This window comes from Trifolium pratense, linkage group LG6 (assembly GCF_020283565.1).
Source record: "Trifolium pratense cultivar HEN17-A07 linkage group LG6, ARS_RC_1.1, whole genome shotgun sequence".
NCBI classification, from domain to species: domain Eukaryota; kingdom Viridiplantae; phylum Streptophyta; class Magnoliopsida; order Fabales; family Fabaceae; genus Trifolium; species Trifolium pratense.
This window is the reverse complement of record NC_060064.1, coordinates 17,470,727-17,614,905: the sequence shown is the minus strand read 5'-3', so window position 1 is coordinate 17,614,905 and position 144,179 is coordinate 17,470,727. Positions and strand designations below refer to the sequence as shown.

General features: G+C 33.6%; 8 protein-coding genes and 3 long non-coding RNA genes across 20 annotated transcripts; 2 read left to right on the top strand and 9 right to left on the bottom strand.

The window, feature by feature from the left end:
* The first annotated feature begins 20,552 nt into the window (after positions 1 to 20,552).
* On the top strand, positions 20,553 to 24,458 carry LOC123888834 (probable polygalacturonase). The gene is made up of 6 exons (XM_045938022.1): positions 20,553 to 20,743; positions 20,891 to 21,226; positions 21,986 to 22,106; positions 22,663 to 22,837; positions 22,935 to 23,005; positions 23,632 to 24,458. The coding sequence occupies exons 1-6, from the start codon at positions 20,714 to 20,716 to the stop codon at positions 24,348 to 24,350; spliced, it is 1,452 nt and encodes a 483-aa protein (XP_045793978.1). The 5' UTR covers positions 20,553 to 20,713; the 3' UTR covers positions 24,351 to 24,458.
* Positions 24,459 to 24,597: 139 nt separating this feature from the next.
* LOC123888835 (mitogen-activated protein kinase homolog MMK2-like) lies at positions 24,598 to 28,455 on the bottom strand. Its single transcript, XM_045938023.1, has 6 exons — positions 28,063 to 28,455; positions 26,253 to 26,382; positions 25,922 to 26,059; positions 25,477 to 25,809; positions 25,014 to 25,197; positions 24,598 to 24,901 (listed from the first exon to the last, which is right to left on the bottom strand). The coding sequence occupies exons 1-6, from the start codon at positions 28,218 to 28,220 to the stop codon at positions 24,726 to 24,728; spliced, it is 1,119 nt and encodes a 372-aa protein (XP_045793979.1). The 5' UTR covers positions 28,221 to 28,455; the 3' UTR covers positions 24,598 to 24,725.
* Positions 28,456 to 34,568: 6,113 nt separating this feature from the next.
* LOC123888833 lies at positions 34,569 to 43,488 on the bottom strand. 7 transcript variants are annotated; one of them, XR_006802296.1, is made up of 7 exons: positions 43,351 to 43,488; positions 41,512 to 41,934; positions 39,030 to 39,655; positions 37,338 to 37,475; positions 37,165 to 37,249; positions 35,324 to 36,248; positions 34,569 to 34,696 (listed from the first exon to the last, which is right to left on the bottom strand). It is a non-coding gene; the product is annotated as an uncharacterized LOC123888833 (long non-coding RNA). The 7 variants fall into 7 exon arrangements; XR_006802299.1 differs by having other exon boundaries at positions 35,324 to 35,430; XR_006802297.1 differs by having other exon boundaries at positions 37,165 to 37,272; positions 37,389 to 37,475.
* A 3,898-nt stretch (positions 43,489 to 47,386) lies between these two features.
* On the bottom strand, positions 47,387 to 52,346 carry LOC123889707 (protein BPS1, chloroplastic-like). Of its 2 annotated transcripts, XM_045939168.1 has the most exons (3): positions 52,081 to 52,276; positions 49,898 to 51,008; positions 47,387 to 48,394 (listed from the first exon to the last, which is right to left on the bottom strand). In XM_045939168.1, the coding sequence occupies exon 2, from the start codon at positions 50,994 to 50,996 to the stop codon at positions 49,938 to 49,940; it is 1,059 nt and encodes a 352-aa protein (XP_045795124.1). In that variant the 5' UTR covers positions 50,997 to 51,008; positions 52,081 to 52,276; the 3' UTR covers positions 47,387 to 48,394; positions 49,898 to 49,937. The 2 variants fall into 2 exon arrangements, with proteins under 2 accessions (XP_045795124.1, XP_045795123.1); XM_045939167.1 differs by lacking the exon at positions 47,387 to 48,394 and having other exon boundaries at positions 49,720 to 51,008; positions 52,081 to 52,346.
* A 12,824-nt stretch (positions 52,347 to 65,170) lies between these two features.
* On the bottom strand, positions 65,171 to 69,410 carry LOC123889015 (probable serine/threonine-protein kinase At1g01540). 2 transcript variants are annotated; one of them, XM_045938188.1, is made up of 7 exons: positions 68,375 to 69,410; positions 67,134 to 67,238; positions 66,894 to 67,016; positions 66,633 to 66,803; positions 66,351 to 66,480; positions 65,860 to 66,069; positions 65,171 to 65,568 (listed from the first exon to the last, which is right to left on the bottom strand). In XM_045938188.1, exons 1-7 carry the CDS (start codon positions 68,962 to 68,964, stop codon positions 65,413 to 65,415), a joined length of 1,485 nt encoding a protein of 494 aa, XP_045794144.1. In that variant the 5' UTR covers positions 68,965 to 69,410; the 3' UTR covers positions 65,171 to 65,412. The 2 variants fall into 2 exon arrangements, with proteins under 2 accessions (XP_045794144.1, XP_045794143.1); XM_045938187.1 differs by having other exon boundaries at positions 66,894 to 67,238; positions 68,375 to 69,377.
* A 6,716-nt stretch (positions 69,411 to 76,126) lies between these two features.
* On the bottom strand, positions 76,127 to 83,622 carry LOC123889838 (CAAX prenyl protease 1 homolog). The gene is made up of 14 exons (XM_045939343.1): positions 83,511 to 83,622; positions 81,876 to 82,023; positions 81,635 to 81,719; positions 81,456 to 81,551; positions 80,720 to 80,785; positions 80,459 to 80,557; positions 80,135 to 80,248; positions 78,903 to 79,013; positions 78,695 to 78,757; positions 77,706 to 77,798; positions 77,301 to 77,414; positions 76,748 to 76,819; positions 76,592 to 76,657; positions 76,127 to 76,488 (listed from the first exon to the last, which is right to left on the bottom strand). The coding sequence occupies exons 1-14, from the start codon at positions 83,539 to 83,541 to the stop codon at positions 76,375 to 76,377; spliced, it is 1,272 nt and encodes a 423-aa protein (XP_045795299.1). The 5' UTR covers positions 83,542 to 83,622; the 3' UTR covers positions 76,127 to 76,374.
* Positions 83,623 to 86,478: 2,856 nt separating this feature from the next.
* On the bottom strand, positions 86,479 to 88,617 carry LOC123892738 (50S ribosomal protein L5, chloroplastic-like). The gene is made up of 3 exons (XM_045942595.1): positions 88,238 to 88,617; positions 87,729 to 87,929; positions 86,479 to 86,969 (listed from the first exon to the last, which is right to left on the bottom strand). The coding sequence occupies exons 1-3, from the start codon at positions 88,505 to 88,507 to the stop codon at positions 86,622 to 86,624; spliced, it is 819 nt and encodes a 272-aa protein (XP_045798551.1). The 5' UTR covers positions 88,508 to 88,617; the 3' UTR covers positions 86,479 to 86,621.
* Positions 88,618 to 91,705: 3,088 nt separating this feature from the next.
* On the top strand, positions 91,706 to 101,192 carry LOC123893087. Of its 2 annotated transcripts, none has more exons than XM_045943007.1 (11): positions 91,706 to 92,303; positions 92,585 to 92,732; positions 92,847 to 92,945; positions 93,108 to 93,310; positions 93,512 to 93,705; positions 93,916 to 94,021; positions 96,478 to 96,770; positions 97,720 to 98,133; positions 98,322 to 98,400; positions 98,510 to 100,066; positions 100,870 to 101,192. In XM_045943007.1, the coding sequence occupies exons 2-11, from the start codon at positions 92,671 to 92,673 to the stop codon at positions 101,019 to 101,021; spliced, it is 3,159 nt and encodes a 1,052-aa protein (XP_045798963.1). In that variant the 5' UTR covers positions 91,706 to 92,303; positions 92,585 to 92,670; the 3' UTR covers positions 101,022 to 101,192. The 2 variants fall into 2 exon arrangements, with proteins under 2 accessions (XP_045798963.1, XP_045798962.1); XM_045943006.1 differs by having other exon boundaries at positions 91,734 to 92,303; positions 98,319 to 98,400.
* A 4,003-nt stretch (positions 101,193 to 105,195) lies between these two features.
* LOC123890641 (C-terminal binding protein AN-like) lies at positions 105,196 to 110,755 on the bottom strand. The gene is made up of 7 exons (XM_045940280.1): positions 110,014 to 110,755; positions 108,625 to 108,778; positions 108,397 to 108,527; positions 106,517 to 107,284; positions 106,343 to 106,390; positions 106,030 to 106,143; positions 105,196 to 105,511 (listed from the first exon to the last, which is right to left on the bottom strand). The coding sequence occupies exons 1-7, from the start codon at positions 110,569 to 110,571 to the stop codon at positions 105,431 to 105,433; spliced, it is 1,854 nt and encodes a 617-aa protein (XP_045796236.1). The 5' UTR covers positions 110,572 to 110,755; the 3' UTR covers positions 105,196 to 105,430.
* A 7,699-nt stretch (positions 110,756 to 118,454) lies between these two features.
* LOC123890024 lies at positions 118,455 to 120,913 on the bottom strand. Its single transcript, XR_006802687.1, has 2 exons — positions 120,552 to 120,913; positions 118,455 to 118,692 (listed from the first exon to the last, which is right to left on the bottom strand). It is a non-coding gene; the product is annotated as an uncharacterized LOC123890024 (long non-coding RNA).
* A 2,621-nt stretch (positions 120,914 to 123,534) lies between these two features.
* On the bottom strand, positions 123,535 to 125,993 carry LOC123890023. Its single transcript, XR_006802686.1, has 2 exons — positions 125,632 to 125,993; positions 123,535 to 123,772 (listed from the first exon to the last, which is right to left on the bottom strand). It is a non-coding gene; the product is annotated as an uncharacterized LOC123890023 (long non-coding RNA).
* Positions 125,994 to 144,179: the final 18,186 nt, after the last annotated feature.

Sequence of the window (144,179 nt, the reverse complement as noted above, 5' to 3'; positions counted from 1 at the left end):
TTAATTCTATTTTATTTTAGACATTTATTTCATTTTTACACTTTTCAAAATGGATAATATAATAAACTTAACTCATGTTTTGCATTAAATCAAGAAAATTAACTATACTTAAACTAAATTTCTTAAAAACCGCGTAAACAACATTTTTTGCTTATATTTGTGTCAGGAGGGAATAGCTTTGTGATTCTTATAGGCAATTGCAGCAATAGCATGTGCACATGACATTCCTATAACAATAAATTAATTAATCAATGAATCAAGTTTTTACCTTCCATGTGAATGATGATTGCCTTCCAATTTAGGTAGTTAAAGCTTCTCTTTGCTGCGAAAATGGTGGAACTCCTTTCATCTTTCAACTTTTCAAAAATGGTTATGGAGATGAGAAGAGGAAGAAGATAGAGATTTATTTAGGATTTTATATTTGAAGGTTATTTTTTATTTCAGTCAATTTAGTCTCTCAATGTTCATCTAAAATGGTCATTTTAGTTCTTCAATGTTTACCTTCCTTTTTGTTCTATTTTACCTTCAATATGGTCACTGCACGCGCCTATGTGATATCAAATTTTAAAAAAAGTGACACGTATTGATTAGTAAAGTCAACAAAATGTCCACATCATCTTTATCAAACGGTTCTTTGACAAAAACTAATGTCGGGGATCATTATGACAAAAACTACCGTAATTATATTCCAATACAATAGCCTAATAAAGACATAAAGTTATGAATCACGTCATTGATGATAAAGAAAATACTACAAGTTGTTGGGGCTCACCTAGATTTTCTTCCCATTATCCGACACGCTAACTACCATAATTATATTTCAATGGCCCACGCTTACGACTATTACACGTGTGGTGCTCTTAGATTTATTTGTGTCAGCCCACAAATGTTGTAGCCGCCAATTCTTCATTATTTATATTTATTGTTAATCATGAATAATTATAAGATTTTGAGGAAAAAAAATATATTGTACAGTAGAAAAGAAAAAGAAAAATACTATCTTCGTTCATAATTATAAGATTTTGTTTGACCGCTGTACGTATATCAATGTACAATTTTGATCATTAATATCTTTAATTGTCTATTAGTAAAAATTTAATATTTTAAAAATACTCATTAAAACAAATTGAATAAAATGTTATATGCTAATATTTATATGGATTTTTCTAATCTGTGCAATATTGCGTAGGATAAAGACTAATTAATACACCACTTTTATGGTTTTTCTAAAGGGTCTTGTTAACATGTGCATATAAGGCACATGATAAGGTATCTTAATATAAAAATTTAACATTTAATGATACAAGACATTTAATGCTTAAAAAGTTAAAATGCACAAATTCTAAGGCATAATTTCTATTTTTACTACCTTAACATGTGCCATATATGCACATGTTAACATTCTCCTTTTCTAAATTAATTTTAATGCACTACATTTTCTCTCTCACGAAATCCAGAAAGCAAAAGTCAATCTTCATCTTGTCAAAAAAAGAAGAAAAAGAAACCTTCAAATCATTTACATTATTACACCGCCTCTCTCATCTAGGGAAAGAAAGTGGGAGAAAAGAAAATTAGACTAAAGTTAGTCTAAGTTCATGCACTTTAGTCTAAGTTAATGCATTGGTTTGTGTAATTTTTTTTCCTCTCACTTTCTTTCTATAAAACCAAACAGAATATAAGAAAAAATTTACTTTTTAGATTCATTGAACATCTAACGTATCCAGTCTATAATAGGGACTAAATACATTAGATTTTCAATAAATTTAAAAAGTTACATTTTTCTTATATTAAGGACCGGAGGAAGTAATAAATTTAAATAGTGTCCGGAAATACTGTTTAGCATTTTTCAAAAAAAAAACATTACATTTTTTTGACAGAAAATACGTACTCCCTCCGTTCCAAATTATAAGGAAAGAACCTCATTTATTTTGGTCCCATATTATAAAGAAAAACCATTTTAAAAAATATTTTTTCCTTAATCTCATAAAATTTAATGCAAATTGCATTTAATTTTTTCTCGATCCCATTTTCTTTATTGAATGCATCCAAGCATCATTAATATCTGCTGCTATATTGTCTTAATCTTCTAGAGGCACATTAATAGCTAAATTTCACAAAACCGACATGAGACATCAAAGGCCTTTATTAAGAAATTTGTTATTGTTACTATAGTATCTCTTATAATACATTAAATTTACATTGATATTTGTAGTAATGTCAAAAAGTGAAACAATTAATTAGGAATACTTTTGAAATGATAACATTTAACAAAGTTACTTTCGTTAACTTTTGCATATATTTGATGCCATTTTTTCATCGACTTTTGCTTATAAATAAGGACGAAGGGAGTACAGTATATTCTATGAATTTTTTATTTTTTTTGTACATTTCTATGACTTTCTTTTAATAAAATGTTAAAGGCACATGAAGATTAATATTAAAATATTTTTTTGTTGTAATACACCTTTTTGATATTAATTATTCAGGTTTAATTAATGTTAAGTTCCTTTATCTATAACAATATATAAAGGGGATAAGGGAGTTTGGGCTGGATTTTTTTTGGTCCATTTTGCCCTTAACTTCCTTTATGGTTTTTTAATTATTCCATAATTGTCCTTAACTTCCTCTTTTTTTTATGGTTTTTTCATCTATATCTATTCTATACTTCTATAACAATATATAATCTATAACAATATATAAAGGGGATAAGGGAGTTTGGGCTGGATTTTTTTTGGTCCATTTTGCCCTTAACTTCCTTTATGGTTTTTTAATTATTCCATAATTGCCCTTAACTTCCTCTTTTTTTTATGGTTTTTTCATCTATATCTATTCTATACTTCTATAACAATATATAAAGGGGATAAGGGAGTTTGGGCTGGATTTTTTTTGGTCCATTTTGCCCTTAACTTCCTTTATGGTTTTTTAATTATTCCATAATTGCCCTTAACTTCCTCTTTTTTTTTTTATGGTTTTTTCATCTATATCTATTCTATACTATAATATATAAAAAGAATACATGAGTTTTGGGGTAGAATTTTCATAATACCAACATTACCCTTGCTTTTTTTTAGTAGCAACAAAAATCTTTTATTAAGAAACTCACCATAACATAAGGCGTATCTTTTTTTTTTGGTACATAAGTTAGACACAGGCAGGCGCGGAACGCGCCTGCCTGGCCCGCTAGTTTAGATAAAAAAAATTATCGGGTAATTAGATGACATTCATTTCCAAATATTCTCACAGTTATAAACTAAATTTCATTATAAGAAATTGGATTCCGCTAACATGTGTCCGGACGTCACATTTTAAGGTGTATTTAATTAATTAGTATCTCAATTAATGTATTTAAAAAATAGTAATAATCAACTTTATTACTTAAAAGATAGGCTTAATTGCACTTTTAGTCCTTATCTTTATTTTAGTTTTTAAGTTGGTCTCTTATCTTTTAAAAGTTTCAAGTTGGCCCCTTATCTTTTATGTAGGTTTCATGTTGGTTCCTCCCGTCAAATTTTTCACTATTATCGTTAAATTTGGACACGTGTCATCTTTCCAATTGTGGTTTTCGTTTGCCATGTGTCCAAATTTAACGGTAATAGTGAAAAATTTGACGGGAGGGACCAACTTGAAACCTGCAGAAAAGATAAGGGACCAACTTAAAATTTTAAAAAAATAAGAGACCAACCTAAAACCTAAAATAAAGATAAGAGACTAAAAATGTAATTAAATCTAAAAGATATGGTCCACTATATTTATTAATTATTTAAATGAATTTGAAACGCAAATTATGACACTCTTGCCAAAGATCATGATGATACACGCGCCTGACTAATTATATACATCCTTAATAAAAAATAAATAAACTATATATGCATCCATTTTTTTTTCGTCTTTGTTAACAATCTGGCCTTTTTAAATTATATGCATCCACTATATATATTTTTTTCGTTTGTTAACGATCAGTAATAAATTTAGTGAACCATATCTTTTAATTAATAAAGTTGATTATTACTATTATTTTTGAAATACATTAAGTGAGATACTAGCTAATTAAATGCACCTTAACATGTGCCATTATATACCCTAAGGGCACATGTTTTTATTTGCCTAAGAAATTTCAACATTTTAAAATTTAGACCAAGGCACAAGTGAATTGGATATGGATCAATCACATAAAAGTCTGAAAATATAATTCATTAATATATAAGAAAAAATTGTCAAAAAAAAGTTGATGTAATTGGTTAAAATTTTGGATTAAATATATCAATATTGTTTGACCAATTTTCTCTTTATATTTTGGAACGGAGTGAGTATGAAATAGTTCAATATGAATCAAGTTGAATTAATGGTGCCAATTTCTATAGTAGTTGGATTGGATGGTGTTACTCAAACCTTCCAATAGTCTCTCGTGTAGGGATGACAATGGGTGTCTATGGGTGCGAGTTTGATACCCAAACCCACAGTCATATATTCGGGTGTCACCCAAACCCAAATGTTGTTCGGGTGAGAAAATGAAACCCACGCCCGCACTAGGTTCGGGTTTTTTCACCCAAATCCGAAACCCGTAACAAGAACACACATAATTGATTATCTGTTCAAACCCGACCCGAACTATATTTGATAAAGTGCAAAATGTAGCATAATCTGGTAATATAGTTTGTAAATTTCAAAATAGTTTTATTTTTTATTAAAAATTCATCAAATGTTATCATCACTACAACATGCACCAATACAACATTCATAAACTTAAAAGGGAGCAAAATACATAAGGGTAAATAGGTAATTTAATATATAAACGGGTGGATGAATGAGTTTCGGGTGTGTTTGATACTACACAAACTCACACCCATATATTCGGGTGTCACCCGAACCCAAACCCAAACCCAATCAACTCGAGTTTCGCCCGTTGACTTGAGTTTGAGTTCAGGTGATTCTATCGAGTTTGAGTTTTCCTGTCATCCCTACTCCAACGAAACCGGCGCATCTCAACTCGCCCTACTACGTACACACCCATGTGCATCCCTATCTTCTCCAAACGTGCTTGTTTTGTCAACGTTCTTTGTGAATTGTGACTTTTTTCTTTTCTTTCCATTTTTTAAGAATTGTAGTGCTTAATTACAAAAATTTACATTTTTTTTCATTAACTAGGACCTTATTAAAAAGTCTCAAGTATATATGTATAAAAAGTTTTTATATCGACTGTGCACAACAATTAAACTTTTATTTTAAAGAAAAGTAATTTGATGTTATTTTCAACAGTAAAAAAATAAGTTACAGAAAAATTAATAAGTTACAGAAAAGTAATTTGATGTTATTTTCAACAGTAATTAAACACACTTTCCTTTAACTCCACATACACCTCGTTTATCTTTAATTTTAAGTTATAGAAAAATTAATAAGAATTAAAGATTAAATACTAACATATGTTTATAAAAATGTCATTTGGAATATTATATGTAAAATTTTGTGAAAAAGTAGACACTATAAATTTGAAAACAGAAAATTTAGAGATTAAACTTTGGAAATTTAGAGATTTAATTAATTGAGTTTAGTAAACTTTGGAAATTAATATAATTTAGATGAACCAAAAATATATTTAACTAAAAAATTATAAACAATTACTAGGCATAAATTAATAAAGTATATTCGTGTTATGTTATTTAATTTATCGCCATCATCATTTTGTTAATTAGTTGAAAGAAACAAAATCTTGATTGGTCACAGGTTAAATGGCCACTAGCTAGGGATGAATTACTTTAATTTGATGAAGTACCAGACACAAAGCTAAGGTGTACTTTAATTTGATGAAGTACCAGACACAAAGCTAAGGTGTTGGTCGGTCATGTTTCCCAGTGACGGATAAAAAAATATAGACAAGTGAGGTCAAAGTTAATAATATGTTAAAAAAATATAAATGCATATAGGTGATAAAATGTTGATGATGTTGGAGTGAGGCATGTAACTTAACTCGTTAAGCTAGATGAACTAAGAGTTAAAAAGTTGAATGTTTAGGGTTGATCATGGCAAAGAGAAAAGTAACATAATAATTAACAATATATTTTAATTATACTCATATAATTAATTTATGTTATGTTAATCTATATATCTTGAGTTTTAATTAATTGAGTTTAGTAAACACTTTGATGTTGTTGCAAGGATTGTTCAATATATAATTTTGTCTATGGAACCCTTATTTTTTACTGGCATGGTGTCATTCATGACTAAAAATTAAGTTCATACTAACCAATTGTAAATACTACAATTAGAAATTCACACGGTCGACACATTGATGACTGTTGGATCAAGATAAGATGGTGTGGAAAATAAGCAAATATTGATCCAACAACTAAAGATGTGCAAATTGTGAGAATGCATGGAATTTGTAATTAGAAATTCACACCGCCGACACATTAATAGCTCTGTTTTTAAACAATTTCAATTCACCATTGGTTCCTTGTTAGCATTTTATAGTTAAAAATTTGGGTTAATTGTGCAAATCGTCCTTGTAATGTAGGCGAAGTTGGATTTTTGTCCCTAAACAAAAAATCCTCTCAATTTGCCTTTGTAACGTCAGATTCCTTTCATCTTTGTCCTTTATTACACATGTCATTCAAAAAAGATGATTTGGTTTAGTCAGCAAATTCTTGTCGCATCAGGTTTTTTGGATGACGTACATGTGTAAATAAAGGACTAAAATGAATGGAATATGATATTACAAGGGAAAATTGAGAATTTCCTTTTGTTTAGGGTTGGAAACTCAAATTCACCTGCATTACAAGTACACGATTTGGACATTTAAACCCTAAAATTTATGGTATTCCCTTATTAGGATATTTGTACCGTAGTTTAGTGTTTGATTACCTTGTTATGATATTTAATTTGTTATGACTTTTCGTGCAATTGATGATAAAGTCATGAAAATTCAGTTAACTGAATATGTTGGTAGGTACTTTTGAATCATATGATATGTGTTAGGACAGATGCTGCACACAGTACATTGTGTACTGCTGGTTGTTAGGACTGATAGTGTACATAGGGCCTTAGCCAAGAGTGTCTGTAAGTGCTTGTGTAACAAACTAGTACTTGTAAAGTCTATACAGTAGAAACTCTTTAAATTAATACTCGGTAAATTAATAAACTCTCTAAAATAATAAATTTGTCCGGTCCCGACTTGGGCCAATGTAAAAAATTGAAAAACTCGATAAAATAATAAGATAATAATTTTTTGGGAGATCCCTTTATAATTTTCGGTCCCAAGAAAATCATAAATTAATAATTCATAGAAATTGAAAAAAATATATATTACACTATTGAAATATGATTCAATATAGTTGTCTGTTTTCCAATGCATATGAACACAATAGTTACTAATTTACGTTGAGTCCCAAGGTTCGCTACAACGTAATTCTAAGAGGCATAAACTAATTTGCCTTTTTGTTTGGTATGTACAGTATAATTACTTAAAAACTCTTTAAATTAATAATTATTAATTTATCGATAAATTAATAACTCTCTAAATTAATAAATTTCTCCGGTACTGACATTATTAATTTAAAGAGTTTTTACTGTATAAGGCATTTGCCTATCATGAATAATATACGGATCACACCTTTTACCCAACAAGTGGTATCAGATTAGCCCGGTTCATGATCTGGGTCCTGATACAAAGAAAACCGCAGTTTTCAACAAAATTCTGTTACAACCGTTATTCCTGCGCAAACTTTCCTTCTTTCCGATCATCCTCTCCGATCAAAATGACGGATAATTCGAACTTTATGCAACCTCAGATCCCCAAGTTCGATGGTCATTACGATCACTGGGCTATGTTGATGGAAAACTTGCTTCGATCGAAGGAATTTTGGCCGTTAATTGAAGTTGGAGTCACTGTTGCTCCGGTGAACGCCACCGCCGAACAACAACATGCAGCAGCAGCTAGCAAGCTTCAAGATTTGAAGGTGAAAAACTATCTCTTCCAATCTATTGATAGAACAATTCTTGAAACGATTATTGAACGTGAAACCTCGAAAGATATTTGGGAAGCAATGCATAGAAGATATCAAGGATCCACAAAGGTGAAGAGAGCTCGATTGCAAGCTCTGAGGAGGGAATTTGAGATTCTTGAAATGAAGGAGGGTGAATCAGTTGCTGATTACTTTGCAAGAATCTTGGCGATTGCAAATCGCATGTCAACACAAGGTGAAAGATTAGAACAAGTATCTGTAGTTGAAAAGATTTTGAGATCTTTATCTCCAAAATTCAACTATGTAGTGTGCTCAATTGAGGAATCAAATGATGTAACGACTTTATCCATAGATGAACTACAGAGTAGCTTGACACTTCATGAACAGAGAATGAAAGGACAACAAGAAAGCACTGAAGAACAAGCTCTCAAGGTTTCAAATTCTGGAAGAGGAGCTGGTCATGGTAGAGGAAGACAAAGCAAAGAATTTGTTGAATGTTTCAAATGTCACAACCTAGGTCATTATCAAAGTGAGTGACCTGATTTGGAAGGTAATAGTCATTATGCAGAATTCAATGATAGTAAAGAAATGTTATTGATGGCTAAAACTAGTCAAGAAATCCAATGCAAAAATGAGATTTGGTTCTTAGATTCTGGACGTAGTAACCATATGATAGGACAAAAAGATTGGATGTTTGAATTTGATGAAAAATTTAGGGATTCAGTCAAACTGAGTGATGGTTCAAAAATGGTAGTCATGGGGAAAGGGAAGGTGAAATTGAACATCAATAACATTACTTATGTCATCAGTAATGTGTATTATGTGCCTGGTCTGAAAAAAAATCTTCTGAGCATTGGTCAGCTTCAACAAAAATCTATCACAATCATCTTCGAAAAAGATTTGTGCAAGGTCTTCCATGATGACAAAGGGTTGTTATTCACTACACAGATGTCAAATAATAGAATGTATGTGGTTTCTGCACTTGTGCTAATTCCTATGTGCCTGAAAACTGATAAGCAAGTAGACACACAATTATGGCATAACAGATATGGTCACTTGAGCTTTAAAGGTCTGAATACCTTGTCTCAGAAGAAATTGGTAAGAGGGCTACCTGAATTTGAAGAAATAGAAAAAAAAAACTGTATAGATTGCTTGGGTGACAAGCAACACAGAGATTCAATTGCAAATCAAGCAAATTGGAGGGCTAGTGAAAAACTTGAATTAATTCATTCTGACATTTGTGGACCCATAACTCCTCAATCAAATGGTGGAAACAGATACTTTATGACATTCACAGATGACTTTAGTAGAAAGACTTGGATTTATCCGTTGAAAGAAAAATCTAGTGCCTTTGATGTTTTTAAAAGTTTTAAAGCATCAGTTGAAAAGGAATCAAATTGTGCAATACAATGTCTGAGGACTGGTAAAGGAAGAGAATACACCTCCAATGCTTTCAACAACTTTTGCAGTGATGAAGGAATCAAAAGACAGTTAACTACTGCATATACTACTCAACAAAATGGAGTTTCTGAAAGGAAGAACAGAACTCTAATGAATATAGTTAGAAGTATGCTCAATGCAAGGAAGGTACCTAAGGAATTTTGGCCTGAAGCAGCAAAATGGGCCACCTATGTGATGAATAGAAGCCCAACCTTGAGTGTTAAAAACATTTTAAATTTTTTGGTTGTCTAGCTCATGTGCATGTACCTGACAGCCAAAGAAAGAAGCTTGACAACAAGAGCAGAAAATGTATTTTGCTTGGAGTTAGTGAAAAATCAAAAGCATACAAACTCTATGATCCCAATGAAAAGAAAGTAACCAGAAAGTAATCTTAACCAGAAAGTAGAGATGTAATCTTTGAAGAATCAAAGAGTTGGAATTGGGAGAACAAGCAATCTCAACCAGAAAGTATTGAGCCAATGGATGAATGGGCATGAGCACAATATGGAATTTGAAACTGATCAACATAATGAAAACTTGGAGGAGGTTGTGGTAGATGACACCTCAGATGATAGTGACAATCAATGTAGTCAGGTTCGAGATCCTACGTAGGATCGGTAGGCTGGTTAAGAATCGTAAGATTGGGATCGTAGCTCGATTCGTAAGATCCTACTAAGGGTAAAATTGTAACTTCACATATATACATATACACATAAACACACAAAAAATATAATACATAAACAAAATAAACATAATTAATTAATATTTCATAGAGATCATTCCAAATGTTCATAAGTTCATAACAGAGGGTTGGAAGAAGCATCAGCAGGGTTAAAAAAAAAACAAAATGAAAACCGAGGGGTTTCATGTAGGACAGAGGTTTGAGTGAAAGAGATGGTTGAAAGTGAGAGAGGAGTGAACCAAAGTGAGAAAGGAGTGAGAACAAACATACACTAACCGCCGGCGAGGTTCACAACGACGCCGTCTAGAGCTCAGGTAAAGAAAAACCTCTAGGATCGTAAGAACCTATGACCCGGTGCGAGAACCTGACTACAGACGGATAAAAAAAGGAACCTACATGGGTTCTAAGCTCGTTTGGCCTTCACGAGCTCGTAGGATCGTAAGAACCTAAGACCCGGTGCGAGAACCTGACTACATTGGTGACAATGCAGAAACAACAAGGATAAAGAAGCCTCCAGGTCATCTCAGTGACTATGTGACAAGTAGTGAAGCTGAAGAAGATAATGAACCGCATAGCAGTGGTGAGAATCCAACTACTCATGATGAGGCAGTAAAACTTGAAGTCTGGAAAGCAGCTATGAAGGATGAAATTGAATCCATTGAAAGAAACAACACTTGGAAACTAACATCACTACCTTCAGAATCCAATTCAATTGGTGTGAAAAGGATTCATAAGACAAAATTTAATGAAAAGGGAGAAATTGAGATGATGAGGCATTTTCTTGGAGTAGAAGTAATCCAAGGCACTAATGGAACCTTCATGAATCAACAAAAATGTGCAAATGAGATATTGGTCAAGATTGGAGTGGAAAATTGCAACAAAGTATGTAGTCCCACTGTACCTGGTTGCAAGTTAGTCAAGAATGAAAATGGAAGAACTATTGATGCATCATCTTACAAACGGATGGTAGGTTGCCTAATGTACTTGCTTGCTTCAAGACCTGACTTAGCTTACTCTGTGTTCTTGGTAGCTAGGGCCATGGATAGACTTACTGAGATACATGTTGCAGCAATCAAGAGAATTATGAGAGACTTGAAGGGAACTCTTAGCTATGAAATACTATACAAAGCTGATGATCACGAGAGTATGTGTCTCAAAGGGTGGAGTGACTGTGATTATGCAGGAGATCGAGATGATAGAAAAACCTCTTGTGCTTGTCAAGAAAATTGGTTGAGAAATGTATTGAATCATAGGAAGCTAATGCAAGAAAGGAGCACTGTGATTTACCTCCTTAAAGATCTCACTAAGGATGGCATAATTGAGCTAGTCTACTGCAAATCTGAGGATCAACTTGCAGAGAACATGAAATTAGAATCTTTTTGTAAACTCAGAAGTGAGTTAGGTATGGTTGATTTAGTGTGTTAAACTGAATAATGTCTGTTTTGTTGTAATATTCAGTTTAAGGGAGGGTATGTTAGGACAGATGCTGCACACAATGTTAGTACATTGTGTACTGCTGGTTGTTAGGACTGATAGTGTACATAGGGCCTTAGCCAAGAGTGTGTGTAAGTGCTTGTGTAACAAGCTAGTACTTGTAAAGTCTATATAAGGCATTTGCCTATCATGAATAATATACGGATCACACTTTTACCCAACAATATGCATATTGAGATAATGTTATATACTTTGGCTTAATTCAGCTTGAGCTAATGCACGTGCAACTCAGGAGGGCAAGGAGAAGAACTGATACACAAGACATAGAACTAGCATTGGATATGATGGTGGTGTTCTCGGATGACCATGATCGTAATGCTGATAGTGCTATTGTTGAAAGGCTTGCAATAAAGTTGGAGCTTCGCAGTTTTGAGGATCTTGAGGTAGAAACAGTGGCTGTTGGAAACCTTGTTAGAGAAAGAAAAGGACAACAAGCTGAGAGTACACAGAAAATAATTGGCCTTCTTAACAGATTCAAAAGGGTTGCAGGTATGGAAGAAACCGCTATCGTCCTTGATGGTGATCCTGCCATGCCTAATAAGATGCTTGGAAGAAGCACTTCTTTGGTCATCCCTCATGAGTTTCTATGTCCAATTACACTTGAAATCATGACTGATCCTGTTATTGTTGCAAGTGGACAGGTAATCACATAGTTCTTTCCAAGAATTTCAGTTCTTTCTATAAATGTGATGCTAACAAAACTTCATTTTCCTGTTTTTCTTGTCATTGTGTGTGTGTGTGTGTTTCCATGAAAGACATATGAAAGGGAAAGCATAGAGAAGTGGTTCAAATCCAATCATAAAACCTGTCCAAAGACAAGGCAACCTCTAGAACATCTTCAATTAGCACCAAACTGTGCCTTAAAAAACTTAATTGTTGAATGGTGTGAGAACAACAACTTCAAACTTCCAAAAATCTACACTTCATCATGTCAAGAAGGCTCTTCAACTGAAAACCAAGAAGAAATTCCATCTTTGGTTGAAAGCCTAGGGTCTATCAACTTAGAACATCAGAGAAAGGCAGTCGAAAGAATCCGCATGTTATCAAAAGAAAATCCAGAGAACAGAGTTTTAGTCGCCGAGCATGGAGGAATACCACCATTAGTACAACTACTATCCTATCCAGATTCAAAAATAAAAGAACATGCTGTTACCGCACTTTTGAATCTATCAATTGATGAAGATAACAAGAAACTTATATCACAAGAAGGTGCTATTCCAGCTATTATAGAAGTGTTGGAGAATGGAAGTATTGTAGCTAAAGAAAACTCAGCAGCAGCTTTATTTAGCTTATCAATGATTGATGAAAATAAAGAGATTGTAGGAATATCAAATGGGATTCAACCTTTGGTAAACTTGTTACAAAATGGAACAGTTAGAGGGAAAAAAGATGCTGCTACAGCACTTTTTAGCTTATCATTAAACAATGCAAATAAAGATAGAGCTATAAGAGCTGGAATTGTTACACCTTTACTTGAACTGTTACAGGACACAAACTTGGGAATGATTGATGAAGCACTCTCAATTTTGTTGTTACTTGTGTTGAATCCTGAAGGGAGACAAGAGATTGGACACTTATCTTTCATTGAAATTCTTGTTGGCTTTATTAGAGAAGGGACTCCTAAGAATAAGGAATGTGCAGCTTCTGTTCTTCTTGAGTTGTGTTCAAGTAATTCTTCTTTCACTTTGGCAGCACTTCAGTTTGGAGTTTATGACCATTTAATTCAGATGAAGCAAACTGGTACAAATAGAGCACAGAGGAAAGCAAATGCAATTTTAGATCTCATTAGCAAGAGTGAGCAAATTTAATTAATTATATATTAATTTGTTTCTTCTCTAATATAGGCACACTTCTATTTGTTCTGACAAAATTATCTAAACTAATTTTTTCACATGTTGTCATGCACAAAGTATATAGTTAAAAGTGTAATTAAATTTGTTATCTCATCCCTATTTATGATAAGTTACAATCAATGATTCTTTTCATAATTTGAAATCCTATAAAAGTATATGGAAGTTTGATTTCTGAAAAGAAAAAAAAAAGTAATTATTTAATTGGCAGTGGCACCAATGACCATTTTACAATGGCTCCTGACAGGATTTGAACTCGACACTTTGAAGTTACAAGACTAAATTTTTACCACTGACCTAACATCTCAAATGTTAACTTCTGAAAATTTATTTTGCAGTAAAGATAAAACTATATGATGTACTTAGCATCCTTTTTAAGCTATCAAGTTTCAGTATCACCAGTATCACATTATTATTAAAAAATGTTTTACCATGCAGTTATCACAAGGCAAAATATAATTGTGTAGACTCATGGTGCATTGTATATATAAAAGGAAACAAACCTCTAAAAAAAAAATTAAAAAGGTACTCATGTTGTGTGTCTATATATATATATTTCCCTAGGTTCCCCTCTTTCTCCCTGACTTGATGTTTTTCTGTCTTCTTTGGTGGATTCCAACTAAAAATTGGAAACTTTTTATCAAACTTCGGGGGTTTTACTAAACCGCCGCAAAAAACCGCCGTTAAATGGCGTATTTTTTGTAGTGCTAATTAATAATCTATGTCGTCGTCGTTGTTAAGTAGTGATTTATGCAATAAAAATTCATGTTTGAGTTGTTGATGTTGTTCATTTTGAGTAACTTGGAAAGTATGAGTTTTTATTGATAAATTCATAAATTTGAGGCTGTTTATTTTGAGTAAATGTATGAGTTTTTATTGATAATTTTGAAATCTTGAATTGCTTATAGAAACAAAACGAACCACTTCTATTTTCGAAGCTGAGATATATGAAGAATGATTTTTTGGTCTCGGTGAGAAAATCTCTCCTTTATCCGTCAACCAGGCTCTTGATGCCAGATGTTAGCACAACGAAATCACACAACACACAATGCTCAAGCGCAAGTTGAACTCAAAACACATACAAATACAATAGGTTCAGTGTGAGCCTATCACAGTTTTTGGAAATTGAATGACGAAGAAGATACGATAAACTATAGAGAGAATGAATTAGAGGGAAGAGAGAAATTTTATTCACAACACTTAATGAATAATTACAACACAGTTGAGTATTTATACATGGTTACTTCTCATACAAGTAAACCAGTCAGCGGCGGCCCAAGCCCATGTGCGACGTGGGCCGTGGCACAAGGTCTCTTAAAAATGAGGGCCACAAAAAAAAATATAGGGTAGTAGTATTAGTAAGTTAGGGGGTGTAAAAATTAATTATTTATGTTAGAACATCTTGTAAGGCCCAACCCGTTTTTCTAAGAAAAAAAAAACAGCAGTGAAGAGAAACGTGTAATGTACGATCAAAATCAAAACAAGAAACTAACTCCTCCTTCTATTCTCAAAAACTCCATTAATTCACCACCACCAGCGTCGACCTGCCACCATAACCAGCGACGTTAACCTACTCCTCCTTGACTCATTCAATTCTAAAAAACTCCAATAAAGTTGAAACAAAGGTGAAAACTAAATTTTACAAGTTAGAGTTTCTAAAATTTGAAATTAAAAATCACAATTTTACTATTTTAATTGTGTTTCCCAATTCAACTCACATAGTTTCTCAATTCCCATTATTCTTTTTCTCCCAAAATCAATTACATTTTTTTTTTTATAATGTCACTTTCATATTTCACATAGAGCCTCCAAAAACTCGGAGACACCACTGAAACCAGTTAAATCACAACAAAAGCTAACTAACTAATAACCACCTCTATTTATCAAAAAACAAAAACTAATAACCACCTCTAAAGTAGTTATTTTCGTTCTGACTATCAGTAACAGACATGAATTAACTAACATCACAACAGTTATGACTTATGACAGGAACAAAAAGTCAATTCATACCCCATAATCTAAAGGTAACAAAACAAACTCGTGATGGTTTTGAAGCGAGATTTGTGTTAATTTGTCATTGAATCAATCCACAAAGGCCCACTATTTGAAGTCATGACCAAACAATGGATATAGATGTTTTCTCTCCCCACCCCCATGAATCTTTTATCCCCCTAAATTTCCAATTTTGCCATTGAAAAAACTTCGGTTCGTAGAAACCGAAGTTTTTTTTTGCCTTGAAAAAAAAATTTGGTTTCTAAAAACCGAAATTTATTCTGAATTTGCACTAGAAAAAATTCGGTTTCTGCGAACCGAATTTTTCTACAAGGGCAAAATTGGAATCTTGGGGGTATAAAAGATTCATGGGAGGGGGGAAAGAGAAAACATCATGGATATAAGTGCTACCGTGACTCGTGAGTGGAACACAAAAATTTCAACTTATGCTCTAGAAGCCTATAATGCCAAAGAAGTGCCCTACTACCACTACCTTCTAAGAAAACAATTCAATTATACTATTTACTATATATGTATTTCCATGCTAATACATTATACTTTTATTGAGAGTTTAATGGATATGCAGTCTAAATTAATTTATTGACATCTAAAATGAATTATCTAAGGGTCCGTTTGGTGCACATGATAAGAAACATGATAAGATAATTGTATCATATCCTGTCTAATCCAATGTTTGGTGACACAACATGATACGATAAGTTAATCCTGAAGCTTATTCCTATCTTGTCTCTCTAGTTAAGATTCTTATCCTGAATTTGAGCTGGGTTACCAGCAGGATATGATAAGAAAAAAATTTGTTGATTTATTATATAAAATATATTTTAAAATAAAAAACTGAAAATTAATAAAATATAAATAATAAAATAATTTGATAGTAAATTAATAATAAAATAATTAGTTTTTAAATATATATGTGATCTTCTCACAAGGGTAATTTTATAATTTATATAATCTAAAAAAATCAAAATTCTACTAAAATTACAATATTTTAAAGTAAAATAATTATTAAAAAAATTGCAAAATAGGGATATTAATTTAAATTTTATAATAAATTAAATATAATTCTTTTGCAATGGTAGTTTTATTATTTACGGATGAGATATATCATATATTTATTTAGCTTATCTAACATGTATAATTGAGTTATTTATTTGATAATAATTTGTTTATTTTCTCATGATTTTTATTTAAAATTTTATAAAGTTATTTGATTACTTATTATTTATATTTTTATTTATAAAATTCAAAGTATTGCAATATAATTTTTAAAAAATAACAATTGTTTTACAAATATAATTTTGTCATTTAAATATAGTGTGTATCTTATCATATAGTTATGAGCAAGTATTTATTAAAAATATGATATAATAGTTATCATGTTTGTTATCTTGTGTGCACCAAACATATGATATGATAACTGTTGTGAATTCGATAATAAAAATCACACCAATACGAAACTTGATGTGTGGAGCAATTGAGTCAAGCAACCAATATCAAAGAGTAGATAGAGATGATGATAATAATAATCCAAAAGCAAGTAAACAAATAAAAGAGAGAAGAGACACAAATCTTTGTTTACCCCGTTCGGTTAAAATAACCTAGTCTGGGGGAGAGAGCAGCCCTCCGTTCCACTAGAATCAAATAAGTCGGTTACAAGCAATTCCCAAATTTGGGTTACAAGAATTAGCAAACCCTAACTCTACCCAAATCCCGAATTACTTCCTGTGATGAAGAAACTCAATTTGACCTAGTCTACCCAAGGTGAACCAAGCAAACAATAAATTTTTGCCCTAGAATTATACCAAAAGAAAACTCTTTTGTTCTCTCTCTAAAACCCTAGCCTTTGATGGTGGCAAATCCTTATTGTTCCTTTCACTCTCTTATTTTTCTATGAATAAAGTGATCCCTATTTATAGAAAAATATATGCCCAAAAAATAGTAACAAATCTGTTTTAAAATAAAACAAATACAAGTCAGAGTGTCCTCCAAGAAAAGCTATTTTTTCACAAAATCTGCAAAGATGCAAAATTCTGGTCACGTGTTGCGCCTCGCGCAGGAGGCAGAAACCAAAATCCTGAAAACAAAACAAGCTTGCACCTCGCGCAGCAGGCAGATTCACACCATATTCTTCCTGACTTATTGTAACTGAGATTTCAAGGCATATTTCAACAATAACTGAGGATAACTGTTATCCTGCTGATATTCTATCATTTCATTCTGTTGTATATCTTATCCTGTCATTATCTTATCCTACGCACCAAACTAACCCTAATTTTTCATATTATATCATGAATGTGAGACAATTTGATAGAATACAAAGTTTGCGCTTTTTTTTTCTCTTTTATTAATTCATTTAAAATAACAAGTAATTTGGTCAACAAAAAAAAAAGAAAGAAACAAAACAATCACTTATGCTATTGATAAGGTTTGTGAATATGTCTCGTTAGTATAATTATCTTGGTAGCTGCAAGACGCTATGACCATGAATAGGCATATTAAAAAGGGAGTTGCAGCCGCCCTCAACAATTTATGGAACTTTGGTACCCAAATGTTACACAGATGTAATTTGATATCAACTCATCTTATAAAATTAAATATATACTAAACGAACTAAGGGTCGGGCTAACTAGTGTCTAAAAATACTAGTAAATGAAGAAAAAAAAAGTAATTTTCACTTTAAAACAAATTTTATTTATGCCTTTAAAAAGAAAAATACACAAGTTACGAGACTTTTTACCATATTTAGTCCTTAAATAATGCCTCATGGGAAGTAGTCAGCAATTTCCTTATGTCTCTTCTGATTTTCTCGCGGCTCAACTCGATGCGTCATAAAAATAATTCAAAATTATTTTTTCAGTTAATTTTGATTCATTATAACTAACGAAATAATAAATTGTATATATAACAATATCAAGGACTAATAGGGGCCCCAAAAAAATTACGAGGCCTTTTGAATAATAATAAGAGAATAAATGATGTATTATTCTATTTTCAAGTCCTCCCTCAAGAATTTTTTCTAGTTCCGTCCCTTGCTAAGACGCCGATATGTAATGATCCCCGAGTTAAAACTCAAGACTCCACACTTCTTAAATTTTAAAATATATTAGTGTAATCATTAGACAACTAAAAAAAATGTGGGAATGATTCTAGTCACGATCACGAGTAGTGGAAAAGAGTGTGAATTGAATTGGGAATGAGAGCAGTACAAAGATTTCTCCACCCGTGAGGAGGTGGGCCGGCAAAAAGGTAGTGGGACTGTGTTGGGAGCACTCACGAGACCTAATACTGAACGGTGAGATGAGAACTCCCATGAATGAAACCTTTGGTGACCTGTAGGTCCCAATACATTTTACAACTATGGTAAAATTTATGGTGTATATGAATAAATTTATTTTTTTTTCCCTTCAAAGTAGTTTAGTGGTTAGAAATTTAAAGTGAATAAATAGGATAACCGTGATTCGAACTCTGGCTTACTGCATATATAATGTAATGTCTCTGCCAACAAATCAAAGATTCTTAGTTCGAACTCCGGTCTTGCATATAAAATATAATATCTTTATAAATTAAGTTATGCTTATAGAAACAAAATATATTTATATATTTTTTATTCTTAGCTTTTGATTGGTAAATACCCCCTAAAATTTTAAAATTCGTCAAATATTCCATGAAATTTGGAAATAGGCAAATACCCCCTGAAATTTTAAAAAGTAAATCAAATTGCCCCCTGACACTACCAGCCAGAGTCCATGCCAGGGGACAATTTGATTGACTTTTTAAAATTTCAGGGAGTATTTGTCTATTTCCAAATTTCAGGGGGGTATTTGACGAATTTTAAAATTTCAGGGGTATTTAACTGTTTACTCATAAAAAAGGATTGAAGTTTTGTACCAAATAAAAAGGAGGGATACTGTGAGGAGTTAGGATTTTCACCATTATTATAATTTTGAAGAGTTATGAAGTGTGTAAAAAATAATTGCACCACCAAATGTCATATTATTATGTTTATATTTCAAAACTTTGGTAATAGAAGAAATTGAGCACGTAAAAAATGGAGAGGATCTTGACTCTGTTATGAGTAGAGAAAATGAATAAATAATACTTTATTTTCATTCGATTATCAAAAGTAAAAGATAAAAACTTATACTCACCTATTTAAAATGAATGTCATTTAAATTTTTTTAGTTTTTATATACATATAAAAAATAATAAATTTCAATAATATATTTCCAAATTTTATCTTCTAAATTATGCTTAAAATAACTGTGATATATGTTTATGTTTCCTCAATTTTGATTATGAAAAACTCAATCCTACTTTCAAGTTTCAATTATTAACCCAACAATTAGTTCTCACTTCATATAGGATTTTTCTATCGTGTGCAATATAATGGGAAGATGATTTTTTGTGTTTTTTGGGTAGAGGGGAAAATGAAATTCTAGGCACCCAAATGTGGAAGCAAGGATGGTGAAACTAGGCACCCAAATGTGAATATTTAAAGTCAACATGCCAAATTTTATTATATTTATCGTATAAACTATAAAGTAGTTTATAGGACCACAAATTTGATGGTTGATTGAGTAGGATTTGGGACTAGGAATGTTTGTTAAAGATTCCAACTTCGAAATTAGACACTTCTAAGCTTAGTGAATTGAATATTGGCCAATTCTTTAATATATGAGATAAAATACTCCATCAATTATTAAAAAAGAAAAACAAAGATCTCAACATGGAAATGGACGGTTTATAATTTTAAGAGTTTATATAAGTGGGTAGTCCATTAAGTTTAAATTAAACTCTGATATATCTTAAAATTTGGACTTATACTTATAAGTCTAAAACCTAATTCATATTAATAAATTATCTTTAGAAGTCGAAGATTAAGTTGAGTTGAATCTCAAGACTCGACAGAGTTTAAAATTTTTTTGAGGTTGAGAGAACAACAATAGAGAGATTACAAATCATCCACTAACAAAGTTTTTACGCCAACAATAGGAGTTGAATGTATATCTTCATGAAATATGAGTCAAATCCTTACCAACTAAACCAACCAGCCATCGGTAGTTCGGTACAAACATACTTTCTTAATATATAAGAGATGTTGTGCACATTTACTTTTAAAAATGACAAAAAGCTCGTGAAGTTTATCCTTTTCAACTTTTAGGAACCAATGGACCTATCACCCTCCTTAACTAGAACTTGAGCTATAAATACTTGACATAGCTTCACTCTCCAAATATACCAAAACAAATTCAAATCCCAAAGTTAATTTTCTTAGAATGAAGCTCTTGTGGAAAACTCACATAAGGGTACAATTGAGACTATTTATCCTTACCCTCTATTATTCTCATATTCTGTTCTTATAATAGTGCACATGCTTAGACAAATTCTGCTACATTTTTTCTACTTACATAATTTATTTAACAATTTTTTTCATGACTATGTTGATTTTACAGGTAATTAAAATAATTTTTGTTCTCTTTCTTGTGACACTTGTATGTCCAGAAAGAGCTGAAAGTAGAAAAGCCAAAATTGTGACAACTTCATTTGAGTACAATGGTATAAACTGCAGAGCACACAGTGCTTCATTGACAGATTTTGGTGGTGTTGGAGATGGAAACACATCTAACACAAAGGCTTTTCAATCTGCAATTAGTCATCTAAGTCAGTATGGTTCTGATGGTGGTTCTCAGCTCTATGTTCCTGCAGGAAAATGGCTTACTGGTAGTTTCAGTCTTATAAGTCATTTTACTCTCTATTTGGACAAAGATGCTGTTCTTCTTGCTTCTCAGGTATCTAATTAATTTCTACTCTTTTTTGGTGACTAATTCACCAAAATGTTCTAGATCTGATAATTTAGAGTTCGGCTGAACTGATCGATGATTGTTACGACTAAAGTTTGTATTTAGATTCCTCAACACAATTTATAGTTAAGTGGAACTTATTAGCAATCACTTAAGTTGAACCACTTGTTTCATTAAAATCATGTTTACATTGTACAAAATCAATTATGTTATCCCAAACACACAATATCAAACATATCAATATATTCTTTAATAATTAATGAAAGCAATATGCCGCGTGAGTTTAGCTCAGTTGGTAGATACATTGCATTATATATATGAAGGTGACCAAAATTTAAACATCGGTCATCCCACTTATGAAATTTCTAGTTAGTAGACTACTTGACAAAAAATAATAATTAATGAAAGCAATATTTAAGCTCTTAAACCTTTGATTCCCAAAAAACAACTTTTCGTGACACACTTTAGTTTTATTATTCCTACATTCACACACCAACTCTATCATGCCATAGTGTGGTCCATCACATTTTTGTCTGTTTCTATCTTTACTATTCTGAGTGTGCCACTTTTTGGCACTTTCATGTGTGCTACTGCTGAGTGCTGACTTTTACGTTTAGTTCTACGAAGAGAAAGTGTAAGGAAAGAAAATTACGAAAACCGATGAATGAACTTTGATACTAACTTTTTGTTTATTATTATTATTATTATTATTATTATTATTATTGTATTAATAAAATGATGATTTAGGATATAACTGAGTGGCCTGTGATTGCACCCTTACCATCATACGGTAGAGGAAGAGATGCACCAGCAGGAAGATTCACAAGCCTCATATTTGGAACTAACCTCACGGATGTTATTATCACAGGTATGGGGAAAAAACATACAAAAAAGTTACTCAAAGAACTACTTGAGTGATTTGTAAGAAAATCACAAATACAAGTACCATGTATCATGTATTCAAAAGTTTTAGTGTCATTAGCTCTGTGGCGACAAAAATTGACTTTGGATGTTGTATTTGGTTAAAAATAGCTACTATGAACCAATATTTAAAAATCGTTTGAATTGATCTCCGAAAGTAGAAGTTCACAGTCGTCCTTGCTATTGGACAAAAACAAGATAAAACACATATGTGTGTCTTAAAACTCAACTCATTCATTTAATCATTTGCTCATTGTTTATGAAAACTGTCATCGATTAGATCATCGTCATCGCCTAGGTCATAAAGATGGAAAGAACTGTGAGCTTCTACTTGTTAAGGACAACGAAAGATGAAAAGATCTTTCGTTTTCGACAATTTTTCGGAACAAGTCCATAGTAGACAGTGGACCACCTTCATAATAAGTAATCTACAATAGAAATTGTGTATATAGATTTAGATAAATCTTGATATCAATAATCAACTGTGATCCTTTTGTTAACAGGGGAAAATGGCACCATAGATGGTCAAGGTACATTTTGGTGGCAACAGTTTCACAGAAAAAAGTTGAAGTACACTCGACCATACCTGATTGAACTTATGTTCTCGGACAGCATTCAAATCTCAAATCTAACTCTCCTCAATTCTCCATCATGGAATGTTCATCCTGTTTACAGCAGGTAACTATGATATGTTCTTAAATTCACATTTCATCTCTTAGTTCCTCTTGTACTTTCAAAGGCTATATAATAACAAAAATTTCAACACTATATACAGCAACATTATTGTGCAAGGCATCACTATTATTGCTCCTGTCACATCTCCTAACACTGATGGTATCAATCCAGGTCAGTACTTGACTTATTTGAGCATTAAGAGGATGTTCAGATTAACATATTTGAATTTATTTACAAATATCAACACTTGTGAGATTGTTTAGGAGAGCTTATAAAAACAACTTGTAACATGTCTATAAGCTATCTTAACTTATTTACATAAGCTCTCTAGGATATTTTATGAAAATAGTTTATAGTTCATGGTTGGATAAGTTACTTAATTAAGCACTTATAGCATAAACACTTTATCTTTTGTTATAGAAATAGCTTACACAATACATAAACATAGATATGATAAACGTTTATGATATAGCGTTTAATTAAAAAAAAATTGTCAAGTGGCCTAGTGACTAGAAATTTCACCCTTGAGGTGAATAAGTGGAGTGTCCGGGGTTCGAACTCCACCTCCTGCATATATAAAGTGATGTTCCTACTAATTGAACTAAGCTCAGGGGAATATATATAATGCGATGTTCCTACCAAGTACCAACTGAGCTAAGCTCAAAGATACCGTAAATTGTTTATTCCACTAGGGTCTAAATGAAAGTTAACATTAGCAAGCATTTGATACAATGCAACCAAAAAACCATTGATTGGACTGATAAACATTATGCTCATTTCTTTTGTGTTCATGTTAGATTCTTGCACAAATGTAAAAATTGAAGACTGTTACATAGTTTCTGGAGATGACTGTGTTGCTGTGAAGAGTGGATGGGATGAGTATGGCATAAAATTTGGATGGCCCACAAAACAACTAGTAATCAGAAGACTAACATGCATTTCACCATTCAGTGCAACCATAGCCTTAGGAAGTGAGATGTCAGGAGGGATACAAGATGTTAGAGCTGAAGACATCACAGCCATCCAAACAGAATCAGGTGTCAGAATCAAAACAGCTGTTGGTAGAGGAGGGTATGTGAAGGACATATATGTGAAAAGATTTACCATGCATACTATGAAATGGGCATTTAAGATGACAGGTGATTATAATTCACATGCTGATACTCACTTTGATCCTAATGCTTTGCCTGAGATTGCAAATATCAACTATAGAGATGTTGTGGCTGAGAATGTTACCATAGCAGCAAAGTTTGAAGGAATTTCCAATGATCCTTTTAAGGGAATTTGTATTGCTAATGTAACACTAGGGATGGCAGTCAAGGCCAAGAAAAGGCCATGGACATGTACTGATATTGAAGGGATGACTAGCGGAGTGACGCCTCCGCCTTGTGATCTGTTGCCTGATCAAGGTCCTGAGAAAATCGGAGCATGTGATTTTCCGGAAGAGAGTTTACCTATTGATAAGTTGGAGCTCAAGAAGTGTGCTTACAGCATGAAATATGTTGAGATGTATTAGTCTATGTAGGTTACTTTTTAGTAATGATCTTTCTCATAATCATTTGTGAAAGTTGATAAGTGAATGGTGTTTCAAATTATAGTTTAATTAAACAGTTTTATTTCTTTCTCTACTAGTCTATGGAACTTGATGGCTTGATGATGATGTAAGATTCAAAGCTAAATATTTATCAACTTTTTCAAGTCTTGTGATTATCTTATACAAATTCATTCTAATTGAGCAATAAAATAAAAGTGAGATGAGAATGTCAATATAAATATAGTGCTCAATATATTCAATGATGTTTCATATTTTAGTGGAGACTAATTTGCCAGTAGTATTGTAAATCAATCCTGAAGTATTTAACTATACAGATAGAATGTAAAATACAAAATCTCAATAAATAGGTGGACCAGGATTGAACTTAACAGTTTCTCTCCAAATTAGATCCTTGATATCTTGTTCAGTGAAAGATGGTTTCTCAAAATCAAAATTGAAAGGTATAGAGCAAACAGGTTCCTCATTAATATCATGGAGAGGTGCCAAGTATTGGTGGCGTAGAGCCTCATCAACTATATAGCAGCGGTCAGAAAACAATAGAAACTTAGAAGGGTAATTATTTTAAAATAAAATTACAATGATTGCGAAGAAAAATAAAAGATAAGATAAAACATGTCAGTTTACCTGTAATGCGCCTAGTCGGATCAAAAACAAGCATCTTCTCTAACAAATCAACTGCACCAGAAGACATGTTGGGAAACCTAGCAGCAAATTGTTGCCTTGGATATTGAGGAAGCTGTTTTAGATATCTACGAGCATTATCACTTCGTAGAAATCCAAGGCTGGTGTCATCAGGTGAACCTATGAGCTTTTTAAATCAAAGAAAACTTGTCAAACTAAAATCAATGGATCCAACATTCTGATCTATAAAGGAAAGATAAAAATGGGCAAAAGCAGGGTTGCAATTTGCAAGTAAGTAGAAAAATATTTCATTCAACATCTCACACTTGAGGGCTCAGTGGTAATATCTTAGCCTTGCAACCTCAAGGTACCGAGTCTTCGGAACAGTTGTAAAAGGGCCAATAGTTCCACTTTAATTACTCAAAAATGGTTTTAAAAAAAATCATTTAACATCTCTAGCTAATACCTCGGTGATCAATCTGAGCTGATGAACATAATCTTTTCCCGGAAATAGGGGTTGTCTTGTCATGATTTCTCCAAGGATGCAACCAACAGACCATATATCAATGGCGGCAGTATATTCTGAACAATTGAGAAGCAATTCTGGAGCTCGGTACCATCGAGTAACCACATACTCAGTCATGAAATCGGTTTCGGACGTGGTTCTAGCTAGACCAAAGTCTCCAATCTTAAGATCACAGTTGGAATTGAGTAGCAAGTTGCTAGGCTTTAGATCACGGTGCAGAACATTTACTGAGTGTACATATTTCAGTCCTCGTAACAACTGATATAGAAAATACTGGAAAAACATGTCTTATCAGTCGCTGTACGACAGTTTAAGCACAAATTAAATATCAATTGCTATATAAATCAATGCATGTTGAGTACTGAGAAATAGTTCCAGTGCTAACCCGACAATGATCATCAGTCAATGGTTGATTGGAACGAATTATTTGATGCAGATCAGTATCCATTAACTCATAAACAATGTACACATCATTGAAATTTTCCATCTGTGGTGGTCGTATAATGTCCTTAAGGGCTATCACCTGCATTGGAGAAGTAACTGGTAAGTAAAAAATCCTTGTTTGAAATTGAATTCTAATAAATATTGTATAATTGAAATGCAATTACGGAATTTTCATGAATCAAGAACTGACGAGTATGTGTTCTAGGAAATCAGCAAATGATGGAAACAAGGTTTAAATGTGATGATATAAGTAAAAGGTTTTTCAAAATTACATTTTCATGATCCATGTGCCGGAGAAGTTTAATTTCTCGTAAGGTCCTTTTGGCATCGATTCTGTTGTCAAATGCATTGCCAACCTTCTTAATTGCAACTTCTTCCCGTGTCTCCGCATTTACAGCAGCACTGAAGGAAAATGAGAAAATAATGTTGTCAATAACATTGTTGATAACAGAATCTAAATCCACTTGAATGAGAAAAAACAAGCTATCGTTGAACACACCAAATTTTAAAACGTCATCCACCAGATACATATTATCTTCAGTTTAACAAGTCCTTCCTTAGGATTGTGTTCTTTATAGTGTCAAATTGTAAATCACCAGAAACAATGATCCTTTCTCATTTTAAATTCAACTTTAAACTATAGGATCGATCTTTTTGTTCTCTCTAAAACGGTCACTTGCAATCACCATGTTCAGATTTGGAAAAATTTTATAACTACCTTAACAAAAGTTGCTTAAGTAGGGAAAAAAAACGGAATTTACAAGTATGCTAAAAGAATAAAAAGAAATCACATTTGATGGTTATCATTTGAACAATGAAGATAACAAGATAAATTCTTGCAGGTCAGTAAATAAGACAGTGAACAGCTTGAGCGAACTTACGCCCCCAAAAGGAAAATGGAAACTTCGGGTTATGGCAGTTGGCTAGCTCAAGGCAAATTGTAAATTAAACTCTATTACAAACTTTAAACTAGATAATCTGACTGACACACAAAACTACACACGTAAAACTAGATAAAACGGAATAAATACCATAAGTCCAAATCTACTAGATTATCTTTCAGTTAACCTATTCCAATTAAACTCAGTTGATAATAAAAAAGAATAAATGTTTAAACTTAAGAATCACAATTAGCTCAGCATGTACATTTAGCTTAATAATACCATCAATCTCATTTCAAAAGGTACTGAAGAAAAATTACAAATTCTGAAATGCCGTCTACAACATTACAAGAAGATCAATATAACAACTTCTAACCTCATTATGAGTCCCTATTTGGATAAACAGCTTAATTAAGCATTTATAGGATAAGCGAGTATCATATATGTTATTTATAAGATATTTCTATTACAAAATATGATATATTTGTCAAATCATATAAGTTATCATGGAGAGCTTATGGAAATATGCTGAAAACAATTTGCTGACATGTCATAAGCGGTTTTCATAAGCTCTCTCCTAAACAGTCTTGCAAGTGTCCTTATACTGGTAGCTAAACTAAAATAAGTCCAAAAACACTAATGAGTTATGAATACAGTTTATACTTTATAGGTTCTATGAAAATAGTTTGAGTTTATTTTGTCTTTTGTGATAGAAATAGCTTACGCAAAAGTGCTTATATAATACTCCCTCCTCCCTCCGGTCACTTTTAAAGGAGAGAATTTATTTTTTAGACTTATTGAATAATTGAAGTATCTGGCCTATAAAGAGTATCTGGTTATAGACCAGATACATCAGTTATTCAATGAATCTAAAAATGAATGGTGTCTTATAAAAGGGACCAAAGAGAGTAAAAGTTTATGCTATAAGCTCAATTCAGTCATTCACAAAATATTATATCCAAATTAATCCCTAACATTTCTATACAAAGAAAAATTAGGCCTCTAATATGATGAGTCAAAATTAACATAGGAATTGATTTGTCCCTTATATGAAAATGTCAAGAACTAATTATTCTTTTTAGTATGCTATAACCCCTTAATTAAGTTGTTTTCACAAACATGGCCTAAATAACTAAAAAAGGAAACAAATCAAGCAAACAAAAGAAAAAGAAAAAAAACCTCATAATTTGTTTTTCCTTACCAGACAATACCATAAGCTCCTCTTCCAACAGGACGAATAGGAGGGACATACTTGCTGGAGACTTGAAAGATGTTACCATAGATATTGTACTGAACATATCGTCCACCATGAGTAAGAACTCCCTTGATGTTGTTGTGATCAGATGAAGCAAGAGACATGTCTTTCTTTGAATGAAAATTGAAAATCCAAAAATGGTTTGTGAAGTTACTTACGTGTGATTAGGAGTAGTAAAAGTGTTTTAACATTTGGCTTGGGTCAAGGATTGTACGCGGTGAAGGAGAGAGAAAGGTCAAGGTGTGTGTTTGTTTGTTTGTGTTATAAGTCAGCATGCTTATGATGTGAACATTGAAATTAGAAGAAAAGCTTGTGTGAACCCAAGAAGATGTGCCACTTTTTTGACCCTTGCTTTTAACCTCTTGTTTTCTTATCAAGACGGGAATAATATGCTATTTCTGAATTTTGACTGAGGTTTTGGAAATCTCTCAACATTTCTATGATTTTTATTTTTTTTTCTTAAATATGAAAACGGTACTGCAATTACGCCTTGTTTTGATTTTAGTGCATGCAAAAAAAAATTTTACACAAAATTATATAACACTATAAAAATCATTTGTTAAATAAGTTTTTAGTCTCTATAAATATCTTGAATTTTGTTTTTAATCTCTATCAAAATTTTAGGCAATTTTTGGTCCTCAGATATTTTCTATCACAACTTTTGATCCTACTCTTAATCAAACTATTGTGTACTTTCACATTTTTAAATGGTATTTTATATTCATATTTATAATATTATCACAACATTTTCCATATATTTATAAATTTTTAATATAAAATGAATTTTTATGCGCAAAAAACTAAAAATTCATATTTAATTCATCTCTTGTTAAAAAAAATTAAACTTTGGTAACAGAGATTTCTATAATGTATTAAACATGAACACAAAAAAAAATTAAATAATATGCACGAGTTGACTGAAAAGTATGAACCAAAAATCATGACAAAAAATACTTTAGAGACCAAAAGTTGCTGAATATTTTTATAGAGACTAAAAATAATATTTGTGATATTTAAAGGGAGAAAACATATTTAACCCTATTTTTATTAGTGAATACTAATCCGTACATGGCACTGGTAAATTAATATATTAGTGAAGAGGAAAAGCTGGAAAAAAAATAAGGGGGGAGGGAAATCGATATAAACATGTTTAGGGATTATGTTTTTAAAAAAAAAAAACTGGTTATTTTTGTTACATTTCTTTTATAGTAATTTTTACTTTTTTGTGGTTTGTAATTGTAACACAAAATCATATTAAATTTAACTTATAAATTAATACTTTTTAATGGACAGATATTAATTAAGAATATACTAGACAATTAATACTTACCAATTAACATAACAACTTAACAAGATTCCAAAAAAAATTGTATAAAATAAGGGCTTAAATATAGTTTCGATCTCTCTATTTTATAAAATGTGCAATTTAAATCCCTCTATTGTTTTGTGCAATTTTGGTCCCCCTATTTTGAAAATGAACAAATTGGATCCCCCCCCCCCCTTTTTTTTTTGCGCAATTTTGGTCTCCTATATTAAAAATTGCAAACATTTGGTACACCCCTTTCATTTATTCTTCAATTTTTATGGCATGACACATTCTTTAAATGAAATGGTACGTGATATATGCTTATGAGGTTGCCATATCATATTTAATTTAATTATTTATTATTTAAATCATATTTTATTATTTCTTAAATTAAAAACATAAACTAAGAAATTAAAATTATTTTAAGAGTGTGTGTTCTTTCTCTTCATTGTAAAATAGGAGGAACAAAATTTCGTAAAACAAAATAGGGGGACCAAAACTACGTTTAACCTAAAAAATAATTGCAAACTTCTTGAGAGTAATTTAACAAGACCTTTGGTCTATGTATGCTTGAAAGGAGTAAAATGATCACATAATCATACATGATACGTGTTTTCATGATAAAGAAAACTTAGAACACTCGACAAATAAAATTTTATGCATGATGCAAACCACATCTCTAATATATTGAGTCACCATTCATATTTAAAATTTTATTTATTACTTTGTACATATTTATAATTGCAAAAGCACCTAATGTAGTTTACTTTAGGTAATCAAGATATTTTATCCCTTACAAAAATCAAGGAACAAAGTAATACTTGGGGTGGGTGTTCAAAAATTTAGTTCACTGGACCAAATTGTAATTCGAACTGCATTGAACCATATTTTAAACTGGACCATTTGATATGGTTTCAAACTGAACCACTTTTAAAAACCAATTATAGTTCAGTTTAAAACTTCTAGTTCAAATTTATGATCCACTTTTTAAATTCTTTAACAAAAATAAACTTTCTACAAGTTTTTAATCAAAATCATTTTTTCAATTAATTTAAAATAGAATATAAAAAAACAGTTTAACATACATACAAAAATATAAAATAATAACAAATGAAACTATTTGGTCTAGCGGCATATAGTTGTTATTCCAAACTAAAGTGCATGGGTTCAACTCACATCTTTAACAATTTTTATTTAAAATAGATAAATTTATCATTAATAAAAATAATAAATTAAGCTAATTATATTAATTAAAAATATTAAAATGCCTCCGGCCAGAGCTCCGCCCAATGGCCACCGGAGCGCCGCCGTGGACCGCCGGACCACCACAACATGTTACCGGAAAAGCTACCGATCACCACCATCCACCACCACCGGCAGCCACCCTGCTACCACTTCTTAATATAATTATTAATAATTTAATTAATGTTAATGTATTTAAATAAAATTAAAATATCTTGAAATTAAGAAAAATCCTTTGCTAATAAAAATCAGTTCTTCTTTACCAAAAAAAACTGATTTATAAAAACCAATTTTTTCAAAAATAAACCAGTTTTAATAAAAAAATTGGTTTAAAACCAGTTATCTGAAACTAAACCGGTTTAAAATATCAACCAATTCTAAACTGTTATAAGGTTAAGTGAGCGTTTGGGAACGCGTTTGGTCATTTATTCACATTCCAATGGCAATTTAACATAGAATTGCATAAGCTACAGCTACAATTTGTAGCTTCAAAAAAGCATGCATTCGCCCCCTCCGATGGTGAATTCCAAGCACGCCAATAATTTTCATTAATTTCGTTTTCCCATTAATTTTCATTTCACGTCCTAGACTCCTCCTAGTCATTACTTACTCATGTAATCTAGAGTCATGTTGTTACTATGCACATTGAAATACATACCAGAAAGAAAGAAAAAAATACATACCAGCACTATTGACCGACTTTGTAGCTGCAACCTGCATGTTCTGTCCAATCAGTACATCTCTGCACAAGTCCCTTCACCAAGTTTTCATTTTCCCTGATTCAAGTTGGATGAGTCCCAATTCTCTTGTTAATCATATGTAATAAGGTACATCTACCGGTCTACATAATCAGACACACTGATTAAATACTAAAATGGGTCTTTGGATGTCTTAATTTCTAATCTTAAATCCACACAACAATAGAGCATAATATTTACACACACACTAAATTAGCTATATAGAGGACCGTAGACAAAAGAACAAATATACAGAACTTCACTTTCAGTTGGTTCTACACCAAATACCTATCTGAAAAGCAGTAGAATTATAGAATGTGACAAAGATAGATATTAAGAGTTGTTCCCACAATTTGTAGAAAAATATTTGCATAGCATGGGGAAAATTTGCTTAGTGGTGACAAAGGACCAATCAAACATGTAATATTATAAAGGATTAAATATATTTTTAGTCCCTTTAAAATTTTAGAACTTATTTTTAGTCCCCTAAAATAAAATTGCACTTTATAGTCTTCTAAATATCACTGTTTGTACATTTAGTCCCTATAGTCAGGTCAATGGTTAATTGACTAACAAAAATCCATGTGGCACCAACACATGGACACTTTAAACGATGTGGACTGTCACGTCATTACACACATATATAAATTAATTATTTATATTATTATTTTGGTGCACCTATTATTTTTTAATTTAGTTTTCATATTTTTTGGAAATTAGAATTTTTTATTTAAAAACCCCTTCTTCCTCATTCTTCCCTCCTTCATCTTCTCAATCCCTTCTTCCTCACATTTAATCTTCTCCTAAGTTAAACTAACACTTCTATTTACTGAAAGAACAATTCCAAAAAAAGGGCCGCCATTGCTGTCATCGGCGGTCAAAGCTCACATCGCGAGAGGACACAACCTTTTGTCACACCGGAGGTTGGTAGTGGTCGGGTGCAAAAAGGAGTGAAAGGGAAGTCATGGAGAAGAGGATGGGCATGGTGGTGGGACGAAGCAAACGCGACCTCGAGGATGCACGGCGTCTGGAGAAATCAGGTTTGATATTTCTTGGCTTCTAATCTCTAATTAATACAATAATAAAATTTATACACACTAAAATAGCAATAGCTAACCTTGATATATGATAAAATCATATGCCTTTCATCCATATTGCACTTCAACTGGTTCTACACCACACAAGAAAAAAAGTAGTAGAAACCTTGATATATGGTTTATCTCCATGATAAGAGTTGGCAAAAATAAAAATAAAAACATTACGTTCGCTTACAGCGTAAAACATACGTAGAAACAAATCAAAAACCTTTGATATATGGTTTTATCTCCTTGACAAAGTTCCTAGCAAATGTCAAGATCAAGGAAAACAAAGGCCAGACTAAGCATATAGATCTACAATTTTATAAATACCCTTCACACATTTCTAGAAAAAGAGTGCCATAAGCACGTAGTTTACAGTGTACCATGGAATGTGAAGGTGTGGGAAAAGAAATAGTGAGTGGGGGTATTTTGGGGAAAACCATAAAATGTGGGGTATAGTTAAAAGAAGTAGTCATTAGTCTTCTATCCTTTATGCCAGGTGAGCCTTATAGAACAAGGTAATGTAGCCCAAAAGGGCTATCCTAATTTGGGTCAGACCTGCCTCTTCGGTCCCCAAATTTATCTGGTCTGGCCAATCAAAACTAATATTCACAATGTGAAATCGCAGGATTTTCGACCAATAATTCTAGATCGAAATTTACAAATTTACTACTTATAGTTTCTATTCAGGTTTGTAAACACGCACTGTGATATTTATCAGTCCAAAAATGTCCAATGCTAAGCTGTTTTGTCCTCGGGATCCTTACAAATTTTCCCTTATATTCAGGATCCTTAGAAACAAAGGCGAACGTGCAAGTTTATACTAAATTAACCATAACTAACAAAGATGAAAAGTTTATCAATCATAGAAGAAGTGCCACCACAAACCAATCATAGCACGGACAAGCTGCTCAACAATGCCATGAGCTTCTAAACCCAACAGACATGGCTGGAATAAAGCTTCGCCAATTGTGCATCTTTCTCTCCCAATTGTTATCACCTATAAGACAAATTCAACCTTCAAATTAAGCCATAAATTATTGAAGATCCGTTGTTAGAAATTCAAATGTGAAAACACAGTTAACAAGTAAGCATGGCAAGGGCAAGGGAACAAAATTTGGCAAGTCTGAAAGTTTTTACCCTGATAAGGAGTCTTTTTCCAGCCCCCCAAAGTAAATTCGAAATTATACTTCCGGAAAAAAATACAGTTCTGTTGCCCTCCAGAGGTATACTTCTGGACACACGTGTGGTTTTTTAGAAATATGGGATGTCAAAAAAGAAGCTCCTAGCAATTAACCTTCAAGGTGGTCTAGTTAATAGAAGATGACTGTTGCCGGATTGGCATGAAAAAAGTTGCTGGGAACGCAGCACTGTCAATAGCCAGCTTGAGCACCCTTCAAGGAAATAATTTTACACAGCCCCTCCTAAAAGAATATGAAATGTTCATATACAAGTTTTAACAATCTGAGCTTCTTCTAGAGAACTTGCAACAGACTACCCCAAAACAAGCTAGTTAAAGCATACAACATGGTAAAAGAAATTTGTATGATAAGTCAGAAACATAAGATTTTAATCGCTACACATGAAAAGTTAAGAACAGAATGTGTTATGAAGTACCAACATCAGTTAAGAACATATATTTTGAGAATTTAAAAACAATTGAAGAATGGCATGATAGATGACCATATAATATTTCAATCACCCTTTTAATCGAGTTAAGAAACATTGTATAATTTCTATAACTTAGAAATGAAAAATAAGCATGCTTCTCCCCAAACATAGCCTTAGTCTCTCTCCTTATATATTCTTCACCCCCACCTTCCCTTTCATTTTAAATTCCTTCTCATTCTTGCAGTCAGTATTAATTTGCGTAACATAATACCAAATTATCAAAAAATAACATAAAAATCACGGATAGCAAATTAGTCAGTATCACAAGTCAAAACTATCATAGAAATCCGAAAAGCAGACCTATCCATCAGGAAGCCTATGTTTCTCCACAGGACAAAAATATTGGGTTTTCTGATAAGCTAACTCATCTTCAACACAGCATGAATATTGCTCTTTTATTTTCTCCACATCAGACATGCTGATATTTACTTGCGGATTTGATTTGCCAAGTTCTTGAGCCAGGAAATTAGTTAGATCAGTACCTCCAAACTCAAATCTTCTTGAACCGATGTGGTGAACAGCACCCTCAATCACAGGCGCAATATCTAATTTATAAAACCAAAAATGTGACGATATACAAAATAACCAGAAAGCAAATGCTCAAGAACATGTTCATATTAGAAGTACAACATTCAGGCATCTCACAATTTCTAAATTCATGGAACATAATATTCAGGGATCGTTTCGGGTCACCGAAGCATCCCATATTTCATTTTATAGTGGCAATTTACATTTTAGAATTGCATTCAATTCAGGTCATAAAAAAGCACAACAAATTCATCTCTTATATTATGAATCAAACTTCATATCAATGTCTCATTTACATCAGCATCCAACTTTTACATTATAAGTAAAATATTCATGTTTCCTTTAGGGTCATTGAGGCATACCAACATTTCAAAAATTCATGGAACAAATAATATAAATGATTCATTTCAAATCATCGAGACATCTCATGTTCTATCTCATGCGACAATTCTCAATCTAGGATTGCAGTAAGAATCATAAAAGCACAATAGATTCATCCATTATAGGAATAAAATTTCACGTACCAAAGTACCATTTAAGACAGCATCCAAATTTAAAATTATGAGTTTAGTTCATTCACAACGTTTTCTTTAGGGTCACCAAAGAATCCAAATACTTGAAATATTTATAGAACTAATAATTACCATAATTCAGTTTGGGTCATCGAGACATCCTGTATTCCATCTCACAGTGGCAATTCTCCGTCTATATTTGCATTCAGGGTCATTAAATCACAACAAATCCATCGCTTCTATTATTATGAATGAATAAAATTAAATTCATATAATATAAACATTGAAGGCATCAGGCTACTTTTAAATTATGAGTAAATTGACAACGCTTCCTTTAGTGTGCCATCATAGTCACTGTTGAAACAGACACAAGAAGGAAAAGGCAAGGATGTAAACATCAAAATTTTGAAACCGAGACAAGAAATCTTAATAAGTGCTACCTAACATTAGCATTTAGATGCACTTGGTCGATTTATAGGTAGTGTTATCAGACAATTTCAAGGCAACTAATTATCCATATACTTATATAACGACATAAAACATTGTCATTTTTAGACTTATGAGAGCGTAAACCTATTAAAGTCCGAGTCGCTCGTCCTTGTAACCCTCTTCCAAAATCCGAAATCAACCATACATGCCATAAAGTAACACTTTCCCAGCTACTTATTTTCGTGTAATTGATCAATTTTTAAACAAGCATTCAAAGCATATTATAACAGAACTTCCCGTCACACAGCAACCATCATAATGTAATCTCGTTATCTCGTAATATGTGATCATTGAAATAGACCTTAACTCAAAAACGAAAATAGACCGCATTAAGCACCAAATCTCCCATATACATAACATAGTAAAAAAGATCCTCTCGTTAAACTAACTACAGAGCTGTAATTATATAGCAACATCGTAAATTGCACGACACATAGGAAATTGATAGCAAGTTTAAATTGCATAAAGAAAAACAAATCAGTACTTTCATTACCATATGAGAAACATAAAATGGTTGAATCATTTGCTTTTCCTTCATTCTGAAGCATACTTACAGCTATATCTGATTCTACACCATACATATAGGGGAAAAGGCAACTCAAATCATAAAAAACCATATTAAGAAAACTTGTTCTCACATTTACAAATCGACCTTACTGTTGAATTTTGAGTTAGTGGGCTCATGTTTACCACACCATGCTTTATAGATAATGAAAAAAAAATTCATCAAATTGACAGTTTCACGATTAGGGTCATACAAAGACAATAACTACCATCCACGATTAAGGTCATACTGCATTTTACTCTTGAGGTCATTGTCTCATTGAGGCAATCCGTTCCTTACAAAACTTATGAAACATAAGGGAATAGGGTCATTAAGATCATAATGCAAAATCACTTCTAATTGCAGTTGCAAAATTGAATTTACGGACGGTCATCAAAGCACAATAGATATTCATTCATGCATTATGAATAAACAAAAATTCATATATATTTTTTGACAGAAAAGAGGACACCGATAGAGACAATTGCTTGAGTGGCAATTAAGGCAACAACTAGCTTTCACATTCAGGGACTAGGGTCATTAAGTTCATCCAACATTTTACTATATGGTCATTGAGGCATTTATGATCCATTCATTACAAAATTTATAAACAAACTATATTCATCGTTCCAACCGTCAAATTTGGAGTTACTAGGGCAATATACTCACCCCTTTTTCAGATAATGAAAAAAGATTCTGTCACACAATGATTCACAATCTTATAGGGTTTGTATACCCTTTTAAATTTTGATTTACTAAATTTAAGGTTGAATATTTTTCTTTCATTTTTATGAAGACGAAGATTGAATATTTTTAAATAAACAAGAATGAGAAAATGGATATCTCAACATGCATAAATGCAAATATGTGAAAAGAAAGTTCAAAAAATTACCGTAGCAAACATGAGAATATCTTTCAGGGTTGTCGGTACAAAGCATACCTGTTACATAATAATATTGTCTGAAAGAACTGTCATCAGTGACCATATCAAGTTTGTAGGCTGCATACTAGAGTGGTTGTACCACCTACATGATCGATTGATTAAATGCTGCATAACCGAGAGGCCACTTATAAGAGCTCACATGTATTCAAGTTACTAAATCCAATACTCACATTTATAATTATCAACACAAATCTAGTGCTATCCGAATCTTATACATCCACCTGCAGTAAAAAACATTGACAGATACGACCTTGTTATGGTTTCCTCAGTTGATCGCAATGCCAGCATCCTTATATGACATAGGTGGTCTGCATAATGCCATATATACCAGATAAATACTGTGAGAAATAGTTCAGACTCCAAAGAGTTAGTTTCTTTGTACTTAATTTTAGTTGATTCGTTTCTTCCGTAGAGATTTCCTTTGAAACTCATATCAATAGGCTAATCCAACACAAGCATGCACTCCATTTTGCATTTGCAAAATCACTTTGCATTTAGGGACTAGGGACATCAAAGCACAATAGCTAATATTTGTGCCTTATATAATGAATAAAATTTTGTAGTAAAATTGCATTTAAGGCAAATAGTTTTCGCATTAAGGCATCATCTAACATTTTTGGGTTACCAAGACAATCCCTTACAAAACCATGGAAAAAAGTATAACCATCTTATTATCGAATTTGGAGTTAGTGGGCTTATGTGTACCATACCAGTATACCACCCTTTATAGATAATGAAAAAAATAAAAAATAAATCGTCTCAGTTGACAGTTTCACAATTAGGGTCATAATAAGACAATAGCGACCATACACGTTTTGAATAAAAGTTCAAATTAAAATTTCTTTAAAGGCCACCATCCAACTTTTCTTTTTTTTTATGAGGGTCATTAAGTTCATAATCCAAAATCAATTCTAATTGCAGTTGCAAAATTGAATTTAGGGACTAAGGGTCATCAAATCAAAATAGATATCCATTTGTGCAATATGAATAAAAGATGACATAAAAGAGGACATCGATAGAGACAACTGCTCGAGTCGCAACAATTAGCTTTCACATTCGGTGACTAGGGTCATTAAGTAATTTATCCAGCATTTTTTGGGCATCAAGACATCCAATCCCTTATAAAATTTGAAGGTTCGCTTTTTTATCGAAACAAAAGATTAAAGGTTTTTGAATAATCAAGAATGATAAAATCAGCAGCCCATCATTGTTCCCAACATGTATCGATTATAAACAAGATGGGGCAAATATGTTGGAATGAAATTTCCAATATGCAGAAGATTGAAGATTCTTGGGACATAACACGTTTTAACAATTAAGGTTTCGTGTTTTCAAGCAAAAGATTGAATGTTCTTGAATTATCAAGAATTAAAAAATCGGTATCACAACAAGTCTCAACCGCAAACCGATATTTTGGAATGAAATCTCATAATTACCGTACCAAACGAAGAAAAAAAAACTAACTTTCAAAATATTCTTGGGACAGAGCGCATTTGCTCAATTAAAGTTTCATTGAATGTCCTTGAACAATCAAGAATGAGAAAAATGGGTAAGGTTCTACCTTTTTTCAAGCAGAAGATTGAATGTTCTTGACTAATCAATAATGAAAAATAGGTATCTCAACATGTATCGATGCAACAAATATATTGGATTAAAAGTTCCAAAATTACCGTAGCAAATGATAAGTTCTATCTTTCAAAATATTGGTACCAAACACATTTTGCTCAATTAGTAAGGTTATTTTGTTTCTATCAAGCAGAAGATTGAATATTGTTGAATAATCAAGAATACGAGAAAATGAGTATCTGAATATGCATCAATGCAAATATGTGAAATCAAAACATAAAAACTGAATCACATACCTCTTGATCTGACTTTTCATTTTCAAATTTGGGATAGAAAGTTGCTCTGATTCGTGCATGAAGCCACATCAACACCAACACCTGAAGTCCTGAACCATCAACCAACTTCCCCTTTACCCACCAGCATGCTTTCAACTTAAGTTACCGTGTCCTACACTAACAATTTCATGAGATTTCGGTTTCAAAATCACCGCTGAAATTGAACACTGCTATGTTCACCAATAAAAGGTTTTCTATTTCTCAAGCAGAAGATTGAATTTTATTGAATTTTATCAGATTTCATAGTAGGTCCTGCAGTAAACAAGACTAACAGATATACAGCCTCATTATGGATTCCTCCATTAATCACAATGCAAGCATCCCCTTATATGAAATAGTTTAGACTCCAAAGAATTGGTTTTTTTGTACTTTGCTTCAGTTGATTCATTTGTTCCTTAGAGAATTCCTTTGAAACCCTTTATCAGTAGGCTAATCAAACACAAGGACGCATTTCCTTTTGCATTTGCAAAATCACTTCATGTTGCAGTTGCAAAATTGCATTTAGGGACATCATCCAGCATTTTAAGGCAACAACTAGCTTTCACATTATGACATCATCCAACATTTTTGGCCCACCAAGACAATACCTTACAAAAATCATGCAACAAAGTATATTCATCTTATCGTCAAATTTGGAGTTAGCAAGCTCATACCACTAGTGACAGTTTCACAATTAGGGTCATAAAAACACAATAAACATCATACACGTTTTGAATAAAATTTCATATTAAATTTCTTTCCTTTGAAAGCCACCATCCAACTTTTCCATTATGAATAAAAAATTCATAATGCATTTTTCTCAAAAGTCATTGAGGCATCCATCCCTTACAAAACTTATGAAACATTTGAGACAAGGGTCATTATGTTCATAATGCAAAATCACTTCTAATTGCAATTGCAGAATTGAATTTAGGGACTAAGGGTCATCAAAGCAGACTATATACCCATTCATGCATTATTATGAATAAAAATTCATAATTTTTTTAATAGAAAACGACCACCGATAGAGACAATTGCTTGAGTAGTAATTAAGACAACAACTAGATTTCGCATACAGGGATTAGGGTCACTAAGTAATTTATCCAGCATGTTTTGGCAATCAAGACATCCAATCACTTTTTATCGAAGCAGAAGATTAAAAGTTTTTATCGAAGCCCATCATCGTTCCCAACATGTATTGATTATAAACCAGATGGGGCAAATATGTTGGAATGAAAATTCCAAAAACTGTTGTTTTAAAATATTGGGACCAAACATGATCTTGGGACATAACACTTTTTGCACAATTAAGGTTCTTTTTTTTCTCAAGCAGAAGATTGAATGTTCTTCAATGATCAAGAACCAGAAAAATGGGTAAAGTTGTACCTCTTTTTCAAGCAGAAGATTGAATGTTCTTGACAAAATAAAAAATGGGTATCTCAACATATATGATTCGTGAATGCAAATATATTGAAACGAAAGTTCAAAATTTACCTTACCAAACGAAAAAGTTACTCTTTCAAAAAATGGTGCCAAACAACAAAAGGGTCATGATGGGACAAAAAGAACACCTTTGCTCAATTAAGGTTCTTTTGTTTTGTTTTTATGAAGCAGAAGATTGAATGTTGTTCATAATGCAATCACTTCTAATTGCAGTTGCAGAATTGAATTTAGGGACTAAGGGTCATTAAAGCAAAATGTATACCCATTCATACATTATTATGAATAAAAATGCATAATTTTTTTAATAGAAAAGCGGACACCGATAGAGACAATTACTTGAGTAGCAATTAAGACAACAACTAGCTATCACATTCAGGGACTAGGGTCATTAAGTTCATCCAACATTTTACTCTATAGTCATTGAGGCATCTATTATGATCCATCCGTTACAAAATTTATAAAACATAGTATATTCATCGATTCCAATGGTCAAATTTAGGGTTACTGGGGCAATATACTCCACCCCTTTTTCAGATAATGAAAAAAGATTCAGTCACACAATGATTGAATGTTCTTGACTAAATTAAAAATAGGTATCTCAACATGTATCAATGAAAATATATTGGATTGAAAGTTCCAAAATTACCGTAGCAAACGAGAAAGTTCTATCTTTCAAAATATTGGTACCAAACAGGGTCTTAGAACAAAACACCTTTTGCCCAATTAGTAAGGTTATTTTGTTTTAATCAAGCAGAAGATTGTATGTTGTTGAATTATCAAGAATTAGAAAATGAGTATCTGAGCATGCATCAATGGAAATATGTGGAATAGCAAACAAAGTTTATCTTTCAGCAGAGAGCATATTAGTTTCTTTTGACTGTTCTTGAAAAAATTGTGTTTGATTTATCTAATAAATTGAAACTCAAACAATTATTATGAAGAAAAATATATATAAACTAGGAAAATTGATACATCCACTCATGAAATCAAAACATAAGAAATTGAGATAGGAATCATATACCTCTTTATCTGACTTTACATTTCCAAAAGGTTGCTCTGATTCGTGCATGAAGCTGCATCTGAACCATCAACCTTCCCTTTACCCAACAGCATGCTTTCAACTTCAGTTGCAGTCCTCCAAGAACAGTTCCATGAGATTTCGGTTTCCAAATCACCGCTGAACCTTGGGTAACCACTTTATTAGCATGTTGAACCTGAACACTGTTATGCTCAGCAGAGATTGAATCTTATTGAATGATCAAGAATGATAAAAATGGGTAAGGTTCTACCTTTTTTAGGTTACTAAATCCAAGACTTACATTTATAATTATCAACACAAATATAGTGCTACTATGCCAACACCCACTGAATTTTATCAGATACAACCTCATTATGGTTTCCTCCATTGATCACTATGCAAGCATCCTTATATAGCATAGGTTGTCTGCATAATGTCATACATACCAGATCGATATTATAAGCAATAGTTTATACTCCAAAGAGTTGGTTTCTTTGTACTTTGTTCCTGAGAATTCCTTTGAAACCCTTATCAGTAGGGTCATCAAAGCACAATAGATATTATCCTTGCATTGATTATGAATGAAATTTTATATTAAAATTTCATTTAAGGCAACAACTAGCATTAACAATATGGCATCATCCAGCATTTTTGGGCCACCAAGAGAATTCCTTACAAAAATCATGGAACAAAGTATATCCAACTTTGTATACCATACCACTAGTGACAGTTTCACAATAAGGGTCATAAAAAGACAATAGACACATTCACGTTTTGAATAGAATTTCATATTAAAATTTCTTTCCTTTGAAAGCCACCATCAAACTTTTCCATTATGAATAAAGAATTTATAATGCATTTTTCTCAAAGGTCATTGAGGCATCCATCCCTTACAAAACTTATGAAACATTTGAGACAAGGGTCATTATTCATAATGCAAAATCACTTCTAATTGCAATTGCAAAATTGAATTTAGGGACTAGGGTCATCAAAGCAGACTATATACCCATTCATGCATTATTATGAATAAAAATTCATAATTTTTTTAATAGAAAACGGACACCGATAGATACAATTGCTTGAGTAGCAATTAAGGCAACAACTAGCTTTCGCATCCAGGGACTAGGGTCATTAAGTAATTTATCCAGCATGTTTTGGCAATCAAGACATCCAATCACTTTTTATCAAAGCAGGAGATTAAAAGTTTTTATCGAAGCACATCATCGTTCCCAACATGTATTGATTATAAACCAGATTGGGCAAATATGTTGGAATGAAAATTCCAAAAACTGTATGGGACTAGGGTCAAGCAGAAGTTGTACCTTTTTTCAAGCAGATGATTGAATTTAGGGACTATGGATCATCAAAGCAGAACATATATCCATTCATGGGACTAGGGTCATTAAGTTCATCCAAATTTTACTCTATGGTCATTGAGGTACTATGATCCATCCGTTACAAAATTTATAAAACATAGTATATTCATCGATTCCAACAGTCAAATTTAGGGTCACTAGGGCAATATACTCCACCCCTTTTTCAGATAATGAAAAAAGATTCCGTCACACAATGATTCACAGTCTTATAGGGTTTTATACCCTTTAAAATTGGAAACCCATCATCGTTCCCAATCCAGATGGGGCAAATATGTTAGAATGAAAATTGCAAAAACGAGTGAAATTCCCTTATGGTGACAAACAAAAAACTGTCTTTTTAGGTTATTTTGGGATAGAACATAACAACTTTTGCACAATTAGGGTTCTTTTGTTCTTTTAATAAAGAATGAGAAAATGGGTATCTGAATCAACATGCAAATATGTGGAAAGAAATTGAGAAAATTACCGTATCAAACAGAAGAAATTGAATGTTGTTTCTTGATGTTGCAAATAATAAAGATGATTGAGCGAAACACCGAACATCCAAAGAGGTTTGATATCGCACTCCACAATGTGTGTTTGCGTGTTTATTCTTTTCTTGTTTCTTGAAAGAAGAAGAAAGAAAGAAAGAAAGAAAGAAAGAATGAATTTTTATATTCTTTTCATTTCACTACTGGCAAAGGCAATTGGCGTAAGATTGAAGCAGGCACACACACACACACTTATTATTTCACAATGGGCCATAATGGGCATTTGTTTTAGTATTTTAAAAAAATAATTATACAGTTTATTTTTACAGTACTATATTTTTTGGTCTTTATAAAATATTAAAATTATTAAATTTTAGTGATGTGAGTTTAGCTCATTTAGCAGGATATTGCATTATATATGCAAGAAATTGAAGTTCAAACTCAGGTCATCATGTATCCACTTAAGTGTGGCATTTCTAGCCACTAATTAAGCAACTTGACAAAAAAATATTAAATTTTACTTTTAGTATCTATGAAGATGAAAGTTAATACTTTTAGAAAATTATTATGTACGTAGCTTTAATCCTGACTGTAATGTGTATTTTTGAATGATTATTTTGCAAACAAATTTAGAACATTGTAAAAAGTTCTTCGGAAAAAAAAACTCAAAATTGAATTTTTTTATTTTTTTAATCGAGATTTTCGTTATTTTTATCTTTTTGAAATTTTAAAAATTTATATTCAATTCTTCACATTTTAAAAAAATTTAAAGTTTTGCATATAAACTTTTTATAGTAATTTTTTTTTTACAGAACAAACTTTTTATAATATTCTAAACATATATACCTGAAACAAATTATCCAAAAATTTGAAAATTTAAAGATAATTTTTTTTCGAATTTCGAAAAATAACGGGACAAAAACTGCATACATAAAAATTTTGTAGAACTAAAAATGCCACTTTTTTTGTAGGGACCAAATACATTTAACCCAAATTTGAGGATCAAAACACATTTAACCCAAATTATTATTACTAATTTGTATATTTTATTTTTATTATTAATTCTTAGTATTCTATTTTTATTACTAATTCTTATATTTTCTTTTTAAAAAAACAAATTAAAGAATTAACTATAGTAAAAAAATAATAGAATGATAATTAATTTAGGGACCTGCGAAAATTAGTCAGGGGACCTATTTAAATAATGTAAGTATGTCATGCCGGTTGACTAACAGTCATTTAACGGAAGGACTTAATTGAAAAAAATAAAATAATTTAGGATCCGATTATAAATTTTTTTTTTTATTATTTCACTATCAGTTTATAATATTGTGCAGTTAATCTTATATATACCATGCTTGACATTTTTTTGCATTTTAACATTAGAGACAGTAAGTTTTTTGCAAAAGAGTTTAAAAAAGTATGTACAGTAATATTGGTCATGAATATTGTTTTTAAGAGAATTAATTTTGTCATTCAAAAAAAGTTGTAGCGTAGTTTATTGTTTGTTTATCTTTCATTAACCAGTGAATCAGATGGCTGCGGCGATGCCGCGATGGAATCTAGGACGGAGGACTCGTAGTATCTCTTTAAATCTGGCATAAGCTAAAAATGATCCCTTAATTCGAATGTGGGCTGACCACTGAGCCCGCACACTCTGGCCTCGCAGGGTGGGCCCTTTTGGTTTTGAGCTGGAGCTGCCAAGCTTATGGCTAGAGCAATGGACATTAATGAACCATCATTGATGGATGTTGCACATGACACGATCAATTCGACTCAAGGTTCGACGCTAGTAGAAATTGTTGTGTAATTATCTATGTAGCATGGATACTCCTAAAATGGTAAAGTACCCGTACCGGGTACGTATCAGTACCGGATACTCCATGGTACTCGTATGGCACGCACCGATTCCGTACTCATTTTTATTTGGTTGATTTATTATGATGAATACGGAAAAAACATATTGGCTGTTGAAAAATCACTTCAAATATTATAAATTTTTATTATATTTCGATTATCTCTCATTTTTTATGAAAATAGTTGAGACGGTAGACAAAAAAAATTAAATCTTCAAAGCATGATGATAATAATTCACTTAAAAATAATTTTTCAAATATTTTATACTAACGTACTCATACCTTAAAATTTCTAAAAATATCGTATCGCGTACCAGTACCGGTACCGGATACTGGTACCGTACCCGTACATAGGCAACGGTAATTATCCAATATCTATTATTAGAGATAAATAAAAAATTCCTAAAAAAAACTTAAATACCACTTTCATCCCTTAATTTTAAAATAGTTTAATTTGGTGTTTAACTTATCTCTATAAATTCTCGGTCAAAAGAAAAACTTATCTCTATAAATCCTATCAAAGAAAAAATAACTTATCACTATAATTTATTTTTTTTGTCAAGTAATTTAGTGGCTGAAATTTCACCTTTAAAATCAATAAGTAAAATGACCGGGAATCGAACCAACTTATCCGGTTATCCCTATAATTAATTCAATTTAGTCTCTTTTGTTGAGCAATAGACGATAAGCACAATATTTATTTATTTTTTTACAATATCGGTAAGCACTATTAATATTTGTTGATGTCGGAAATGACCTAATGATGTAGCAAATAAAGTTTGAAATAAACAATGGTACGCACTATTTTTTGAACAAATGGTAAGCACTATCGAAATACATTTCAAAGAAATTCGATTTGATCCCTTAATTTATGTTGAAGATTCAGTTTGGTCTTTACTCTATTTTAAAATTCAAGTTGGTCAAGCTTTGGTCTAGTGGTGAGAATTTAGAGTGAGAATTTAGAGTTTATTTATTAGAGTTTATTTATTATGCTACTTGAGTTTTTTGTTATGTAACGTCAAGATTGCTCTCATCTATATAGGTTGAGTGAATGAATGATAGCATTAATCACCAACCAACATAAACAGCAAAATAACGTTGCGTAAACTCATTTTCCTTCTGATCTATGGACACTATTTCACCTTTTTTAGACTTTTTCTTTAGTTGTTTTTGCACTTGAATGCACGCATTACGAATTATTGATTTGAAATGCAAAAATGGATTTTAAAAAATGCATGCAGGTCTTTCAGATCCTCATCACCACCAAAAAAATAGTGATCCCAAGGATCCTCATCACCACCAAAAAAATAGTGACACCACAAAAAAAAATCCTCATCACCCATTATGGACAGTTGAACTTAGAGAAGAGGAAGAAGATAATTTAAGTGCCTATTTTAATTTTAAAAAAATCAGAACCAATTACTAATATATTAAAATCGATTACTATCAAAGTTCCTAAATTATCCTTATTGTTTTTAACTATGTTGTAAGTTTTATATCCTTCATTGTAATTTTAAAAAAAAAATTATAAGATAAGATAAATAAAAAAATATAGAAAGAATATAAGATAAATACAAAAAAAAGAAAAAAGACGATATGCTTAAAAATAGAAACAAAACAGATTATAGATAAAAACAAACCAGAACAATCTATACACATAAAAATTTCACTAAAAAAATAAATATAAAAAAAATATAAGATAAATACAATAAAAAGATAACATACTTAAAAATAGAAATAAAACAGATTATAGATATGAACTAAACAATATTTTTCATAAAAAAAAAAAAACATAAACAACATTACTACTACTAAATTTACTACTAACTATTAATAATAATATTGTAAAAACTATTAATAATAATATTGTAAAGTTATTATAAAAAAATATAATAAAGTTATTTCCTATCAAATTTACTCAATTACACTAAATATTCCTAATCAAATTTTTAATTTTTTTAATAAAGAATATACACGGGACAATTATTTGTCACCGATACATCAAAAATTGAATATATATTTGTCATTGATAATTTATTCATTTAATAAGTTTTACAAGAAATAACACAATAGTTTCACTTATATTTTAACAATATTATATAACAAATTTTTAAATATCGGATAAAAGTCGATAGACCGTGCGATTGCACGGGTTTTTTAACTAGTTAGAATTTAATAGTAGTAATTCACTATTTTCATTTCTCACAATAGCTAGATATTTACATCAGAGTTGAGCTAAAATTATATATATACCATAGTTTTAAAAACCGGACCGGACCGGCCGGTTGGACCGGTCGGGTCGGGAACCGGTGTAGTGAGCGGTTCGGTCAGCATGCAGAATCGGTTCTGCTTGAAACCCGCTGGAAACCGGTGTGACCCGGCCGGGTTGATGGTCAGACCGCTGAACCGAAAAAACCAGTTTAAACCGGACCGGTTTTTTGGCTTCTGGAATGATTTTTTTATCTGTTTCTTTCTCATCAAACAAATCGTCCAAGTTCTCTGTTCTTATTCTCATGATCTTTCAATTTTTCACGGAGTACAAACAATATAATATATATGTGCTACTATAGAAGCAATTTTTTGGCCGTGTTTTGACAAAGAGGAAAGTAACAAGAAGAAGAGTTGGAGTTTATAAAAGAGAATAAGAAAAACTATAAGGAGGAATGTGAGAAAGAAGAAGAAGAGCAAGAAAGAGAACATGAGAAATAGATGGAGGAATATGAGAAGAGAGAGTTGTTTTTGTGTTTCTTGTTTGAGAGAGGCGGCTGTACATTTCTATTGTACTATAGTAGCACAAAGACATGTACATAGATCTTTTATATTTAGGGTTGTAAAATGGGCTTGGGCCATTGTAGTAGTAGATCTTTTTTCTATTAAAGTGTGGGATTAGTGTTTTTTTTTTGTTGATAAAAGGGCTTAGTGTTGAGTTGTGCTTTATTTTATTATTTAATTTAATATTAATTTATTAATTATCCGGTTCAATTGCGGTCCGACCAGTTGAACCGGTTAAACCTTGACCCAGAGGTCTCGCCGGGTCGATCGCCGGTCCGGTTTTTAAAACATTGATATATACACACACACTAAAGAGCTCAACCAAGAACCTTAACATAAATAAGGTGTGAAGGAGGGTGAAAACAAAATCCATTAGGAATTGAAACTCCCCATCCTTTCCTTGTAGTTGGTCCTGCACCAGATATTTCACATAAAACATAATTAATTTATTTTAATTTTATATTATAATACATAATAATAAAAATGTCATATAGAGCTTGGTATCCGATCTCTGCAACAGAGCTTGCAAAGCTCTTTTCTCACCATAGGTCAGACTTGATATAACAGTTGAATACGTGTAGCTGTGTCCACCAAACCTCGATTTTTCCATATCGAGACAGCAACTCAGTTTTCACAGATCTTAGCAGCAAGGAATGCATGGCAAACCCCGAGTATCTTGCCAAATTGGCACTTAAAATGTGCCACTGAACAATTCTGTGAGCTGAGTCATGAGATCAGGTGTAACACTTTGGGATACAGCGGAGTTACGGCTGTTCTGTAAGTTGCACAACATCATTCCATAAACACACAACAGACAACATGCCAAGGAACATGAAATGCGAAAACAAGTGCTTCATGATATGATACTCATTACTCAATCAAAATAGACAAGAGACCTATTGCATGATAGGAACACTATGGGTGGGCATGGTTCGGTTTTGGAAGAAAACCGAACCGAACTGAACCAAACTGTTTTCAAAATTCATAGTAACCGAACTGAACTGTTTGTCGTTCGAACCGAACCGAACTGTTAAAGTGGTTCGGTTTTATGGTTTTGAACCAAACCATAACTAATTTTTCACTAAAAATAACTGAACCATTAAACCAAACCAAACTGATAACCATGAACCGAACTGTTTCAGTTCAGTTTTAAAACCGTTAGTTATGGTTCAGTTATTTTTGGTTTGGTTCGGTTTAGTTTGGCGGTTCGGTTTGGTTTTTGGGTTTTTTCCCACCCCTAAGGAACACCATCTCAAAACTCAAAAGACACCAACAACTAAGTCTCGGACAACCTAAGGATAGCTAAAGAAAGTGCTCGAACTACGTTTAGAAGAGCATGTTGAATGTACCAAATCAACTAGTAAATCCATGTTGTCAACCTGAGCCTGAGGCCTCATAAATGAACCTGAGGCTGAGACCTCGTAAATGAACCTGAGGCTGAGACCTCATAAATGAACCTGAGGCTGAGAATTCACACAAGTATCCATTACTTTTATGTCTTTGAACATTAAAATATATTTAATAAATATTTGAATTTAAAACAGAAAAGAACTACTAATTTCCCTGGTATAAATTGTTAATCAAGTTTGACGGAAAAAACCTTGCATATCCAGACGTAGAGACAAGCTCAGAATCCAAAAAAAAAAAAAAATATCACATTAAAATTTCCATGAGGCAACATTCCCTCCAAAACAGAAAGCGATTTCAAGATTTCAAGGTGACAAATAAACCAAACTCTTTCACCACAAATACCTTTTTTATACATATTTTATTGTACATTGTTACACAGAATATCACAAATATACCTTTCAGCTCAATAATACAATTATATAACCTATTTCTAAAGATAATTTCAATATCATAAGCCAAACAAGATTGAATATCATTATCAATCATAAAAGATAAAACCCAATACCTAGATTCATCGGTATATGCCCAAGGTAGACTGCACATATTCAATTGACTGCTTGTGCACCTCCGTTACTCCCCAAGATGTCGCCATTGACAGTTACAGCTGACCTCAGATTAGATAGCAAGGCATCACGACCAGACAAGACCACTTGGAAAAAGCCATCAACTTCCTTTACAAGAAGATCTAGTCCTTGGGAGAAATTCTCTGTTGCTCTGCCTAATTTCTCAACCGTCTTCGCATGTGATTTTGTGTCAATAGTTTCTACAACACCTTGGATAATAGGGTATAATTCCCTCACAGACGAATCAACTGCTTCCAACTCGTTCAATACAGTAATTCTCCCACTAGAAAATCTAACTCTAGTTTCCTCATTTACAAGATTCTGCAGACCTTTAAAAGTTGGAGCCCAAGAATACACATCAGCCACATCCATATCAATCAAGTTCTTTGTAGAGCCTGAAAAAGCAGTAGCAAACACACTGCACACAAAAACTGTCAACACCTTTACTCCATAAATAGCTTGCATCAAAACCTTTCCTTTTGCCGACTTTTTAACCTTTGGAAGATCAGATGACCTCACCAGATTATCCAAAATGCTGCCACATTTTTCAATTCTAGGGTTTTTTGAACTAACATGCTGCCTCCAACCATCAAGTGAAGAACATGCCAGGAAAAGCTGATCTGATGAGGAGGAGCCTAAATGGTGCAACGTGCACTGAAGTAAAAGATGGCCCTGGTTCAGACGTGATAACTCGGAGCTAAATGCAATGCATATATCCAGCAACTTCACACTAATGTCCAAGTACACATCCATCCATTTCTCTTCCCAATCAGTCACAGGAAGCTCAAGGTCTGTCATGAGAGTTTTAATGTCATTGTGACTTTCACAAAGTGCCTGCATAGCCGAAGCCATCCAAGACAAGCTGACGACTTCATCCTTGCTTTTGGGAATAAGCTTTTTCAGCCTCTCTTCCAAAGTAGCCTCAAAGGCAGATAAAACAGCCAGCAGTTGCGGAGATAACGTAGTGCCTTTAGGTGATATCATCCGGAAAGGATTTCCAAAGGGGAAAAACGATCTGGGTGGATCCTGTGGACGACTCATTTAGATGTTTGACTGCAACAAGAAAGATTAGAAAGTAAATAAAAATTGCTAAATAAAGACCATATAAATTCAATTATCCATCACACAAGAAGTTCGTATCAAAAGAAAATCATTGGAAGGAAAAAACTGCATATATTGAAATTTACCTAATACTGACAAGACAGTGTCAAATAACTAACCTAATTGACCCCTTCAAAAATCATTTACCCCCTTCTTATAAACATTTAGTTATCCCTATATACTAGAGCTGTAACACACTATGGCAAATGTTTCACCCAAAGTATTAAAAAGTGGTCCACAACAACAATGGCAGCCGCAATATGACACTTTTTAAAAGCTATTTGCAACTGCATCGCGACCGCATTCGTCAGCCTTTATCCGTAATATCAAGGATCACAGCATAACGGCAGCCTCAACCACAATTTAAAATCTTATTTGACCAATAAATTTTAAACAATCCAGCTTATTCATGGTAAGTTAACCAAAACTCCAAAAGTAGAAAAATACCCCAAAAGTTTAAAAGCATAAATTCCAAAACAAAAAATCACAACTTAGTAGCCATCTAACTAAACTTACCTTACAAAAGCAAATTTTCTAAACAAAAAAAACTTCCACCATCCTTAAATTATTTTGATACAATCATGCTACAAATTAAAACCCCACCCCTAAATTAAAATTAAAAATATCAAACAATATCTACCTATTATCACTCCATCACCTCACCTGAACCCTCTCATCAACCATACTCAAATAAAAATTAACCATACAAGCATTCTTCAAGGACTAGTATGAAAAGATTAATATTTTCAAGCAAAACCTAGAAAAAAAATTAAATTAAAAAAAAAACCTAGTTAGAACCGCATCAAATACAATAGATCGTGGACACAGAAAATCGATCAAAGAGAAAAAATTTATCGATTTACAAATTTTTCCCAAAAAGACGAACATGAAGAGGGAAATTTGGGGAATTTCTATTTCTAGATATTTTTGGGAAATTATTTATAAAAAAAAAAAAAAAAAAAAAAAAAAAACCCTTAAGAATGATCGAGGAACGGAAGGAGAAAGAGAGAGTGAAAGAAAGAACCTGGGTAGAATAGATCGGATCGGAATTCGATTAGGGTTTGCGAGTTTGATTTGTGGTTGTCGGAGATGATAGAGTTGGGATTAGGATCGAGTGTGGTGGATCCAAATGTGTGATATTTTAGTACTACTATTTCTATTTCTATTTGTACCAAGGTCCGTTTAGGTTTGCCTCACATTTCTGTCTAACTATTAAACGTGTTCTAATACCATTGGCGCCTTCACATTTCTCTCCAATATACTCTACTTTTTCTTTTCTACCCAAAATATAAGGTTTTTTTTTTAATAATAAAATATATGCATATATTTGATTTTTTGGTAGACCAGTAATAATCATTATAACTCAAAAGAATGAGTCATAATATGGATTTTTATTAGGAATAGAAATTATTTTTTATAATTTATAATTTTTTTTTTATTTTTTTGTCAAGTAGCCTAGTGCCTAGAAATTTCACCCTTACGATAGATAAGTGGGATGATCGGTGTTTAAATTTCGGCCTCCTTGTGGCTAGAAATTTTACCCTTAAGATGGATAGGTGAGATGATTGTAGTTCGAACTTTGATTCTATATGTATATAATGTAATGTCCTGTCAATTGAGCTTAAATATTTTTTTGGCTTAATTAGTAAAATAGTCCCTTAAAGATGTTTTTGGTTTCACATTGGTCTCTTAAAGAAAAAAAGATCTGAATAGGTCCCTTAAAGACATATTTGTTAATCAGTTTGGTCCTATTCGGACCTTTTTTGAGGGACAAAACTGATTAACTGAGATGTCTTTAAGGGACCTATTCGGACTTTTTTTTCTTTCTTTAAGGGACCTATTCAGACATTTTTTTATTTAAAACACCAATCTGAAACAAAAAATGTCTTTAAGGAACTATTTTACTAATTAAACCTATTTTTTTTATTTATTAAAGTATTGTCCTCTTTTATAAAATTATCAAAAAAAAAAAAAAAAATATTGTCGGCAAATACCGTTGGAATGAGGCAGGCATATCTGCCGCATCACGCCATTCATTCATCTCAACGGGCAGTTAATCATACGGCTGACGTCTATCTTCATTACATTAATCAACGACTCTAATAACTCACAACTTCCTCCGCTTGCAAAACGATACGATAGGATAGGAAGGACGTTGAAGAAACGTCATCAAGTGGGCCCATACTCTATACGACATTGGCTGGCCCAAGCCCATTGCTTTTGTTCTCTTCTCAACATTCATTCATTTTTCGACTTATTATTACGTAGGATACATTGTTCTTCTATTCTTGGTAATACCGAACTACCCCTTTAGATAAAAGTTACATAAATTGCCAAAAAGAAATGGTTTAAACAACTCAATTTGACTAAACAAAGCGTGATAATAACTTAAGTATTTTTCTTTGTAAAAATTAGATTAAAGTGTGTTTAAAAATGGTTTTTTACATGTAATGATAGCTGATCAATTGGTGTTATCAGGACATTATTGAAAAGGTTGATGTTTAAACGCTGAATTTTCTACTTCTTTACATATTTATTTATAATGTGAGTCTAGTCGCTATGCTACTAGAGCAATGATTTATTTATCATGAATGTCTATAAATGTGCATAACAAGAGTTTTATTTGAACTCGTCTAACAATTTGAAATATTATGATTCGATATAAATCATCTACAATTTGGTCCATCCATATATCGATTGTTGACAACTTGAATTAAGCCAAAAACGGAAATTAATTGGACCAAATTATGATTTACTTTATTTAGCTAATTATTCACATTTTGTTTGTGTCTATACTCCTATATTGTTCTATATTTTTATTCAAGTACATTCTATAAGATATATAGTTTTATCTTCTAAGAGACAATACTTATACAATTATACACCCTTTTGTAGGAAAAGTTGTCCCTTTTTATTTTTCCATGAAACAATAACTTTTGTTTGTGTCTACAAACATTCATGAACCTTCACCAAACTTAAATTTTTCAAATAATCTTTTTGTTTACAAGGTTGTCCCTAAGCAAAGATGAGGCATATGAGTAGAAAAAAGTACCTTAATCTTAAAATATACTAACATTTAGGCCATAAATTGCAACGTGGTATATGACTTAAAACACAAGCAACCAATAGCTGGAGTTGAACTGAATTAGGCATATAGAACCAACCTTTTTCCCATAAAAGAGTCAATTAGCACATCACAAAAAGTGCTCAAAAGAAAGGGGATCCTTCCCTTTACACCAATACATGTCAACATCACACGTTAGTATGCTATCTTCTTAAATTCATTCATTAACAATATAATAATGATGATGAGTGAACATGGAGCACTTAGTAGAAAAATGGTTTCTTGAAGGGATTGCTTTGTAATCGGTTGTGTTTTGATTGCAAGAAACTTTAAAATTTGGTTTGAATTGAATAACACTTTGCCTACCATATTCACACTACTCCAAATGACAATTAATATGATGAGCAACTAAGCATGGTTAAAACGGTTAAAACATGTTTTTTCAACCGATCGTTAATTTGTTCAGTGGTGATAAGCGTTGAACTTAGTAGGGATGATCACGGTTCAAACCCCTGCGATTGTGATCGGGAGGGGGTTGGAATCACTTGATGTCAGAACTATTAGTGTTGTTGATTATGAATCTTGTTCAAATTAGTAATTCCTCGTGTCTTTGACAAAAAATTATGTATATGGATAAAAAAAATCATAAATTGTTGCACGTGGTACATGAGGGATGAGAGCTACGAACCAAATTTATAAGACATAAGACACACGTCTAGAAACTCTTCCACCAAACTAGTGATCAAATAAAGAGTTTCAAGACACAATTCCATCAACACATTACGTTGCTTCTTCATATTAAAGACACGCATATAGTTAGAAGGTTTAAAGACAAATGGCAATCTTATTTTGGTTGGTAATGTATGTACACATAAATATTTAATAACACTAATTATCGATTTTGGTCATTTATATCAAGCATAATTAGTATTTAATTATTACCATTATTATTTTAGGATTTGTATAAAGTCTATAGAGTCAATCACCTTAATTATTGGAGATATTTGTTCCTTAATTATTGGAGATATTTGTTCCTTAATTTACTCCATAATTTACTCCAATTAGGTTACTATACTTGTGTATATATACACCTCTTGTAAACTCTCAAAAGTAATGCAATATACAACTTTATTCATTCCTTTATATGGTATCAGTTGGTAACGTTCCAGCCCTACCCTGTTAAACTAGAAAACGCCGTTTTTTTTTCTCCGTTTGCCGTCACACTTTGCCTCCCATGGCTTCCGATGGCTCTCGCTCCATAGCTAACCCCTATGAACCCTCCAAACCCTTTGCGTGTATCACCCTCAGCGGTGTCACCAAGCTTCTCCCTACCAATTATCTCAATTGGAAACTCCAGGTAGAAGCCTTCCTTGATGGTTTTGATCTACTCAAATACACTGATGGATCGTTCCCTGCGCCGACAGCAACGATCACCACCACCGCAACGCCTCCGGTAACATCACCAAACCCTGCTTTTCAAACATGGCGTCGCCAGGATCGCCTCATCTATGGTGCCATCCTCACCACTCTTTCCGACGAGGTGGCCTCCTTGGTGTCCCAGACGAAGACCTCGCACGACCTCTGGGAGCTTCTCAAGAACACCTATGCCAAAGCCTCCCGCAGTCACCTTAAACAACTCAAGGAACGTCTTCGGATGGCCTCGAAAGGTACTCAATCCATCACGACCTACATGCACTCTCTGAAGCAAACTGCTGATCTCCTCGCCTCTCTCGGCTCTGCTGTCTCCGTCGAGGACATGACCGACCATGTCTTGCGCGGCCTTGATGACGGTTACCGAGCAGTCATTGATGGGGTCAACGCAAGGGACACTCCAATCACCTTTGATGATCTCCTCGAAAAGCTCCTCATCCAGGAACTCTCTCTTGCTGCTGCTCAACGCCAATCACCTGCTCCTGTTACTGCGCTGCACGCTCAGGCAAGGTCGACCAACAACAAGCCTCGACCAAGTCAGGCACCTGCACCGACCAACCAACGCCCAGGTGATCGCAAACCATTCCTTGGTCGATGTCAATGGTGCAACATCAAGGGACACGTCCTCGCTGACTGCCAACTCTTTCGGACCCAACACCCCAGCGTCCCCGCACCTCCTCGTTCTTCTCCGAGCACCACTGGCCAGGCCCAGGCCCACACCGCTACTGCTGGCACATCCTCGCCTGGTTTTCTGCTCGACAGTGGAGCAACACATCATGTGACCAACGACCTTACAAATCTGGCACTTCACCATCCATACACTGGCCCCGACTCCCTCTTCATGGGGAATGGTTCAGGTTTAAACATCTCTCACTCTGGAACACTTTTAATTAATGATTTATCCTTGTCTAATGCTCTTTATGTTCCCTCCATGAAACAACAAATTATTTCTGTTTCTCAACTCACCAAACAAACTAACTCTGCCGTTGTTTTCTTACCAAACTCTTTTTATGTCATGGACTTGCAGACACGCCAAACAACCCATAAAGGCTCATGTGTGAATGGACTTTATCTGTTGCCCACGACCTCACCTTCCGCCCACACCGTCCAAGTGGAATCCTCTGCTTCCTGGCATCACAAGCTTGGACACCCTTCAACTTCCATCTTCAAATTTATTCAACATCATTTTTCTTTAGGTTCAAATAAATTTCCGCAATCAGATTGTAATTCATGCCAAATTAATAAAAGTCATAAACTTCCTTTTCATGAATCTACTCTTACATCTACTTATCCATTAGAAATAATTTTTTCTGATGTATGGACTTCCCCTGTTTTATCTACTGATGGTCTTCGTTACTATTGTTTGTTTGTTGATCATTATACTCGCTATATATGGCTATATCCCATGAAACTAAAATCTGATGTGCAGTCTATTTTTCCCAAATTTAAAACACTAGTTGAAAACTTCTACCAACACAAAATAAAAGTCCTATACACTGACAATGGTGGCGAATACATTGGTCTTCGTCCCTTTCTAAGTACTCATGGCATAAGTCACCACACCACTCCCCCTCATACACCCGAACACAATGGCATCTCTGAACGGCGGAATCGGCACATTGCCGAAACCGGTCTCTCCCTCCTTCACCACGCTGGCCTTCCCCTCACCTACTGGCCTCACGCCAAGACCACTGCAGCCTACCTCATTAACCGTCTCCCTACCCCAATCCTCGGGAACCAATCACCTTACTCTAAACTCATCCGCATTAGTCCGGATTATCATAAATTAAAATGTTTTGGATGTTTGTGTTTTCCCTGGATTAAACCTTATGCTAACCATAAACTTGCTCCAAAGTCTACTATGTGTGTTTTTGTAGGTTACTCAGCTGATCAACATGCATATCTATGCCTCGATCCTTCAACTGGACGGATTTACACCTCTCGCCATGTCAAGTTCGTCGAAACTGAATTCCCCTTCCGATCACTGGTGGCCCAACCGATCACGTCCACGACCTCACAGACTGGTCCACTCCAACTGCCCGTCTTGCCGACCATCGCTCCACCTACTGCGAGCACCAATCCCACATCCCCGGATACCTCACTTGTTGAGCCTCCCTCCCCGTCTGGCATTTCCTCCCCGACCACATCCCAATCCTCGTCCTCAAATACAACGAGCAATGAAACGACCAGTAATGACCCCCCTTCCTCCTTACAGCCAACATTGCTCCCACAACCACAAACGACCTCTCCCCCCACAACGACCACTGAACCCCATGGCGGTGGGATCATCACCCGGTCCAAAAACAACATCGTCAAACCCATCCACAAACTCAACCTCCATGTCCGTCCCTCATCCCCGATGGAACCTAGTACTATTACCCAAGCCCTTCGTGATCCGGACTGGCGTTCCGCCATGTTGGCTGAATTTGATGCCCTACATCGCAACAACACCTGGGAACTCGTTAGTCGTTCCTCTGCTCAAAATTTGGTTGGTTGTAAGTGGGTCTTTCGCATCAAGAGAAATCCAGATGGGTCCATTGATAGGTACAAGGCTCGATTGGTCGCTAAGGGTTTCCATCAACGCCCTGGTTGTGACTACACAGAAACATTTAGCCCCGTCGTCAAACCAGTGACAATTCGGATCATCCTCGCCTTGGCAGTTCGACAAGGATGGTCCGTCCGCCAGCTTGATGTTAACAATGCCTTTCTTCAAGGGACACTCAACGAGGAGGTCTACATGGCTCAACCACCTGGCTTTGTTAACAAAAGCTTCCCTGATCATGTCTGTCGCCTAAAGAAGGCGCTCTACGGGTTAAAGCAAGCTCCTCGCGCTTGGTATATGGAACTTCGTGTATTCCTGCTCTCCATTGGCTTCGTCAATTCCACCGCCGATGCTTCTTTGTTCATTCAGCGGACACCACGCGCGACACTATACTTGCTCGTCTATGTCGACGACATCATTGTTACGGGGAGCTCCTCGACAGAATTGTCTCGTCTCATTGCTACACTTGCTGCCCGTTTCTCATTGAAAGATCTTGGCTATCTCAATTATTTCCTGGGTGTTGAAGTCATTCCTTCTGCTGCGGGCATGTTTCTTTCACAACGGAAATACATCACTGATCTCCTTCAAAAGTCGGGCATGACAGAAGCTAAACCAGCGTCCACTCCAATAACTGCTACTCCTCCGCTGCTCAAAAACTCTGGTGATCCCTTGCCCTCCCCGACTGAATACCGAGCACTAGTTGGAAGTCTCCAATACTTGAGTCTTACTCGACCAGACATTGCCTTCGCGACCAACAAACTTGCTCAGTTCATGCAGAACCCGAGCACCATGCACTGGTTGGCTCTCAAGCGCCTACTTCGCTATCTGGCCGGCTCTTGCGACAAAGGCATTTTCATCTCCGCGACTGCTCCCCTGAACTTTCATGCGTACTCAGATGCGGACTGGGCGGGTGACAAAGATGATTACATCTCTACCACTGGTTACCTGCTCTATCTTGGCGACACCCCCATCTCTTGGAGTTCCCGCAAGCAACGCTCGGTTGCTCGATCATCCACTGAAGCTGAATATAAAGCCTTGGCCGACACGGCCAGTGAACTCCTTTGGGTACTCTCTTTGTTCACTGAACTTGGTCACACTCCTACAGCTGGTCCTGTCATCTACTGCGACAATCTTGGTGCTACACATCTGAGTGCTAATCCTGTCTTCCACTCCAGAATGAAGCACATAGCCTTAGCTTATCACTTTGTCCGTGAAAACGTTCAACGTGGCCGTTTTCGTGTTTCCTTCGTCTCTACCAACGACCAGCTTGCTGACATTCTCACCAAGCCTCTGCTTCGCCCCCGGTTCGAGTTTCTACTATCCAAGTTGCATCTTTCTTCCAGGTCGCCCAACTTGCGGGAGGATATCAAGCATAATTAGTATTTAATTATTACCATTATTATTTTAGGATTTGTATAAAGTCTATAGAGTCAATCACCTTAATTATTGGAGATATTTGTTCCTTAATTATTGGAGATATTTGTTCCTTAATTTACTCCATAATTTACTCCAATTAGGTTACTATACTTGTGTATATATACACCTCTTGTAAACTCTCAAAAGTAATGCAATATACAACTTTATTCATTCCTTTATAATTTAAGCATATGATAATAAGTTCAATTTTATCAATAATAAATCGATTTGATAATGATTTTGGGCATCTGAAGAAGATAATTAGGACTTCAATATTTTGTTGCTCTTATATATGAAAAAAGTTGCGATGAACTCACTTTGTGTTCTTAAGAAGAGATTGATCATCGCTGACGGTAGTATAAACTTTGTGCTTGTATTTACAACATGATAACTGGAAAGAAGGAAAAAAAAATTTGATTTTTCATTCATTATATGAAAAAACGTGAAAACTTCATATTTATAATATAATTATTTCAAAAATAAACGGCTTAAATATTTCTTTGTTCCTTTAAGTTTAAAATCAGTCAATTAACCAACATAGTGTGACACAAGTGATAGATATTTGGGTTATTTAACCATTTGATCCTGAGTTCGATCCTTGGTCGGTGCGTATGGAGAAACATTTTGTTGAGAGAGATCTATATCTTAAATGGATCTCAGTTATTTCGAGAAGATTGATCTCTATAGTTGTGCATGAATGATAATTTTGATTTATGAAAGAAAAAAAAAACAACAACAACAAAAACAGTCAATTCACCACCTAACATATCTATTTTAATGCAACTTAATAATCTCTTAACTTTAAAATCAGTTGGTTTTGTCTCTTAACTCATTTAAGCTAATCAACTTGATCCCATAATAGATTATTATTGAGGTGGGAATAGGTCAGCCCCGGCCTATGGCCTAGCCTACAAAGGGTCTGTTTGGTAAAAATAAGCTATAAGCTAGCTGATAGCTGATAAGCTAGCTGATAGCTGAAAAACTAGCTTATAGCTGATAGCTGAAAAGCTAGCTTATTGAAATTAAAGTGTTTGGTAAAATTAGCTTTTAAAGTGGTTATTAAATATAAAATTACATAATTGATAGTGGGTAGTTTATTTTTTAGAGTGAGTAGTTATTAAATTAAAAGGTAAAAATGGAATAAAGTGTAAAAAGCTATAAGCTATAAGCTCAAATGCTACTTGAAATAGCATCTGAAAAAAAGCTATAAGCTAGTACAAAAAGCTTGTTACCAAACACCTCTAATTTTTTGAAACAAGCTTATAAGCTCATATAATAAGCTATAAGCTAGCTTATTTGTGTTACCAAACAGAGCCAAAGGCTCAGGCCAGCCAACCCATTTCTTTAAATAAATCAGGTCAAGATTTTTTTATAAGTCTATTTAGCTAAAGAAGTCAGGTCACATGCCATTAAAAAAAGTCTTTGAGGCCTACTAGGCCGGCCTATTTAAGTTAATATGTATAATATTTTTACTATGATTATTATTTATATATTAAAATTTGTACTTTGATTAAATTATAAATCTATTAGTTTAAATTCATTAATCTACATTAGTTTTAACATATATAAATGTATTATTATAAACTACAATTGAAATATGGTGACATATATAGTCAAATTCTCTAAAATATCATGTTAAATATCAAAAGGATTATTGATTTATTAGTTCATAAGTATATTTATTTAAATATGTCCATATAATGAGATATGCTTTTAAAAAGACTAACAAGACACATCAGACTTTCAAAAGGTCAACTTAGGCCTAAAAATTAAGTCTATGATAGGCCACAGACCAGGCTTAGGCCTTAGATTTTTTGACAGACCAGACTCGGGCTTAGCAAAGCCTAGCTCAACTTAGCCTATTCTCACCATCTATCAGCAATGTTATCCATCACAAATGGCAAATTCACGAGATTTACGATATGGGCTTAGAATGACAGTTTTTTTAAATAAATAAATAAATAAATAAATATGTAATATTAATGTTTCACTGAAAAAAGATGGGTGGTCATAATGTTATTCTTAGTTTTTATTAACCGATCATTTGTGATGAAAAACATTTTCCATACAATATATAGTATATTAAAATTATGCACACATTCACAAATGTTTCTTTTATTAGCTACTTTGGCACTCAAATTTGATTTTAGATAGTTAATTTAGTCTTCTAATTTACTTTTTACCGGTCAGTTTATTCATTTTTTGACAATAAAAAAATGAATAAACAATAATAATATATTGTTGATCACTGATGGGTAGTTGAATGATCATTCAAATTGGACTACTCATAGCAACTATACAAGTGAATTAGACTCTAAACTTTTATCCGAACCTTAAAACGTTAGGTTTATTAGTCATCTAATTTATAAAATGTTCAACTTTCACATATCTAAACAGTGTGTAAGTTAATTCAAATCATCGCACTTCCCACAACAACAACTACTACTACTACTACTACTAATAATAATAATAATAATAATAATAATAATAATAATAATAATAATATCAAAGACAATTGGCATAGTTCCTATGATGTTTCAAATGATGGAAGAAATAAATGCTAATGATTTATCTTATATTGCTATGCTGGTATGGAATATATGGTGGCGGAGGAATAAAAAATGTTGGCACGAGAAATTACCAACAGTATATGAGGTAATTAGAAGAATAAAAGACACCCTTTATGATTGGGAATTGGCGCAACAACTAAAGACAAATAGCAGCAGTATTAACGCAGTCACAACGAGGTATACGTGGACAAAACCTCTGGTGGGAGCACTAAAATGTAATATAGATACAGCATGCTATGCGGAGCTGAACATATATTGTATAGGGGCATGTGTGCGTGATGATCAAGGAAAATTTGTGCGTGCATACACGAGAAGACTTAACGGAAAACCAGAGATAGCAGAGTCAGAAGCATCGGGTGTTCTGGAAGCACTTCAATGGTTACAAAATGCTAATATGTCAAATGTTCGAATTGAAACCGATTGCCTCCAAGTGGTACAAGCTATAAATAAGAAGTCTAGAAATAACACCGAGTTTGGTGTATTGAGTCGTATCGTAGATTATTAAATATGAGTCAAAACTGTAGGGTCAGTTATGTTAGGAGACAAGCCAATCGAGTAGCTCATGATCTTGCGCAGGCAACTCGTTTTAATGCTAGTCCCCAAATTTTTTATTATTGTCCACCTTGTATTGAAACTATTATTACTAGCGGGCTAGGCAGGCGCGTTCCGTGCCTGCCTGTGTCTAACTTATGGACCCAAAAAAAAAAGATACGCCTTATGTTATGGTGAGTTTGTTAATAAAAGATTTTTGTTGTTACTAAAAAAAAGCAAGGGTAATATTGGTATTATGAAAATTCTACCCCAAAACTCATGTATTCTTTTTATATATTATAGTATATAATAGATATAGATGAAAAAACCATAAAAAAAAAAAGAGGAAGTTAAGGGCAATTATGGAATAATTAAAAAACCATAAAGAAAGTTAAGGGCAAAATGGACCAAAAAAAATTCAGCTCAAACTCCCTTATCCCTTTTATATATTGTTATAGATAAATGAAATGCACTATGCTTCAAAAAATAATAATAATAATAATCGAGTCATCTTATCATACGTGTCGGGTCCATGATATTTTTTAAATGTACTATATTGTCGTTTTCTTTCCAAAATAAGAGGATCAATATTGAGAGGAGGTATGAGGAGTTTGAGATTTTGAGAAATCCAGAAGAATATGACATAAAATAGAGTAAGCACAAATAATCTATTCGTCTTGCACAACCACCACTCAATTCCAGAATAGAACAATATTTTGGAGTATTCAGGAACAATATTATTATATTATATTTTGTTGTTTCAAGGAAATAAAAATGTGTATAACTAATAATATTATATAGTGTTCAGTGGACGGATTGTGACACTATCAGAATAGAACATACACATTCTGTTCCATATTTGATGCATATTGAAACCAGCACATAACAGAACAAAAAAAGACATGTGAATTGGCAATGATGCATGTTGTTACTTTCTATCAAAATAGCTGGATGGTGGGTCTGTTTCTCAACTAGCTAGCATCTTAATTGGGGTCATTGATTATATATACTCAAATTGTTTTTTGTTAATTAAATATTTTATTCGCGCAACTATGTAGACTAATTTTTCAAGTTGAGTAGAACTACAATAGACAACAAAGTTTATCTCAAGAGTTGTCACACTATTGTATTTTACCCTCATCAGCTCATAAAAAAAAATTTGTTTACTCAACTTACTATTGCTATATGTTTCTTACTTGAATTGAATATTGTAAAATTATATTTTAATTTAATTGGATATGATGTTTTAAACTATTTTATCAATGTGAATGTTACATATGAGTGGTTGTTTTAAAAATTCCTCATTATAGTTAGTTTTTGTGATGGATGAAGTTAAATTCAGCTCAAATTTTAGAAATTTTATCATCCACCTCCTATTGTTTCTTTTCTACCTTATGCATTTCCATTTTTGTCCTTGGATAAATATTTCGGAACACATTTTTCGAATTTTTTTGCCTTGAAAAAACTTAGAAATATATTTTCCGAATTTTTTCGAATTTGAACTAGAAACTTTTGGAAAACGCATTACGAAGTTTTTAACAAGGGCAAAAATGGAAACACAAAGGATAGAAAAGAAACATAGGGGTGGGATGAGAAAATTTCCAAATTTTATTATGGTATTGGAGCATATATCTTTAATATTGGACCACTAAAAAATGTCTGGTTCTAGACAACGATGTTTTCTCTCCCCACCCCCGTGATTCTTTTATACCCCCCAATATTCCGATTTTGCCCTTGCAAAAAACTTCAGTTCGCAGAAACCGAATTTTTTCTAGTACAAATTCAGAGTAAATTTCGGTTTTCAAGGCAAAAAAAACTTCGGTTTCTATAAACCGAAGTTTTTTGCAAGGGTAAAATTGGAAATTCAGGGGGTATAAAAGAATCACGGGGGGTGGGGAGAGAAAACATCCTAGACAACCTCCCCCAAAAGAATCATTCTTTTTACATCACCCATCCCAACAAATTCTCCTTCACTACAAAAGCAACATTATATTAAATTTTGCCATTTGCTCTTGAGGATTGATAACAGTAACATAATTTAAAATTTGATCATAACCAAGGTTCGAGTTCAAACCTGAGCTTAAACATACAATAGCGTTAAATTTTTCAAAGAGTTTGCCGCTCAATAAGGTCTCACAAAACTAGTTTCGCAGTTGTGCATAGACGATACTTGATTTATACTAAAAAGAGAAGAAAAAAAAAATTGATTCTAAGTCTTCCAAATACATGTGTAAACTGTAAAGATCATAAACGACCTATCTTTAGATTGGACCAATATTTAATGCTAAAACCAAAGTGTATTAATTAAAGGGAACTGATTCTATTTTGTGAACACTTTGAAAAAAAATGTCACTTTTCCTTTTATTATTTATTTATCCAACATTGTTTAGGTATTACTGAATGAAAGAAATGAGAACAAAAACTAGAAGAAAAGAAAGTGTTTTAACACTAATGAAGGTGTCATTATTTCATATCCAATTGATACAAAATGAAAGATATAAATTATATTCAAACACATTATTGAATAACATCAAATAACTAAACTAAAACAAAAAGCTAATTGTCATAAACATTTTTTTATTTTACAATAACAACTCACAGTATACATTTGAATATGAATCCCAAATTGGGGTTGGTAACAACAGGGGTAAAATTTGTGTAATGAGACAAACAAATAAACAGATACTCCTTTCATTTTTTTATAAATTGAGATAAAAATAAATAAGGGCAAACTACTAAAGATAAAAAATAAATAAATAAAAAACTAAAATACATAATTCTATTTAATTTATCACACTATGTTCATCTCCCCCTAGTAGACTGATAATTATTTCTAGCACTACCATGTTCAGTTTCAACACTTATACCTTCATCTGTTCTCTTATCCAAATTTGAGTCCTCGTGCTCTTGTTGAAAATCATGAAGGGATCGCGAAGACTCTCCTCCAGTTTTGCGATCCTATAAACAAATGGAGAAAAGAAAAGTTCGGTGAGTATCAGATTATATGATTAAATCAAGAATTTAATTGATATACACCGTCAGGGTAGACACTTTTTACACTGTCAACCAAGCATATATTGCTACACCATTAAAAATGTTTGACTTTAATCATAACTAACTTAAAAGTCATATAAAACATGATTTGTGATGGTTGACAGTGTAAAAAAGTTTACGCATCATAATATATCAAAATTAAACTGTGATATCAGTCTTGATTGCGTTTAGTCAAGTAATGTAAAAAGAACATACATTATGGAATAACAGGTCGTCTGCCTCGAGCATGTGAATGACATGTCCCATTTTAGGCCTCTTTGTTGCATCAGGATCAACACACCGAAGAGCAATTAATAGAGCACGTTTGAGAGCCTTTGAAGATGGCATCTCAGGTAGCTTAGGATCGACTACTTCCTCAGCTTTTCGATTACCAACCATAGTCTTCAACCACTCTATTAAATTAACCTATAATCAAACCAACACACATTGTTAACCCAAAAAAGAGAGAGAAGACAACATTGGCTATGTGTGATAGCAACTGTGCCTAAACCTATGCAGCACCGACACTTCAAATATCAAATTGAAAGCGCATTTGGTGGTATCTGACACTAACACGACACCGACTATGATGTGGTTACATTCAATAATCAACATTTTCTCAAATTATTATCAGTGTCAGTGTCGTGTCTGATGTTTGTGTGTTAGTGCTTTGTAGATCTAAACTATTATTAGTGATAGTCTCTAACCTCTCCTTGTGGTCTACCATAATCAACAGGACTTCTCCCAGTAATTATCTCCATGATAAGTATCCCAAAGCTATAAACATCACTCTTCTCGGTAAGCATTCCCGTGCAGGCATATTCTGGTGCAACATAACTACAGAAGAAGCAAGATATATATAGAAGTGAATCACTATCTTTTGACCTTTCAAACACATAAGAAGGTGAAAGTAATATTGATTATGCATACACACTGCAAGTAATATAGGAACGAAAAACAAGGAAATTACTTAGCCTAATCATACTAACCCAAATGTCCCCATTACTCGAGTCGTGACATAACTATTCTCAGAATTCAAAAGCTTGGCAAGCCCGAAATCAGAAACCTTGGAGTTCCATTGGCGATCGAGGAGGATGTTGCTTGATTTCACATCTCGGTGAACAACCTTAGGTTCAAGACCTTCGTGAAGATAGGCCAATCTGAGAAGATACAAAATAAAATACAGTGACCAAGACATTCTTGAATCGACATGAATTGCAATTAGTTTAGAAAAATCATAAATATTATACCCTCTTGCTGTTCCTAATATAACGTTCATGCGTATTTCCCATGTCAAAGGGCTAACAGGTCCAACATCCCCATGCAACCACTGTTCTAAATTGCCATTGTCCACATATTCATACACAAGCATCCTGCAAAACAATAATACTATACATAATCCTAATCTTAAATCTAAATTCAAAACAAACAAAATTTGTAGCCTCGATTTATTTTTCTTTTGTTTATAAGAAGAAAAAAAATATAAGTACCTGTAGGCCCCTTCAACACAATATCCAAGCAACCTAACAAGATTTTTGTGCCGTACTCGACCAATTGCTTCTACCTCGACTTTGAATTCTTTTTCAGCTTGGCCCCTGAGAAGAAGTTAAACATGAAGACGAAGTACTTATTTCTAGGAAAAAGACAATACAAAACTGGGACCAAGGAACCTTCACTAACAGCAACTTGAAGTAACTAAAAAGTAAAAAATACTGAAATCAAATTCAATAATACTACATGAGAGTGCAGAATTCCAGACAAGTTCTTACAAAAAGCTGAAAAGAAAATTGATTATTTTCCTCACATGCATTGAGTGAGCCCCCACTTAAATGATAACTCCTAAGTATGCAAGATAAGGATATCACCAAAAAAACAAAGTTAAAAAGTGGACACACTAGTTGAAGTAAAATGAAAATACTGGCCTACATAAAAAGGTTTATATTGCTGCCTAATCCTTATGCTGCACAGTATATATGTGGCTGGTTGCATACAGGAAAATAATTGAAGACTTAAAGACAACAAGGAACAATTATATGCCTTAAATCATTTAAATTATAGAAGATGCAATTAACATACAAACATCCAGTTGCATTTCGTCACATTATGTGTTGAGTTTTTCGAACCAAACAAAACAAATAAAAAACCATTTATTTAGTCCTTCCCCGGAACAATTATTTGGATGCTCAAAGGAGAATTATTGAAGACTTGAATATTACAAGGAATAATTATATTTCTTAAATCATTTAATTATAGAAGATGCGGTTTAATAGGCATACTCAGATAGTGAAAACATTGTTCGCACAAACATTTTCACACACAACCAATCGTTAGTTAGTTCAGTGATGATTGACGCTGAACTTGGTAGGGAGGACCACGGTTCAACCTCCGCAACTGCGATCGGGAGTGGGTTGAACCAATCAGTCATCACACATCACACAACAGGAAATTATCACAGCTATGAACCAAACAAATAACAGTAAATGACACAGACTCAAAATCAAACTCAAACTCAAACACAGAAACATGTAATCAATACAATAGTCAACTAAATTAGACAGTTCATTTTTTAGAGATTTCTAACAACACTCCAAAATCCAAGCATAAGCAAAACTCAAAACTTTCAACACAAACTATACATAGAAGAAAAAGTCCAAAATCATATAAAATTCAACTACACAAACAAAACACAATTAAAAACAAAAATGAAAATTTTGAAAAAAAGAACACATACTTGTTATTCAAGAGATTTTTGACAGCAACTTTAGTACCATCAGTGAGAACACCATGATAAACAATTCCATAACCACCTTCACCAAGAACATTCTCTGGACACAATCCACCAGTAGCATCTTCAAGCTCTCTCAAAGTATACCATCTTCCCCATCCAAGATGTGATACTTCAGGTCCAATTCCACCAACACTACCACTTCCAAAAGACGACGTCGTTTCACACCCACTTCCAACTGTTCCTTTACTCTCACCACTTGAAACCCTATCTGACTTAACAACCACACGGTGTTCTTGTCTTCCAATATCCACGTGGATCTCCGGTACTTTCGCCGGAGCTGGTCGCCGGAGCATGTGGGGTCCTGGAATATGCACGATCTCTTGGATTTCTTTAGCTGGAGTAGCTCCGGTGATTTTGTAGTCGTCGGTACGGCGGTGGCGCCGGCGAGAAACTACACAAAGGGAGATTAAGAAGAGGATGAAGACGATTACAACGCCGATTAAGATTCCGATTACAACCCATAAACGGAGACCGAAGATCGATGTGTGTTTGGAGAGCTGTGTGTTGATGAAAGCTCCGTCGAAGATCGACATTGTTGTACACTCAGAGTAGCTTTCTATGAAATGGGTCGCCGGAAAATTCAAAAAAGTTAGGTTCTTTTGTTGAATGAGTATCTTGGAGTGAGGTTGTAGAAACTGGGTCGTGGTGGTTTTGCCGCAACTATGATAAGAAAAGATGATTTTCCGGCGAACGATGATCTAATCTAACAGTAAGATTCTAAAAACTGAGTCGCATTGATTTCGCCGGAAATATAGAGTTTATTTAGCCGGAGAACGTGTTGGGTAGTTATGAGGTTGAAATGCAGAGGAAACAGTGGAAGAGAAAGAATGAAAAAATGGAACAGAGAGAGAGAGAGAGAAGATAAAAGGATTATTATTAAGGTTTTAAGGCAGCCAGCAAGGAGTGTTGAGATGTTGTGTTGTGTTCTGTCTGTAACGTTCTGTTCCTTGTTTTCTTTCTCAATTCTCACTTCATAAATACTTCCCCAAAATAAAGTGTATTTTCATTATATTTTTTAATAACTGAAAAATAAAAATAAATGTTAGTTGATCTAGTGGTAATTAGCGCTAGATTTGGTAAGGAGAGATTACAGTTCGATCTTCCACAACTGTAATTGAAAGAGAGTTTGAACCACTTGATGCCAGAACTGACACCTGGATCATATTAGGCGTGTAATAATTCAGATAACTGGTTGTGGAAAAAAAATATAAAAATAAATGTTAGGTTTTGTTCCGAAAAAATCGTGATTAGAAAATAAATTATTTTAGTTTATAACATATAAGTTAATCGATCAAATTTGTAGTGTTTGATAACACTAATAGGGGAATTAACTTATTTAAATTTTTTAAAATGAGATGTCATAGATTGAGTAAAAAAAAATGACATAGATAAAATCAGAAGAAAAAAAATTTATAAATTATAAGTTAATAAAAATAAGCTATAAACTCACGAGAAAAAAAAATTACCAAACATGTTTTTTTTTTTTCATTATGCACTTATGAGCTAAGTTGTATGTGATAAGCTCAAAAGTTGTCTTTGCTAAATAGAGTTCTTGAGAATGAGATGTTGTTTGATTTGTTTTGACTAATATTTTTAGAATATATATATATATATATTAAAAGAATTTGTTAATAGGTAATTACAAATATTAATGCTCAAAGTTAGGGAGTATGTGTTTTTGATCGGGCCTTCAGCCCAACAATTGGAAAAATCATCCTCTTAACGGTCGAGCACAACCCAAACATAGTATGTCAAAGATCGTGCGTCTCTGCCCAACGGATACAGTATCTTGCATACTCTGTAACGTCTGACATCGCAGTGATGGGCATTTACTGTCCATCAAAGCTCCACATATCTATGGTTAATGCTACGGTGGACCACCACCTTCACAAGTGGTCCACCGTTGACAAGTGATTTACCGAATACGAATTTTACAAAATTAACCGTTGGATTGAAAGTTTATATATATCATATAGATCATCTATAGAAAAATTAAAAATCATTTGATATATTATTGAGACTCATGAATATTTAGTAATGAAAAGGATGGGAAAATTCCAATGAGATGTGAAAGAGAAAGAAAAGAAACAGACAGAATGGAATTAGTAACGTTCAAATTCAGAATTGTTGAATCCGGCAGCGTGCCATGGTAACGTTTGGAAGCATCTCATGCTACGTTATTGGTTTCGTTGAAAAATACTACTATCATTAAATTAAATTTTTATTTTATTTTATTTGTATTTGTTGGATGAGGCGCGGGGTATATAACTTCTCGGATTTTATAAATATTATTTTTTCCGTTTTAAATTATAAGTTACTTTGTATAAAATTAAAAACTTAGTTTGACAAAAATGTTTATAAACTTACATTATACAATTCAATCTTTTTTTGAGTTTATCGTTATTTTGTATGACATTAATTTAGAGTTGAGTACGACTTGAAGTGTGAAGTTGCAACATATACTCTTAAAAGAAAGAAATTATTGTACTGTTTTTTAGCCAAAATAAAATCCTCGCAACTTTGAATATCTAAATTAAAGATTGGAGAGTGCTCCTACTATGCTTGCAAATGCTTTGTTTGGGAATCTCCTTCTCTAGGGAGTAATTGTTTTTATGCTTTTCAAAAAGATATATTATACTTTGAGAACCAAGTAATATAATATATCAAACTAATAATGTTAATCAAACTTTATCATTGCAATCTTTTAAAAATATATTTTAAAAATTATCTCCAACAATTATTGTATATTCACTAACTTATACAATTATTATTGTATATAAAACAATTGCCCTACAAAGAATATTTTCTATTTAGTGAAAAAATTAATTACTATTTTCGATCATTTTTATAAGAAATAATTGAATTAATAAAAGTTACTGTATCTAATTTATAATGTAATTCAGTCAATTTTTGTTGATTAAATTATCTCTTATAAACGAATCAGAGAGAACGAAATTGAAATCTCATTTTGTTTCTATGCATGCCTATGATATGAGTGACAAAAAAGATACTTAGATCATAAACTTCCTCCCATTATTTCCCTTATTATTACTGGAAAACGTGGCAAAATTACTGAATGGGAAATGGATAATCTGAGAACCAATATATTGGTGACTTCGTCAAGAAGAATAGTATATACTTTTTGGTTTTCTTTTGGGCTAAGAATGCATGATAGGGTAAAGGAAAAAAATAACAATATGATTGTAAACACTTGCTATTCTGTCACTGAAAAATATAAAGTAACTAAGAATCTTAATAAACCACTAATATCATATGTAATGATAAAATAAAGCACTTAGCATATTAATATATGACCACCATGAAAAGGCATTTTGTTTTGTTGTTTTGTGTATAGACAGTTGGCATTTCTTAAAGTATATGGGTTGAGTCTTGTTTACTCTATTTCATTACTTTTACCTAAATTTCTAAGTTAGTTATGACTTAAATCATTGGATAGAAAGTAGGATATATATGGATCCGTTGATATTTTAATTATTATTGCAACTACATTATTCATATAGTAAAATTTGACTTAAGTGCATATCACCAAGGGCCTCATCAGGCATTTGGTTGGACAAAAATAATGCTAGTAGCAAAAGAAGACAAAAATGGAAGAAGTAGGGAACAAATAAGTGATGTAGGGCAGGTCTTTTGGGTTGAATTTGTGATAGACTTATTTATGTTGTTGCTGTTTTATATGCAGACTAAAAAAAATAATTGTCTAAGTGTGACAAGTTTTTCACTATCTATATAGCGTGTGTTTGGTTCTGCGGCGGAGAGAATTGATTTTGGCAGAATTGATTCTGTAAAATTGATTCTGGCCAAAATTGATTTTAAGCTGAAGTGGTTTATGTTTGGATATATTCATGAAAAAGTGAGTTGAACAAAAAATTTGAGTATAAAAATCAATTCTAGAATCAGAAGCTACGATTTCTAGCTTCAAGTAGAATCAATTCTGGAGGCAGAATCAATTCTACTTTTGAGAAACCAAACAAGTCAGAATCAATTCTACACGTCCAGAATCAATTCTGGATGCTCCAGAATTGAAACCAAACATACACATAAATTTGTTTTTATTATTAGATTAATAAGTCTTATAATTTGATCAATATGTCACATCTCATTGATTAAATGGTGAGATTTATTGATTTAATGGTGAAAACAAATTTATGCATGGCGAAAGACTTATCTCACTTGTAGACCATAGACTTGGCAAAAATCCTCACCTTGATGAAGAAATGTTCTAAAGGGATGTATTTAAAATAGAATGCTTATTCTTAATATTTATATTTAGTAACTTTTTCTACAAGGAATTATTGTTAGAATATTTTCTAATATTATGTGGGCTGCAATCAATTGTGGGTTTTGGTTTTAATAAAAACGGGTTGATGTTGTTGTGATCCATTTGATGATGCTTAAGCCCGATAATTGTGATCAATAATAATGGGCTTGAACACTAATTCTGATTTGTGTAGAAACAAAGTGTAAGCCCAACTCTAGAGTCCATGATGGGTGGTACTAGGGTTGTGATCTTATATAAGATTGGCTAGGTCCCCTTTGCCGTCACGTACAAACACAGTAAGCTCATTTGTGGTTTTACCCATCAAAGACCTCAAAGACCGGAGCAAGTGATAGGCAAAGGAAGACCTTGTCTAATATATCGATGTTTTCGATATTGGCGCGCTTCCGGTAACGATGGTTTGTGATTATGATTATCAAGTAAGTGTGTTCTAATTTCAATCAAATAATACTATAATAGTGATTAACCGATATTATCTGGACGTGCCAAATTGAATCCATAAGTTTAGGAAATAAATAAGCTGACAAACATATCAAAAAGGTAAAATATTAGCAAGGCAAATTCAGTCTAATATTTCCCCAATATTTCAACGCATTCCCCATTCGTATTTTTCAAATACTTCTCACACAATATGACCGAAAAATCAGAATTTGAATGCAAATATCATTGCATAAACGTTACCTTCTATACTCCAACACCAATATTTAGCAAGAAAATCATGAACCAAAAGCCACCAAAATAAAAAATATTTTACATAATTATCATACTTATCAAGTTATCATGATGGCATATATAGTCTGGTGCACAAGAGTTGATTTTATCCAAGATCAACAACAAACAAAGTAATAAATAAATTAATCTTTCAAAACAAACTTTCAATTGGTTTTACCATAATCAGTTAAACACCAATCGGTTAATGGAACAAAAAAAAAAAAAAAAAAAAAAAAACCAATCAAAATCTTGAATTTGAAACCAAACTGAAATTGCCATACATAAAATTCAAAATATTATAGATGAGTATATTGAAAATCAAATTGACCTATACAGGCACAATAGAATGTTGTCGATCAGTATATTAAAGGGTGGATTAGAAAAGTAAACCCTTAATCAAAGTTCAAAATAAAATCACATTCTTTCCTATTGCAGCTCCAATTACACATACATAAGTTTTACTGAGATGATTCTCCAAGCTTATAGGTCAGGAGATTTCAGCAGATGAGGCAAAACCTCGTCACAATAATTAATAATAATAAATCAACAATCAATTTGATTTTAACTTCAAAATTCCACATAAAATAAATTTAAATTGTGGTTCATGTATAAGCCGAAAACATGATGATTCCAAAGATATTCATCATGCACACAATTAGTTTAAAGATATTCATCGATGCAGCTATCACATATAAATAAATCCCTTTTAGATGGCCAAGACCTTGAATTAAAATTATAGCCAACACAAAACCAAATATTATAAAATTGGCAGCTTACACAGAACCAATGTGATAGCTAAGGCATATATATAAAAGATAAAATTAAGCTAAAAGGCTATCGGGAAGAATAAACCCACTAATAGGACAGTTTGCAAAACTTGGAACAGACACAAATTTGGGGTCTCACTTTAATCCCAATAATGATCAATTATCACAAATTTCTTTCAAAAAAAAGAAAATTGACTACATAGGAATTTCGATTGAAACACAATATTAAAGGGTAATTCCACATTAACTTAACAATTAGTATGCACTTTATGCGGTAAAATTGATTTGATATTTTGAGACTCCAAAAGAAATAGTTTGTATCACAACCTAACCAGGATTACCAGCATGTATGAACCACAACCAATAAAATAATCGAAAACGCCATCTCTTTATGCATATGCGGTTTAACTACATTCTTTCCTTAGGAAAATATTTGAAAACAAATTATCAATACATATTTTTCGAATGTCAAAATCGACGTATTTGGTGGTATTTGTAACTATGGAAGGTATTGTATCAATAACGATATAATTGCCGCCATGATTCGATATCATTTAACTTTTGTTGGATGGAGTCTTAATTAGATGTTGCATCTTGGGATCTTTGTGGCCACGTTAAAATATGTTATCAACCCGAGAGTCGTTTTTCAAAATGTTTTATTCAAATTAAATATACACAATTGATTTTGCCCAAGTGGGAGAATGTTAGAATATTTTCTAATATTATGTGGGCTGCAATCAATTGTGGGTTTTGGTTTTAATAAAAACGGGTTGATGTTGTTGTGATCCATTTGATGATGCTTAAGCCCGATAATTGTGATCAATAATAATGGGCTTGAACACTAATTCTGATTTGTGTAGAAACAAAGTGTAAGCCCAACTCTAGAGTCCATGATGGGTGGTACTAGGGTTGTGATCTTATATAAGATTGGCTAGGTCCCCTTTGCCGTCACGTACAAACACAGTAAGCTCATTTGTGGTTTTACCCATCAAAGACCTCAAAGACCGGAGCAAGTGATAGGCAAAGGAAGACCTTGTCTAATATATCGATGTTTTCGATATTGGCGCGCTTCCGGTAACGATGGTTTGTGATTATGATTATCAAGTAAGTGTGTTCTAATTTCATATAATATATTGATCTCTAATTGTTAATTATTACAATTATAGTATCTGATTTTTATAGAGGTCCAAAGATCACCATACTAATATACGTATGACAAAGAGAGAACGAAAATTGCTTTTTAGTCCCCTTGTTGCTATTAAACCCCCAAAATACCCCTAATTTTGATTTTGGACAAAGAGTGATTCGGATTCTACAATCCGAAATGAATTTCACTTTGGAATTAATATTTCAAAAACGTGTAACTTCGTTTCATAACTTTCAAATTGCTCATGAAGGAGAACACCTACTATATATATAATAAGCACACCCTGTTAAATATTCTCAAATATTTAGAGATTTCAAGAGTAATGAATAGAATCATAAAACTTAAGGGTAACGGCACCCAGAAGGACTTTCATACAAAAGGCTTAAGAGGCTGGTCAACCAACATTACCATTACTTTTATGCACAGCTTATAAACTTTACATATTTATTTAACAATTGTTTTCACTATAAAAATAAACAACATAATGTATAAAATTTTAAACTTTTTAAATTAAAAAGAAACCAACATATTGTTACGCTTTTATCAAACCTTCAAATTTTATTATAAAGTAAGTAATTTCAAATTTTATATTGGTTTTAAAAACTGTTGAGTTTAAATAATTGATCCATTTAATGTTAATTAAAAAATAATTACATTAAAAGAACTTAAATTGTTACTTAAAAAACAAATGAATGTTTGTGGAGTTGTAATTGAAAAGTTTTCATATCAAATTCAAAAACCCAATCAAGGTTAACCACACACCCCAAGAGTTAAGTAATCCATGATATTAATGTATAGTAAGAGGATTTAAAAGACAAGCTTAAACATAGTACCACTCCTATTATAAAGTCACTAATTGTAGTAGCATATAGTCCTATGAAGCCTAATAAGGTGTGTGAGAAACAAGCAACTGGAGAACAAAAATCCATATCACCGTTGAGATATTAATAGCACTCAAATCATTTGCATGTTGCAGTACAATGAATTTTGGCTACACTTCATCTATAAGTTGCTTGAACTAGTCTGACTTATCTGGTATGTCAAGTGCAGCCAATCTTTCAACAAGGGGAGGGTGAGAATAGTGATAAGCAGAATACCATGGATCTGTATTCATAGCTGACAGATTCTCCTCCTGAAAGAACAGCGCACAGTAAGTAATGTTAATACAGTCGGATCAAACTAAATCAAACCAAGAAAATGATAGTATAGGCAAGGCATAGATGTTGAAATGTTACCTGTAGTCTCACAAGACCAGCTCGTAGCGAAGTAGAATATCCAAGCTTCTTAGCAAATCCATCAGCCTGCATAGGATGATACAGATAAACAAAGTCAAATGGAGATGGCAAATGCAAACGCATGGGAGAAAAGGAAAAGAAGCAAAGGATTGTAACCTGAAATTCAAATGATCTGCTCACAAGGTTCAGACCGAAGCTGACTAGTTGCTGGAGTGGGATTACAGTATGCTGCAAATAAATTCAGGGGAAAGAGTGTTAATGGTTTTGAAAACTATGGAGGTTTAAATTTAGAGCCTCCTGCAAACTGCATAAATAAAACACTCCTAGTGTCCTTCATGAAACTAGTGTTTTATGTTATTAACTATTATTAAAGCTACCCAATATCAAGAATTCATAGTTACATTGTAATAAAGCATTTGGCTATGTAGATTTGTATTACACACCAGATTTTTATTAACTATGAAAGGGAGGGCAAACAAACAAAAGGCATCTTCTTAACAAGCTTATTCTTTGCACCATTAGATTTTGTATGCTTAAACATTAGATAAATCATGTCAACAAAAAAAAAAAAAAAAAATCAGCCGAATGTTAACACAAAAAATTGACAGTATTTCTCAGTCATGCTATGACAAGATGTATATTGAAATAAAAATCAGGCAAACAAGTTTTCCTTTCATAACGATGGAAAGATCAACGTGTTAAAAAGCACCTGAAATAGGATGAGTCCAATAAGGACTGGTTGTGTATCAAACCCAAAACTTTGGAACAGATCAGTTGAATTTCGCACTAACGTGTATCCTCCAAATTGCAAGAGTGTAAGAATCTACATCAGATTTTAAGAAAAACATGGTGAGACGAACATCAATAAATCAAAGCACGTGATTAAACAGAATGTCATAGTCAAATATTGCAATGCCTTTTCCTTTTAACATTAACTCTACTTGACATGATGAAAACTGGAGCAAATCTGTGTGTTTGACAGAGGGAAAAAAAAGAAGGGACTAACATCTTTTAATAAATTGATATTTTAAGATTACCCAAATGAAGCATACATTTGGTTTTCTAAAAGAGCTCTACAGAGGAACTTTCAATTCAGGAATGGTAGTACACAAACCTGCATAGCGATGAAGGTGTACACAGTATGGTTGAGCTTCCAGTGTCCAAGCTCATGAGCAATAACAGCAACGATTTCCTCATCATTTTTGCACTGCATAGCATCATTTGATAACGTAAAGATAAAACATATATAAAACTATTATAACCACAACTCTCACATAGAGCATTTGATATGGACACTAAACGAATAACATATATTGTAATGCTACTGAACATTTATATAAACTGAAAAATTATGATAGTTAATTTTTTGTCCTAAAGAAATCCAAAAAAATTGCAAAGGAGGACTCCTTTATGCCACAGATAATAGCAAAAGAGGATGGAATTGCAATAGTTTCCTGGAAAAGAACCCATATTTTATATTAGATTTTACCTTGGTAATACTTTGATTGCTCTACTCTTATATATTTAAAGAGAAGCATTGCATATAAGAATCAATAAATATGTATCGGAAAGCAATAGACAAGACAGCATTATATGTGATTCACATTTAATGTGATATTCATTGATTTAGGAGAGTAAACTTCCAGATAGGTATGGAACAACAAATTTGGACACCAAATTTAAATTATTGATAAGCTTCAAGTGAAGTATTTTTCAAAACAACCCTATCGTAGACTTCAAAATGGGAGTGATAAATAAACGTATTCATCTGACAAGATTTGGCAGAAGGACAATACAACATTCATAAAGAATCAACCCACTTGGGTTGGTGCATTGGTATTGGCTTGGGACCTGGGAGTGTGCTCCTCTTGAGGTCTGAGGTTCGATTCTCTTTGGTGCCAATTTGGGTGGGCTAATTAATTTAGCTTATTTAAAAAAAACATTCATAAAGAATCATTCAAGAATTTTTCGATTAGCAAGAGCTGGATAAAAATATAAAGAGCAAGAACTTCATAAAAATAAAACTCTCCTAAAACTCAAACACAATATAATAGTCTGAAAGATGAAACAACTGTCTAGACTCTAGAGGTAGTATTTTCTAACCTGTTGAACTAGTGTGTCATAAAGCACAATCCTCTTGTTCTTGAAGAATCCATACATATAGGCCTGCAAAGTATTTATAAAAATGGACAAACGAAGAAGAATAAACATTAAAGTTAAGATTGTAGATTAAAGTATAAATATGAATCATATGTCATAGCATTAAGTGTAACTATTGGATACAAATTTACAGGAGTTTAATATTCCTTACATTGCTGTGACTTGATCTTGTGGATCCATCAACAACAAACAACTTCTTCAATGGAAAGTTGAGGGAGGAAGCAAGTTTCTCAATTTTCTCCCTGAGTGTACCATCTGGAAGCTGGTTGCCAGAATACCATATGAGGGAATAGATAAGAAATCAAATCAACAGATGCATTAATGTCCCTGAGGTTTGCACTCATTACAGTTACACCCTCTTTGTTTCAAAAATTACACTCAACTCTGTTAACTTCATGTGACTTTTTTCTTTAGTTTTTTTTTATAAATAAAACAGAGTAAAAGACTCTCGTGCCTTCTCTCTAGGATGCATCTTTTAAACCAAGACAACCTCTTCCTCATTAAGGTCAAGGTCTAACTCCTCCCTCGCACTCATTTTTGCTGCCTGGGCCTGCCTCCTTCAACTCAACATCTCCCAGAACCTCCCTAACCCACTATCCCAAATTCCCTCCCTCAGCTGCTTTGACATCTCGTGGAACAATCTACAGCAGAGAAATTTCCGATACAAAGAGGCATGTGCTCTGTTAGATGAACCAGACCCACATCATCTACCCAAATATGTGATGAAAGTTTCCCAGTAACAAGCACAAAACAGAATTTCAAAATCAAGCACCAGCATTCCATCGCAAACACCCACTCCAATCAACACCAGCAGGTCGCTGTCTTTCCTTTGCCAATACTGAGTTGTATGCCATCAAGCCAAAGTACTGCTGCCTGTTCTTGACTCCCTCCTTATGGATATCAAAACACCTTTCCAATCAAACTAGATCCCTTACCACAAGCCAAGTGTGCCATAGTACTCAAACTCCTAATAAGTATCATTCCTAATCTCACAATTCAAAACACAAGCTTCCCATAACCTCCAATCTCATGAGTCAAGACTCAAGACCATTGATCCCAAATTGGTAAACCTACCAGCCAAAACAAACCCCACCTAAACAAAACGGAAACCCTTGGCAATGGATGAGAGGCTGAGAGTGAGATTGTCTGGTGTATTTTTTTATGATGGACTAAATTAGGCATCCCACTCAATGACCAAGTGTTCGTAACAACTTCTATGTTATGGTAGTGTGTGAGTGCAATTATTCAATCAAAGAGGGTTGAGTGTAAATTGGCACTAACTTCGAAGGAGCTTAATGTAATAAACTCAATAACAAATTAAACAAATATACATGCATATTATATATAATTTGTCAAAAATATTGGAAGTCCAGAAATTCTTACAGGAGTGAACTTATTGAAGAGTGGGGCTATTAGAATTGGATAAATGGTCAGCATCACAAGAGAAAGACCAAACATGAAGGCCCAAAGATAGATGGCCAAGTATGGACCTCCTTTCTGCAAAAATTCAAATGAACATTAAAAAGAGAAAACAGAGACTCCATGATGGCGAATAAAGTGAAATACAGACATATAAGGTACATAACAGAAAGTAGTAAACATCACCATCAAATGTAACTCTCAATCAAGAAGAGCTACGAAAGCCAAATCTGATTATTTAAAGCAAGTTTTTAAGTGACAGTTATTTTCGAAAGTGCAAGATTTTACCTGTACTATTACAATGATTGCAGCCACAATTGGAGGACCAATTATTATGGAAAGAAAAATTCCTTTTATCATGTCTCTGAAGAATAACCATGGTGTTTGCTGTAGGATAGATGATAACAATGTAAGGATGCAAAGAAATATGAATTTACAACAGATAAACTTATCAGAAAATTTGAGAAATCAAATCAAAGTCAAAAGTAGTGAAGAAGAAAGGTAGATGAAATAATAGGTATATGACTGATTTGAAGGAAGGATGTGAACCTTATTAAAACCATGACGGGCCTCAATCACAAAAGTTGAGTACAGAGAAAAAGGCAAATCAGTTGTCTGCACAAAAGATAGAAGAGCACAATAAATTTCATTGAAATGAAGATGTTAAGATTGATAATGATTTCCGATGCACTTGCCACAAGCGCCAGAAAACTAGCATATACCTCTGATCCTCCGAAACCAAAATGCAGTAAAACAGGTAATCTCCATTATATATTATAGATCCTCTTAGATTTTGAGTTAGGCATAAAAGCTAACTCAAGGGGTCAAAAATGCTCATGCTTTATAACAAGTTACAACTACTTAAACTATATCTCTATCCGACGTGGGATCAAATTATCAAAAGACACCAGATCACACCTAAGATTGGATATCAGGAGCATGGATAATTGTGGTGGTCCAAAATCAGAGATCTCAACACTCTCACTTATGCTAGACATCTAGGGCATCAACAAAAGTGGGTGGTCAAATAACAAATTTAAATAGGCTTTGATGTCATCTTAGAATTTGTGCTAAACTTAACTGAACCCCAAAAGATAGTTAAGGGGAGACGACTGTCATGCTCTATATGGGCTACTTCAACTATATCTTTAGTCGATTTAAGATCTCAACGCCACCCTCATGCCCAGAACTGGATATTGGAAATGTAGCTCAATAACAATAACATAGATCTTAACAAACCCAAAGTTACTTTAGTTTCTAACAATAAGAAATGTCAAACATGTACCTGTGACAAGATCATCAAACCAGCTAAAAAGGCAAGGGTATGAAGTATTTCATTTTCTGAATTGAGACCGGCTAGTGTCACTAAACCTTCTGATTTCTGCAATCAATAAACATCAAATAGCAATTTTACATTGGGAACATATGAGTTCATACTTCATAAACACTGCACCAAATCCTTACCTTCCAAAACCAGGGCAATACTTTAAAGTACAACATCGTAGCGTCTGTCACGATTGTCACAAACGCGTGAACAAAATGGAAGTGGCTGAAAAAAATACAGAAATGGTCATGTGTACGACTGCTAATAAGAAAGACAGTAACAGAAATTTTCAATTGTCAGAAAATTCCTAGAAGCCACTTTCAGATTACAATATGCTACCATCATCCAATGAAAGAAATTCATATGCGACAAAGAACAAACCTCTTATCAAGACTATAGGCTCTAGATTTCTCAAATTTCTCTTGGCTTATTACTCCTTCTAAAGACTTTGGAAGAGTAGGAAGTTTGTGTGCCGCGTGTTGTCGCAAATCCAAGTAAGATTCAAAAATGTACATCAATATCATAAACCCTGAAAAGGGATTAGAATAAAACAGGAAACAGTTAAATCCTATATTTTATTTTCAATATTTCACCTGTGGAAAACTAAAAAAGGAGTACATGAAAGAAAACAACATTGGAGTCAAAACTCAGTCAAATCAATGACACAACAAATACTTCAAAATAAGAATAGTGCTGAAACTGGATAGAAGAGAAGAGACGGATTGGTTGTAGGATCCAGTGAATCTCTGCAACAGCAAGCATTAAGATGCATTACATTTACAGTTGGGCTTTAAGATTTGAGCAGCTGCTCTTTGTAATATTCATATTATCCGTTTCACTTTTGCCTGTTGGTGTAAGCCTATAGTTTTCTATATAATATCAACCCACAATAAAATTCTTGTCTATTGCATACATGGTTTACAACAGATTATTATTGCCATAACTTACAAAATTACCACAAGAAAACTGCTATGGAACATTGAAGCATAGCCAAATATGTTCCGCATCCATCCATCGAATAAAGACTGCTCATGGATTTGTTCATACAACCAAACCCAGCATTTCATTGGAGGGGTCAAACTAGCTATTAATTAAAAATCCCAATAAATAAACTGCACAAGACCATGCAACTAATAAATTTAGCCCGATGACCATGAAGACTTAAGTAATGTTTGGATGGAGGGTTTTAGAGGGTTTTGGAGGGCAAAGTCTATATTTTAGTATATATTTGAGATTTTAAAAAGTAAAAGAATAACTTGATAGATGATCATATAATATTTCAATCGCCCTTTAATTTTGAAAACATTTTATAGCCCTCACCTTTTCTCCAAAATCCTCCATCCAAACATACCCTTAAGCATAAAAAACAACAACCACCAACACCTTTTCGATAAGGTGAATTCAGCTATCAAGAAAAACCATCTATAAGGATGGAACATTTAAATCCAAATCCCTACTGATAATTTGGTTCCATAGTTCTTAATCAAAATCTCTCGATCTAAAGCAAAGACACAGACACTAGACACGACACGGATATTGACTCGTCAACACCAATAATAATTTGAGAAAATGACATAATTTATAGCTCTCAATGGCAACAGCCACCGCAACAGATTTTCCAATTTAAAAACCCTATTTCCAACTTTAGGTTTCTTCATTTCAATTTATACTTAATTAACTATTAAGAAAAGACAGTCAGTGTATTAAATTTGGGCAACCAAAGGGGTTTCCATTTTGAAATAAAACTCCAATCATATACAATAACAAAAACATAAATGCATATTGCTCGATGTTAGTTTGATTTCAATTCCAACCCTATTAAGAAAAGACAATCAGTGTAATAAAAGGGGTGAAATTTGATGAAGAACCCAGAATTAAGAAGCTAGCTAAACCCTAAAGTCATAGCAAAACGTTATATTTCGTAGAAAGAGAGAAACTTTGTTGGCAAATAGAATGAAATGAATTGAGTGGGAAAAGAAAAGGAAAGAAATAAAAGAATGAAATGAAGGTGATTACCAACAACAGCTTCCATGTAGGGAAACGCCATGGCTGACAGAGTCGGTGATGAACCAACCTTAGCTAAGCACCAAACCGAGAGAGTGAGAAATCACAAATTACAATTTTTGAGAGACAGAGTCACTTATATATATATATATAAGATGGATGGATAGAATTAATTTAATATTTGGTCCATTTTATATTAAAAATTTGAAGTTAATTTTAGTCTAATATTTCGTTAAATTTTGTAAATTTTTTACATGATGCTCTGTTGGACAGTCTATGTATTCAACTCTATTACTCATGAGGATAATTTAAACCGAAATTTAACTAAAAGTATTAATTTGAAATCTTTTAAACGTAAGAAATCAAATTAAAATTTAAAATAAACATAAAAGATCAAACATGCAATTTGTTGGGTTGATGAAGAAAATAGAGGAAATAAAAGAAGAGAAATTTAATTCCTAAGAAAAATAAGCCGATGCAATTTAATTAGTTGTCATGGTGAAATAGTTTTGAGTGAAAATTCATTTTAATCTTTAAGAAAAATTGCAAAACTCGATTTAGTCTCTAAGAAAATAAAAGCAATTTTTAATCCCAGAGAAAAATAAGCCGATATAATTTAGTCCTACCTTATTTTGACTTGTTCGGTTGATCAACAAAAAATAGAAGAAATAAAAGAAGAGAAATTTAACTAACAACCGTAACAATAAAAAAAAAAGTTAAATAAATATAAGTTGTGTTGTTTTCTTTTCTCATTCTCACAAAAACACTTTCTTGGATTCTTGTTTCTTCTCTCCTCTTAAAAGACATAGTAAATGAATCATTATGCCCTTTTTGATAAATAATGTTATGTTAACTTTAACCTCATTGTTAATTTTTTTTATCAAGTAATCTAATAGTTAAAAATTCACCTCTTGAGATGAATAAGCGAAAGACCTCGGATTTGAATCTCGATCCTGCATATACAAAAGTGAGATGATATGACAAATTAGTGAATTTTTATTCAATGTTCGTGTAAAACTGTTGTACGGTCCATATCTTTAAATCCTAACAAATATATTAATATATTGTATTTAAAGTTTAATTTCTTTATAAAATCAAAACAATTATATGTACAAAAAAAAACAATTATATAATAATTGCTTTTAAAATTATCTTTTTCTTTTAAATAATTGCTTTTCAAAAATATATACTATAAAATTTAGAATAAAGAAGAAAAAGTTAAGGAAAAATTAAGAATTGTGCAATTGTATTTAAAGAAGGATATTAATTTTTATATCATTTTTTTCGTAATAAAATTTTAGGGCGAATACATAGTGTCACAGTTCAAGAAAGAAAAAAATTTGGTTTCTTTTGGTTTTTAACCCTCTGATTTTTAGGGAAGAGGACCTAATAATTCAGAGTTCAGCTATGAAATAAGTAAAGTCTGGCCAAGAATTATTCCTACTGGGAATCGAACTCGAGTTCTCTAGGACGAACTGATACCACACTTCACCAACTTATAAACTGTTTGTGCAGATCTCAAAAACCAAAACCAATTGCAGAATTTCTCCAAAGTGACAGTGTAAAATGCATGCCACCTGCTAATAGGAACATTCTATCCAATTACAAAATTACATATATAAATAGATAAATAGATAAAACAAAACTAAATAATATTCCAACAAGAAGGCATACATACTACATTCTATCCAATTACAAAATTACATATATAAATAGATAAAACAAAACTAAATAATATTCCAACAAGAAGGCATAGCCCCCCACATCAGTATACACAGTTAGCACCAAAGGGGATTCGTCTAACTATTTGAGAAGACCAAATTATTGTTCCTTCCCTCCCTCCCAGCAGATAAACCTAGACAAAGACAACCACTTGATTCGCTCCGCCACCTCCAAGACATTGGCGACTTTTCCGTTAAAGAATCATTTTGAGTTCCAATTCCAACCAGATACATCAAAACATTGTTAACATAATTAAATGTGAAACCTTCTTACTCTAATATGTGAATACATCAAACTGATTTTCAATGGCACTGCCGTATCCCATATTAGAGTATATGGATAGTAGAGTGAAATGTATTGAGCAGACAGAAAATCTGCATTGTAGTCTGCAGAAAAACTTTGTCCAAATAGCAGCTGATAGAAGCCTTTCATCGAGAAACCTATACTTTCATCTGGAACCCACTTATACGCGTCTTTCATGCCCTCCCTCAACTGAACTGCAGCCAGCTCATCAGCCAAAATCGACACGAGTATTTCTTCTTCTCCGGATAGAATTTGTTGCCAATGCCACTGCCAATTTAGCAGACCATCTACCCGATCAGATTTATGCACTACTGTAACTTCTTTGTCCGCGGCCAAATTGATAAGGAGAATGTAGAAGAAGTTGACTGACTGAAAAGGAGAAGCTATCCATAAAGAGAATTCTGTTTCAGACTGTGAAAAACTGGAACAAATAAATTGTCTTTACTGTTATCAGTTTGAAGCAAATGAAAAATTAAGTTCGTCAGCTGCAAAGAAACTTCCTTGTTGTATATATCCCTTTTCATTTGAGTTTTTAAGCTTCATGTGTTGGCATTCTTGTTTTGTAAAATAAATTGAAAATAAGTAAGTATATATGATTGACCCGAGACAATCCTTTACTTAAATCGATTTTGTTTTTACTAGACTTAAATTGATTTTCTTTTTCTAGGGAAGAGTCGTGTTGTCGATTCTTACATTGCAACACTATAATTATTCATAGAGAAAACAAAGATTTCTCAGTCTAAATACCTTTACGATTAACGCGATATGCTTACAAGTATTGACATAAGATTTGAGTTCAAATATGAGTAGTCAAGACTCAAGAATGTAAATTGTAGAACAATGAATAGAAATTAACCTAAAATATTGGTAGTCCACTAAGCCAAATAATTTAGAAATAAATGGAAATCAGTAAGCAAGCATTATCTGCATGACCATAATACAACCTTTGTTAATATGAAAACATCCATATCTCTTAAAAAAAAATCAATAATATTACATTACATTACATCTGAATGAAACAAGGGCTACATCTCTCTTCTGTTAATAACCTTAGTTCATTATCATTATCCCTCTGAATTTACATGCATAAAAATATTTTTACTTCCTTGCTCTATCTCCTCTACCCTTTGATTTTGCATCAAAATGATGAGACTTCAACTTCTTTTTGCGAACTATTTGGGTATTCTCAACTCCCTCTCTGAAGGGCATACCCATGAGAGCCAATAATTTTTGTCCTTCTTGATCAGTTTTAGCAGTTGTTGAGATGCAGACATCCATTCCTCTAGGTGTACCAAAACCAGATTTCAGCTCTGGGAACACAGTTTGGTCCTTAATACCAATGTTGAAATTCCCATTCCCATCAAAGCTGCTGATATTCAAACCTTGAAAATCTCTTGTCCTAGGAAGCCCTAAGTTGATAACGCGGTCTAGGAATGAGTACATTATCTATCAAAAATCATACAATAGGTATTAGATTTCGACTATATAAACACAATGAACGCATCATTATAAAGAATGTAGAATATGTTAGTATGGTTTTAAAAAACGGTCTACGAGTGCAGTTGTAGCCGCAACATCGAGGTTTTTCATGTGATGTTTTCACAACCATATTCGATCTCAATTTTCTGCAATAACAAGTATACCAAAGAAACCACAACTGCTATTTAAAATCTTGTGTTAGAATTTCAGCCTAAAGTAAAATACTATAATTTGGTACTCAAAGGAGAACTGTAATGTACTTAACAAATTGATACCAGATTCAAATACATTGCCACATATAATCGGTTTTTTTGACACCGTGGAAACTCCATAAATAGTCGCATTCAGTAAATTCCATAAAAATCGTCTCGTTCAGTATATTATGTCAACAGAGAATACTCACAGCCCAAATACCTGTTCTTGGTTTTTTTTTTTTTTTTTGTTTACAATGGAGCTGAGGATCAAACCCAGAACCTCTAGCACACTACCCAAACCCCTCACCACCAGATCATACCCAGTGGCTTTGTTCTTGGTTTTTTTATCGCAAAGATAAATATGGATCTGCGCGCTTGTAAAAGATTATTTACCAAATCATTCTTTCACGGATTAACACTCAAACATTAATCAACAGTGAGAAAAGGTCAAGCAATTCAACTAAACAATCATTTCATTCATGCCAAAAAAATATATTCACCAAGCAATATCAATTGAATACTAAATGCTCACTTTTCCTCTGAGTGTCACAGCAATCCCAAGTGGTTGACCTTCCCTGATCTTAAAAGTGGCAACAGAATTCCTCGCCCGAGTCTTAACAGGTCTCTGTCCAGTGATCAGTGCTAGATCATTAATTGCTGCATCCAAACCTTTTGCATTTTGTGCAGCTTCTCCAATACCACAGTTTACCACAATCTTATTAACTTTAGGAACCTGAAAAGAGGGGAAAACATTATCCACCATTGCAAAATTTGATCAACAAAGCATCTTATATATCATACCCCCAAAAAAAAAAATACAATTTTTACTTTGAATATCAAAATTGAAAAACCCCATCAACCCAAAAAAATAATCCATGATTCCATAACATTTTCCCCACCAAATGGTACCAAAATTGCAAAACCCCATCAAACAAAAACCAAAAAAGACTTAAACTTTCACTGACAAACCCAACAAAAACGCAAAATCAAACAACTGCAAGGAATTTCCATTACAAAAAAGAGTCTAAATTTGACAAAAACCTGATGAATGTTAGTGTAAGAGAATTCTTCGATGAGCAAAGGAACAATTTTCTCATTGTAGGTAGTTTTGAGCCTATAAACCTGCTCTGCTTCAGACTTCTCTACCAATACAGCCCCAGAAGCTATGGCTTTGACGGACACCACTGCACTTCGATGCCTGTTACTTCCATGAGAGAACAATGAAGAAGAAGAAAATTGGGTTGGAAAAGTTCGAAATTGAGGGAGAAAAGAAGAGCCAGATGAGTGTAGAAGAGAAGGAGTTGTGGCCATTGTTGTGGATTGAGCAATGCTCAGTGTCAGTGGTAATATGGATAGCGTTTTTGGAGACAAATGGATTAGAGTGCTGTGTCACAAAGTGCCCTTGTTTCGAACAGTATACCATAAATTTGCTATTTTATACTTCATCCGTTACTTTTTAGTTTTTACAGTACTTCTGATTTTTTTTATCGCGGCACAAATTAATATCTTTAATTATTTATTATAAAAAATTATTAAAATTTTATGTTTTGAAAATATTCGTCGAAATAAATTGAACAATATTATATATATTGTTTGATTCGAAATAGATGGAGGGAAGTGAAGGTGATATAATATATTTAATAAAGGGTAATTTTGGTAGAAACTTTCAAATATCTCAAATATTATTTATTTTTTTGGTAGAAACTCTCTCGAATATTATATATTTTTTTAAGACTCTCTCAATCCGCGAACCCGCCGACCCAATTCTACCCAACCCATTATTTACCCGAACTCGTTCATTTGTGGGTAGAATTCGGCTCAACCCCACCATACCCACAAGCAATCGGTTCAGGTATTGGATTTGAGTTTTTGAACCCGTGTACCTATATACCCAACTCGATCATGGAAATTATGTGTTTTTTGAAAATTTGCTACTCTTGTTTAGTTTATTAAGTGTTATGATTAAGGATAAATTTTTATTTGAACTTAACTGAGGTTGTTTTATTCAATTTAAGTGTTAGAAATATGCACAATTGTGTTAAGTTGTATTATAGATTTTTTTAGAAGATTTTAGAAAATGTTTTTTTTTCTATCAAAAAAATATTTTTAATATTATGAGCAACCCGAGAACCGAGTTGGTTCGGTTCGAATTTGATAGTGTAAGTGCGGGTTTGATGATGAGCCCAACCCATTGAATACTGCACGGGTTGGGTAATGAATTAGGCCAAATTCAGCCCAACCCAACCCGCGTACACCCCTACTCAAATATACGTTTTTTTTTGTACAAACTCTCAAATATCTCAAATAATTTTTGTAGAACCATAGGGTTTGAGAGAGTTTCTACAAAAAATATAATATTTGAGGTATTTGAGAGTTTTTTACCAAAATTATGCTTTATTAATAATATTCTCTCACCTCCCCTCCCTTTTATCTATTTCGAACCAAACAGACCCTAAAGAATGTGTAACAGACCGTAATGCATGTTTACACGGACATCCAATAAAATCTCACCATTTTGCCATGTCATTATTTTAATTAAAAATATTTTAAAATTTATTTATCCCTTTGCCAACTGCTTGCCTCAATCCATTCTGCATTAACGCTGGTACACTTCCATTCCAAAACAAATGTTGCAATCCTTCCGTCTCCATACTTAGTTTTTTTCCTTGTCAGAACTTGAACCTTGTACCTCCAACTCCTTAATCATTAGCTTAACTAGTTTAACTAGTTGAGCTACCTATCCCACTTTGTTTTTACTTATTACTAATTATTTGCATCTTCATCCATCCGATAATTTCATATATACCACCCCCAATTTCCGGCCGCCACTAAACCCCTTCTTATGCTTCTCTCTATTTATTCTTCACACCAATGAATTTGAAATTGTTCTCTTCTATAAGCAATCTGGGATGAGGGGAGATGAGAGCCCTACAACCATTCAGGAGGAGAAGGGATGAAAAAAAAAAGAAAAAGGAAAGGGGAGGGGAGTTTGGTTGACGTGGTGACACTTCGTATATATGAAAGGGATTGCAGTGTTGCACAGAAAAGTTTTGGCTTAAACACAATTTTACCCCCTATTTTGAATAAATCGGAATTTTACCCTCCTATTTCACTAAAACGGTAATTAATCCCTCTCTGTAACTCCAAATTTAGTGGAGTTTGATTATGTGGTAAGGTAACTCGATTACGGTCATTTTGGTACCAGTTTGGTGAATTATTGATCAAAATTGAGTTACCAAAATTGATGTACCAATTTGCCTCTGAGCCTCAACTTCAAAGCTTCGCACATAACTCAATTTTAATCAATAATTCACTAAACTGGTACCAAAATGATCGTAATCGAGTTAGCTTTCCACAGAATCAAACTCCACAAAATTTGGAGTTACATAGAGAGATTAATTACCATTTTAGTGAAATAGGGGTGTAAAATTTCGATTTATTCAAAATAGGAGGTAAAACTGCATTTAAGCCAAATTTTTTTAAGTAAAGCAGTTACATATATTTTTTAATTTAAATAAATTATTTAAAAATCAATAATATGATGTGTCAAAATTAAGAATTCTGATTGGTTGTATTTTTAACCTTTTTTTACACTTTCTGCTTACCATCTTTAAATTATTTACATATTAATAAAAATTTATGGTCAAAGTAAATTGTGTGAATAGTGTACGATAATCTAAAACTACCGATAAAAAGGAATAAAGGGAGATTATATTTTAAAAAAGATGTCAGATAATATCAAGTTTACTAGTATATTAGTCTTCTTTGAGAATATATCATAACTAAATTGATGATAAGTGAATGAAATTAGGGACCATTTGATAGTAAATTATTAAAATATAAAGATTTAAATGATAATAAGTGATTAAAATGGATGTCAAAGTAACTTATATTTTTGAATGGAGAAAGTAGTTTGTACACCGCATTAACATACTAATTCATAGAATTGGCCATATCATATAATCTAATTATCAATCTTCTGATTCTTAATATAAAAGAAAATTTACTTTATAGATACATTTAAAAATTAATGTATTTAGACTATATTATTGACTAAATACATCAATCTTTCAATGTATCTAAAAAGTAAATATATTTTTAAAGGAGAGAGGTAGTATTAATCTAATTATCATCTAATGTAACTAATAATAATAATAATTTATTTATTGTAAAAAAAAAATTATTTAAGGCGAAGATCAAATGACACCAACTAATTTGACACAAAATGTTACATCTCTTAATAACGTATTAACCGATATAAATTTTATAAAATCTATCATTGGATTGAAAGGTTATATCATATAAATCATTTGTGTAAAATTTCAGACAAATCCAAAATCATTTGATATGTTATTGCAACACATAAAGATTAACGACATATAAAAAAAACTCTAACCATTAATTTTGATGTATATCAATAACATATCAAATGATTTTGAATTTGTCTAAAGTTGGTGTCATTTTATCAATTAAAAAGATTTAACATGTGAAATTAGTTCTTATCATTTTATCTCTACCGTTTATTTTAAAAAATAGTATGTTGCTTCGTAGTTGCTCTAGAATGATAATAATACCTCGATAGATAATAGTAATATTCTCTCTCTACATTCTCTCTCTACATATCTCCTTTCTCGCTCACTCCCTCTTCCTCAATCGCGATCCATCTCTGCAAAATCATCCCCAAAATTATCAATTTCACGCTATTCCGTTCATAGATTTTCTCTCTAATCTTCGATCCGCATACTTAATCTTTACAAATTCAAAACCCTAGTTTTCATTTCTTTTCTTTCTTTCTTTCCCTTTTTCATTTTTGTATCGCACAAACCCTCAATAACTATTGTCCCTTAGTTTTTCCTCGGACCTAAATTTCATGGGTATTCAACAAGTTTTTTAATTCAATCTTTATTTCCCGTGAATCTATGTTCTGAATTTTGTTCAAGGGACGATGATGATGTGTATATACCAATTTTCACGTTTCTTTCGGGAATTTCATTGAAGGAGCGAGTAGTTTTTTCAACTTTTTTAGGTGGTGGATTTGCTAGATTTTCTCAAAGGAGGAATCTTGGGAGGGTTTTGGATGATGGGTCTTGTTAATTGAGCTTGATCAGTGAGTGGAATTTGCATATTGGTTCTAGGTTTTGGGTTCTGATAGATTTGAATATTTTCATACAAGGTTTTTAAGAAATGAATTATGAATAAGCAGGGATTGTTGGACTTATGCTTTAACTAGAACAATAATTTGAATATTTGGGGGGTTTTTGTCTGTGTACTGTACTGTGTTAGGTGTTGGAGCAGATAATTTGGTCAAATATAGTTCACCTGAAAAGTTTGAGCATATGTGATGAATTTTATGATTGATGAATGATTAGTGCTCTTTGTGGATTGTAGTAACACTCTGCATTGTTCATCGATTGGATATATTGGACATTGGTTATCAACTTTGTTTAGCTTAAGTATTTTGTGGAGGGAACAGAATGGACTTTGAAAACGAAGATCACAGCTTGTTGGATCAAGCAACTGATAAAGGATTGCAAAAGTAATTTTCTATTTTCTTTGATTTTCTTTGATTAGCTTATTGTTTTTATTTTTTGAAGTTTATAATTTATCATGTGATGCATGTTGTAACACCTATTTGTCGCTGTTTGTTCAGGAAGTTGAAAATTTCATACACACGAGAGTTTTTGTTATCGTTTAGTGGATTGGATGTATGCAAAGAGTTTCCAAGTGGGTTTGATCGATCACTTTTAAGGTATAGTATATCTAATCTCTTTCGATTTTAACCCAAAAATGAATGCCGGGTGCTGGATTTTTCCTTTCCATCATCTTGCGCGCTAGCGCGCAGGTGTTTGGTTTGTCAATTTGTGCTCTTTGACTTATGTGTTATACCTTGCCTTTTCTGTGTGAAAATTAGTGAATTTGAAGATGCTTTGCTGGATCGACAGAGAAGTACCGGTGCTTTATCAACACATAGTTTCAGACGCCATGAATACAGTGCATCCCCTCCAACCAGGGGGGATATGAATAACTTTTCACGGGGACACCAAGGAAAATGGGATTCTCGGTCTTCTGGACGTTCCGACAGAGACAGTGATTCTCAATCTGAATGGGATTCAGGTGTATACACTTGACCAACAAAAATACTTGTTTTCGTTTTAATTTTTAAAATTTAATAATTCTAAATGCCTTTACAAATTACAAACATTTGGATAAATATGGAATTCTTCCGTGCCTTTCTTTTTTCTGGGTGTTGGGGTAGCAGTTTATCTCCACTCAAGTTTTATGTTGATATATTTCATCGTCAATGTCAATTTACAGATTCTGGAAAACGTTTTGGCAACCAGTCTCGTAGATCTTTGCAAGGTCCCGAGCATGATGGGCTTCTAGGTAGTGGTTCTTTTCCAAGACCCACCGGCTATGCACCTGGGTCGTCTGCTCCTAAGTTTCGCACTAATGACAATTACCCGCCGAATCGGTCTAATGAGCCCTATCATCCTCCTCGCCCTTATAAGGTTAGCTCACTTATCTGTAGTTATTTACTTATTAGACTGATATATGTTTGGCAAAATGTAGTATTGATACCTCCAAAATTTATCAATCATGTATGATTTTCATTTAATGCGTTGAAGCTATAGACAGTATTAAGTATTGAGAATTTGAGATCATAAGCAGTTTTATTAACTTCAAGTCTGTTATAATTTGTTGCTTTTGATACTTGCTAGGCACCTCACTCACGTAGGGAAACTAATGACTCTTTCAATGATGAAACTTTTGGTTCTTTGGAGTGTACAAGTGAGGACAGAGCAGAAGAGGAAAGAAAGAGAAGAGGTACATATTATTTTCTTAAAGTTATTATTAATTTGTTTGAATGATATATGTATTGAATTATTTGAAATATATAGAAATTGTACAGAAACAACTTAGGGAGATTCTTCCCTTTTATGGATGAGATTTTCTTTTGTTTCTTAGTCTGTGCATCCTCTATTTAAGAAGGCTAATTATGTAGAAATGCACGCTGCACTTCATAGCGACAACACATTGTTTTCTGCACTACACAGCACATAAAACCTGTTAACCACCACAAAGTTTGACGGGGCCTGAGACAACGTTGCCGTAGCCCTATTTAGGGTTGTTGCATGCCCACCAACACCCCTTCAAATTGATTGCCTTGATCGACATGCACCAATTTGCCTATGAAAAACTGATGACTGACGTGGCCGAGATGCATGTCCTTGTTTAAGACATTGACAAACTGAAGGGTTGATGTATGGAAGAGAGATAACACGAATGGCAAATGCATCATGAACAGTATAAGAATTTTGGGTTGGGCCTAACTCAACCCTACAAGACCGACTTGTAAGGTGAAGTCTATATCTTTATGGTTAATTTCCCTGACATGTCTCTCGGCCTCATCAGTTGTCAGTTTCTCATAGGCAATTTTGAGGACAATTGAGTGAAGTCTATATCGTAGTGGTTCGTTGTTTTTCTGATTAAAAAGACCCAAAATGTAACAGCTGAATAATTAAGCTCTCGTGCACAGAATATCCTAATGTGCAAAGGAGGCGAATGATGTTGTATTCAGTCCATATTAGTCGATAGTGAGCTATAGTGGCAGGGTACCGTGTTGGGAAGGCCGGTAGAGGTCGCTTTTGTGTGTTCAAGGGTAAATTCAAAATTACCCCTAATTTTTGAGAACATGATCTTATTTTTCTGTAAAAATCCGACACGGCCCCTGAAAATTAAAACGTTTGAAGGAAGAGGGAGAAGGAGGAGGTATTGAAGAATAGCAGTAGGAGAAGAAAACACAGCACATCAGTGGCGGTGCAGTATTGTTTGTGTTTTGCTTTTGCTAGGTCAAACTAAAGCAGAAGAAGATTTGGGCTTAAGTCCCAACTTGCGAAAATAAACTTCTTGGGCTATTATATAGTATATAAATCACGTTAGTTTGTAATAATAAATAAATAATAATATAACAAAGTAACATAATCAAATAGGAATAATATTTGTATCCCAAAAAAAATAAATAAGAATAATATTATTTAGTAATAGAAGACCAAATACTAAATAGGAAAATATTAATAATAGAAAAATAATTACTTGAACATATTCAGTATAAAAATATTCGGATTTATATAGTATAAATCATAAAAATTATTTGGGATATATAATATAAATTATTTAGATAAAAAAAAATTCAAATAGCGGCTGTCCTGCTATACACTATCCCACTATCCCAGTTTTGGTGTCTGCTTCTCCTCTCCGCTGTCTGGGATTGACTATTATGATTCAGTCTCGACCCCACAGTTCCCATCTCGAACCAGAAAACTTGAACATACACATCATTGCAAGTTTGCTACAAACCCAACATGACAGTGAGGGAACACAATCCACATGACAGTGAGGGAACACAATCCACCATTCTTACACTCTAGTAATATCAAACCCTGTGATTCGTCATTTTATCCATTTAGAAATTGTTGATAGTTTTTTTTGTGTTCTGAGCTGTGAACCGATCTTATGATTTGGGAATTTGTCCATCAACTTTGAATAACTGGTCTTGTTAGGTCAGTTCATGACGTGTCAGATCAGGTCATAATAGATTGAGTCTACAGAGATTTTAAATAATAGCTGCATGCTTAATGCAACAATTCATCCAACAAAACTAGTAATCTTGAATTGAGAAACTACCCTGGCTGTAATTGAGGAAATAATCTGTAGCCCTTTGTGTAACAGGAAAGCCACTGATATGTTCTCACTAAAATAAACACTGAAATTTTCTGGTACCACAGTGAAGTAGAAAACCAAAAGAATGCCCACAAAAAGAAGTAATCCTGAGATAAAATTCTTTGATAATATGTTGGTATGAGTTTTGTATCAAATATATAGAAACTTCACAGACAGAGTTTAGGATATTCTTCCCATTTAAAGACGGAATCTGCTCAAATTCCCCATAGTGGCACTTTGGGAAGGCCCATTGTCTGGCACATACTTTGCGGAACATATTGTCTGCCGCAGTACACATAACATAAAATCCATTAGAATATAAAAAGATGCCACAAGGTTTTACGGGCCTGGGCTGATTTGCCTCATGTCCTATCAACAGATATTGTGGTACTGGTAGGTTGTATTTGTTCTCATTATTTATTTGCTCATTATTTATTACCTTAGTGTTCTGTTTAACTTTTTAATTAGGGCTTTGTCAAAAAAAAAACTTTGTAATTAGGGCCATTTGTAAAATCATGTCTAATAAATTTAAGTTCAATGATTGACAACTTTCTTGCCAGCCTCTTTCGAATTGATGAGAAAAGAGCAAACAGAAAAGCTTAAGATGAACCCAGAGAAGGGTAAAGTGGATTTTGACCTTTCTTCACTTATTGACGATGAATCAAAAAGGCCAGTTACTCGAAGCAATGAGTCAGTGGAGCCTTCTTTGACTTTAGAAGTTTTAAGCAATGATGAGAAATCTTCTTCCCTTTCACATGCTTCAGCAAGACCACTTGTACCCCCTGGTTTTGCAAGCACAATGTTGGAAAGGAATACTGGTACCAAAATATCATCTAACACTCATGTAGCAGAGGTAACTAGTTGAAATATTTTATTCCCTTGTTCGCGGCCTTTAAATGCTTTCGCTTTTAGAATGTTAATTGTTGATAGTCTTTTGTAAATGCTATGTATATGGAGAGGGAATTTTTGATGTTATTGTTCAGAGTTATATGGTAGAAGGTTGGTGTTGTATTGGAGAATTGGGTCTTTAGTATGTGATGTTTTTGGAATGGTAATCATTAATGAAATTTTGTAGTTCAGTTCGCAATGACTTTCTCTGGGAGCATGAAAATTTTGAAATCTCTGAAAGTCTTTGTTGTTCCCAAGTGTGTTTTTAGAGTGTGGTTATAGAACAATATTCTCTGTCTGAAGAGCAATCTGACTCTTATCAAGTTCAATAGTTTGAAAGCAAAGGATGGCTAGATTCAACAACACACTAGTTTTCTCAATGCGGAGTTTGATAACAATCGGATTATTGTGTCTTACAGGACAGCCTGTTTTGACTGTGATGTTTTGTTTCAAATGTTGGGTTGTTGTCTAATATCATGGAAAGAGTCTTAAGGAATTTTTTAGGTTTTTATATAGCAACTTCCCTATAAGAATAAAATGGACCAAGGAGATGATTTATGGTAGTGAACTGTAACATATGACTGATTGTTACCAACATTGTACTGAGGACAACTAGATTATGATATAACATTAGAAGCTACCCTTTATTAAAATGTTTAGTATTCAAGTTCCAATGTCAAATCTCAACATATACATTATGTATGGTAAAAGTTTTCTATTCAAGGTCTTACTTAACCATAATTGGATTACATTTTGTCTTTTCTTTACAATAAGTAAAGAATGGCAAATCAACATGAAATATATCTTAGGATTTCGGTGCATTGTTTCTTGTTATCATGCTTCCCCCCCCCCCCCCATATTGACATTATTCATGTCTCTTTTATACTTGTTTGATTTCTGTGGTGCTTATGCAGGCTGGGCAACATGAGCCCGGAGATACCAGAGGTAGCCATGTATTCAGTATAAATCTGGAAAGTAAAGAAGGAAAATTATCAACTAAGCAAGTCGATAACAATCAACAGAATTTTCAAAGTGCAGATATAAATGTTTCAATCAACAATGAGAAAGAAAATATTTTAAATTTATCATCTCTCGATATCCCCAATATTAGAATTGGAATGAGTGATCAACTAAGAAAGAGATCTGCTCTTTCAGAAGCCTTGGAAGCATCAGATGACAGTAAATTTGTTCAACTGAATGCTGAAGTAAAAGGAAAGGAGGCCATAGGAGGAGCAGCTATCAATCCTGAGAGTTCCGAGTCTATCCTATACAAGCTTTTTGGTAATGCTTCAACACTTACCGGTGGCATACCAACTAGTACTGTTGAGGTAATTGAAGAAATTATTGGAATTCCTTGTGATGCTAAGAAAGTGTTAACTGCAGTTTGGCAGATATTTTCCGAAAATGGATACTTTATCTATTAGGCTAGATAGATGTATTGTGATTTGAACTAGTGTTTTCTTTTCTGCTATACTTTATTTTACTATGAGTTTGACTATTTATGCTCTTGTAGCAGCCTGATCATAAAGCAGATGAGACATGGAGTCCACATGCCTTCCAATCTTCAAAGTTTGCTCATTGGTTTGCTGAAGAAGGTATGCGTGTGTCAAATGTCTAAGTGCTTCAATGTTTTTATGCACAACAAGTTTACTTCACAACTTTATGTTAACTTGTTTTCTTCAATTCCCATTTACCTTGATGCAGAAAAGAAGTCGATTGATGACTTGACACCCAGGCCAAATGAATTACTCTCACTTATTGTTGGCGGTGAAAAGGGTGGGATGCAGGTTTCCAATGTAGAGACAACCCATCATGTTGCACCAAATTTTACTTTCCAAAATCCTGAACCTGCTGGTGAGCATGTGGCAACAAATGTAACACATACCGCTATTGTTAACTCTGAGCTATCGTACAAGAGCGATAAACCTGAGATTTTACCAGCAGTTCTTACATGTGAAGATCTTGAACAGTCAATTCTATCACAAGTTAGTGAAAATGGTTCGTCATCTCAGCAGCGCTTGCAGGACAAAGATTTTGGTGCAAAGACTGGGCAGTCAACTCCAATTGATGGTCATGCATCTGAACACCTTCTTTCTTTGTTACAGAAAGGATCCTTACATAAAGATATGGAACTATCACCTGCTCTACATTCTACTGACATGGTGCACAACTCTGAAGGAGTAACTACTGCCAGTTCTTTTGATAATGCAGAGGAAGTAAATGCAGATGCTTCAAATTCATCAAAAACGTTGACGCTGGAAACACTTTTTGGATCAGCTTTTATGAAGGAACTGCAATCAGTTGGAGCGCCCCTTTCTGTTCAAAGAGGTTCAATTGGATCATCAGGGGCTGATTTTTCAGAGTCTCAGATGTTTCCTTTCCCTACCTCTGACAATGTTCATCCTCCTACTGGTGATCTTACATTGAACAGACATGGAAGTGGTGTTTTTCCACAAGAAAAAACTCATCAACCCAAATCAAATAGATTTGAAGAGCAGTGGTTAGGTTATGGTGATTCTCATGGAGATGTTAATTCATCGCCTCAAAGTGGAATTTCCAAGGCTGGTGGTTTCAATAGGTCTCATGATATTCGCTTCCCTGAAGAAGATAGCTTGATTTCTGTTGGTGATCCTCTGCAAACCTTTTTATCTGGAAATTCAGCTAAGGCAGATTTGTCTCAAGACACACCTGTTGAGATCACTAGAAAACTGGCAGCTCTGAATTCTGCATTTAGAGACGAACGACTTATGATGAGAAATCAAGAAGGTCAAGCATACCCCCGTGGTCCTTATGATATAAGGGAACCTGGTATTCCATATCAAAATCTTAACGCCCACCGACCTTCACAGCTCCAACCCCATCAGTTGAATCACATTGGTCCAATGTTCAATCAACTGGATTCACATTCTCCTCATATTAGTTCTTATATGAAGCATGCGACTTCTGAGGGCATGGTTCATCATGACTCTCCAACCAACCGTCAATTTCCCGGAAATATGCTTCGTCCTCCTTTCCATCAACCTAGCAGTGTTGTAACTGGGTTTGATCCTCCTGCTCATCACCCTCTGTTACCACAGATGCATATGCAAGGCAACCTTCCTCCACCACATCTATTACGAGGTTTCCCAAGGGGTGCCGCTATGCCCCCTCATCCCAGTAATCCAATGGCTGGTATGATGCAGGAACCAAACCCAATGCAAGGCTTCCCATTTAATGGCCAACAACATCCTAGTTTAGGTGGCCCTGGAATGCAATTGCAAGGTAAAACATGATTTGACGTACATTGCTACTATACTTGCTTTTGTATGATTATCATAGCTTCAAACAGATAATAATCATGAATTGTTTTTCAATGTTATTGGGCATGATTTCAAATCCTTTAGCCATGGATTAATTTATATGTAAAGTTTGTTGCAATTCAATTTTGAATACTTGATCCTTTTGAAGTTCATAAATTTTCAGTGGTTGTAGTTTTTTTTTTCATAACAAGGAATTTAGCAGTTTTATTTTATGCTTGGGTTTGATAGATCTTAGTTTATTAGATTGGGCATTTTGTTTGAGTTATAATCTTTTACTCTTCTAGTTGAAGGTGGCATGGATTATGAGTTCGTAAATCGGTCATTTGCAATTCTTACTGCCCCATATTTTCATATTCACTATATTGTTTGATATTTTTCTGCTTGCATGTGTTTCATCGACCTTGATGGCCAAGGGACTATCAAAGCTAGTTCAATTAGTCTCGTTTTCCTTTTGCACATACAATAGTTACACACACAAGTGCACATACACAGTTACACAGTGATCCATCAGATAATGTGTTAATTAGGGTATTGCTTGTTCTGGTTTACACAATTGTGTTTAGCTTGTGGAACAAATTAACCTCATTCAGTCATTGGTATGTCATATATGTAATCTAGTGCACTTCTATGGAAATGTACAATAATGCATTGTTGTTTATATATAACTGAATATTGATCATCTTAATCTCTCTCTCTCTCTCTCTCTCTCTCTCTCTCTCTATACATGTTCAATTCCTGACTTATGTTTTTTGGTTATTTTATTAGCTCCTGGGGTTGCTGGTGGAAGGAATCATCCAGAAGCACTTCAGAGGCTTTTTGAGATGGAGCTTAGGTCAAACTCAAAGCCAATCCATACTTCAGGGCACAACCAGGGGATTCATGGTCATGAGCTAGACTTGGGTTTTGGCTATAGATAGTGTATTATCATTGTTGATCTGTATACTAGATTGTAATTCACCAAATGCTGATCTATAACACTCCTGCATGAAAGATGATGGGTTTACTTGGTTGTTTTTCTTTGAATTTTTTTCTCTCACTTTGTTGTAATTAATGAATTCTCTTCAATTTGCATCTTATTGGGATTTCAATTTGCCGCCTTTTTGTATCATAATGCTTTCAAGATTTTAGTTTTGGAACAAAGACGGATGCCGAATTAAGGAGGGTTTTTTTTAGGGGATATTACACAGAACTGAAGTTGAAAGGAAAAAATAAAATAAAATACATAAGTAGAATCAATTAATTATAGTGCATCTTTTTTATATTATGGAATAAATACTCTAAAGTAGGGGTGGACAAAAAATAGTCGAGCAGGCGGGTTATTGGTTTGCCATTCACACATTTTCAATTTTAGGCGGGTTGAAATGGGTGGGTTCGGTTTTCTAAAATCAGTCGGGCAGTAATTGAACTTGCCCGAGTTACATAAATAGTAAGTTTTTGTTTTATAATATTATAATAATTGATGAAGTGACTGAACATATCTCGAGACACAATCTCAAAATTTGTTACGGTCTGATTCATTGTAAAGTGAAAACAAGAAACCACACAAACTCAATATTTCTTTTTCTCTCCTCTTTTTTGTTCTTATTTATTTTTGTTGTGTTTCTGTTGTTTTGTTTTATTAAATTTTGTTTTCTTTTATTGGTAGATGTTTGAATCTGGATGATATAAATCTAAACTTTTTTTTTGGGTTCAAAACTGAATTAACCGATTTGTCAAACTATATATAGGCTTAAATGCAGTTTTACCCACCTGTTTTGATTAAATCGGAATTTTACCCCCCCGTTTTATAATTTTTTGGATTTTGCCCCACATAAAATTCTGCTTTCGAGTCACAACTTCAAAGCGTCGCACACAACTCAATTTTGATCAATAATTCACCAAACATATACCGAAATGACCGTAATCGAGTTATCTTTCCACAGAATCCAACCTCACTAAATTTGGAGTTACAAAGATTAGATACTGCATTCAAGCATCTGGTATGAAACATGAACTCAGTTCTAGGGGAAGAGAAATGGAATGCCACTCCCCTTGAAGGTGTTTTTCATTTTTCAAATTAAGTTTATGTGCCATTCCTATGTTTCCTTTGGTTGCTGTATGAGTAATTAGTTTCATGGATTATCAGTTTTGAACTCTTACATGCATTATATATCTGAAAATGTAAGTGTCTGTGTGTGTGTGTTTGGAAGGACTCTGCAAGTAAGAAATAAGACAAATGATTTTCCATGTTTGTTTGCATGATTCAATAAATAAAGAAAAGGCAAAATCGTGGAGACCTAGTATTCATTATGAAAGATAAAAATTTGAGTTTTGCTAAGTTCACGAGTGGCTAGCTATTATTATTCTTATGGTATTATTACCTTTGTTGCAAAATGGTACTTTGTATTTAGCTATTCATGGTGGTTAGTTAGGAGTTTCATAATATATATTCGATGCTTGGTCTTGGTTAAGATTACTCTATAATAATAACTCCAACTTTGATTTATTACTACAACTATTTGGTGGTAAAATTGTATCTTGGTAATTTGACAGGAAAAGAAAAGGCAACAGTATGCAAGATGCAGTATGTGTATTCACCGTTTTATTGTCCAAATAGCAAGTTCCAAATGAGGATGCTGTAGTCACTCATATCAAAAGGAGGAAGCTAAACAGATTCAAGAACTCTCTTACTCACTAGTGTTATTTTCCCATTGGCCATGTCTGAAAGATAATTAGATTGATTTTTAGGATTAAGATTTTGATTTTGGGTGTACTGTTAGTGTGATTTTAGCTATTTTAATTACTGGTGTTGATGTGTATAAAAAATGTACCTTTGACACATTTGCCATTGCAGTACAATACACAATCTTTGTTTTGGCTTTCAACCACATGTGTGCTGCCTTCATATGAATATGAATATGAATATACAATCAGTCATTCTCTCTTTGTATTAAAAATAAGTGACCAATTTGCAGCATTCACTGTTGCCTGAATTGAGTATATGTGGCCATGCAATCCTTTCTTCTTGCATCTTTGTGAAGGATTTTCTGTACTTCTGTTACATTTGCAGGGAGTTCTTAAACTCCATTTGTGACCACCTCTAGAGTATCTTCATTTTTCCCAATTATATTCTTGCCATCAATAATTGATGAGAATGAAAACCCTGAATCTGTGTACTCTGCACCTTTGAACCAAAGGCTTGCGAAACCAGTTTGTTGGAACAACAATGATGAACCCCATAGCTTGTACAATAAGAAAACTAAATGAAGGATTGAAATTAAGAGAGAAAAGAGTATTAAAATTAAATACTCTAGCTAATTGCTAAACACCCACATAACAAACACTAATTAGTAGTTGAATTACTCAACAACATTTTCCATTTCTGCTCATTTATTTCTTTTCCATTTTTTGATTCACTTTCCTATATTTGAGAAGAACAGTTACGGCAGTGTTCAGAGAAGATTCAGGTTGCAGAGAGGTCTAGCATGGTTTTAAATCGCGGATACAGTAACGGTTGTGGTGGTTGCGATTGTGGTTTCTGCAATGCACAATGCAGCTGTTGTGGCGTGAAAACATTTTGAAATTTCACAAATTATATAAAATGAAACCCCCATGCCACTACATTTTGAAAGAATGCTCTGGTGTTGTTGGTTCCTGCAACGGTTTGATCTATTTGTCTGGTTATTCTTTCACCCGTCTCTATGCCGAGTACTGGCATGCCATTACAATTGTTATGAATTCAGAAGCAATTGAGTGATATGTTTGGAGAAATATTGAAAGTTTCCCGGTTCTTCTTCTTCATTTGGTTCATATTGATGAAGGTGTGTATTTGAGTGGCACTCTTAATTGGTTAGCTATTCACAACTATGACAGTGCGTATGATTTTAAGGATATTACTGTTGAGCAGTTTGTTATTGTTTCGCTTGATTTGGGAACTGAGACATACAATCAGTAGTCAGTACAAGTTCCCTCGTGGGTTTGATGGGGTGCCACCGGGAATACCTTTGTTTTTCTTATTGTTGTAAGGAAACCAGTTTTGTTATATGGCAGATGATGGAATTTGGGGTTGAAGAGTCTTGGACTCAATTTTTGAAAATTAGTTTCCAGAATCTTCAATTAGATTATGACTTTAGTAGTGATACGCTGAAGTTTGATCTTGGATTGTTGCCATTGTTTCTTTCTGAGGATGGTGATACATTGATATTAAATAGCACTCATGAATCCAATGCAATTCTCTATAATTGGAGAGATAATATAGTAAAGCGAACAAGTGTTAACAAAACTAGAACTCCTCCTCTACAAAAAATACTCACGACGTGATATGTTGGCACTTGGCTAGGGGTTATGTGGAAAGCTTAGTTTGGATTTGGTGAATGTAAGTCCCTCTTCATTTTGACGAATGTAATTCCCTTTAGTTTGGTCCAAGTCATTTGAAAGATTAAGGTGGCACTAAGCTCGTCCTTTTTTAGTAGTATAATAATACAAACCCAAAATTACTACGAAGACTTCGGACAACAAACTCTGTCATGTTAGAAGTTTTCAAGCCAACGTGTGATTCCATCTTCGTCTGAAGCTGCCAATATCTCAATGTATACATGATCCAAAACAGCCTAGTATTTGTATCATTAGGAGGAAATGCAGAGATAAACTAATCAATTTGCAGAAGATTTATACACTAAATTCTCAACTTATAAATCATAGCAATCTAAAAACATAGAAACAATAATGAAAAAACCAATCCCAATTTAAGGTAGGCATAGTGCAATGTTCAGGTTCAGGGCATGACTTTTGTTCATAGGAAAATCTTGATTTTCAATAAACTAAAGCATCATGATATATCATATACATAAACAAGCGATAACCGAAAGGAGAGGTGAAGAAACAAGATAAATCAGTAAAAGCATCACTATTTAATCCAACACGCACAAATCTCACTTCGGAAAGACACGATATTATAATATTATATTATTGCATTTCTTAATCTGTGTATAAAAATCTTAAATGACATTCATTTTGAAACGAATGGATTAAAAGATTTGAGGTCAAACGATAACATGGAAAAATAAATATAATGACCAATTTCATCATCACTCAAACAAAATCTCATCAAAGTTCACGACAAATGATTTTTTTTAATAAAAGACAGTTCACAACAAATAATTTTTTTTTTTAATAAAAGAGAAAGAAGCATAAGAAATAATGTTATGCTCTACACTACAATATTACATTCCAATCTTTCACAAACAAACATTTGAAAGATCAAGGTGACACTAAGCTCGTCCTTTTTTAGTAGTATAATACAAACCCAAAATTACTACAAAGACTTTGGACAACAAACTCTATCATGTTAGAAGTTTTCAAGCCAACGTGTGATTCCATCTTCGTCTGAAGCTGCCAATATCTCAATGTATACATGATCCAAAACAGCCTAGTATTTGTATCATTAGGAGGAAATGCAGAGATAAACTAATCAATTTGCAGAAGATTTATAAACTAAATTCTAAACTTATAAATCATAGCAATCTAAAAACATAGAAACAATAATGAAAAAACCAATCCCAATAGGCATAGTGCAATGTTCAGGTTCAGGGCATTCTTTCAATGTTCATAGGAAAATCTAGATTTTCAATAAACTAAAGCATCATGATATATCATATATATACATAAACAAGAGATAACCGAAAGGAGAGGTGAAGAAACAAGATCAATCAGTAAAAGCATCACTATTTAATCCAACACACGCAAATCTCACTTCGGAAAGACACGATATCATATATGCAACCAGCTATAATATTAGCAAAATAGTCAAAGGTGTACGTATCAAATATGGATCATAACAGAACTATAAATTTATAAGGATAAGGAATAGAAAAGGTGTACGTATCAAATATGTTATATGGGTCATAACAGAACTATAAATTTATAAGGATGAGGAATAGAACTTACCGACGGATTTCTACAATTCACCAGTCTCCATTCATCTATGGAACCTTCCAATGTCCAATTCTCCCAAACATCAAAACTGTGACTAGCAAATACAAACTCCATTCTTCTATTGATCTGCAAAAGATGTTTATTGAAGGCATCAACTGTATTAGCAATGTAATTAGAGGGAGCGTTGTATCCAAATCTTGGCTTTCATCTAAAATATACTACTCAAACATGGTAGCATATACTAGAGAATCGGAACACAACATAGTTAATCCTAAGGGCAGTCTATGATAAAATTCAGAAACTCCGAACATTATAATGCAATTACCTGTAATAATTTTCCACCAGCAGCAATAGATCGCAAGCCAATTGTGTCCTGAAGCAAATGCATTAAAAGTGAGTTGAAAATCAAGACACCTTTTACATGATTACAATACTTAACGAAACATATGCTGGACACAAGCTCCTTGGATTAGTGAGTGTAAAGAGCTTTCAAACAAACCTTATTTCTGAAGATGATAAGGAACTGTGCAGCAGGATCTCTTTTTGACACATCTGGCATGGAATCTAGGATCCAACCTCCGCCTTTAACTCTTTGCCTTGAGACATAAAGCGCAGCACGGTCTGTTGCATGCAGAGCTATAATACATCCATCTTTCAAAAGTTCAGTACATTTTTCACTGAGCCTTGCGCTTGATTTTAGAGCTTGATTGGAAATAGGTTCTTGTAAAGATTCTACCGGAGTTTTTCTACTTCTTGAGTCTTCAGAGCTGGAGCTCAAAGCTTGATCAGTGCCACTCATAGCGGTATCATCTCTATGAGACGTGCCTTCTTTCTCCGGTGCGGAAGGATCTGATTTTTGTTGAGACTTTTGACGGATATGCCTCTTTTTGGCCTTTTTACTTGATCTGCTGCGCCTTCCTTCAGAACGAGCAGATGTACTCAGAGTCAAACTTGAAACCTGATGCTGGGATGAAGACTCTTTGACTTCACCTACTTTCTTTTGGGAGCTTTCAGGATTTGAGTAAGCATCATCTAATTGCTCTCTAACAATAATTTGTAGAGCATTTTGTTTGTATTGTTGATCAGATTGTTCATTTTCATCATCCACCTCACTCTCTTCTGCATCAGACAAGGCATTCTTTGGAATAACTCCATCAATGAAGAATGTTTGCAATATAGATATAGCTTTCTCCCTTATCTCCATCCAAACCTCTTCACTGTAATCGGCACTTCGTGGAAGTATCAACACATTAGGCATCTCCTTAACCTGAACAGAAATACAGTGAAGTATGTTAATGTCATTATTTTTATTAAGGGCTTGTCTATTTAAGCTTAAAAGTCCTTCGATGATGCAATATTCTTTTAGAGCTTTTAAACTTTTGAGAGAATTGGGTTCGAACCCATGGCCACTTGCTTAAAGTGTCCAAATCTCTTATCACTTGGACCAACCACATGTTGGTTCTCCATCCTTGCTTTAATGAATGGTTAGGATTACTGGATTACCATATACATGAATACTGAATAGGTAAATGAGCTTCACCAAAAAGGACGGATTTCGGGAGAACCCGGGTTCGATTCCTGGGTGAAACAATTTCTTGGCCAGGCTTTACTTACCTCGCGGCCGAACTCTGGACTACTAAGGCCCCTTTCCCCTAGGAACCAGAGGGTTATAAACAAAAAAAAAAAAAATACAAATTTAAATGTAACAGTGACATGAAAGTTCGTATAACTTTTTAAAGAAACAAACTTCCATCCTGATTATCATTTTCCATTCCAAAATCAATTTGTACCAGGTCTTGTTTTTGGTGTACCAGCAACATCCGTCCTAGACCACGATCATTATTTAAAGGGTCATGCTAACTAGTGCCCCGACACTAGTTAAGGAACCAAAAAAAGTAACTTTTGCATTGAAAATAACATTATTCATATTATAAATATATTGACTACACAAATTCCAAGGTTATGATACCATATTTGGTATCCTTAACTAGTGCCCCGGGGGCACTATTTAACATTTTCCTTATTTAAATAATCATTTTTTTCTTTAAATTTTTTCAAGGTGGGACAGGGTGCCATTTCTTATTGTTCAGTGTGCTTATACCAACACTGTAACCTGCCATAGAAGGATGCATGCCCAACAACTGCATGCATGTGCTGGCATAAAATTGGTTATCACCGCAGTGAAAAATTAAATGATCTAGATGCTAGTTAGTGATCCTAGAGAATAGTTTTGTTCTTTTGATGAATGTCGAACGTACTTTGAAACATTCTATTCTATAAGGAAAGGAACAAGAACAACATTTTCGGAAAAATAGTGCAAAGTTTGTTCATGTAATGTTTTGTGAATGCCTACATATTCAAAACCTAAATTTACATTACCCATGCTTCCATCCATTGCGGCCCTTCTGCGCCATCCAAAGCACATCCAGCTATCGTTCCATCAATCAAAAGCTGCTTTAAAGCACAATCATCCAAAAGCTGACTACTACCAGTATTTACAAGAAAAGCACCTATTAAAAATTTAAAACAATAAATTCATGAATTGAATTCAAACCACAATATCCAACAGAACAAAGGAAAATCTCCAAAATATAAATAAGTCCATACCAGGCTTTACATGTTGAAGACATTCCGCACTAATAATCTGCATTGTCTCATTTGTTAGAGCACAATGGAGTGATATAAGGTCACTTGCAGCAAGTAAATCATTAAGAGTATCCATTTTTCGTGCTGCAGGAGGGAAGTTCATTTTTGCTTGTCCCTGTTTGTGCAAGATTGTAAGACAAATTTAGCTAAAATCATAGAATCCAGTGATCTGTTCAGGTTAGCATTTGGCCTGCACGGGATTTAGCTAGAAGTCCCCAGTTCAAGTCATGATAAATTCTTACAACCTCATATTAATTGCCGTTTAAGGTTATGGAGACTTCTTAAGAAAATCATTGAATGTATGAATTCTCATGATTAAATGAGCTTCCTAGACTAAATACCCGTAGTAGTAAGTGAAGTAGCTAGGTAGAAAAATATAATAATTAATAGAGTTGGTCTAGGTACAAAAAATAAGGGTATTACTAGAAGAAAAAAAAGAAACCAATAATTGAAACCAATAATTTAATCGTACTCTGAAAAGATAAATAATTTGAGAAAAAAATATTCCAAACAAGACAATTAACATAAGACCAAATGGAGTAATTATTTACAGCATTCCAAGGAAACAAATGCAAGTCAAAGAACAGATTATAAGAGACACAATTAGAAATGGAAGAGAACATCAACACAGCCTTATCTACATTAACCCCCTCACTAAATCAACCTATTGATGGTCAATTGATAGCATCGTATATACAAGTATAGGTACATAGCAGTGTTGTCAATTATGGATTGCGAAAATAGCAGTTCAAATTCCACTATGCAATAGTACTATAGCAGTATAGTGCCACTAGAGCCGCTATTTCACAACATTTTGTACTAAATGGCATATACGGAACAATAGCGGTTTGTCCAAATTTCACAACGCTGTAGCAGTATAGCACCAGTATAGCTGCTATTTAACAACATTGATACATAGCATATACATTAATATTAGAACAACAGAAATAGTAAGGCACGTGGAAGTGTGAAAACAAAGATAACATTTCACAATTACTAGAAGCAATTAGCTCATGTCAGAAACACACAATATCTCATTCTTATTCACATCAACAAATCAGCATTTCTCAAAATTAGCAAGTAAATCATGAACTTGGAAAAAACAAATTACAATTCAATTTTCTTCAACAAAAAAGATAATCCCCCTCCCTGAATCATGAACGAAATGCAATCACAATACTAATACTAAGCCAAAAATGAATATCATCAACGGAAAGAAGATTATACCATCTAATCACACAAGTTAATCACGAAATCAAAACAGGTAAACACCAATTAACATAAAAATTGGTCAACTAGTTCAATTAACAATAGAAGAAAAAACAAATAACTGATTGATGAAGAAATTACCGAGTGAACATCGAAATAGAGAACGCTCATTTTGAAAGCCAAACTGCGAGTAGCCAAAGCTCTAGCAGAAGCAGATCTACCAACGATCCCGAGGACAAGGCCACGACATCTCCGCATTCCGCGGCAAAGCGGCTGGACGGAGCCAAGCCAACCAGAGGCAGATAGCGCATGGCGAGAGAGCAGATGAGTACGGCGGAGGAGACCAAGGAATAACGCCATCACAGTATCGGCTATCTCCTCAGCACGGGAGGTATCTACATGGACGAGACGGAGACCGAGGTCAGCGGCGAGAGAGGAGTCGACGGTACGGTCGGCAGAGCCAAGGCAAAGAATGAGGTGGTAAGAGCGGAGACGGCGCTGAGCTGCGCGTGGGAGATAGGCGAGTGAATGAAGGAGAACGGCAGCTGCGGATTCGATCTTGCCATCGGAGAGACGGCTGAGAGGAATGTGTTCAACGGCGGCGACGCCGGAAAGGGAATCGAGTTCGAGGGAACAATCTTCGATGCAGTTTAGGGTGACGATTAAGGGAAGAGGCGTAGCGTTGTTACGGTGAGGCATTGCCGCACAGGATTAGATCTCGGTCTGTTGTGGTTTTCCAGTGAGTTCTTCAGTTACAGTTATGGCTTCGCTTTATGACGAGCTCGCCGGTTTTTGGGAAGCGCTTACAAATGGAGGATTTTGTTTTCAAAATTACTAATTTGCTTTTCTCTTACTTTTCTTTTTTAAAAAAGGGAGTTTGCATATTTAAATTTAATTTAGTTGATATATTTATATCTTTACACTAACCATTATTTGACTTTTTATTTTGGCTACATGCAAAGTTATTTGACTTTTTTTATATATAATTTATAATAATAAAGTTATTTGACTGTAATAATACGTTTGTACCGCTCCATTGATTTCTGTTTAATATTTAAATTTTGGAAAATGCTAAAGAGTGTCTTCGGGGCACTGTTTAATGAACCAAATATAGTAATATCATATTGAAGTGTTATTTTTAATTTTAAAATTTCATTTTTTTGATTTCCTTAACCAGTGTCTTGGGACACCTGTTAGCATGACCCTTAAATTTATTATTATATTAGGATAGAAATTTATTTAGAATAAGTATTTAAAAAATTGTTATAAAATAATGTTAAAATATAAATGATAAATGTGTATCGGTGACAATTATTTATTATTTGTTTTTAATATTTATCAATTATTAATCGTCTCGAAAAAAATTATTTGTTAATTCACAAATTCATTGATTTTTTCTTGATATTTAACTTCGATATTATGCTAAGGTTATTATACTAAGGTTAGAAAGTTAATTTAGAATTATAAAAAAATTATTTAGAATAAATTATTTAGAAATTTATTATAAAATATTCATAAAATATAAGTGAATTATTGTGCATGTTTATGAAAAATTAATAAACTTGTTTTTATTAAAGTTATTGTCATGTGTATATTTTTGAATAAATTATAATTATATTTTTTTTAAGAAGTCAAAGAAATATATTAATATTAATTAAAATAGACACAAACAAGAATCAAGAATGAAAATCAACCCGTCGCAATCCCTATAAAAGCTTTTGGGTTGGACAACTAAAAATTTAAGTCATAACAAAATCTTTTTTTCTAGCTTTTAGCCACCACCACATGTTGAATTTGATATGATAAATCAATCTATTATAAATCATTTTGTGGTTAAAAACTCTATTATTACACCCTTACCAAATAAACCAAAAAGTCGTTAACTAGGTTGCTTGAAGGCAGCTCCTCGAAGATTTGCGGAAATTGTGCGCCTCACAAAATTGATTTGCAGAGATTGACTGTTTCAACAGGGACGCGAAACTCCCACATACCTAGATCCATCTTCAAGCATGGACCAAAAAGTTTAACAGGATCGACATGTTTTGGCTTCGGTCGTACCGACAACATTGGACCAACCACCATATTTCAATGAATTACCATTGAATTCTTTGGCTAATCATATCGTATCCAATTAGGACACAAAAAGTCTCTCGTCGATTAACATAATGCACCCAACTATAGTGACTAAACAACACCGATAGGTGCGGTATGATTAGCCGACGAAGGACTAAGCGGTCATTTACACACGAAATGACAAAAACTAAACAAACTAACATTATTAAAAAATAAAATAAAATAAAATAGAATAATAGAAAGAGAGGTGTGAGACCTAAAAAATATGAAGGGGTCTATTTATGGCCATTTTGGTCGCACAAATTGGTCACTTGTCAGACCTTTGACTGATGCAAGAGACTTGACCACCGACTAATCCGCTACTTATGTAGCGGACGACATTGACAAAATTTCTAAAAAAAAATTCATTCTTACAATGTCCGCTACTTAAATAGCAGAAAAGTAAAACAGGAAAGGTGGCACGCGACAAAATTGATAGGGTGACACAAGAAAATTTCTCAAATTTGATTGTGACATATGTGATGTGTTTATAGGCTGCAATTTCCTTTGTTTCATATATTCTGCAAAAGCAAAACAGTTTTGTTTCTATTATTCTTCAATCTTGAGGAATGTGAAAGTTTACAAGTCTTGCTTGACATATGTGATATGTTTATAGCATACAAGACCGTGTCTATATTGTTCTCAATCAGAAATAGAAGCAACCATACCAGGACAAAATAAAGCTCTTCAAAACTTATTTTGTCCAAATAATAAGTATCTCAATCAAACACTATTAATAATATTGAAATTATAATATAGATAGAAACCTCAGAAAAATAATTATCATGCCTAGAGCCAAGTTTAGGCCGAGGGAACAAATATCTTGTAAGCACTTCGATTGTACTTCAACAACAACAAAATGGCAAATTCAAAACTCAGTAGTCAGTAAAATGCATATTGATGAGAATTCACTAATAATGAATTCAGTAAAATGCATAGTAGTTAATTTTTCAAAAGAAAAATATAATATTAGACCTATCATCTTTTATGCAGTCGTATTATAAATCAATAATGAATTAACTATATCTATAATCTCATCAGATGTGCTCCAAGGCTTCAGAATTAGCATGTGTACTCAAGTTGAAAACGTGGCTATTTTGCCTAGGAAAATGATACTTTGAGGAAAGTTGCTACCACTAAAGTCCTTTCCAATATACACTGAAAATTCTGCTCTTGAATATGCTACTGCTAAGTTTAGATATTGCAAGGTCACTGTATCTGACTTTGGCCCAAGGGAGCGCCAGAAAACAATGAATTACAAGGCTAGAAGGAACCTAAATTGCAATTTCAACTATATCTTGCTTGCAATTACAGTTAGTGTCAATAGATAGAGTGTTCATGTTCCAACAATCCTCTCAAATGGAAGACTCTACCACTTAAAAATGGCACTTGTAATTGTTTATCCTTAAGGACAACGATGTTTGAAGGGAAGTGTATATTGTCACAGGAAATAAGTAATTTATTAGTTTATTTTAAATACTATTTTTTATCGTATGTCATTTCACCTTTTTAGCTTTGGGGGGTTGTATTTAACTAGACCTCGTGCTTCATTTGATTATAAATCAAAATTTGAACAAATATATTCTCTCAAAAACTCCCATTCAATACTATGCTTACATAATCTGTTTTTTGTACCAGATTCTATTCTAAGTCGTTAGAATCCATACTTTTGAGACTTCGGTTTTATCGGTTCGTTCCTAGAATCCATTTTTCCGTCTCAATCACTCCATTACTCTCTTTTTAATGGGAAGTCGATCAATAGCAGCAGAAAAAATTGTGTTTTCCTATCTTTAAACATTAAACTATCGCGTTCACGTCAAACAAGACAATAAAAAATTTGTCCACAATGATCATATAGTTATATACTAACCAGCTATCCCAACATGCTCATATAGTAATGTTGTGTCGCCTAGGTCGATAAATGTAGTTTTTCAAAAATTGGGTTTTGCTATCCAAAAAAATTTGGCGGCGCAGCTTGTTATCCGTCTACCTTTTGTTCATATGTAATTATTATAATTATAATATATATAAGAAGAGTTTACTAAGCAATCATTAAAAAGAATATTCACACAATCGATTATGATGAAAACAACATATACAAATGAACATAAATTCAAACAAGGAAATCATGGGAGAGAAACTTACTTTCAAAAAGTGGGAACTAAGCTTTCAACATAACACGGACTCAAGAGTGAAAATCTTATCAACCAAAAGAATCAAACCATTGCAGGAACCAACTATATGAAGACATCCTTTGTGGTTAACATGATAGTAAGGATTGTAAACAACTGTGAAAGAGGGGTTGTCGAGTAAACTACGTATAGGGTATGGAAAAACACTGTAATAATGGTGATGATGATCATCATGTTCGAAGGGATTTACCGGGGTATTGTAAGTGATTAATGTAATGAGGAGAGGATTCCGTGTTGCTGATTTCTTGAGGTGCAAATTGATGAAAGTGGGATCAGAGATTAGGGTTTTCCAAGAATCATTCACACATTTGAATCGTACAAGAGATTTAACGGGAACAAAGGAAAGTATCTCGCCGATCAGATCATTGTAGAGGACCACTGGCGACGGAGTCGTCATAGAATGAATCTTTTTGAGGGACTAAACTTAAAAGCGGATGATTTTGTAAGAACTAAAAATATATTTAATTCTAGTTTATATAACATTATTTTGATAAAAATAAAAGGTTTAAATATGAAAATGATATATGCAAATATAGAATTTTTATTTATTTTAGTCCTTATAAATATATAACATTTTACTTTTGGTCTCGTTGTTTTGTTTTGGTCCTTATAAAATTTATTCATATTAAAATCGGTCCAAGTAAGCACTAAAATCAAATATTAGAAAGACAAATTTTAATATGAACCTATTCTGAGAGGAATAAGATAAAATATCAAGGACAAAAAGCAAAACACTATATATTTATAAGGACTAAAGCAGGAAAAAAATTATTTTACAAGTACTAAATTAAAATTCTCCATACTTGCTTGCATCATTTTCATATTCAAACTAAATAGATAAATTTTTGTTTTTTATTTTATTTTATTTTATTTTCACCACAATTCGGGAGTCAGTTTTGACATCAAGTGGTTTCGGTCTCCTCTCTATCGTAATTGGGAGGGGTCGAACCGTGATTCTTCCTACCAAGTTCAGCGTCAATCACCACTTAACCAACTAACGATTAGTAGATAAATTTTTGTTTTGACGTTATACAATTGGTGACAAATTGAGGATCAAACTATAATTACTTTTTGAGCAAAGAATAAATTTCTTAGAAGATGGACTACGAAAGATAGAGATATATAATCAATATACGTAAGAGCTTTTGCATATTTTTGAGCTTTGCTCAAAGTAGAAAATAAAAAATTTCTTCTGCATCAAACACAAGTAAACATTCTCAACCTTTCTCAATTAACAATGAAACTAAAAGAACAAAATACTGTTGGAGAACAAGCATACACACTTTGTGTTATTGAAGAAGAGGAAGACGATTTAGGAAGAAAAGAAAAGAGATTTTATTGATTAGAGAATATATATGAGAAAAAGTTATTTACACACTTTGTTCTAACTCCTACTTATAGAAAACAAAAGATAGGTGGTTAACTTGATAAACAAGTAACCAATTACTAACCAATTACTAACTAACCAGTTAGTTACAACCAACTAACTTGAAATGAAACTAACTTTTTAAACTAGGTTTGAACAATTACAAAACAACAAATACGTTCTTCGGGTCCCGTGAGTTTAGCTTAGTTGCAGGGATATTGCATTATATATGTTGGTGGCCGAGGTTCGAACCCCGGTCGCCCCACTTATTCATCTCAAGTGTGAAATTTCTAGCGATTAGATTACTTGATAAAAAAAATACCATTCTTTGGGATACTAATTCACATATTTGTAGATTATTTATCTTTCTGCCTAGACCTGTTTTTCATAGAAAAAATTAGTAGAGAGTTAAGAGTAATGTTTAGAAAGTTTTCCCTCATAAAACAAAATTGACTTATCATCAATTATATATAAGCCAGCCCTGAAGAGAGCATTACTGCATTAGTATTAAGGAACACTAAGAATTTGGATTTTGGAGATGTTACCTTACATCTCTAGTCTAGAATATGCACATGATCAATTGTGTAATTAATTGTGACTGATAATATACTATAAAAAGTTCTCACAAATTGTTCACTCAACAAAATCATCACACACAAATTTCATTATTCTTAATTTGATCACTTATTAATCCAGACAGCGCAGGTGTACATTAACATAATGACTAATATTCTGAGCACTTAGTTTAGTGCTTTTTGTTGTAAGGGTTTGAGTACCCCTTTGTACTCCCTTATAATAAATTTTTGATTATAAACAAAAAAAACATAATGACTAATACTTTTCTTTTTTTGAATCAATAATGACTAATACTTGACAATCAAGTTATATTTCACTACAAACATATTCTCCAAAAATACAAAATCAACTTCCATTCAATAAGGTATTTCCCTATCCAAGCCAAAATAGTATTTGTTAAAATGAGGTTTACGACAAAGTACACTACAAACTCATATTGGTCGTATTCGGACGACATGTACAAAATTCATTACAAAATTCTAACCGATTCAAGACATTAAAATTAAAATTAAAACTATAGAAGTTCCTTGTAGTTCTTTGTTTCTTCCCCGTAGTTCCTTTTTGACTAATAGATGCTATAGAAGTTACTTGTTTTACATGAATCATATACAATTGATTGATATTTTGATGACTTTTTATTCGATGGCCTCTAAATACGAAATATTTATCTGTTACCTCAATGACCCTTAAAGTCCAATAAAATTTGAGATGATTAAATGTTTTCTCCATATGTTCAATAAATTTTGAGATGGTTATATGTTGCCCCAATGACCCTAAGGTAATCAAAAGGATTTAACAAGGAGAATACACATAAAAGAGAATAGGGAATAGATAATCAATTTCTCTGAAACGAGAATTGGGAAAAAGTTGAAAAAACATGCACCTTTACGGCATTGCCGATCTGTTGGACTTGGCAACGAGATTGGGTCGTAGAGGAGAAGCAGGTTGAGACCGAAACCCTTCTGAATCTCTGATGGCTTAGTACAAAATAAAAACATAATATTTTCTTTTTTTAAATAAAAAACTCTATTAGGTCAGGTAATCGGAAAAAATGACTTTTTTTTCCTAGTGACCAGAAAATCCACCTTATAGGTGAATAAGTGGAGTGTCCCGGGTTCGAACCTGGTTTCCTGCACATATAGTGCGATGTCCATACTAACTAACTGAGCTAAACTTACAGGGACATCAACAAAATGACTTAAGAAAGGTCGACATAATTTCAAAATTGCCACTCCTTTTTTTTAATTTTTTTTTTGTATTTAGTGATACTTGTTAAGTCGGATAAAACGGGAACGACTTGCAAAAGTTTGAAATAATTTAAAAAATGTCACCACGTGATTTGTTAAGTCAGGTGGCAAGTCCAACCAAAAATCACGTGACTTCGACCACCAATGAGTACAAACTTACCCATTTCTATAAGAGTATTTTTGTACTAGTTAGGTGATTTCGACCACCAGCGAGCAGCAACCCATTGATTTTGGTGAAGTATTCTAGTTTTTGCTCGTTTCTTAAAATTGTTGAAATGGGGGGAAGAAAGTGGGGCACATTATATATAGTGAGTGAATTCGCATCTTGGAAGACGAACAGGGTATTTGGCTAATTTGTACCCTAGAAAGCGAATGATTTTTTTTCTTTTCAAATCAGGGTGTTTTTTTTAACCTGGGGCATGATGGGTGCAAATGTTGTGTAGAGTCCGAACATTGTTCACTTTCTAAAAAAACGAGGGGATTTTTTTTTCCTACCCCAACATTTAACTCTTTACCCCTACAAACAATTCAATATTCCCATTATACCCTTTTTATTATTTTAATTCACCCCTACATATGAGTAAAGTTACAAACCGAAAAATTCAAAAAATGAGTTTCGAAGTTTAGCCACGGTTAAACCGTAGCTAAACTGGAAAATTTCGGAATCCATTGTACAAGTTTTTCGATAAGAAAATTGCAAACCGGAACAATTATTAAAAATTTTACCGGTAAAGTGGTAGCCACGGTTTAACCGTGGATAAATATAGTCTTCTTCATCTTCTTTCATTTTCCCGATTCAATTTTAATTTCTCTTTTCGCATTTTTTTACTCGTTGTTGTGTTTAGCGTCTAGGCATTGAATTGTGTTGAACATATTTGATAAGGCTTCTGTTATTGACAAAGATGTGTTTGTTGCCAAAAATCAGAGAAAAAGAAATAGAATAGAGAAAAGACAGAACAGAATCGAAAAGAGAGAAAGGAGGGAGAAGGAGATCTCGCCGCCATTTATAACACCCTTAATTTACCCCTTTATTTTATTTTCGAAAAAGTTAATTTCATTTATTTAATAAGGATGTCACACTTACTCCAATTAACTAATTCTTCAAATGATTAAAAATCATGCAGCGGAAAATACAAAAATAATATAAGTTTCAAAGTCCGAATTGAAAATACTGAATCAAATGACATAGTCCAATTGTTATAAAAATTTAGCAGCATAATTAAATAAAGTTTCTCCCCAACAACATCCTAACAGAGCGACTCCAATTAAATAGCAAAGCAACAGCTATCCGAACACATCAGCTATGATTCATCTCCTACCTGAAAATCTACGGTTGCACACCGTAGGGCCAAGCCAGAAGGGGGAATGTAAAGGTGAGCGACAATACATCAAGAAAGTAACTGAATTAAAACAACGTAATAACTACCAACATCATAAACAACAACAAGACCACCTAAGCGGATGGCCGCGCGCATTCATCAGTCAACCACAATCATCAATTAACAATTAAATAAAGAGAAATAAACAACATCATTTAAATAAATAAATATAATTAAAATGCATGCAATGCGCCTAGACTCGCTACATGCACGTGGTACCAATAGCAACGTCATTTCTAGTTTTACATCATAGAGGATCAACATCATTATAAGCAACGTCATTTTCAACTTCATTAGGCAACATCATTTTCATCATCATTTATACAACTTAAATAAGCAACGTCATTAAACATATGAATGAATGCATGTCATGTTATGATAAGCAACGTCAATAGGCAACATCATTTAACAACTTCGATAGACAACTTCATCATCATTATAACAACATCAATAAACAATGTCCATAAGCAACTACAACAATAACAAATACAACATCATAATTTCAGCACAACTCCAACATCATTAAAATAGATAATTCAACATCGTTATAACCACGTAAGTCAACATCATTATTCAACGAAACGACAATTCAAACAACACAATTACTATCAACGAGCAACGACTTAAAACAACACCGATACACAACAATTATTAGCAACTTCGATTACAACACCAACTAAAACTTCATAACTCAATTAATCATTCACTCCTCTCCAAAACAACAACCTATTACTCCTTTTTAACAGTACTCATAACCCAAATCATCTTGATTTAGTTTACCGACGAAACATATGGATTTTAAGTCAATTTAATTAATAAAAATTAAGAAATAAATTCAAATATTAATAGCATATAAAACCAGGGAGAGTGAGGTACACCAGAGGGTTCCAAAATATTTAAAATACTCTACATAAAATTTTGGGAAACTTTTATAAAATTATAATATTTTAAATCACCTTTTTACATCATATAATTAATTAAAAATAGCTACAGGTGTCCAAAAATTACCAAAGTTATACCAAAATTCTCGTAATATTATTTACTATTTTATAGTAAAAAGAACGAAGACAATTGAAGTACCCTAGATGCCTCACGCGCCTCCACTCGCCGTGGGTGAGAGTGGGCGTGGCCTGGATCTACTATTCATCTTCTTCCTCACCAACTTTTCTGCAAAGCGGGTAGTTTGACCCGGTTACCCGACCCGGACGTATCTCCCTCGTTTCTTAACGGAATTCGATGTTCTTTATACCGTTTTGATTGTCATTCAATTTTTAAAGGATTCATTGCATTATTTTTAAGTTTCGGCAATTGAATCACGCGTTTTAAATAGAAAAAGGTTCATACGAAAATTTGACAAAAACTCCATTGATGGGCATTCAAGAACTTCGGTTTTGACATTCTTTTGACTCGGAAAAACCCCATGATTGTTTTAGATGCTTAACAGGTTTTAAAATTGTTTCCTTTTTAATCAACATCAAAATCCCATAAACTCCATTATTTGAATTCTTAAGAACAACATCAATCTATGGTTTTATTTACCCAACAATAGAATACGAACTTTTAATCAACCAACAACTCACAACTTCAATCATCATAATATAAGATTCAAAAGGATGGCCAACACATATTTCAAACACGAATCTAAGGTGCAATGATAGAATCAAAACACAATGTCATGTATACAAAACTCAAACATCACAACAATGAACAAGGAAAAGAGGAGAACAACAACTTAAAGCACACATAATGAATATAGCAAATATGCCTATTGAATTCAGAATTTCAAGAGTATATAAAGCTCCCTTACTTGGATTGTAGTTAACTCCCTAAATTGAGGTTAAGCTTTTCCTTCCTTTGCTTCTCTTCACTCTCCCATGAGCTCTTTCTCTTCTCTCACTCACTAGCACTATTTTTGTTTTGTGTTTGTTTTGTTCTATGCATTCAAAATGTTGTCTATTCCTTCTCCTCTAAAATAATGCCAAAGGATCATGGTATTATTGCAAATAAATTAGTTTGATGAGAATTAAAATTATATTTATTCTCCATTATTCTCATCTCTACTATTTTTCCATCTACACCCCCCATATGCTCTCAACACCTCAATATATAACTTTCTACTTCTTTTTCTTCTTTTAATTTTTATTTAGCAACATCATTATTTTTTTATTTATCAATTACTTAATTATTCACCACACAAAATAATTAAATAAATTATTCGTCACCCCAAATAATTAAATAAACATCGTCAATCAACACCACAACAACTAAATAATTAAATAAAATGAATTCTAATTTTTGGGGCGTTACAACTCTCCCCCACTTATAAGATTTTCGTCCTCGAAAATTGTCTGAAGAAAACAACGCTAGATAAAATTCCTTCATTCGACTCTCTCCGACTCTAGTGCCGCATCCTCACTAGTAGGTCCTTCCTAGACTACGTTCATCGTAACGATTTCTTTGCTCCTTAGGTGTTTCGCCTCTTTACCTTCAATTTGTAACTACACGAATTCCACAGTCAGATACCTTCTCAATTGCACATCAACGGATTAAATCACGTACGACAAATCGAAAATACATCCTCACAGCTGCAACACTTGAAAAACACCATGAAGATTTGATGGTGGTGGCAATGCAATCTGATAGGCCACGCCCCTATCCTCTTAAATATATAGTACGGCCCAATAAACCGCGGAACGAGCTTTTTGGACTTCAAAGTTTGTCAAACACATGTCATCACAGTCACTCTCATAAACACATGATGTCCCTCTCGGAACTCTACTGCCCTATTCTTTTGATCGTAATAACTCTTTTGTCGATCTTGGGATGCCTTCATTTTCTACTGAATCCTTTTCACCTTTTCAGTAGTCTGCCTAATCATTTCAGGCCCCAACACTACTCGCTCACTGGATTCGGTTCAACACAAATGTGTCCTACACCTTCTCCCATACAAGGCTTCAAACGGTTCCATTCCGATGCTAGAATGGTAGCTGTCATTGTAAGTAACTCTATCAATGGCAAGCAACTATCCCAACTTCCTCTTTGGAATATTCAGCAGCTTCAACAATCCTATTGGCTTCTATTATTCAACTCTGTTCTTGAATCTCATGACCCCATTCTCGGCAACTTCGTAACTCACTTCTTTTACCCAAGTTAATTAATTCTAAACAGGTCGACTAACCTCAAGTCTCGCTTCTGACCTTCTCTGGTTTCTTCCAACATAGCATTGGTTAACCCCCACATTCCTAGTTTCACATCTCTTGGCTTCCATACACATACTATACTATGGTCTCTAAATCCGTCGATTAGTCTTATCTCTCTTGCCACGAGTGGTAACATATGCAACGTCTTCCTAATCAACGCATCTGCCACTACATTTGCTTCACTAGGGTGGTAGTTCAACTCAAAATCATAACCCTTTAGAAATTCTAACCACCTCCTCTGTTTCATATTCAACTCCTTCTAATCAAATGAGTACTCCAAACTTTGTGGTCGCTGAAGACTTCAAACTTGAGCTATACAGATAACGTCTTCGAACTTTCAACATGACCGCTACGACTGCCAACTCTAATTCGTTATAGTTGGATAATTCCTCTTGTTGATTTTCAATTGCCTCAAGCATGCGCAACTACTTAACCCTTCTGTATCAGAACTCCATCCCAGGTCATCTTTGATGCATCACAACACACTTCGAGAATTCATTCGCATCAGGTAAATTCAACATTGACGCTGATGTTAGTCTCTGCTTCTACTGTTGGAAACTTTCCTCACACGTCCTGTACCAAAAGAAGGCTTGTCATATTCGGGTAAGCTAAGTCAGTGATAAAGTTATCCTATAAAAACCTCCAACGAATCTCCGATAGTAACCAGCCAATCCCAACAAGTTATCTCGGCTACTGATGACTTAGGGCTTACCACTGCAACACTGCACTCTCTCAGACGGGTCAACTGCTATTCCACCACGCTTCTGTTGCGCCTCTCTAATATGAGAATATCCTGATCTCAAGTCATTTTCACATGCTTCAACTAATAGGTCCATTAGATCATCAATTCACGCAAGGTAATATTTGTCCTCGGTGACAACTTTGTTCAACTAACGATAGTCAACACAGAGTGTCTTACTCCCATATTTCTCCTTCACCAACAACATTGGAGCTCCGCACGATGATATATTTGGTCAAATGAACTTCTTCTCCAACAGCTCTTCTAACTGCTTCTTCAATTATCTCAACTCTGCCGCAACATTCTTTAGGGCACCACCGACATTAGTCGAATATCAGGTAGACCATTGGTAAACTCTGCTTCTCGTTTGGTGTTACATCGCTGATATCGTTTAAGAAATTCCACATCATTGGTAAGTCGATGATTACAACTCCTCCTTCCACTTCCATTGTAGTGAACGTCGTAAACATCTGAGCGTTCTCCTTCCTTAATTTTTCCACTTGTCGAGTAGACGCCATCTCCAATCTTGCATTCGCTCCAGATTCGGGAAATAACACCATCTTATCCATATCAATTGGTTGTCTCCCCCACTTATTTTAAACCCATACGCAGCCTTCTGCCGAGAGGTCAGACTTCTTATACTAACCTCCAACTATTTCCTTCGCTCGCAAAGGTACGAAACATCGACAGTGTTTACACACATGTCACCTGCAAAAAAAAAGATCGTCATCTTGGTCTGACTGGACCGACCTGCTTTGATACCACTTTATAACACCCTTAATTTACCCCTTTATTTTATTTTCGAAAAAGTTAATTTCATTTATTTAATAAGGATGTCACACTTACTCCAATTAACTAATTCTTCAAATGATTAAAAATCATGCAGCGGAAAATACAAAAATAATATAAGTTTCAAAGTCCGAATTGAAAATACTGAATCAAATGACATAGTCCAATTGTTATAAAAATTTAGCAGCATAATTAAATAAAGTTTCTCCCCAACAACATCCTAACAGAGCGACTCCAATTAAATAGCAAAGCAACAGCTATCCGAACACATCAGCTATGATTCATCTCCTACCTGAAAATCTACGGTTGCACACCGTAGGGCCAAGCCAGAAGGGGGAATGTAAAGGTGAGCGACAATACATCAAGAAAGTAACTGAATTAAAACAACGTAATAACTACCAACATCATAAACAACAACAAGACCACCTAAGCGGATGGCCGCGCACATTCATCAGTCAACCACAATCATCAATTAACAATTAAATAAAGAGAAATAAACAACATCATTTAAATAAATAAATATAATTAAAATGCATGCAATGCGCCTAGACTCGCTACATGCACGTGGTACCAATAGCAACGTCATTTCTAGTTTTACATCATAGAGGATCAACATCATTATAAGCAACGTCATTTTCAACTTCATTAGGCAACGTCATTTTCATCATCATTTATACAACTTCAATAAGCAACGTCATTAAACATATGAATGAATGCATGTCATGTTATGATAAGCAACGTCAATAGGCAACATCATTTAACAACTTCGATAGACAACTTCATCATCATTATAACAACATCAATAAACAATGTCCATAAGCAACTACAACAATAACAAATACAACATCATAATTTCAGCACAACTCCAACATCATTAAAATAGATAATTCAACATCGTTATAACCACGTAAGTCAACATCATTATTCAACGAAACGACAATTCAAACAACACAATTACTATCAACGAGCAACGACTTAAAACAACACCGATACACAACAATTATTAGCAACTTCGATTACAACACCAACTAAAACTTCATAACTCAGTTAATCATTCACTCCTCTCCAAAACAACAACCTATTACTCCTTTTTAACAGTACTCATAACCCAAATCATCTTGATTTAGTTTACCGACGAAACATATGGATTTTAAGTCAATTTAATTAATAAAAATTAAGAAATAAATTCAAATATTAATAGCATATAAAACCAGGGAGAGTGAGGTACACCAGAGGGTTCCAAAATATTTAAAATACTCTACATAAAATTTTGGGAAACTTTTATAAAATTATAATATTTTTAATCACCTTTTTACCTCATATAATTAATTAAAAATAGCTACAGGTGTCCAAAAATTACCAAAGTTATACCAAAATTCTCGTAATATTATTTAATATTTTATAGTAAAAAGAACGAAGACAATTGAAGTACCCTAGATGCCTCACGCGCCTCCACTCGCCGTGGGTGAGAGTGGGCGTGGCCTGGATCTACTATTCATCTTCTTCCTCACCAACTTTTCTGCAAAACGGGTAGTTTGACCCGGTTACCCGACCCGGACGTATCTCCCTCGTTTCTTAACGGAATTCGATGTTCTTTATACCGTTTTGATCGTCATTCAATTTTTAAAGGATTCATTGCATTACTTTTAAGTTTCGGCAATTGAATCACGCGTTTTAAATAGAAAAAGGTTCATACGAAAATTTGACAAAAACTCCATTGATGGGCATTCAAGGACTTCGGTTTTGACATTCTTTTGACTCGGAAAAACCCCATGATTGTTTTAGATGCTTAACAGGTTTTAAAATTGTTTCCTTTTTAATCAACATCAAAATCCCATAAACTCCATTATTTGAATTCTTAAGAACAACATCAATCTATGGTTTTATTTACCCAACAATAGAATACGAACTTTTAATCAACCAACAACTCACAACTTCAATCATCATAATATAAGATTCAAAAGGATGGCCAACACATATTTCAAACACGAATCTAAGGTGCAATGATAGAATCAAAACACAATGTCATGTATACAAAACTCAAACATCACAACAATGAACAAGGAAAAGAGGAGAACAACAACTTAAAGCACACATAATGAATATAGCAAATATGCCTATTGAATTCAGAATTTCAAGAGTATATAAAGCTCCCTTACTTGGATTGTAGTGAACTCCCTAAATTGAGGTTAAACTTTTCCTTCCTTTGCTTCTCTTCACTCTCCCATGAGCTCTTTCTCTTCTCTCACTCACTAGCACTATTTTTGTTTTGTGTTTGTTTTGTTCTATGCATTCAAAATGTTGTCTATTCATTCTCCTCTAAAATAATGCCAAAGGATCATGGTATTATTGCAAATAAATTGGTTTGATGAGAATTAAAATTATATTTATTCTCCATTATTCTCATCTCTACTATTTTTCCATCTACACCCCCCATATGCTCTCAACACCTCAATATATAACTTTCTACTTCTTTTTCTTCTTTTAATTTTTATTTAGCAACATCATTATTTTTTTATTTATCAATTACTTAATTATTCACCACACAAAATAATTAAATAAATTATTCGTCACCCCAAATAATTAAATAAACATCGTCAATCAACACCACAACAACTAAATAATTAAATAAAATGAATTCTAATTTTTGGGGCGTTACACCATTGCCGCCATCTCTGACCGAAACTCACCACCGCAGAACCACTTCCTCCGTTGCCGCCATTGTTGATAAGGCTTCAATTTTCTTACTCCAGAGTGTTGTTGTTATTGGAGATGTGGAAATTGGGAAAGGGTCATTAATTTGGTATGGATCTGTATTGAGAGGTAGGGGAATTCAATATACAGATAAACAGTGATGAGAATATTAAGATACCAGGACACTTATTAACATACCGGCACACTTTAATTAACATACCAGCATACTTTAACATACCAGCACACTTTAATTAACATATATAAGGGTAGAATGAGAATATTTTAAAATATGTTGGGGTAAAGAGATAAATGTTGGGGTAGAAAAAAAAATTTCAAACGAGGGATATATTTTGGCCATTTTAAGGGACACTTGAGAAATGGCTGAGGCCCAAAAAAAGAACTCATGGATCAATCGTTCTTTGTGTGCATTTATATAAAAAGGGTTATGCTAACTAAAATGAGATGAAATTTTTTGAAGCGTATATTATAGGAAAGCACTCACTAAAATGTCTTGTTAATCAAAATAAGGTTAAATACGTTTGTTTTTAGTACCCACAAAATTATCGATTTCTTTTTTTTTCTTATGCAAAAAGTGACTTTTTTGTTTTTAAGTCAGGTAGTCCAGTGACTTGAAATGCCACCCATAAGGTGGATAAGTGGAGTGTCCGATGGGGTTCGAACCCCGATCCCTAATGAAGGGATTCCCTACATTTAGAATGTGATGTTTCTATCAACCGAACTAAGCTCGTTTTAGTCCCACAAAAAATTTATACATGCAATTTTAGTTTCTGTTATTTTTAAAAAATTTCAAAATTGTTTTATTGTCGGTAAACTTTAAAATTTTTGAATAATTTTTTTAGTCATATGTTTAGAATACTATGAAAAGTTTATTTAAAAAAATTCAGAGTATTTTAAAATGAGATGAATTAAGTATGAATTTTTTTAATTTTAAAAGATAAAGATAATAATAACAAACAAAAAAAAATAAAAAAAATCAAATTTTGAGTTTATTTTTTGAGAATTTTTTTGTAATGTTCTAAACATGTCTGTAAAATAATTATTCAAAAATACACATTGGTTTAATAGCAGGCTTTGTCTAATGTGAACAATCACATTAGATTGTGCATCGTGCATAAGGACTTTTTACCATTAGATTAAAGTGGTCTATCATACATCCTCTACACCCAATCTACTCTCTCTTCTTCTCTTCCTCTCTCTCCCAAACACGTTCATATCTTCTTTCTCCACAAATTTTATCTTTCCGGCAACACCACACCCACGTCCGACCACCAATAGATCGCCATCTTTCCGGCCACCACAAGCTCACCCACAAGAAATAGTTAAGGAATTTAAAAAGATTCATGATCAATTTTGAATTCCGGTGAAATGTTATGCAATTATCAAATCCAAAATCAAAAATCATCTTTAATAACAAAGACATCATAAGTAAATCTGTAAAAATAAAAGGTTAAAAGCGAAAAAAAAAAAAAAAAAAACAATAGATCCATGCTCATCCCTTCCAATCCGCTGGTGAATCACTTTCTGATTTCTGGACGTCGTCGTTTGGCATCGTTTTCCGATGTGAGCCGATCCGATTTCAGAAGGACAACGAGTCAATCCGACTCATGACGAAGCGTCTTTGCCAAAACCGCATAGCCAAAATTTGTCGCAGAGCTCCTCTGTACCGTCAAGCATCTCTCAATACGACCCTCCACCGTCGTGCGCCGCCACTCTCCCCTTTATTGTTCGCTTGCTGGCGTTTGATTCTGACGAGAAAAAATAATTGGGAAGACAATGAATAGATTTGGTGTGAAAGGTGCACCATTGCATCTGGTGGAATGCTTGATCTAAGGGTTAAAAATAGTCTTGCATGATGCAAGACTTGTAAGAGTCGTGCATAGTAGACCTCGCCTTAATAGCAAAGACTAAAACTATGTGCATAATAATTTTGTATAGAACAAAACATACCACTTTTTTCTATAGGGACCAAAAATAAAATTTAGTAATTTTATAGGGGACAAAAACATATTTAACAAAAAAATAAATTATAGTCCATTGAAATGCATATGGATCGGTAGATGTATATTTCATACTTTATTGGCTACATCAAAATTTAGGTACCATTTGACTTAGATTTTTTTTAGGTGTAGAAGCTATTTTAACTATAAAGCTAAAAATAATAGTTTTAAAACTAAAAGTAAAGTTGTTTGGTAAATCTTACTTTAAAAAAAAAAACGTTAAAAGTTATTTATATTTTATTTTTTATTATAATAAGATTAAAAGATATGTTTGATAATAAATACTTTTTGAGCAAATATTAAAATGTTTCTTAAAATATAGAAGCAACTTTTTCCTTACTAGAACTTTTAAAAATTGTTGTTTGGCCTAGCTTCTTATTTCTAAGGAAAAAAAAGAGGAAAAAGTGTTAGGCCAAACGGTACCTTAGTAGTAAACTTGGTCTTAATATTGCCTATGGTTTTTTTTTTTTATGAAAAATATTATTTATGGTTGTGTTTATATATTTCTATTTTTATGTGTATCGATTGATTTTTTTCTATATTCTTTCTATATTATTTATTTTTGAGAAATTCTATAAAAAAAATTAATCTAAAATTAGAAATTTTATTAGGAATAGTTGGCGTAATTTAGTAAATTTAATAGTAATTAACTTTATAATATAATTATTAATTTTTTTTGACAATATAATATAATTATTAATAGTTTTTTTTGAACAAGTATAATTATTAATAGTTAGTAGTAAACTTGGTTTTAATATTGTTTATGTTTTTTTTTATGAAAAATATTGTCTATGTTTACTTTTTCTATATTTTTATTTGGGTAAATAGGGTTTTACCCCCTGCAAAATATGTCAGTTTTGTTTTACCCCTGTAAAATAAATAATTTGGATTACCCCTTGCAATGTGAAGATTCCGTCATTTACCCCCCTCTGTGCCACTTGGATTTGGAATCTTCCGTTTTTGCTGACATGGCAATCCTAGGTGGCACGTGACTGGACAAAAGTGATTACATGGCATGCTTACGTGGCCTTTAATCATTTTTGAATTTTTTTTTAAAAAAAATCTTTTCTATTTTTCGTTTTCTTTTTTTACTCTTCATCCCTACCGGCATCACTTTACAACAACATCATCAATAAAATTCAGAAAAACAAAATCAAAAAGAGCAACCCATTACGATGATCATTCCTTTCAAACCATCAAAAACTACTCTAATTTGGCTTATGAAAAAATAATAAGCTTGTATTTTCTTTCCACTATAATATTCCATGAATTGCAATTGCTCCAATCTCTAAAACATTCCACCACCATCTTCTTCCAATCCCTATGAACTTCTCCAAGCACTCTTACATTCCAATGAAGATGACAAGCAAATCCCAAATCAACAAATCCCAAAAAATCCAGATTTGAAAAAAATAAACTTTTGGATTTTTTCACAGATTTGAGTAACCGAAATCTCCAAACCTTTCGATTTTTTTCTCGATTGTTTTTAAAATAACAAGCAACAAGAATCTAATGTTCTTGAGATTAGATTGTTTTTCACAGATGTTGTTCAAATAACAGAACTTTGTTGTTATTGATTTGATGAAGATTTGAGGATTTCGATGAAGGATTTACACTCATGAGCTTGCTTAGCATGCTTTCTCCACGAAGCGTTCATGGCGACGAGTTGACTCGGTTACAGAACGAGTTACTTTTCTGAGAAATTGTTGTTCATTAATGGCGACGAATGAATTGTTTTTCTAAGAATAAAATTGAAAAGGGTATCACCAAAAAAAGAAAATTTTTTTGAAAAGGGAATCTAATGAAAAATGGAGGTTTTTGGGTTTTGGTTTAAGTTTTAAGGTGATGTTATGAGGGAGATGAAGAAGGTAGAAGAAGACACCATGTAGAGAAGAAGGTTCTGGTTTCTATTTTTTTTTTTTTTTTGTTGACAAATTTTTTATTTTCCTTTCTTTTAAAAGGATTTTTTTTAAATGAACATATAATTGATTAATCTACATGACACTAAATAAATAAAGAAAAAATGAAAGAAAAGCCATATATGCTTGTCACATCATCAAAGATGTCCAAGTTGTCCAACAAGGGGGAAAAGCAAAGAATCTTCACATTGCGAGGGGGTAATCCAAATTTTTTATTTTACAAGGGGTAAAACAAAACTGGCATATTTTGCAGGGGGGTAAAACCCTATTTACCCTTTTTATTTTTATGTCATCTATTTTTCTTATATTCTTTCTATAATGTTTGTTTTTTGAGAAATTCTATAATTTTTTATTTATTTACTAAACTTTATATAATCTTTTTTTTATTGTTTATTTTGTTCCTATTTTTTGTATTCATCTTATCTATTACTAATATATTAAAATCGGTAACCACCAAAGTTCCTAATTTATCCTTATTACTTTTAACCATGTTGCAAGTTTTATATTCTTCATTGTAATTTCACAAAAAAAAATATAGCAAGATGATATGTGCTTAAAAATAGGAACAAAACATAACAATCTATACATAAAAATAACGAAAAAAATAACAAAAAAATTAAAGAAATTTTAGTCAATAAAAATATTATAAAAAGAATATGCAAAAAATAAGAAAAAACCTCATAAAAAAATACTCTATAAAAAAAACATAAACAATATTTTTCATAAAAAAAATATAAACAATTTTTTTAATGATAAAAGAAACATAAACAATATTACTACAAAGTTTACTACTAACCATTAATAATAATATAATAAAGTATTTTCAAAAGAAATAATATAATAAATTTAATTAGTACCAAACTTACTAAATTACCCTAAATATTCTTAATAAAATTTCTAATCTATTACTAATATATTAAAATCGATTACCACCAAAGTTCCTAAGTTATCCTTATTGTTTTTAATCACGTTGCAAATTTTAAGGCTAAAAACAATTATAAGTATTGCTTTAAGCATGGATGAGTTTTACCGAGTTTCAAATTGTAGTACCTATGCTCCAGTAGCTAGATTAGAAGCCATTCGAATGCTTCTTGCTTTTTCATGCATAATGGATTTTAAACTCTTTCAAATTGATGTCAAAAGTGCCTTTCTTAACGGTTACATTCAAGAAGAGGTGTATGTTGATCAACCGCCCGGTTTCACAAACTTTGAATTTCCAAATCATGTTTATAAATTAAAAAAGGCTTTATATGGTTTGAAACAAGCACCTCGAGCTTGGTATGACCGCTTAAGCAAATTTTTACTTGAAAATAGTTTTGAAAGAGGAAAAGTTGATACAACACTTTTTATCAAAAAATCAAAGCATGACATTTTACTTGTTCAAATATATGTCGATGATATTATATTTGGTGCAACTAATGAATCTTTGTGTAAGGATTTCTCTAATATTATGCAAAGTGAATTTGAAATATTTATGATGGGTGAGCTTCATTATTTCCTTGGTCTTCAAATTCATCAATCAAAGGAAGGGATATTTATAAATCAATCCAAATACTGTAAGGAGCTTCTCAAAAAATTTGGTATGCAAAATGCCAAAGAAATTTCAACACCAATGAGCACCTCATGCTATCTCGACAAAGATGAGGGAGGTAAGTCGGTAGATGAAAGTAAGTATAGAGGTATGATCGGATCTCTTCTCTATCTCACTGCTAGTCGTCCTGATATTATGTTTAGTGTGTGCATGTGTGCTAGGTTTCAAGCTAATCCCAAAGAATCACATCTCTCTGCGGTCAAACGCATAATGAGATATCTCATAGGCACACAAAAAATGGGTTTATGGTATCCTAAAGGTACAGATTGCACTTTGGTTGGGTACTCGGACTCTGATTTTGCAGGCTGCAAAATGGATAGAAAAAGCACCAGTGGAACATGCCACTTGCTTGGAAACTCTCTAGTCTCTTGGCATAGCAAAAAACAAGCAAGTATAGCATTGTCCACCGCCGAAGCGGAATACGTATCTGCAGGTAGTTGTTGCGCGCAAATTATTTGGATGAAACAACAATTAAGTGATTTTGGAATTAATTTAAAAACTGTCCCAATAAAATGTGACAACACTAGCGCCATAAACCTCACGAAAAATCCGATTCTTCACTCTCGGACTAAACACATTGAGATTAGGCACCACTTTATTAGGGATCATGTTCAAAAAGGGGATTGCTTGATTGAGTTTGTAGAAACATCTAAACAACTAGCAGATATTTTTACTAAACCCTTGCCCAAAGAAAATTTCTTTTTCATGAGAACTGAATTAGGAATATTAAATCAGTCATGCATTGAGTAACTGCATTTTCTTATTGAATTATCACTGATTCCTTTTGTGGAGTGTGCTAACAAGTTTATGCAGGTTCTGTTCCCAAATAAAATAAAAGTATAAAAGATAGAATATTGGCATTTCACATAATATATCCCTTGAAAGGTCAGCTGCTCAATAAGACTCTCAAGATCTGAAAGGCTCTGCACAAGTTGATTATAAGTGTTATAAGCGTTGCAACATACTATAATTGAATACTGCCGCATTGTCCCAGTTTTCAAACATAAGAAAAGAACTGATTACAAGGCCTATATATATTTCTCTTTGAAAAACAAGGCCTTATATAATTGATTATGGTCATGTATAAAAGGTCAGGTACGATTACTTTTCTTTACTTTTTCTCATCTATGTTGTGTTGATTTATATATGTGCAACAAACACTCTTTATGCATCATGTTCATTTCTTTTGGTCTGTATATGAGCTTAATCTATGTGCCTTGAATATTTTCTATCTATAAATCATTTGACTAATTCCACATATCAAACTTGTATTATGCCTAATGCTTTTCCCATAATGCCAAAAGGGGGAGATATTTTATGATTGCATAAATTCAGGGGGAGTAATTTTAGTTGTTTGCAAATAGTGACGGGGAGTTGTATGCGCTTAACTCTGATTATATTTTTTACTCTAACCTTTCATTTAAGCACAATTCTCCTTGAGATGTTTGTCATCATCAAAAAGGGGGAGAATGTGAATATGTGCCTTGACAGGATTATTATATTTTGATGATGGACAAAGCAAAAATGTTATATGCAAAAAGCGGTCAAAGGATTCCCGGCACTAAAAGACGTGGACTATAAAATTACAAAGCGGTCAAAGGATTTCCGGAGCTTAAAGACGCGGACCATAAAATTAATTTTATGATCCATATATTTTTTAGGGACTTTGTGTAAAGTAGAAAAAGCTCTCATTAAAATAAATCACACACTCACAAAATAGTTTTTTACAAATATATTTTTCTACTAAAATTATTTTTGAAAAGTGGTGAGAAAATTATTTTAAAATCTTTTTAAAGGTTACGGTGGAAAGATTTTCTTCAATGTGTCAAAAGAATTAAAGGAAAGTTTTTTTGATCTTATCATGTGCTGTATCACCGACTTGCAAGTAAGTGTATATATGGCAATTAAGACTATATGTGGATTGTGGACTATGTGATCATACATCTTATCTATTCTTAATAAGCTATATCACTGCCATAACTTGTTTCTCAAAATAGTCCTATGCTCAAAAAGCCAATATCATAACAACAAATTATATCCTTTCCATATGTTTCTGCTACTAATTTTGTGAAGGAATGGAGCGTAACGATTGAATTAATTTCCTTTCCAAACTTATTTCTTCCACAAGTCCTATAAATAGGACGTGCTTTTCACCTTTTCAAATCACCAAAAAACTCACCGAAAAATATTTCTCTCATTCATATTCTATCTCTCTTATATTGCTAATACTTCTCACTAATTCTACACTTGCTAAAATATTTTCTTGAGAGCTTTTTTTATACTATATAGTTTACTTTGTAATATTTGTGTTTCAATTTGTTATATCTACACAATTGGTGTAATCTTTCAATTTTTGTAATTTCTTTTGTATTGGGTGTGATCCCAAGGTTTCCAAGAGAGGTGATATCTCTTGGTTTAGAGGCTCTTGCATCCCATTGTTTGTGTTGAGAGTTCTCGGTTGTAAAGGTTATTAGCTTATTCTGTTATAAAAGCTTGGTTTAGTGAAATCTCAAGGTGCTTTCCTTGGGGACTGGAGTAGGCCCTTTGTTTTTGGCTGAACCAGGTGATGAAAGTACAAAAGCAAGTATTTTCGTTATATCGTATCCACAGGGACTAGTGTGATATCAATTGTAAATACACAAATTCCATGATTCTAAGTATGGGTTTGTTTCGATTTGGTTTCGTAACATAAAATTGCGATAAAAGTGCGTGATAAACTTTTGAGATAAAAACTTGTTGGAATTGGATTCCATCAAATCATTCACATGTATCAGTTAACTATTGATATATATATTTCATTTATAAATCAATATCGTCACGTATTACTCGTTGATCATATCCGTGTCCGGAATATGTCTTGAAATCTATTGTATCTATTAACTTTCCGATGTCTCGAATCATTAATCGATAAAATAGCATTAAGCTCTAATACTTTAAGTGACTATTAAAGCTCAAGATCTATGTCTAAACTTTGAACTTTACCAAGTGATTATCCTACCTTTGATTCAAATAACATATGTCTATATCATTTAAATCTTTTAATAAAAGCATGAAAACAAGGACATCACTAATATTGATTGATAAATAAAACACATATAGCAAAGTTAAACTAGATTCATGATCATAATTCAATTACATCCAATCCCAACAAAAGAGATTTAGCTATGAATAGCCATGATAAACTTACAAAAGAGTGAAGATGAGAAGGATTGAAAAACCATTGGGCTTGATTTCTCAAGTTGTGTGGAATCCACCTTCAAAACCTCACTAACAGGATATATTTATGAAAATAGTGTTTTTTCTATCTGGTATTAACTAACTTGATATTTTACAAAATGATCTGAAATGCTATTTATAGATTTCTGAAATAGGCCTATTCGCTACGCGAATCCGTGTTCGCTACGCGAAGAAGTTGCTTAGTTGAAGAGGTTTGCTGACACGTGTATTTAGCTGTGACTCATCCTTTGCTCGCTAAGTGTTCGCTGCAGCGAGCTTATTCGCTGCATGCTCGCTGGTGTTTCGCCAAGTACCCTGGACTCACTGCCTTTGTTCGCTGCATGCTCGCTGTAGCGAGTTTGTTCGCTGCAGGTTCGCTGGGTGTTCGCCAAGTACCCTGAACTCCCGGCCTTTGTTCGCTGCATGCTCGCTGCAGCGAATGCTTCAAAATTTTGTTTCTTTTCTTAGTATCAGCATGAACCTAACAAAATGGTTGGATTTGATAATTCTTGCACAATTTCTTAGTACATACTATATTTACATCAAAAGTGATTTATATTCCAAGGATTTGTTATCACAATTCATTCAATAAGTGCTTTTTAAACATGTATTTTAACCAATATTTAGCACTTATCAAATCTCCCCAACTTAGGACTTTGTTTGTCCTCAAACAAAAGGTATTTTAACTAGCTCACAATTCATTCAAAAGAGTGGGTTTGTAATCAATCAAAGTTTTCAAAATCTCAGAGCACAAGTAAAGCAATGTCATCTCAAAGACTAGTTCCCAAAACATTCAAAGAAAACAAAGCATGATCATGAAATGATTCCTATGCCTAAGCAAAATTCTCAACATTCTTATCAAACAATCAAGACTCAAGTGTTATCTCAAATTTCTCACAATTATTTCTCTCAAGGGTAAGTGTTTAACTCAATCCAAGCAATGTGCAAGCAACAATTCAATTCAAACATTTATCCAAGCAAAATCACAAAACATGCTATCAGTTGTGGATCACTAAGGACTTTATCAAGCTTGTAATGGGGCTGGGCTACAAAAATTCATTGTTTTTCTATGGATTCAAAAAGCCTCAAGGATAAGAGAGCACAAAATCTGCAAAATTCATCTCATGATTCATTCACTCCCTTTCTTTTTCCCCCTATTTCCATTTGTGGTGATTCTTTTGTTTTGACACTTTTCACAAAATTTTGTTTTCTTTTCTCATTTCCTTTTGACTTTCAATTGTGTCAAGCAACTCTTTTATTTTTTTCACATATTTTCTTTTCTTTTTCAATCACCACAACACTACCTTTTTCAACCAATTTATTTATCTATTTTTCAACCTACTTCTCCCCAACTTGAATCTTATCAAATAACCCTTATAAAAATACACTTGCTCTCCTATCCTAAGACAAGGGTAGAGTAGTTGTTTTTCTTTTCTTTCGGTTTCAGGGTTTATAAAACAAACAAATTTCAAATTTTAAGGCTCAAATGGGGACACAAAAGATCACTATCTCACAGGGTAGGTTAAATTTGGCTAAGTGGTTATCACTCAAAAAGAAACAAGGCCTTGATCATATCCACAACATCAAACACATTAGTGACAGCAAGATTAAGCTAAAATCAAATGAGCATACACAATTGCCGGCACTCTCATATTTATGTAAACAATGGAAAGTTCACACATTCTCACCCAGCTAGATTGGATAACACAAGTTTCAATCATGTTCAACAAAAATAGTGAGAATCATCTTAGGACAAGTAACACATTTCAAAAACATGTTAAGTTTCTAAGCCTATTTTGAACACTAATCAAAGAAGATTGACATATATCTCTACAAATCAACTATCATGCTCAACACATTGATTTATCACAAACCTATCTTTCAATTTCAAACATATGTGAGCTTGTTCTTCAAAATGCTAATCACAATATTTCACATTACTAGACTACCATACTACTATATTAAATTACTAATTATCATGCATTAAACTTCAAACATTCATCATATGTTCACAACAAAACACAAAACAAGTGACACACATTCATACTTCCACATGTTCCACAAAAGATAAACTACTTAAACTTAAACATTAAATGACTGAAAGCTTTTTAAAGTTCACTCATTTTGGCGAGCTTTTCAGCCATCTCCTTGCTTTCTTCACTCGGATTCAGAACCGGCTTCCGAACCAGATTCGGAACCAGCATCACTTTCATCTCCTTCTTGCATAGATGCATCAGAACCAGCTTCTTCTTCACTTGCATTGTCTCCTTCACTAGCAGCTTCAGCATCTGCTACATTACCCCCTCCGAGAAAAGTAGGCCTGACCTCAGGCCATGCAACATAGGCTTCGAAATCTTGTGGTGTCATCACCGACTGCCCGGTGTGCTGATTATAGAAAGATTGCTGCATTGCACTCATGGCTCTATACCCTGCATCATTCTGATCATACAAATAAGTAAAATGGTTATAAAAATTCTGATCCTGAACAGCAGAGGTGGAGGCCTGGGGTGGTGGTGGTGGTGGTGGTTGTTGTGCAGCTCTTCTTTTCTTCGGTTTGCAGTACCGATCCACATAATTATCATCAATCTTCCCAATCTCCTCACGTCCAATTTCAGGAATGTGTATCCTATTAGCCGTACACAATCCCATAATTAAGCACGGGAAACCCAAAGGACTGTCGGATCTCACAGCAGTGGACTTGAGGTTTTTGTCAGGGTGGCCACACAAGGTAATCTCTTTCATCCAACCAGAGATGATACCGGCCAAATCCACTTCAAGGCCTTCATTTATGTAATGAATGAGGCCAAGTATATTCATGACAGCATCAGAAGTGTGAGAATTAGGTTGGATGTTATATAAAACAAGTAGGAAAAGGAGTAGGGTGAAGGTGCGCATATCATCTCTAAGGGCCCTCAAAGGTTTGTTGGTTGTGCCATATACGAAGTCATGGTTAGGCCTAAGAAGTTTTCTTCGCATGGTGTCAATGTCCCAAGTCTTGCGGGCTCTTTGCTTCTGAAAATCACACAAGGTTTCATGGGCGGGTAGGGTGAAAGGGTTGCCAAGATACTCATTGATGGCATTTCGGTCAAAACGGATGGTTTTTCCGCGTACCATAGTGGTGAAAGAGAATGGCTCACCCTCAGATGGGTAAGCATTTGCATAAAATTCTCTCACAAAGGTAGTGTTGAAATATTTTGGTGGGTCAATAATTCTACCCCAACGCCTATCATTGATGATTGTTGCAAACTTCTCATAGCTTCCATGCTCAAAAATCTCGAATTTCCTTTCATTCCAAATCTTTTTCTTTTCAAGTATTTGGTACCGCTCAAATTGCTCCGGTCCACGAAACCTGCTGGGGTCAAAGGCTGTGTGCGATGAACTTGCCCCAGTCTTTTGCTTCTTTCCGGTGCTAGCTGCGGGTCTTTTTGGTGCCATTCCTGAAATTACTTCGAAAAACCACATAAGTCTTTTGCTCAGAATATTAGATAATTCATATTACAGAGCATGAATTTCAACTTTTCACAGTTCAATTTATCGAAAATTTTCGGGTTTTTTGAAGTAATATATAACACAAGGATTTACATTTTGGCAAACCACAACTATGCACACACAAAGGGTTGGAGTTAGGGTTGACAAATTCAATCTTTTGAAACAAATTTGTAGCATGTGTGAACAAAATTACACAATTCAAAAGCAAGTTAATTGTTCACAATTTGTCAAAAAGAAATTCAACATGAAGAGATTTAAATTTGTATACCCTAATTCATGGAAGAACATACATGACTACCCACAATTTCATCAAAATTTTCAAACTATCTATACAATCATGCATCTTTCTACCCACAATAGCATGCATCTTTCACTATGAACAAAAATGAAAAAAAATTGGAAATTGAAGTTAAAATTCTGCATACCTGAGTGATGGAGATGTACAAACTGAAAGTAGAAATGAATGGGGTAGTGAGTGTTGTCTTAGATTTGAGATGGTGAAGGATGGAGATGGTGGTTTTGAGAATTTTGTGAGAAGAGGGAGTTAGAAAAGTGGAATTAGGGTTGAAAGGGGTGAGATTCGTACTCCCCTCTGATTTTGTGGAAGTGGGGAGTGAGGTGGCATGTGAGGTGGCCAAAAATGGCCAGCTGTCACTCAATTTAAAAACTGCAGATTTCGCACTGTTCGCTTAGCGAATGGATTATTCGCTTAGCGAACACACATCAAAAAAATTTTGCTGCATAATTGGCCTGCTGTGTCTGGCCAACTTGCTTCCTTCATAACAAAAGTGTTTAATGCATGCTAAAACTCATAAATACTTACAAAATTGGGTTGCCTCCCAACAAGCGCTTGTTTTACGTCATTAGCTCGACGTTCTTTTTGGAGCTTCAAGGATCGGAAAGTGGGATTTTGGTAGTGCTACGATCAAATTCACCACCAAAATAGAGCTTCAATCTTTGACCATTCACAGTCCATGTGTCATTGGTAGCTGGATCTTCCAACACAACTGCACCATATGGTTTCACTTCACGGATTTTGAAAGGACCGGACCATTTGGATTTAAGCTTTCCCGGAAATAACTTCAATCTTGAGTTGAAAAGCAAAACCATTTGGCCTGGCCTGAATTCTTTGTTGACAAGCCGTTTATCATGATAGCTTTTGACCTTCTCTTTGTACAGCTTAGAAGATTCATAAGCTTGGCATCTCAATTCATCCAACTGTTGAAGCTGAACTTTTCTTTGCTCTCCGGCTTGGCTTTCATCAAAATTCAAAAATTTCAAAGCCCAATAGGCTTTATGTTCTAGTTCGACCGGAAGATGACATGCCTTACCATATACCATCTGAAAAGGTGTAAGGCCTATTGGTGCTTTGAAAGCAGTTCGATATGCCCATAATGCCTCGTCTAACTTTAATGACCAATCTTTTCTTGATGCGGACACAGTTTTTTCCAGAATTTTCTTTATTTCACGATTCGAAACTTCTGCTTGTCCGTTGGTCTGAGGATGGTATGGCGATGCTACTTTGTGCTTGACTCCATAATGCTCAAGTGCTTTGGCTAGTTGAGAATTACAAAAATGTGACCCTCCATCACTAATAAGCACACGAGGAGTTCCAAAACGAGTGAAAATGTTTCTTTTTAGAAATTTTATCACCGTTTTGCCATCGGCTTTTGGTGACGCAATTGCTTCCACCCACTTAGACACATAATCTACTGCCACAAGAATGTATTCATTTGAAAATGATGATGGAAAAGGGCCAACAAAATCAATACCCCAGCAATCAAATACTTCAACAACATGCATGTTTTGAAGTGGCATTTCATTACGCCTTGAAATTCCACCAATTCTTTGACAGTTATCACATCTCCGAGTATGTTCATAAGTGTCTTTGAACAAACTCGGCCAAAAGAATCCTGACTGCAAAATTTTTGCTGCTGTTCTCTCTCCATTATAATGGCCTCCATATGGTGAGTTATGACAATGCCACATGATGCTTGTGGCTTCCTCTTTTGTAACACATCTCCTCAACAAGTTGTCTGCTCCAATTTTAAACAAATAAGGATCATCCCAAACATATTGATTTGCTTCACGGAGGAACTTTTTCTTTTGGTGCCAATTGAAATCATCCGGTATTAATCCGGATGCTTTGAAATTAGCCATATCAGCAAACCATGGCCTTTCTTGCACCATAAGCAGTTTTTCATCGGGGAATTCTTCAAGAACCTCACGTTCATGTTTGGTCACCTCATTGTTTACAAGTCTCGATAAGTGATCAGCTACCAAGTTTTCTGTTCCCTTTTTATCTTTGATCTCAAGATCAAACTCTTGTAATAAAAGCATCCACCGAATGAGTCTCGGCTTAGAATCAGCTTTTGTAATCAAATACTTGATAGCTGCATGGTCAGTGTACACAACAATCTTTGAACCAATCAAATAAGAACGAAATTTCTCAAGTGCATACACTATAGCAAGCAATTCTTTCTCGGTTGTTGCATAGTTAACTTGTGCATCATTTAATACTTTGCTTGCATAGTGTATAGCATGAAAAATTTTGTTCTTTCTTTGTCCAAGGACTGCACCAACTGCATAATCACTAGCATCACACATCAATTCAAATTCAAGTTTCCAATCGGGTGCTATGATTATGGGTGCAGTCACCAATCTTTCTTTCAATTTATTAAAAGCAAGTAAACATTCATCATCAATTTTAAAAGACGTACCTTTGTTAAGCAGATTGCTTAATGGTTTGGCAATTTTGGAAAAATCTTTGATGAATCTTCGGTAGAAACCGGCATGACCTAGAAAACTTCTGATTCCTTTGACATTTACCGGAGGAGGGAGCTTTTCAATGACCTCCACCTTTGCTTTATCCACTTCAATACCCTTGGAAGAGATCTTGTGACCAAGAACAATACCTTCGGTCACCATGAAATGACACTTCTCCCAATTAAGAACCAGATTCGTTTCAACACACCGCTTCAGTACGGTGTCCAAATTCTTCAAGCAATGTTGGAATGACGGACCGAACACGGAGAAATCATCCATGAACACTTCGATGCATTTCTCTATCAAGTCAGAAAAAATTGCTTGCATACACCGTTGAAATGTTGCTGGTGCATTGCACAATCCGAAAGGCATTCTTCTATAAGCGAAAACACCGAAAGGACATGTGAAAGCTGTTTTTTCATGATCCTCGGGGTTGACTGAAATCTGATTGTACCCCGAATAACCATCCAAAAAGCAATAGAATTCTTGACCTGACAACCTTTCTAACATTTGATCCATGAATGGTAATGGAAAATGATCTTTTCTGGTTGCTTTGTTGAGTCTCCGGTAGTCTATACACATCCGCCAACCTGTGACTGTTCTTGATGGTATCAACTCATTCTTGTCATTTGTGATTACCGTCATCCCACCTTTCTTTGGGACCACCTGGACCGGACTAACCCAAGCACTGTCGGAAATCGGATAAATCATACCAGCTTCAAGTAATTTCACCACTTCTTTTCTTACAACCTCCTTCATTGTTGGATTCAAACGACGTTGGGGTTGTGCAACTGGTTTATAATCATCCTCCATCATGATACTATGCATACAATAAGATGGACTAATACCTTTTAAGTCGGATAATGCCCATCCTATTGCTTCTTTGTTGTTTTTCAGCACTTGAATCAGACTTTCTTCTTCACCTTTTGATAGAGAACTGCTGATTATTACTGGTTTTTGATTGTCATCCCCAAGGAAAACATACTTGAGGTGTGATGGTAATGTTTTCAGCTCAAGTTTTACTTCGACCGGCTTTCCATCCTCCTTCAACTCGTCAATCACTACTTCAGGTTGAGGTAATTTTTCAAAAGCATCAAGTTGCTTCAAGAAGTCCTCAATCTCTTCTTCTTTCTCGGGGTCAAGTGCTTCGAAAGCATCTGTCAAGGCCTGTTCAAGAGATGAAGGTCTATGTGCTTGCTTTCTTACATCTAATATGGCTTCTTCAGTTGCATCAAGTTTGAAGCACATATCTTTCTCATGTGGATGCTTCATAGCTTCCCACAAATTAAAACTAACCTCCTCATCTTGAACTCGAACTTTCATCACCCCGTCATCAATATCAATCATCATACGAGCTGTTTTCATGAACGGCCTTCCAAGAATTAACGGAACATCATCATCCTCTTCAATGTCCATCACCACAAAGTCTATAGGGAACATAAACTTATCAACTTTTACAAGAACATCTTCAGCCATTCCCGACGGACGAGTGATGGATTTATCAGCAAGTTGCAATGTCATTCTTGTACGTGTGATGTCAAGACCACCAACCCGTTTAATCACCGATAAAGGAATAAGATTGATGCTTGACCCTAAATCAATAAGGGCTTTTCCAACATTCACATTACCAATGGTAACCGGCAACGTGACTCTCCCCGGATCTTTTTCTTTTGTCGGAAGAGTTCGTTGAATAATGGCACTACAGCTTGCATCAAGTTGAATAACTTCATCATCATTGTACCTTCTCTTCTTGGTAAGGATTTCTTTCATGAATTTTGCATATGTTGGCATCTGCTCCAAGGCTTCGGAAAATGGAATGTTGATTTGCAATCTTTTAAAGATATCCATAAACCTTGCATACTGCCTTTCTTTATCCTTCTTTGATGGAGCATGAGGATATGGCAGATGTTGAGGTAAACTACTCTTTTCTTTTCTCACTTCAACCTCCTTCTCTGCAATATTTTCATTTTTTTTCTGTTTTTTCATTTTTTTCTTTTTCAACTAATTCTTCCGTTTTATTCTTTTCTGCTTCATTCTCACTTTCTCCTTCCTCCTCTTCATCTACTCGTCTCATAACCTCCTCTTCCTTCCTCAAATTATCACCTATTCCCTTGCCAACTTCCTTACCGCTTCTTGTTGTAATTGACTTGCATTGTTCTTTTGGATTCGGTTCGGTGTTGGCTGCAAATGATCCTCCTTGATTTTTGTTATTGGCCATTTCTTTTGCTATTTGACCAATCTGAGTCTCAAGATTTCTTAACACCGCATCATTGCCTCTTTGGTAGACTTGAGTTTCTTGCACAAACTGATTTTGTTGTTGATTCATCAAATTTTGTTGTTGATTCTGTTTGGTCTGCATCTCTATGAATGATCTCAAAGCTTCTTCCAAATTTGAATTTTGAGTTTGTTGTACCGGTGGTTGACTGTAGCTTTCATATTGTCTTTGCCTATTTGATGAGCCAACATCTTGTCTCCAACCTTGACCATAGTTTGAGTTGTTTCCCCTTTGATAGCCAGCATTATTCGGATACTGACTTTGTCTTTGTTGATTTGCCATGAAGTTCACCTCTTCATGAGATGGAGGACAATGACCAGTTGGATGATCTCCGGTGCATAATTCACACGATGCTACTTGCTTTGCTTTCCCCGATCCTTCTTGTAAGGTGATTATCTTAGACATTTGTTTTGATAGTTCTTCCACCGTGTTAGTAAGAAGCTTATTTTGAGCTAACATAGCATCTGAAGTATCAAGTTCAAGAATCCCAGGCTTCCTTTGAGTTTTGCTGCGTTCACTTTGTCGATCACTAAGTGACATTTTTTCAATGATAGTCGTAGCATCTGCAGCACTTAATGATAAAAGAGAACCACCTGCTGTTGCATCTAAAAGGAGCTTTGAATCCTGCAAAAGACCATTTCTAAAAATATGAATTTGGGTTAGTTCATCAAATCCATGATTAGGGCATTTACGCAGCATTGCTTTGTATCGATCCCATGCTTCACATAGAGTCTCATTG

Excerpts from the sequence above, each read along its gene's own strand:
- LOC123893087 (XM_045943006.1), top strand. The coding sequence starts at position 92,671 with ATGGACTTTGAAAACGAAGATCACAGCTTGTTGGATCAAGCAACTGAT. Across the intron at positions 93,706-93,915 it reads ATCCTCCTCGCCCTTATAAG|GCACCTCACTCACGTAGGGA; the intron begins GTTAGCTCACTT and ends GATACTTGCTAG. Across the intron at positions 96,771-97,719 it reads CTAACACTCATGTAGCAGAG|GCTGGGCAACATGAGCCCGG; the intron begins GTAACTAGTTGA and ends GTGCTTATGCAG.
- LOC123888834 (XM_045938022.1), top strand. The coding sequence starts at position 20,714 with ATGAAGCTCTTGTGGAAAACTCACATAAGG. Across the intron at positions 21,227-21,985 it reads CTGTTCTTCTTGCTTCTCAG|GATATAACTGAGTGGCCTGT; the intron begins GTATCTAATTAA and ends ATGATGATTTAG. Across the intron at positions 22,838-22,934 it reads GTTCATCCTGTTTACAGCAG|CAACATTATTGTGCAAGGCA; the intron begins GTAACTATGATA and ends CACTATATACAG.
- LOC123889015 (XM_045938187.1), bottom strand. The coding sequence starts at position 68,964 with ATGTCGATCTTCGACGGAGCTTTCATCAACACACAGCTCTCCAAACAC. Across the intron at positions 66,804-66,893 it reads ATATTAGGAACAGCAAGAGG|ATTGGCCTATCTTCACGAAG; the intron begins GTATAATATTTA and ends GTATCTTCTCAG. Across the intron at positions 66,070-66,350 it reads ATGGTAGACCACAAGGAGAG|GTTAATTTAATAGAGTGGTT; the intron begins GTTAGAGACTAT and ends GTTTGATTATAG.
- LOC123889707 (XM_045939167.1), bottom strand. The coding sequence starts at position 50,996 with ATGAGTCGTCCACAGGATCCACCCAGATCGTTTTTCCCCTTTGGAAAT.
- LOC123892738 (XM_045942595.1), bottom strand. The coding sequence starts at position 88,507 with ATGGCCACAACTCCTTCTCTTCTACACTCATCTGGCTCTTCTTTTCTC. Across the intron at positions 87,930-88,237 it reads CTTACACTAACATTCATCAG|GTTCCTAAAGTTAATAAGAT; the intron begins GTTTTTGTCAAA and ends CCCTCTTTTCAG. Across the intron at positions 86,970-87,728 it reads CTGTGACACTCAGAGGAAAA|ATAATGTACTCATTCCTAGA; the intron begins GTGAGCATTTAG and ends GATTTTTGATAG.
- LOC123890641 (XM_045940280.1), bottom strand. The coding sequence starts at position 110,571 with ATGCCTCACCGTAACAACGCTACGCCTCTTCCCTTAATCGTCACCCTA. Across the intron at positions 106,391-106,516 it reads TTATCATCTTCAGAAATAAG|GACACAATTGGCTTGCGATC; the intron begins GTTTGTTTGAAA and ends CATTTGCTTCAG. Across the intron at positions 105,512-106,029 it reads TGAATTGTAGAAATCCGTCG|GCTGTTTTGGATCATGTATA; the intron begins GTAAGTTCTATT and ends TACAAATACTAG.
- LOC123888835 (XM_045938023.1), bottom strand. The coding sequence starts at position 28,220 with ATGTCTCTTGCTTCATCTGATCACAACAACATCAAGGGAGTTCTTACT. Across the intron at positions 26,060-26,252 it reads GGCACATGGATCATGAAAAT|GTGATAGCCCTTAAGGACAT; the intron begins GTAATTTTGAAA and ends TCTCCAATGCAG. Across the intron at positions 25,198-25,476 it reads AGCTCAGATTGATCACCGAG|CTCATAGGTTCACCTGATGA; the intron begins GTATTAGCTAGA and ends TGATTTAAAAAG.
- LOC123889838 (XM_045939343.1), bottom strand. The coding sequence starts at position 83,541 with ATGGCGTTTCCCTACATGGAAGCTGTTGTTG. Across the intron at positions 81,720-81,875 it reads GCCTATAGTCTTGATAAGAG|CCACTTCCATTTTGTTCACG; the intron begins GTTTGTTCTTTG and ends TATTTTTTTCAG. Across the intron at positions 77,415-77,705 it reads ACACCTTCATCGCTATGCAG|ATTCTTACACTCTTGCAATT; the intron begins GTTTGTGTACTA and ends AATCTGATGTAG.